The sequence below is a fragment of the Haemorhous mexicanus genome, chromosome 12, assembly GCF_027477595.1.
Source record: "Haemorhous mexicanus isolate bHaeMex1 chromosome 12, bHaeMex1.pri, whole genome shotgun sequence".
In the NCBI taxonomy this organism is placed as follows: domain Eukaryota; kingdom Metazoa; phylum Chordata; class Aves; order Passeriformes; family Fringillidae; genus Haemorhous; species Haemorhous mexicanus.
Genome location: NC_082352.1, coordinates 13,672,946 through 13,817,124, shown reverse-complemented (window position 1 = coordinate 13,817,124; position 144,179 = coordinate 13,672,946). Strand labels below are relative to the sequence as shown.

At 37.8% G+C, this 144,179-nt stretch overlaps 2 protein-coding genes across 3 annotated transcripts; one reads left to right on the top strand and one right to left on the bottom strand.

The window, feature by feature from the left end:
* Positions 1-85,802: 85,802 nt before the first annotated feature.
* Positions 85,803-103,605, bottom strand: PLA2G15 (phospholipase A2 group XV). The gene is made up of 6 exons (XM_059857148.1): positions 103,375-103,605; positions 96,416-96,572; positions 94,911-95,029; positions 93,388-93,486; positions 92,761-92,985; positions 85,803-89,978 (listed from the first exon to the last, which is right to left on the bottom strand). Exons 1-6 carry the CDS (start codon positions 103,514-103,516, stop codon positions 89,467-89,469), a joined length of 1,254 nt encoding a protein of 417 aa, XP_059713131.1. The 5' UTR covers positions 103,517-103,605; the 3' UTR covers positions 85,803-89,466.
* Positions 103,606-103,663: 58 nt separating this feature from the next.
* On the top strand, positions 103,664-143,472 carry LOC132332647 (leukotriene B4 receptor 1-like). Of its 2 annotated transcripts, XR_009487965.1 has the most exons (10): positions 103,664-103,950; positions 107,033-107,150; positions 112,118-112,202; positions 115,044-115,128; positions 131,480-131,576; positions 132,347-132,463; positions 133,059-133,146; positions 135,635-135,768; positions 141,143-141,267; positions 143,334-143,472. XR_009487965.1 is itself a non-coding variant. In XM_059857149.1 (4 exons), exon 4 carries the CDS (start codon positions 117,765-117,767, stop codon positions 118,773-118,775), a length of 1,011 nt encoding a protein of 336 aa, XP_059713132.1. In that variant the 5' UTR covers positions 103,693-103,950; positions 107,033-107,150; positions 112,118-112,202; positions 115,044-117,764; the 3' UTR covers positions 118,776-120,165. The 2 variants fall into 2 exon arrangements, 1 of the variants encoding a protein (XP_059713132.1); XM_059857149.1 differs by lacking the exons at positions 131,480-131,576; positions 132,347-132,463; positions 133,059-133,146; ... (1 more) ...; positions 141,143-141,267; positions 143,334-143,472 and having other exon boundaries at positions 103,693-103,950; positions 115,044-120,165.
* The last annotated feature ends 707 nt before the right edge of the window (positions 143,473-144,179 follow it).

The window sequence follows — 144,179 nt, the reverse complement described above, 5'->3', positions numbered from 1 at the left end:
TGCTCTTTTCCAGAATTTACTTCACTGACTCAAATAGAATTCCCAGGAAGTCCATCCCAGAAAATGGACAACAAAGTGCCACAGTAAATACAGTGGGATCCTGAGATAGCAAGGTAAACACATGGTTCCAAAATTATTCTCAAACACTTTTAGAAAGTGTTTCCACCATCAAATACCACAGCAGGAGAGCAACAGGTGCAATGGCAGTTTTGTATCTGAGTTTCTGTGTCTGTCATCATTCATTACTTAACAGTCACAGCAAGAAGAGAAGCCCTATTTTCTCCTTCACAGGTGTCTTCCCCTTTCTCCAAAGAAGAATATTTGTTGTGAGAGTCAATAGCCCATACCAGTTTAATCAGCCCCTCAGCCACTTGGAGAACAGAGAGAGTGATTTTCATTCAGGAACAAATGCTGACTTTATTTGTTCATTCTTCACACTGGAGAATTCTAACGCTTCAGAGAACCTTAGATGTGAAATCACTCAGAATACGTATAGTGATTTACATATTAGTAAACCTCTAAGCTTACAGAAATAATCTAATTTGCTCTCTGTACCCAGCAAATTCTGCCTAAAGAACAGCAGCATATCTCAATGTCTAAAACTGACCAAGACTTCCCATGAGAAATTTGTTATTACTGCCAACATGGCTAAAAGAAATCATCAGTCCTTTGCATTAGATATTTTATTGCTTTAATCTGGCTTAATTCCATCTTTTATTAAGTCTGTTATTTATTATTTTTGACCTCTCTACATGCCATTCTTTTGGAAATTCAACAGTCTTTTTACAGACAGTTATTTAGACTTCAAAAATTCCCTCCTTCCTTCTATTATTGCTCTTCTCTTTTAGACAGAAACCAGTATCCAAACCTTAATATATTTAGCAATTGCATGAGAGAATTTCATTCTAGGAAACCCACAAAAATTACATAGGTTTAAGTAAAGAATAAGAGGTGACCTCTTAGGGGTGACTGTTAATATTTGGGCTCCTGAGCAGCAGTGTCTTCCTAACAGTGTATCAGATGCTATTAGGAAAAATGCAGGTAACTGCCATGCACACAATACAGTGTGCTGAAAATAAGAACAAGCAACAATATTTGAAAAAAATCTTGTACCAAGCCTCAGAATTTTCCATACAAAAGTTAATAAATATCCCCTGCATATACGTCTCACCAGTTGGTCAAACATCAAATGCTTTGTAATTGTACAACCTTCAGAAGGGATGCATTTAAACAGAAAATTATGGCATTGATTTAGGCATACCAGTTGGTAAATATATATCAAATGTTCCACAAGACAGTTCTACTACTAACTGCACTAAAAAAATAGTAATAATCACTTTTTATCATGCTTTACAGTCAGGTGACAAACGGTACATGAATAATTTCCCCACCCATATTGTAAAACACTGTTATAGCTACAAGATGCTGCACACTGAAGCACAAAAACTGCACAAACAAATATTGCAAACAAGAAAATGAGAAGACAAAGGGGCAGATGGTATTAGCAATGTCGCATCACTGGGGTTTACAGTAACCACTTCCTTAATAGAGATCCCTCACATCTCATCCAATCCCACTGCCTCTTTTAAGCATCTATTAAATGACAAAGCAATTTTCATTATGCTCTTGGCAAATCCTTCCCAACAAATCAAGTACAGTATTCCCTGCAGTAATCAAAAGTTATGTTTCCAAGCCTGGATTCATCAACACATTTGTCACACATAATAGACACCTCAGATTTTCCTGAGAAGTGCAAGTCACCAAAGCCAAATAAATTGCATTACATTTGTTTTGTACTTCCAACTACATCACTCAGTCCTGCCACTAATTTCTGCCACAACTGAGAAGTTCCACATTTCAGCATTTTCCACTTACAATAGACTTAAAACTAGCACACAAAATAACAATAATAAGAAACCTCATCCAAAAACCCCCCATTTTTACCACCAGCATTCTTGCCTTGCTATCATTCACATGAGACATATTTACTGTTCTCTTTTAAATTTCAGCAATGCTTGTTGAAGTGAAAGCTTCAAGGGATTCACAGCAGATTTCTGTTGAAAAAATATTGTGCAACAATTGCATTTTCAGAGCTGTACATATTAACCTTTGCTAAGCAAAGCATGAGAAAGGTATGTGCCAAAACATGGCCATTAGAGCTGGTTTTGGTAATCAGGTAATGAAAAATTTCACTTTATATCAGTGACATTTAGCTCTATGGTTTTGTTCTACCATCAGGTTCCACAAAACCCATTTGGAATTACTGAGCACCTCATGCACTGCCTGCAGTAATCAAGGCATTACAATCAACATTTCTGAAGCAAAATATGCTCCAATCACTTTGGAAATTTCTTGCAAAAAAGTAGCAAAAGCAACATGAAATGTACAACTGAGTTCTGAGTTCAACAGTTACTACAAACACCCGTGAGAAACCCTTTACACAGTTCAGACCATCCTGTAGAGAGGACTGGATAGTCTTATACAGTCACCATTTCAGCTGAGTAAAGGGACATATGGAAAAAAAGAGAAAAGAAAAAACAGTGACTGCTTTTCATTGTGCTTCTGAACTACTTCATTCTGAATCAGCCAGACAGAAAGACATATTCTCCATATCGCTTTTCAGAGGCAGTGACTGATTTAACATTTTGTACAATACAGAAAAAGTAAACGGCAGACGTGCAGGTGTGTTTTAAATCTACAGGTATCTGAACATGTTGACTTCCCAACGTTAAAATCTTCATTTTTTTACAATATTTGGATCTCAACAATAAACAAAGGCTATTTAATATGCATATTCCTAAACAATTTTATGTCAGAAGTTTCAGGACGCTTTTTAAAAAAAAACTCCATCTATTTCTCTTTCCCCCATTCAGCAGCTAACTAGGGATATGGCCAGCACTGTGCTCAGCACCCTCCTCTCTCAGCAGCAGACTTCAGCACATCCCCTCATCCAGTGACAGATATTACTGCAGTTTTGCAGACCCTGACTGCAGCCCCATCCTGCTGCTCTCATAGAGAGAGCCCCTGTAACTCCACCAGTGCTGGCCACACCAGAGGACAGCACCTTCCTAGACCTGTCTGTCAGGAACACACATTGCTCACTTCCCTGGACTGAAGATCTGGGTCCTAAAAAAGTTTGCTCTGTTATTCTGTTAACATCAACAGGAATCACACAGGTGAATATTCACACCAGGTCCTGGTGTGCAATACCAGCACACCAAAGGTGAGAATAGCTCTATACTCAGCTATTAATGGAAGAAAGATTAAATATAAATGATTATGAACACATAATAGTCACTTGACTATATAAGACTAAGGAAGTTGAAGCTTCTGCAATGCTACTAACACACATTTTATCCTATAAATAACCATCTCTGCTTCCAAAAGTCAATTTTTATGCACCAATCTTTCTACACTCAAGAGCTATAAACAGCTTTCTTGAAAAGAAAAAACATCCTCCCAGCAAAATACTTTTATCAAGATTACACAGCTACTTGGTGTAAACATTCCAGAATACATTCCATTACGAAATTCTAGAGAAGATCTGTAAAATCAAACAAAACCAAATGACTTTCCCAGCCCCAATAGTCTAGTGTTTCCTCACAAAAGCATGAGTAAGCTATTGGTCCCTGAAAATAATTTCTGCCTGAAGATTACTACAGCATGACAAACTAATGTGCCACAAAATATTTCTAATGCAAATCTTTCAAATATTAAACAAGAACTTTGGATAACTTCCCAATAAAAATATTGCTTTCTAATTTTAAATACCTACTTGGAAATCATTATGCAGCAACCTTTTCTCCTCAGTGGGATTCAGCAACAGATTAGCAGCAGTTAAAAACCTGAGACTTGTACCCTGTGGTTAAGCAGAGGAAAAAGCCGTGCTGGTTGCTAACATTTTGGTCAAATCTGACTTTAAAGAAAGTGGGAAGCTTGGGACTACCAGCTGTGATTTAAAGACTTTTCTACATGGGACAAGTTCAACCTTTGCAATAACAGGACAAACTTTTGATGACAGTTTCTAGAAGCACTCTAAGACTTTCTGCAGGGGAGCACTTGGACATACAAGAGTCCTGCTGCTCATCACTGCAGTCACTTGGGAACTTGGTACAGGTACAAGTGAATTCCATTTCCTGCTGACTTCTCTAACAATTACATTTGGCTTTCTGCAAGCAACACCTGCAAATACAGTTTTAAAATTTTACTGTGAGTATGGCTGAGCTGATTATTGATAACCCAGGCCCACAATGTCTGTAAACTTTTGAGAGATGAAAAGATCCCTTATAACATAAACATTATGGTTTCCAAACACAAAAAATACTTGAACATTGGGAGCATATTGTAAAGATGTTTGGAAAACTTTAACAGCAAAATTATGAGCAAAGCAAAAAGGAAGAAAAGAAATTAGGCCAAAATACATCAAAAAAAGAGAAACAGCCAATACCGAATGAAGAAAGCTGTAAGAGAAAGTAAATGCAAAAAAGTAATTAAAAATTTGTAAAAAGACAGCATTTCCCAAAGAAAACAAACACACATACCCCAAAAACCTCACCCCACTATAGATTTCAAAAGAGCTCATGATCTCACCTTTGTCATGGCTACATAGTTATCAGAAAATACATTTGGGTCTAGGCTTTAAAAGAAGACCAAAATACGAAAGAGTCTATTCTGCAAGCTCCTGTGAAAGTCTCTCTATGGAATTATTGTCTCAGACAGCCAAAGGTCTAAAATACTGAAATATTTCCTCAGAAGTAGAAAATTTTCAACTCTCTGTCCCTTCTATCTTAATTTGATTTCAAAGTCAGTAATTTTGAATAATTGTGTTTTGATTTCAGAACTTTTCTTCAGAAAATAACTGAATAAAAGGAATTTTTAATGAAAGGTCTAGATATTTAATTTTGAAAATAAAAAAGTATAATGTTTCAATAATTTTGGTTCAAAATTGGTTTTTCTTAAGGCAGGAGATAAACAGAAAAAAATCCTTTCAGCAAATTATTTTGCTTTCTGTTAGTCCATATTTTCTACATAACCCATGTATGTAAAAATTCATCAAGAAGGTCTCTTTCCTTTTCTACAATACTCTTCAGCAGGAACTGGAATGAGGTGGGAAATGGTAACTGCTGCTTTTCTCAGCTGTGCAGAGGCTGGAAAGACTTGTCTATAAAGCACCAGCTCACCACCAGCTGGTGAACAGTCAAACACTTGGACCAGTAGATTTTGTTTTAATTTATACTTCCCATGTGCAATTAGGCACACAATTCCATTCTCCCATTACATGGAATTAGTGACATTTATAAATGTAATCATACAGTTTGTTTTACTGCATACGAGTTCCCTGCACACTAAATTTATTAAGCAGTGACAAATTTCTGGTCCCCAACTAGGAAACATGGATAGAACTTGGGTGTTTGCAACTCTTCCTTTAACTATTAGCTAGGGCTGATGTGCTAATCCATTTGTTTCACATTTATGAATTAAAAAAAGTACAGTTTCCTCAGGAAAAACTGTACCCAGTTAACTCAGCCTATTTCTTGGGCCTGGTTCTTCATGCGCTGTTACACAAGACCTTGAAAAGGAGTAAAAAAACCCTTGCCTAAACAGGATGTAAGATTGGTGCTCTCTTTCAGTCCTCTCTTGTTTCTGCATAAGACTATTGTTTCTTAACCAAAAATTAGATTTATATAACCCACAGTTATTAAAACACCATTTTGATCAAACAGAAGTTATTACAGGAATTATAACAATCCAGTACTTCAAATATTTTTAAAATAGTCTATGTGTAAAATATCTAAGTTTACAACTTTTTTTCCCCACCACAAGCCAAAAGAAATTTGATTTCCTAATATCTCATTTCAGAAGTAAAATTCTGATGTGTAGAGCAACAAATAATAATTTTGTTGATAATCAGTAGTACATACAAGATTTTGCTGGTAGAGAAAAAATTCAAAGGCTAAAGTTGCAGCAGAGGCAGAGTTGCAGGAGACATCTCCAAGTTTCTTTCTGCATTTCTAAAGATCAAAATTTAAACAACCCAGAGGGAAAATGAGCAAACTTTTTATTCAAATATTTCTGGCTGTTCAAATTTAGTCTCCTGTTAAAGCTCTATTAAGGACCTTTCAGAAGCAAACAATGGGCTTTTCAAAAACGAGACAGCAAATCTCTAATAAAAAGAGCCACCTCTGAGTCAAACAAATGAAGATTATTAAACTTTTTTTTTTTTTTAATAAAGGAAAGCATGAAAGAATTTTTTCCCCCTTAAAAATGTAAGTATTCACACAGAGCTATCAGTCAATAAATATCAACAGATTTAATGAAAAGTACTTATTAGTTTTCTACTTTAAATTGGTTCACATGTGTCTGAAATAATCCAATCGTGTATTTCATAGTTAAAATAAAAAAATGCCTTTGTATATAATTTTTTAAGGTGACTGCCAATTTTGAGAAATGATTACATTTCACATAAATAGAAGACTTATTTTATAAGTTACATAATGAAACAGCTTCTCTATGTAGAGAAGGTGCTTCCTGCTTGTATTTAGTCTGAACAAAGCTTCCAGCTAATGCAGCAAAATTAGAGAATAAAATAAGAGAATACACCAACCCTGGGCTCAGAAGCTACAGCTAAGGAACTGCTCCAGTGCAGCTACAACTTCATCCTGCTGGCTGGAAAACTACCAAGCTTCTGAGCTTCCCTGCAGCATTTTAAAGCCAAGGGCAGAAGAGGAAAGAAACAGCAAAGATTTAGAGCATCAGCAGCCTAACAGGGACTTCAATTTTGGATTAATTTTTAGATTAAATATCTCTACACCTGCTGTCACTACAAGCTCAAAAGTTGTTACCAGAATGTATCAGTTGATCTGCTTTACATTGAAAGGAACAGTGAACAACTTCCATCAGTGTTGAGATTCACAAGGATCAGCAGCTGCTGTTGTATCTCAGTCTCAGACTACTCCTTAGAAGGAACTACAGAAGAAAATGATGCAGTTCCTTCTCAGATTTGGTCCCACACTGGCTTCTAACCAATGACCAACCAGACAAATACAAGTTAGATATCTGGGGCCTATGAACAATTTTCTGTGGTTGTGACCCATTTTCCCCATTTGCCACCTGCAGTTTAAGGGAATAGAATGCCACCCATGAAAGGGTCACATGAGTTGATTTTAAAAATCAACACTTGGTCTGCAACACATTTATAAGCATGGGAAAATGGTAGGGAGGAATGAAGATGGAACAAATATCCAAGTATTAGTCCAAGTATTTTTTGTAAGGAAAAGCCTTTGTGATTTGATTGTAAAACAGCAATACTTTCAATACAGTAACATGACTCACAACTATTTATTTACTTTTCTGTAGGCAATATGATCACTTTATATCAAGAAGGGGGAGACTCTGCAATAAAAAATTTTGTCAGCAGGCATATAGCATACACAGACATGCCTGTAGAGCACATGCTATATGATCTTACAAACTAAGCAAGAAACTGAAAAAATTTCAGTCTGAGTAACCAAACTTCTGACACTTCCCAGGTCCTTCAGCAGGATGTGTGCCAGACAATAATATTAAGCTTTGTATATTCTAGGAGAAATTGTTCCACCCCAACAGAGATCTTCAAGTAAAACAGTATATTATACACATGAAGCTAAGTAGTGGAAGATGTGCTATATTTTCCATGAACAAAATCTTAAATGTCTTTATTTGCAACTTCAAATATAGTTTTCTATATGCAATTAATTTGAACTGTAGATATTTTTTCCCTACTCTTAAAAATATTAATACTAAAACCACTTTCTTTAGCATACAAAAATGTCCTCAATTCCCCAGTTTCTTTGAATTCTAATGTAAATAAAAAATTAATGAAAAAAACCCATTTGTCTAGAATGCAAATTTTGAAATAAAGTAATTTTGAACAAAACCTGTATTTAACTGTAGTCTCCCAGTTCTAAGTGTACCAGGTGAAATTGGCCTACAACTAGAAATGGAGAGAGTGAAAACAGTCTGGAACGACAGACTCCATCCTCTCCCAGCAGCATTTCAGATGCAGCTCACAGAAGGGTTGAGCTCATGTTGCAAGAACAGGGCAGAAGAAGCACAACCTCTGTAATGGAGGCATTCCTGTCCCTGGGGCTCCATTTTGTCACTGTAATTTTGTGGATCTTTTATGAGGCCATGCCCCTCCCACAGTCAAGCAATGGGAGTGTATTAGTTGAAGTATCAACTGAATATGCAGTTGAGAGTCACAGGAAAATGGTTCCTGTATATCCTCAAATTAATTCCCGTTCATTCAGCAAGACCAAGTTCTGCACCAGCTTGCATATAATTATTATTATTACTATTTCTTGTATTAGAACATCAAATCACATATACACTCAACATCCATTGTTCAGACTCCAATTATTCAGACCCTGTACAGAAATCAAGTCTACCACAGGCATTAGTATTGTGCTATGACTAAAAGATTTCAAGTGCTGTAAACTTCTATAAAATGGTCAAAGCCATTCATCCCACAAACAAAAAGACACACAGATTTTCTAGAAGATGGCAGCAATCACACAAAGTATTTGCATTTCACTTTTAGGAATAGAAAGTAAAGAAGGAGCTCTCTCAGTAACCAGCATCACAGATCCTTTGGATACAATTAGTTGCAGAATTTGTTCCATTCAAAACAAGCCTGCAAAGTCTTAAAAACTAATACAAAATCTGCTCAACCCACAAAAAGCCTTTAAAGTTTTAAAACCTAACACAAATGTTTGTATTCTGTATTTTATCCTCCTGAAAAGGCTACATTAACACAAACTGGGACTGGAGTCTCAGTTAAAAGGGACAATAAACATTAAAAGACAGCTGCCTCTGCAATAGAAGAGGTATGTTTTTGCTAAGTAACTCACTGAACTATAGTAAAAAAAAAATATTTACAGCACTGGGAAGAGGACTTTTGAATTCACAATAGACTTTGGAAGAGAAGATGTTGGTTTCTGCTAAATAGCTTACTAATGCTGATGGAAAGCCTGCAATACAAAACCTTTTCAAGGTCATGCATTTCAAACCCATGAAAACTGGTTAAACTCAAATTATCTGTTTACTACCAGCTTAATTCCAAACAACTCAAATATTATACCTGAAAGCTCAAACTTAGGCTTCAAAAATGTTTAAAGGAAAATAAATGTATCTCCAACTACTAAGTGAATCGCTAATGCTGAGAGTCTGATTTTCTTAAAATCAGCTCCAGATTTGATTATCCATACTCTAATAGCTGAACTACAGTAGCAGAATGAAAAACAAATATTACAAAATCCACAAAAAACGTAGACCAGATTTCTACAAAATAAAAATGCCATTAAATCACACAGAAGGTTCTAGAACTCCCAGGTACCATGGGTCAATAACCCAAGTTAAATGGTGTTACAGCCTTTTAAATGAGACAGAACACAAAAAACCTTCTCTGCAGCTTGGTTGTCTGCATAAAGGTCTCAGCATTTCAGCCAAAGAAAATATTCTTGAAAACACAGCCAGTCCTACAATGATAGAAAATCAACACAAAACAAAGAACTAAGGAGCTACTGCAGTATTTTTTTCTTGACATAGACTCCTGCTGGAGATCAGAGGGAGCTACAAAGGCGAGTGGCTGAGCTGCAGAAGGGCTCTTACACTCATGCAAATGCTTGCATTGCTGTAAAACGTGCAGGACAGTTCTCGCACGTGCTATTCCAGAAGGTTCTTTGTGCAGCACCCTAATTAACATTGCTCCATATCAAGTATCCTCATGGTACCTCAAAGACAAAAGAAAACCCAGAAACACTCAGGTCAGTGTGAGCAATTGTCTTACTAGCTGACATGGCTCAAACCCCAAACAGCCTGTAGATAACTTAAAAAAAATTAATTAATGACCTTTTTAATGGAAAGTCTTTTTCATGGAAAGTACAGCCAGGGAGAAAACATCACCAGGAACAAAAACACAGGAGATGTTTGTATGTGTCCAGCAGTGCCTGTAAAAAAATATTCTATTAAAGAAAATGTCTTTTCCATTGTGCTGTCTGGCAACTTGCCTAATTACTGTCTTAAAAAGGAAAAATGGATGAAAAATGTTCCTGCACAGCTTGTAACTCTCTATAACCTCTTTCTAACTTGCAAATTTTATTTGCTCTAAACAAATGTTAATTTCACTGCTTAAAAAATGTCTTGGATTGCTGAGAGGTTAACAAGATATACTTTAAGCAATATTTTAATATATTTTATTATAGCAAGACAGTAATTACATTATTTAAAAAAGCAGTAAATCTAAAGTTTTTATGGACTTATTCCCCTATAGATCCACAGTAATTTTGTAATAATTATCTCAAACTCTCTGCCCAAATAAAATTCCAAGTGGAAATTGCTTCATATCCATCTCCCATAGTGCTTGGTTCTGTTGCCAAAAAAATTGATTTAGTGGCAAGGCACTAACTAACGTGAGCTGATTTAATTTTCCACTCTCCCTATTATGGTTTTTGGGAGGAGGTTTTTTAATTAAAAGACAGACTCTCAAAAGCTTCTAACTCTCTACTGCACTTCTTCCTTCTTGGTCTGAATACGCCGCTATGTCATTCAAAACATTATCTGCTGATTTGAGCACCCAGTCAGTTCCAAAATTTAATATTAGATCTATTTAACACATGGTTCAAACTAGGGTTTCAAATGTTTTAACCATCATAGAGCAAAGCAGTGAGCAGAAGAAAAATGAGGTTATAACCCTGCAAGCACCTCCACAGAATTTAACAGCCCTTTAAAGTTCCCAGTTACGTTTAACAGCAGGCAGGCAACCAAGTATGCAAGTCCCTGAAGTGGAACAGGTAATTCTGACATCAATCTAGAAACTCTGCCATCAGACTCTTTTTCCTTTCCTTCTTAAAGTGAGAGAATAGATAACAGAAGCTACATATATTTCCATTAGAACTTCTGATATAAACTTGAGATGTAATGATGAAATTGACAGCTTTACTTATAGGAATTCACCTCGAGGGCTGTTGCAGGATATCAAGTTGAACGTGTCTCTTCCATTGCTGGGGAAGAATAATGCATAACTGCAAAGTTGAAATTGCACTTGCTCTGTATCCTGTCTGCTTCTATTTTATTAATTCTGTCAATGAGAAACAGATGCTATGTTTGATTTTCTCCTGACAGCAGATCAGTGGGGGAAAGCAACAAGCTTGAAGACAGTTCAAGAATGTTTTACAATATGGGACACTAAAGGACTCAACCTGAGAGCACAGTTGCAGATAAACAAAATAACCATCAATTTCAATAAGTTTAGGGCCGTTCCCTAAATCACATTCCTATTACACTGCACAGTGACAATACAGTGACACACAACAGACTGGAGAAGCATTACTGCCACTGTGTCCACCTCCCAGATGTCAGCCATAAAATCAGCAAGGTACCTGCTGCGTTATCCAATGACTCTGAAGTGCTGACACTGGCAAGTACCATGCATGCTAATCAAACATGGTTTGAGGGAGGTTTCAGGGAGCAAGGAGAAATGGGCCTTCCCCCCCATTTTTAGTTGCTGTCTATAATGGGTTTATACAGATTAGCATTAGTGTTATGTCCCTACTAAGCTGTGATGCTGGCTGGATAATCATCTTCCCTCTCCTTTCCATGACCCTTCTTCACTATGAGTTGTTCCTGGGTTTGTCTGTTTTTTTTAAACTGCCCCGCTCCCTGACCCTTACAGGCATATTGATCTCTTCACATTTCAGAAGACAGCTGTAGAATGTGTAGCAGGCTGTTAGTTGTCTTTCTGAATCTTGAGAAATTGATGAGTCTGTTACTGACTAAATCAAGGCTAATCAGGTATAAAATTCTCATCTTGTAGCTTTCAGTGACCATTACCAGATTTCAAAGGCTACACATCAGTTGCTCTGTTTATCACATCTAGAACTGGTGTTGAATTAGAAGAAAACAAAATAGAATGACTCTGGTCACTATGGGTAGATTTCCTTACCTTGCTCTTCCCCAATATTCAAGTCAAAGCTGGTTTTACTAGTCAGTACAAGTCAATTTGAGGAAATTAACAGACGACATCAAAAACTTCCCCACCATTCATAACTGTAAATTACTAAGGAAAACAGTATGGACTTGTGGAGTCATTACCTTCTATACCAGATCATGCCTGTGAATTTTACAAAGCCTGACAGCAGGACAGAAAGCAGAATCAAGCAGACATAGTGCTGTTCTTCCTATCTTATCAGTAATTTCTAAGGTGAAGAACACAAAGAACCAACTATTGAAAAGAGCTACCTCACTACTTCAAACGAGAGTGAAAGAACCATAGTGTGAACTACAGACATTTCATTGCAGAGATAAAATCATTCTGTATGGCTGTTGGGAGGGTTCAGTGTCATCTAGGAGATATGAGCACTCTCTGTTCTTGCTGAATATCATTTTGTACAAAATAGCAATGGAAAGGATTTTCCTCAGTAACGAGCCATGATGGGGGGAAGAATGAAACTTAAGCCAGCTAATTTTTCCAGGATCGTAATGTTCTTCATTTTTAGGTCATTTGGGTTTCATATTAATTCTAGAAAGATGGAGAGTTTGCAATTCCCCTGTTCCCTCTCTCATTACATATGTACTTGTAAAAGCTACCCTACAGTAATAAAACATTCATCTCTGTACTTCTTATTATGGGACCACACACTCAAAGTGATGGATGACCATGTGCCAGAGCACATTTCCACAGTACACCGAAATATCACTGAGTCATCATTTGGAATATGAAAGCACAAGTCCAAACCCTTAGCTGGACTACACATTTTTGTTTGTTTTTAACCTACACTGAAGTAGCTTCTGAGCCATATTATTGACAGAAATACCTGATACTTTATTTGGGCTTAGTCATACCTAATTGAGTAATTCTGCATATATACAGTAACTGTCTTCTGAAATGTCCCTTCCTAGCAATGCTAAAAGCAAAATTTATTATATCCAGGAACAGTAGTATAAGACATGGGAACAAACATGAAGCAGATTTAAAGAAAAAAGACTGGAGAGATACTACTTCATTGCAGTTGATATGATAGCACTTGCTTTGTAATGCAGTAATAACAGAAATTAGTAAACTTAACGACTCTGAAAATTTAGCAATGGTGTTCATTTCAGCTGCAGGCCTGCTGAAAATAAATTGACACCTATCTTCACATGGTATTAAAATATAAATTTGTAATGTGGATTTTTACTTCTTTTTTATGTTTTGTTGCACAGGATAGCCACAGTCTTCCAATACATCTGGAAGATACATTTACCTATTGACAAGAGCTACTTCCAACTGGTTTTAGATTAAAAAGAAAAATTAAAATAAAAACCCAAAAAAACAAAAAATCTAAAATCTATGTTATGTATTTAATTGCATATGCCCAATCCATAGAACTCTGCATAAATCAGTTTTTCACACACACTGTGACAGAACGTGCAAATCTCTCACAACTCTGAAGAGAAAACAAATTGCAAAATCACAGCATCTTACTTATTGATTCTTATAAAAAGGAAGGTTTACAGAGGGAAATCCCCAATTTTACATCAAAACAGTCACATCAACACCACATTAGTGTCAATGGGATGGTGCTGCTTTGCCAGTCTATGTATCTAAATTACACATGGATAGCCTTTACAGTTTATTTTCCCTTCATCCTATGCAATTTGAAATGTTGAGTTTCACTTATCCTTCAGTGTGTCCTCTGTTACAGAGCAACACAAATATTAGTTAAATTTTTTCAAAGTATTGGAATTTTTAAGTATATAACATTTTCAGTGTTTATCCAAACTGGGTTATATATGAAGCTGGTTTACTTTCTTTTGGATTAAGGCTAAAGTAATACATGGTAAGACATTTACCACAGACTGATAAGCAGGACACAGAAATGGCAAACTAATTATTCCTTGCCGTAATTCCACAAAAGCTTGGTATTCATAATTCTGTTGGTCTTTAAGGATTGAACAAACACTGATTTCTATAATATTTCACACCTCCTATTACAGTTCACCTGAGCAAACAAGGCAGAAAGCAGGAGGAACCTTTGGTAAACTGCAACATGTATTTTTATCAGACGTGCTCTAGTTTTTAAGTAACACTACAATGCTCTCTTTCCCTAGATATGTTGTTTCTTCCTATTTTGAGTTCTGATTTTTTAAATTATTTGTTGCCTTTAGCACAAGCATCAGAGTTAACAACACATCAACATCCACCTGACATCAAGAAGGAGTAAATATAGACAGTAAATATAGTCTGCTCCACTTTTCAAAGGAAAGTAATATAAAGTGCATGTGATAAATTCAGCATGTCTTTCTGGTGCCACAAGTCCCTGTGAGCAGCTGGCAGTCATTTAGTTGTGCTGTGAATTAGCAACTGCATCCCTTATAAGCAGTTAGGTGTGGACAAAACCTATTCCAAACTAAACCACTCCACATTTTATCATACTACATTTAAACATTATCTGAAGTGATAAATGACACAGCCCAAGTGTTGTGTTCTTCTTTGCTTTCAAATATATCCAAGAAATGTTCTGGGCATAGCACGGCAGACTGCTCTGACCTCTGTAAAGCAACTATTTTTACTCAGACTTACAAAGTTGAAATACACTTCTCACAGAAGTGCCCACGTCTTTCCAATAAAAATGAAAAAAAAACCAACCCAAAAAAGTGCAAGGACTAGCTGAGATGCTGTGCACACAACAGTTTTATACTATAGTTGCACAAAGCTATACAAGCTGACTACTCCCATAGAAATGTAACCCTAATGTTTCCCTTGGCCTTTGAAACCACTTTGAATTATTCTATTTTGAACTTTCTGCCAGAACACCTGTTTCTCTGTCCTTGTTCTCTTGAAGATATCGGCAGAAAAGGTCACTTGTACTGATAAACCCATGCCAGTTTAAAAATTCAGCTTTAATTAAACTGTAGAAAAACACAGTCATGAACAGAAAAACACCTGGGTAGCTAAAGAATGTCTTTATATTTTCAGAAAGTACTGGCAGTTGAGAATATTCAAAGACAACAGTTTTCCTATAGGGGGACAGCACAAGGCCTCACAGAACTCCAATACCTAAAGCCAAAGCTAAACATCGTGTGCACTATCATCTATAAATCCACACATTTTTCAGGCATAATTTGTAAGCGTTTCTAAAGAAAGAAGCAAGATTTCACCTTGACACACAGAGGAAACATGAAGGAACATCAGGGAAAGAATCCAGATCTCCCAGTCCCTAAAGCTTACAATCAGTACATTAAGCCTCTTCAGGGCTTCTGAAGAACCACAGTTTAACACAAAAGCAGTCTAAATTAAATAAATTTCACTCCCCTAAAACTTAATTAAAATCAAATTTCACCATTTTTATAAGAAGGAGTAATAGCATGAATGAAGTTCCATGCACAAAAAGTAAAAAAAAAAAAAAAAAATTATTTTTCTTTTGTCTGAAAAACAACAGATTTTTTCAGTAGTCAGATTTACAGCAAAGGAAAATGAAGAATTGTGAAGTTAACAATGGAGCAGAACTAATTTCTGAAACCAGCCAAATCTTTTAAACAGGATTTACTAAGGGAAAGAAAGCATGCTACACAGAATGCTATCTCAAATAGGGATTAGAAATAGGAAACTCATGTAAATTCTACTTTTCTGTAGAGACTGAACAGTAACTATAAATCTGTCAGTTCTATGAGATGTCTCTATTAAGCTGAGAAAGTGTATAACATGCTAAGCAAAAGTGTTCCTCTGCTGACGTGACACATGAAAACCCTTGCATTTCTGACTCTAAAACAAAACAGTGAAGATATTAGAATTAATGACTGTTGTAATGTTGTCTATATTTTTTTTCAGTGTCCAGCAATAAAGAATGAAGAATAAATTGGTGATTATTAGTAGGAATAGCATCAGAAATGTGAACTATTGGTAGATTTTGATACTGTTATAAATAGATTTCTAATACTCACAAACAAAAAAAAAAATCTCTACTACAAATTGAACATGTCTTATTTTCCCATGTATTCTCTTCCCCCGTCTAGTGTGTTTGCTGTTCTCTCACAATGTTTCTAAAAAAACATAAAAGATTTGTCATACTAAGAGCAGTTCCACAGATATTTCAAAGAACATGAAAATGTTTAGACTCCATATATACAGTCTAGTAACAAATATTTTTATAAGTATTTGCAACCTTTAATCTTTTGCAAATTCCTCTGGTTCTGAAAGTTGGAGTGCAAGTTATTTGCAGGTTTTTACTGGCTGTTTGACTTCAAAGCAAAAGGCAGATTTGGGTCAGACATTCATTTATTGTTTCCTTTATGTAGAACTTTTTATAGAAAAAAAATCAACAAAATAGTCTCGGACAGAAAAACCTAGTTAAAAGAAACTATTTTGGAATCCAGATCTGTAATAAACAAGTTGCATATGGCAAAGCAAATAATGCCTTCACACTCAAGTAACTCAGAAGCAGCTGCTCATCTTACCCACCAGGTGCACTTCCTCCAGTTTCAGACATGCATTAAACCTTGAAATCAGAGTCTTCTTAGTTCTAATCAGTACTATCATCCCAAAGGATTCCACACTATTTTTGTAGCCAGAAACAAGATATTGTTGACTGCCAAAATAAGCAAAATAAGCACTGATCAGCACAAGTCACATCATAATTGGCTCTGTCTTCAGGCAAAAATATTTGCAGTCCCCACTGGAGCCCAGCTATGTCAGGAAAACAGAATCACTGCATACAAGTCTTAAAAATATGCAGCCATCACTACAGTACTTCCTAATAGCAAAGAAAAACATAACACAGCAAGCAATTAGGGCTTGTCATTTGAGTTTCTAAGTTGCAAGAAGTGCCAGGGATTCCTGAATGAGTTAAATTTTACAACTTTATCTCCAGTGAAAAACTGTAACTGGTGAAAATACCTATTATGCACAATGCAACCAGGCCACAGTTACACCCAAGAAGAAAGGAAACTACTTCTTGTCAATATTTTCCAGAACCACAGAAAAGTGCTATTGACATTCTGTCCACCGAATAGGACTCAAATCCCCTTTATTTTATCATAACTTACTCAGGCAACACCACTGGCACAAAATTGCAAGACAATGGGATGAAGTCTCTATTTTCTAAACAGGCTGGATTCCTGCTTCAACCAAAGTCTTAATGGAACATAGATTTTTCCAGTCAGATCATTCTGTAATAGTCATTCCCTGGAGATGTGCTTTGCAAGGAGGAGGAACAACAACAAACAAGAACACCCATGTGCAGCCAACCAGTTATTCCTGCTTTACTAAAATGAAGTATTAAGAATAGCATTTTGCAACAGCCAAATTTGGAAAAACTTGTACAAACAGTAAAATATTTTCTTGGTCCAAAAAAGTCTATGCATAGAATTCAGCTTGTATATGTGCTTGTGAAATTTCCAAGAAGTGTCAAAATTTGTTTCAATCACATGCAGCAGTGGAATCTCAGCACAGTTGCATTTTCCTGATGACACATTCTGTGGGCAGAGTTTGGGATAGATGTGGCATGAAGATGGACAATTAAAACATTTTTTTTATTTAGTGATGATCTAATTTACTTTTGATTAACATCTCCTAACGTAGTTGGAGTTAGGTTTTTTCCTTGTAAGATTCCAGCAAATTACAGGGATCTTAATTCTCTTAAAATAAAATATAGTCAGGGAGTTTACTCCCCATGGCTAAAGAGATGAGCTGGAAATCTATGCCGTGTAGGCCCTAAAAATAATCACAGATGATACAAAGAGAAACTAAGAAAAATTTTCAAAATCTAAGTGACTTATTTGGGGCTTAAAAGTATAACAGTGTTCTTAAAAAATTCATTAGGTCAACAATGCTGGAGAAATATATTTCCTTACAAATTTTAATCTACTTACCTGTAGTACTCCTGTCTAGGAGATCAGTAGGAATTGCTCTCTGCTAATCACAGTTTATCCAAGTCACCCATTAGCAACTTAAGCTTTTGAAATTATGAATAATATTTCTGTACAGTCTCAAAGAGTTAGTAGTAATTTTGGCCAAAGGAGTATTTAATATTTTATAAAGAACATAACACGAATAAAAATAAATAGCACCTTCCATGTCTTGAATTACTAACAGCTACAAGGATTCACATGGTATTTTTCAAAGTAATAGAGCAAAAGACTGATGCTCATAGCTCCATTAGAAACATTTATATGCAAAACACTGCTTTTTCCCATCATGAATTTCTTTTAAGATTCATTATTGCCCTGTAGCACATTTGTCTGAAAAGAGACTCTAGGGAGATGACACTTTCTTTGGTTAGCATTGTTGTAGCTGACAGAATGCATAAAAGGCAAAATGCTTTTTCTCCAGCTTTCAGCCTGAGCCCATCAAGTGCAGAAATTCTCAGCCTCTTCTCATCTTGAATTCTGGATTTTGAAGTTTACAGAATAATTGTAGGTTTCCAGCAGAATACTTCTGGCACATAGACCATTCAAGCTCACAAAAATGCTACTGGTGTCCTAAATACCACTAATAAAAAAACTTGATCTTTCCATTGTAGACATGTCAGCCTGATTAAAAATCATTGCATATTCTTAGAATTAATGCACATTTTCTTATGAAGGAATGATTCCTGAAGGCACCCCACACTTACCTTCCTATGAAAAAATAATTCATACCTGGAAACATTTTTTTCCTTCTCTCTTGAGGTGGTATTATAGGCCCTTGCCTGGATTTCTGGTCCCTGCTGTGTTAAACGCTTGTACAAAAAGCCAATCTCTGTTCTGAAGAGCTTACAGAATACTTCATTTTATTTTTAGAAACTGAACAGAGTCACTGGAAAATACAAGTGAACATCACGATAAGCACTGTTTAAAGTCTTTACAGGTATCACAGCAAATAAGAGTTTCAAAGGACTTCAAAGGAAGAAAGGTGACCCCAAGAAATGTTTAGAAGCAGCTTCTTCTAAACACAAGGAAAGGTCAAACAAAAGAGGCTTGTTAGAAAGCTGGATAAATAAACCACCAGGACTCTTTGCTGACCTGTACTTCAGAATAAAAACTAAAAGCAAGCCAGAGCAGATCAGAGTTAATTAGCTGGCAAGGTCCCCTCACTCGTGTGCTGTAGAGGCAAGCAGGAGAGCCACACAGCGTGGCTGACTCCAGAGCCAAGCCAGTGACCTCAGCAGCAGAGCTCTGCACTGATGGCGACTGCACAGAATGGGATTCAAGGTTCACAGAGAAAGAGGCTCTTCTCAGACTGTGGGAGAAGTCTGGAATTTGGAAAGATTTTTTGGTGGTACTGTTTCTGGGTTTGCTCCAGTTAAATGCAAGATACTGTGCTAGGTTTTTTAAGGCAACAGCATTTAACATTACCCAAAAGTTCAATACTTTTAAAAACCCCAAAATTTGTTTCATTAACAGAGGCACTTCAAGCTACACCTTTACTGTCTCTTCACCCCTGGGTCGTCAGGTCTTATAAAAGCCCCATGAGTTGAGAAGTCACCCAGAAAATAAAGGTTTATAAAGGTCAGGAGAACATAAGTACCAGAAATACACTTCATCATTTCCTGGGACAGGAAAAAACCCAGAGTTGAACATGGAGTTTTATCTGGCCCAGACCTGCAAATGAGAAGCACCTGAGCTGGCATGAATTGAAGCCACTGCAGCCATGTGGTGTGGCTGTGCTCATGGGGACACCATGGGGCACAATATGACTGCAGCACCAGGGGAAAGCTCCCAGGCTCTGCAGGCTCTCCCACCTTGCTGCCAGCGTGAGTCACCATTCACAGCCAGCTCAGCAATTCTGCACTGCACTCCACTGCTCAGTTATGCACCAACAGCCAGCCATGCTCACCAGTAACTGCAGCCATCTGGTTCCCTTTTCCAGGCCCCCACTGAAAGCATTTCTGACATCAGCACTGTCTCCATAGCACCTAGAAAATTTCAGTGATTTTTTCCAGAAAGCAAACCAGAGCAGAAAGCTGGACAAATTTAAATGCAAGATGACATTTCATAATTTAATAATATTCTAAATGGCAAGAAGTAACTAAACTATGTGCAAGACCATTTTTCATCTGTTCACAGAACTTTTGACTTGGCCACTGTGAACCTTCACCAGAAAAGATTGGTTTGCACTTTTTCCTGTCTGCTACTCTGCCATATGTGCTTTCATGGTATTTTGTGCACTTGTCACTGGCACCTCATGCAGCCATGCACAGTTAACTAAACCAAGGCATTGATGCAGCTAAAAAACTGTGTAGCAGCACTGATTTTGATCATCTTGAAACTGAGCATCCCCAAAGTACTACACAGCACCACAGCACACCACACTACAGCTAACTACTTTGGTATCTTTATGTGACTACTTGTAGATAAATTGGTAAAAGGAAAAAAAGAGAATCTAAATGAAACTCACTATTACTTGCTGCTCTGCCAGTTGACAGCTTTACTATTTATATTGCACTGGATCACTTCCTGTCAGGACGCCTCAACTTTCAGATACATCCTGATGAAAGAATGTGCAGCTTTTGCCTCTGCTTTTATTGGTTTCTTAGATTTCACTTTTTTCTGTACCAGAAGCTGTTTCCCTGCTGTTCAGGTTTATTCCATTTACTCTAGCCACCAGTCCTCGGTGGGTCTGTTCTTCCTTGAGGATGAAAACACACATCCCTGCGAAGCAGTATCAAACTATTCAATACAATGTAACTTACATGGACTCTGCCTCCTATTGACACTTAGTATCCTGCTGCTTCCTCTCAAGCCTTCAGTCGCTGAAGCATATTCAGAACAGTCTCAATAAAGTCATCCTACAGCCAGTGCAGCTCCTCTAAAAATGTATCCTGTAGGATCACATAACAGTTACTGGCACAAAATTCTACTCACACTAGAGAAAGGACATTTTGGAAAGGGAGACAAAGTTACTTTTTAATATCTTAAACTACAGAGCACAAATAAATTGATTAAATAACAATGCTAGTAAATATCTGTGTTTTCTAGAGTACATTTGACACCAAGTATTTTTTTTCAAAACTGAAAGAACATTAAGCACTAAAGCAGAAAGTTTCAGTCTATATTAGATTATTTTAAACTGTAGCTTAGACATTACTCTCGCAAGTTAAATAAATATAAGGATACCAAACTGCTTGACCTTGTTTCTGTACAAGTACTATGCAGTACATAAAACTATAGAAATTGTAGATATCTGCACCCGAGACACATCCCAGCAACAGCACAGTAATGCCCAGCACAAGCCCTTCTTGGGGACTCTTTCAAAGTAGCCCCTTATGACAAACAGCCTTTTGGCAGGTATCAGTGTAGTAGACTTTTTCCCTTTTGCCTCATGCAAAATTCTCACTACACCATTCTGGATGTGTACCCTTCATTACTAGGTCACTTCTCACCTTCATGCCTGTAATTGGAGAGTAATGATGCCATAATGGGCTCACAAAGTCAGAGAGGAGCAAGCTGAATCAAATCCAGTGTACTAACCTCACCAAATTAAATTTTCATTTGCAGAAGGACATTCAAGGGATACAGATGTAAAACAGACCTAAGTTACCCACCCACTCCAAAAGTGTGACAAAAGGATGCTCAGTCTTACCATAAGCACATCAAATAGTCTTTGTCCAAAATGAGGCTTATGAGTGTTGTGAGACTTCTTTAGCCTTGAGATTTTTTTCAACACAGACTAAACACACTAAATAATTAGTAAAAAAAAAAAAATATATATATATATATATTTTAAAACACACTCTTTCCCAAGCTGTTTATTTACCACTGTGACATGCCATAAAGGACTGAGAGAATGCACAGTGATCAAGTCACGTGCCAGGGAAAATAGCTTTGGGAACTGCAGAGTAGGACAGGCTCTGCTTTGCCATTTCAGTGTACAAGTTCTATTTCTAAAAAATATACCAACCACGAGATGCAATATTAGCAACTGCTATGTGGAATTGAAATCAGTAAATATAGAATCTGTAGGGCACACTGACTTCAGAAGACCCATTACATGTGTTTATCAGTGTGTACATATGTAACAGTACAAGGACAACAACCTCCAGAACTTTGTGGCCATGGCTAAAAGGAACACAAAAACACTTCTCAAAGCCTGGCCAAAATCTTCCACATTAAACTTACTTGCAATTGACACCAACAGAGCAGAATAATGACACAACAGGACAGTAAAGTAACAAGTAAAATACAACCTCCATTCAACCACTCAGAAAAAATGGAAGCAAAATAGGATTGTGCCTGGACTCACAGAGCAGTGACTGTTTATGGGCAGCTCCCTTCATACAAGTTTTTTCAACCTCTACAATCACCATCTTATTCTAATTTATTAATGTTTTTAAAGCCTAGAGTTCACTCCAGCTAGCACTGGCAAGCTAGAAATAGCATGATGCCTTAATCTCCAGTTCAACTTTATGAAAGGTCTGGAAAGCAGCTATCTCAAGAACAGCTCATCTCTTTTCCCTTATCACCTCTATGTGAATGTCTCTGAATCTTACTGCTCTGAGAGGTACCAACTCAAACGTAGTAATTTTCACTTTATTTTCATTTATTTATCAGAGGTTCACTCAGCTGTTCTATAAATACAACCCTAGCATGTAGATAGGTATCCCATACTTCCTGCATGAAAATTACAGCATTATTGTTTGCTTATCCTGGATTATTGAAGATCCTTATTTCATCTGGGCAAGGACAGGAGGAAAGTAGTACAGTGTGTGTAAAAATAAAGCTCTGATTTGGTTTGTTTTGTCTTTTCCGCTCAAAAGGCCACAGAAAATTATTGGTTCGTTTCTTCAGCTGCAACAATTAATAATTCATTCTTCAGACATTGATTAAGAGACAAAGACAAGGCCAAAACATTGCAGAAATGGACACTAAATTAATTTCAAATAAAAGGAATTATTTGAAAACAGAAATAGAAATCTTCTGCAGTAATCTGCAATAGTAAGTGACATAACTAGCCAGAAAGCCCACATAAATCAATATTATCACCCTCTAACAGCTCTGCCAGTAAAAAAGATCGCCCATGGTTGATTTAAATTTTTTTCTCCAACACAAAACATTCATTTTGCTCATACCATTACTATTTTAACATAGGACTCAACACTACTAAATCAAATTCAGTAGGATTCACACCATTGATTACAGTGATGAACAAACAAAATGTTCATCCCAGGCCCCAGGTCAGAAGGCTGCTCAACTCTAGAAGCAGTGCTGTTATCTCAGAACTCACAAAATTATTACCAACAGCTATAGTACATTTTAATTAAAGCATTTTCCTCTTGTGACTTCCCAAACTCATATGACATTTTTGCACTCTTATAACCAGCATTTATAGCTTCCTTTCACAGCAGCTTTTACTTTAAATAAACACATCCAGAACAGAAGTAGCAAAACCATACTTGTTCACTGTGAAATCCTAGAAAACTGTTTGGCAACACATACCAATTTACAACCCTGTCTTACTCATACTCTGTGCGGCAGTTTTGGGGTACTGAACTGAGGGGGGGGGGGGTGTACAGCTATTTTTTTTCTTGGAAGTGTTATTACTGCCCTCACAACATTCTAAGAATGTCACGCTTTGCTACAGAGACCAGATTTTCAACAAATCAGTTCAGTTAGGCACAAAATCAAAATGGACAAATCTTCACAAGAGCTCAGAACAGTCAGTGCTAACCTCTTTCGAAAATCTGCCCCAATTATAGATGCCAAGTACTTGAAAACCTGGCTCCAAGCTCTTAAAAATCAATTTTCATATGTTCAAAACCAACACTGCAGTCACTAAAGGAAGTCCTGACAGTGCTTTTCTATCAGGGGAGGAACAAAGTAAGAGGCAACCTAGGACATACAGAGTAAATCTACTGAATAAGTCTATTTGTAATCACAAAGCTTACTACTACTGCTACATTTACTGGCACCATCCACTTTTGAGGTTAGCCTCTTTTTTATTTCTATATTAGTCTTTCTGAGCCAGCACTGAGCACATCTTCCTTTTGCCAATTCCTCACTGATAACAGCCTGAGGTGTTGCTACAGACAGTAGATAGGAGCCAGAACAATGAGCTGGCCTGAAGGAAAATGTAGCAATCCCTCACACCTTACTTTTCCCATAACCAAATCAGGTTCAATGTCTGTAAATTATCCCAGTTTACACACCATGGGGGAAAAAAAAAAAAAAAACAGACAAAACCAGAATATTCATCCAACTCTAAATTTATTCAGGTGTGAAAGAGAACGGAACCATTTGCTATTTATGTGGGCTAGAATGGTATCGCTTAGCTTTAACACACACCCCACAATTCACTCCCTAAAGCGTTGTGCAAAATGAGACTGAATTACACATTTTAAAGCTTTCACAGCTTTGAACTTTAATATAAAATATGAAATACCAAGGCCAAAATTCTGCCTTCATCACAATGCTTTGTCCCAAAGACACGAATAAAAGTTGTTCTGTTACTGAAGTTTATTTGAGGATATTAGAATTTAGCAGTAGAGTAGCTGTTTATGTTTCTGTGTTCAAATGTAAAATTGAAATGACAGTTTTGTCCACCTCATATAGTTGTTACACTAGAAAGTCACTTTCCATTAGTTCTCTGAACTGCCACATAGAAACAGAACCATCATTTTTCTCCTGTGACCAGAGCTATAAGAAGAAGTCTCCATGCATCTGTTAAGGAACTCTTGCCTTTAAAACATATGCATGAAGTGCTTCGCTTTTTACTTCTGCCACCTGCCCTGATAATTTAAACGAATCATTTTCCTAACAAAAACTATTTTTACTGTGGTCACAAATACAGACTTTTCAAAGAGGCAATGTTAATTCTAGCTTATCTAAATGTAGATGATTCTTAGGAGAAAACAAAACCATATGGGATTAAATGTAAAACCCTTCTAATACCCTGGTGTATAATTACATTATTCATTAACAAGTAACCTCAGGTGGGCATAATTTAATGTTTCCTTCCTGTCCCTTGAGCAAACACAACACAGAATAGCTAATCATTTTGATCCCAAGATCCTAAAGCCCCAATAAAAGCTGATGGAAGCTTACAGAAGAGCCACCCCAGGCCACCCTCGAGGATTAAGAGTGCTTACCCAACTCACAGGTTCACTCACTTAAGAGGGAGAGAATGGCAGATCCATGTGCTTCCATCATTTCTCAGTAATTTCAGAGGAGAGACATTGTCCTGCAACACTTACTTATCATTTGGTGCTGTTTTTGTCTAGCTCCCCATTTTGTGGGCTGGGTTGGTCCCTTGTGAGATGCCCTGAAAATGGGCAGGTCTGCCCTGAACCTCCCCTCACATCTCCCTTCAAGAGAAACTGTAACCAGGCTTTGATTTCAGCTCAGTACAGCCTGGGTAAAGATCTGCACACCGATAGAAAAAAAACTATCTATTAAAATAATGCTTAATAATCTATTCTATAATGTTTAATATCTATTAATAACAAATTACTTAATAAAACATTTAATTACTTAATAAAGCTACCTGCCATCGAAACACCTTTTTGCTTCATACTGCCTAGCAGGGTTTATTTCCACAACGCCAAGGTTGAAGAAAGCGAACCAAGAGCTTTACAAGCAGAAGTCCCACTCTGAGGAGATGACCCACGACATCCAGACATGGCAGCTGTGCCTCTCGCTAACCAGCCTCTCTCAGCTGCTGCTGTTCCTGCGCTTCTCCAGGCTTTTCCCTCATTCTCCCTTCTTCTGCAAGGCTACTGCGACATGCCCGAGCGGAGCAGTGGCCAGCGCAGGCTCCTAAGGCGCCTTGACCGCCCTGAGGGAGCTGCTAACAGCATCCTCGTCCGCCCGCAGGGGCTGCTGCACGGGCCCCGCTTTCCCACCACGCAGGCTCTCATTGGCCACCTGGCGGCGTGGGTGGTGAGGAGGGCACGCTGATTGACTGCTTGCAGTGGGGGCGGGGCCTCACGGTAAGGGCTGGGCTTCACGGTGAGGGCAGGGCCTCACGGTGAGGGCGGGGAGCGCGGTGTGAGGGCAGGGCCTCACGGTGAGGGCGGGGAGCGCGGTGTGAGGGCGGGGAGCGCGGTGTGAGGGCGGGGAGCGCGGTGTGAGGGCGGGGAGCGCGGTGTGAGGGCGGGGAGCGCGGTGTGAGGGCGGGGAGCGCGGTGTGAGGGCGGGGAGCGCGGTGTGAGGGCGGGGAGCGCGGTGAGGGCGGAGAGCATGGCGTGAGGGTGGGGAGTGCGGTGTGAGGGCGGGGACACTCAGGGCCCTGAGGCGGCGATAGCTCAGGGGGTTTGGTCAGAGATTCCGCTGTTCCCAGGAGCCAGGTGCTCTGGTGAAAGGTGAAAGGTGAAACGTCCGTCGGTGTTCTCCTCTAGATGAAGTGTGATCTGCATGTTATTCATCTGAATGTTGTATTTGTTCGAAGATAATATTGGCCTCAGAATAAAGTGTCAGTGCCCTCTTGAGGAATAGCCTCGCTTTACCATACCTGTATCTTGCTAATGCTATGCAACAAACTTTCAACAACACAGTTCTTAAACCAGGGAAAAGGTGCCTTTACTGATAATAATGAATAAGCCCTACTACCTTTATTGATGCCTGAATCGAGTTCCTCATAATTATATTGCCTTTTTGCATTAATGTGGGATCTATAATGTTTTGGAGCCGTCCCATACTGTTTATTTAATTAGTTTGCCTGGCCTCTGCATTAAAATCTTTCTGCATCTTGAAAAGTAATCTAATTTCCCAAATACCTGAAAGATAATCATATTCTGGATGAATTTTGGAATTCTTTTTAATATTCTACTTGTCTATGCCATAGTCATATTTCTACTACAGTAGTGGTAATAGATTCATCAGTGCTTAAAGGATTTCTGAAGATCTGTCCTCAGCAATGAGCTGTTTTTCTTGAACTGTACAGCTTAAACACTTATTATACAGTGCACGATTGATGAAAACAACATGTACTTCAGTGTGTGGTAATGCTAAATACAGAAACATCATCACAGAACTCAAAAGAAGGATGCATGTTTCCTCTTGTTTTCAATGACTGGCAGCAGTAATGGGCTGGAAAATAATAAGGAAAAGTAATAGGAAAGGGCAACTTGGCTAACTGAACGTTAATGTAGAAACTTTTTTGAATAAGGTGCTCATTTGGGATACTATTCTAAACCTCCTTTTTTTGTAAGAACTATTTCTCCTCATGATGGTATCAAAATTCAAGATCAGTTTTCATGAGACCTCACAACCTTCAAGATCAGTTTTCATGAGACCTCTTTGTGCATGCAAAGCTGTTCAGTTCTCAAACTTGTTCTTCCTACAACCCCTAAACCCTGTGCATTTAATTCACTCCATTTTTAACAATATGTTATGGCCAGATTTTTCAAGGGTTCTTTTCGTCAGTGTAAAGAGAAGTACTGTACTAAAAAATATTTGAAAGTATGTGGACACTTGACTGCAAATATTTAGTGGGTTCCAAGATGCAGGTGTTGGAGTTGACTGTTATAAATGTCTGTAATGTTACTGATAGTAAATCTGTAGCTGTGAGAAATGCAAGCTTTGTGGAAACTATTTTATTCCTAGTAGACAGATTTAAACTGGGGAGGAAGGGTGAGGTGATGTCATAAACCTTTGCTTCTGATGCTGTTTTTCATATTGAATACAAGAGGTAGTCTTTGCAAATGAATGCTTGGTGATATAGCTATCTTTTGAGTGCTTATCCCTATTGAGCATTTCCTCACTTGTAAGATCTCTTTTTACTCATGTAGTTTCACATCTCTGAGCTATTTGCTGCTGTTTTTTAAGGTAATGACCTTTTAATTCTCCCTTTGTCTATTTGCTTCTCTGCTGATGCAGAACTGTCAGCTTGGGGCCCTATACACTGCCTGCAGTTCAGCACACCATCGACATTTTTATAGAAACTGTTGAAATTGTGTGATTCTGCTCACTTCACTTACGTGCTTGGCAGCAGTCCCTTCATGGGTATAGCTGTTGTTTTTCCTCCCTACTGAATGTTCCAGCTCTTGCAGTGTCAGTTCCTTCACCAACCATCTGTCTTGCTGGCTCACTCACTATCTTAACAGCTCTGCTCAGAGTAGATGTAAGTCCTAGTGAGTATGCCATCAGCTGTTAATTTTTTATTCAAAAGCTTTTAAAACAATTGTTGCTGCACATGAATATCCTACATTTCAATTCTCTTGATCCAATCATTGGCTCTTAATGGTTGCTTTCTTCTGCATCCTCCTTTTTACAGGTTCCTTTGCAAGTTGTTTGTCTATCACTTCACCTTTTTTCCTGAAAGTTTTAAAGTAATTTTGTTCAATTTGACGACTTGTCCCTAAATTCTGTCTGGGTGATTGCATGTCTGAATGCAAGGAAGGCCTAATCCAGTTCTGTCTGTTGTGGCACAGTAACTCTACAATCACTGCAAGAAGCATCTAAGTAGTTTCAGATATTACACAAGTCAGGTAATAGCACCTGAGAAGTGTAAGATTGTTACCTTTTGTCAAAAAGTTATTATCTAACTTCTCTGTGGTGGTATCCATGTTACAGATAGAATAGATTGTCTCATAGCTCAGGGGCTGGCATATTGCTAAACAATCTAGCAATCTTTTTGATGAAAAGTTCTATTTGCTTGTAAGCCAGTCAGGTCTGGATGCAAAATTACTTTATGAAGCCCTGAGAGTATAGTATTCCTTATTATAGTAGCAGTTTGGTTTATTTTTATACACTATACTTGCCTCATAATCTTCCAATAAGATTCAGTTAGATAGTGTTGAGAGCTTTATAAACAACAACTTGGGTTTAGTGCAATTTTCAGTTTAGATATGAACCACACAGATAATAATTTCAATAGAGATATAGCAGCTTTTCTTCTTTTTAATGTATATTGATAATTCTTTCTCAGACCTTCTGCTCCTTTCCTGGACAAACTCAAATATTGTTTATTGCTAGTGCCAATTAGTCAGCCAAGCATCTGCAGCTGACAGCTGCCCACAATGAGGAAGCCCCAGAAGATTAAAACTCCCAGTTGATTTGCATGTTAGATGTCATTGTTTATAATCTTCTGGATTTCTTCCACATTTAATGTTTCTTAATGATAAAGAAATCTGAGTGTGCTTACAGTAGCAACTAATAATTAGTGAGATGGATTTTATTTCCCCACTGTACTTAAGACCTCCAGGATAAATTTAGACCTGTCATTTAATGCCTTTCATGAGGGGCTGTCCATCTGAGAAAGGCTTGCTTCCAAAATAAACCTTGCCACTGAAACAAGTCTTCTCATAGTGTGATGCTCTTATGCTGGTAGAAGTGTGTTCATAATACATTCATCCCTTCTGGGCTAGAAAGTTAAAGCTGTATTACTACATTGGTAACAGAATTTATGCCAGTGTAATAAGTAATTCCAATGGTACAGAAAAGTTTTACTAAGTTACACAGTGTTTTTCTGCCATTGCTCAGGCCTTTTTTCCTTTGTGCACAGAAAGTGAAAACATTCAAGACAGCAGCACAGATGACAGTGAGAGTAAATTAATTTATTTTCTGTCTTTGTCCTAGGCAAATCAACTCCCTGATTCCAGAATGTGACTTCCAGTACAGCAGCAGTGACAGCAGAGATTGTCTCCAAAACCCTATTAAATGAGGTACTCAGGTGTGATCATGGCAACTCCTAAGAATAAATATAACCAGCAGAGGCAAAGAAATTTGCAACTGTCCAGAAATCTTCAACAGTGACCTGGTTACTAATATACTTTTTCTCTCATTATTTGAAGCTACAGATGTCTTATGCTAAGAAGAGCAAGTATCCAAATCCAAGGAAGCTGCAGAAGAAACTGGTGAGTTACAACTTATCTTCCCTTCTTGTTACCAGGATATCCTCTGTATTCTGGGTTCAAACCAAGCATTACCCCATGAACATTAAGGAATGTCATTGTTGTTAGGTGAACACACCACCTGTGATAATTTACTCTGCTTGAAATAACTTGTAAACTGGTTTCAGAAGAATAAAACTATTCACCAGAATGTGATTGGAAGGGTATTTTAAGAGCAAACAAAATCTACTTACATGCTAGGCTAGAAGGAGCTAGCTACTACTTAGCATGCTATTAACTAAAAGGAATCTCAATTAATTCCCTCTTAAAAAAAAAAAGTTAGGCCTCACAAGATTTCAAGATTTCATGCTTTAAATAAACTCAGTTACCAAAGAGAATTCCTAACACACCAGCTGGAATTTCCACCAATAGAGTTAAGGAAGTGTGAAGTGAATAAACCCTCAATTTTTATTAGGCTAATAAAATCTTTCCATCATGGCTTTAGTTTCATCATAGTTTTTACATTGTATTACAGTTAAATAGATTTACATTTTATCAAAACTATGCAAGTATGTCACACCCAGTTGGCAAGAAATGCTCATTGCAACATCCTAAAGTAGTAGGAACATCACTGTGTAGAGTTTACTATTCTTTTTCATACTTTTTAAAACAGAGCATGGCATGCTGTTCCATTCACCTATAATGTGTTCAGTAAGAAGCTAAATTAAGTGACTTTACATATTCTGTAAAAACAGCTGTGGCACAGATCTAAAGACTCTATAGGTAAGTTCTTAATGGAGAAATCTGGAGCTGGGCCTTGCAGTGTTGTCAGAAGTAGCTCTTCAGAGGCAGATTATGAAATTAGAGCTGTAATCTCTGCCTGACATAGAGTTAATATGAAGCCATTCCAGGACTGAAGCTGTTTACTGGTTCTTCCATCTGTCAGGATTTTCCTAGCTTCTATGGGAAGGAAATACATTCATTTGAAACTGAGATTGCATGGAGGAAAACTTTCTTTGTGGCTGTGTTATGGAGCCCTTTTGAGGAATTGTAGGTAGCTGCTGGCAGACCACCAGGTGAAGGACTGAATGGGCACAATGGATATATTTATTTGCAATAACTAAACAAACTAAAAATCCTTTTCCTCCTCTTAGGTGTGACATTGGAAACTTGTTTGTGCAAGAAAAAAGTGTGAGAAGTAATAGTTAAAAGCATTAAGCCATGAGGAGAATGAGACACTGACATTGGGAGATTTTTTTTCTTTTGTTCTTTCTTTTAGGACTGGGCTTAGCTGACTAAAGTTTAATGTATGAAATCTGCAAGGTTAATGTATAAGCTAGACTTGAAGGACCTTGCCATTGGGAAATAATGAAAGCAAGCATTGTCTCAGCTGGTTGAGATGAACATCACATATTTGCTGTAAATTACTTGTGAAGGCTCTCTTGGGAAGTCCAAAGAGTCACCATTAGAAAGAACACTTACTTTGTGCTGACCTAGTGGTCTGGTAGGGTAGGGTTCTATATCTATACATGGATTATTTTGTGTTCCATACCATTTTTCTTGCAGGACTATTGCAATTAGGTATGTGCAACAGCAGTGTGTGTGCTATGCATCAGAGAAACTTTCAACAAATGTGTCTGTGTTCAATAAAGATTTAGCTGTGCCTGTACTTTTTCACCTTATGTCCACAGGCGACATTGTGTTTTGCTTTGGAAGACATAAAGAAAAGGATATTGGGCTACAGCTGAGGTTCTTAGAAATTATTGGGAAACTGTTTTTTAAAAAGTTGCAAATACCTTCTTCTGTCACTCATGTCATTTGAAAGCTAATAGTTTAACAAGAAAGGTGAAATGGCAAGTTCAGGCCTTCTCACAGTGAATAAAAATCCTTTTATATCCAAGATATTCCCATTTGTTTACAGCAACATACACTGGAATTAGGTTTGCCAGGCTGTGGTAGCCAACTTCCTGTGCTTCATTTCCATTGTACATTGTCCTTTCAAAGGAATGTTTATCATATAGCTGATACCCTGGCAGTAAACAGAGTAATTTACATAATTGCACCTTATCAGGACTAGATTCTTTCTGTAATTTTTCCAGCTTTGCTGTGGGAGTAAGGAAAGTTTCTCCAGGACTGCAATAAATGAAGGGCTGGTTTTAGACTATAGTCTTCTTTACTTGCTCTGTCTTGCCATGCTTGCAGAGTAACAACAGCTTAAAGCTCTATAATGAAAAAGGGGTGGTATGTGCATCCCCTGGGACTAGCAATGATCCCCATCTCCAGCCTGTGCCAGCAGTGTCTGTATCCACCTGCACAGGAATTCATATTGTCAGGGTCTCTTCTTCCCTCTCTTTCTCTCTCAAAGAGGCACTAAGGAATTCCAAGAAGGGTTTTATCCTTCTTTTCTCTCACTCATGGCAACAAGAGAACACCAACTGCTCTCTAGCCTCTGACTAGATCTACTAAGAAATAGTAAAATTAACAAGATTCTTATCTTTCTTCATTTTTCACTGCCAATTCCTTAGCTTGGATAAAAGACTCCTGTCCATGCAGGGTTTTCTAGACTCTCCCTGTCTTTTCTTTCTGCAGGTAGGGTCATCCATGGAGTTCAGCTTCAAGCTCAATGAAGGACTCCTAGAGGAAAAGCTATAAATCTCTGATCTCTCATCTGTATGGTAGTGCTGATTCCACAGAATTAACTGTGATGAAGGAGTCAGGAACTGAGTATTTTCTCTTCTAGTCTGTGATATTTGAAGTGTTTCAGGGCACACTTATAATTCTGATGTATTTTCACTTGTCATTTCTCACTGAGACAGAATTTCTCATTGTTTTCAATGACAGACAGTTCTGCTTAGCCATATGGGAAGGATGGAGTAGCCTGTACAGAAAACTACAGCCCCTCAACAAACAGCTGCTTACATTCCTTAGATATTATCTCTTCCCAGAAAGGGTTAAACTCTACTTTTTTTCCAGACAGTAATTCCTTAGAAAAGTAGGAAAACAAAGTTTCACAGCTTGCTGATCATGAATTTTCCTGCTAGCCTTTTTGCAATGCAGTTACCCAAAAGAAATCTATGGAATTTTACCCCTTTTTCCACATGGCTGTACCAATGTTTGGACTAAGTGAAAAGAATAAAATGACCACTTAACTCTTCTTTTGGCAGAGAAAGGATTGAAGCAAGACATTGCTTAAAAGTGAAAAGCTTCTACTGTGCTTGAAGCACAATATAGGTGGGAAAGAGCTAAAAAAATCACCAAAACCCTGTTGTTAAAGCAAAACTTAATCAATGTTAACTCATTTAGAAATAGTCAAGAGGGACAGATGGAATCCAGTTATTATCTCTCTTTTACTTGAATCAGTTTTAAAATACATTGAAGCTCGTGTACTTTTGAGTGGCAGATATGGCTTGTCACTTTAAAGGGTATTTTTGCTATTTTTAATACTGAAATAGATTGAGGAACAGTAGTTAACAGAAGTCTTAAGTACCTCAGAGAAAATACTTGTCTTGCATTTATTATCTCAGCTTTCAGATTTAAGCAGCTATATGTGGTTAAACTTTGAAATTATGTAACAGTAATAGAATGCTGTTCAAGTTGATGCCTTTTAGAAGACAAGGGAGTGGGGGTGGGGGTGTGATTGTACAGTAAACCCACGTTAAACTTTTTTCCTTAATTGTACTCCTTGAGACAGCAATCAGCTACCCAGAACAGAGCCCAGAACATGCTCTCTGCAGTTTGCTCTGAACTCATAGTGCATCTTGTGGGTTTTTTTCCCCATAAGACAGTGATATAAGTCTAAGCATTGATGTAATTCATTTTTAAATCAGATTTTCTCAGCCTGTGTTTTTTAATTGTTACCTGTTCCCTGGTAACATATTTCTAGAGTAAACATCCTCTTATTATATGAAGAATATGCATTTTTAATTATCTCAAAACTGAACTGAATTGTTAAATCTTGTTTTTATTCTGCCGTTGAGCTGTGTCATAGGTCACACACTACTTTCCAAAGTGAAAGTTTCAACAGATGCTGTGTGAATCATGTTAACAAAGGGCACCTTTAAAAGTAATTTCCCATACTTTTAGGATGCCAGTTTAATGTCTTTCTGCTTTGTATTAGTGATTCTGAAGTTTTAATGCACTTCCAAAGCAAAGATAGCAAACCATGTCACCAGAGCAACTCTCTACTGCAAATGTAGCAAGAATAATCCTTTTATGTTGGCACAAAGACAAGTGGACAGGCAGAGGATAAAATTCTTGTGAGTGGAATACTAGTTCTATATAGACTACTCTTCATTTATAATTTCTGAGACATCTTGGTTCCAAATTTAAACACTGTATAACCATCTCAAATAGAAACTAATGGAAATTCTGTTTGTTTCAGAAATTTTTAATAATTTGGTCCTGTGTGGTTCGTGTGGAATACCTCAGATGTCTGTATTTGCAAATTTTGTCAAGCTGCATTTTTTGAGGACAAGTAGCAAGAAATCTAAAAAACCCAAGTGTAATTTTTTGATAGCAGACACAGCCTCAGACACATCTCAAAAAAAAGAAATCTGAAAAATAACAGAACAAGTTGTTTTGTGCAGTTCTTGCAAACAGGTGCTAGTCCAGGCCTATCACCTCTGCTCTGTAAAACAGCAGGTGAGTGAAGAATGTGAACTATCAAGTATTAGGCCAGAGAGAATAATCATCACTGACAGAGAAGCAGGCATTCTGCCCAGGCACTAACTCCCACTGAGGAGACTGGGGTCAGCTCACATAGAGTGAGCTTTCTGTTCTTTAAATATGCTTGTTAAAGCTCAGACTTGCAGCACAAGATTCAAGACTGAGAGATTTCTCAGTCTCCCTCACATTCACTGAAATTTTCTATAATCATGAAATTGCTTGCTCCTGGTTTAACTCAAGAGGATGTTTGCTGGTCACCTCTTTAAGGTATGACAGCATTCTGCCTCCTTTTGAAGTAAAAGCTGAGTGCTGACAGTAGAGCCCTCAAAGGGCAGTATGTGCATGACCAAGTCAGGAATCACCAAAATCTGGTGACTTCCCAGTGGATAAGTACAACTGTATGTGCAGGGCTTGCCCTCTGTCCCATAATTTTCCTCTTCTTACCCCCATCCCAAGCACTAGAAACAAAGCTGAGTAGAACTTAGACAAGGAGGAAAATCTTGTATTCATTGTGTTCTACATAAATACTGTCTCCAAACTGCCCATTTCTCAGAAACTACTTGTTCAAGACAAAATAAAATGCAAGTGAATATTTCTGCAAATCTTGTCAGCATTGTGCTGTCAGCTCAAATTATGGATTGTCACTTTTTACAGCAATGTCACAAGTCAATCATAGTCTAACATTTCCCCAGATTTTGGAGTGGCTTTGACTTATGAGACATGAAAGTACATGATTATAGCAATAATACCTGGACTGCAGCTACAACTTTCTTCTGTTAGGGAGTGTTGTGGAGAACTTAAAACAAATGCTTAAACATTACAGTCAAATACTTAGAAGCTATACCTTCAAAAATCACTGAAAACATTACTTGATACTTGAAGCAAGTTACTGGGATTGCTCCTTTTAAGTTAGCAGGTCCTTTCTTCTAAAATGAAGCAGTACATAATTGCTTATTGCAGTGTGCATTTAAATGCCTTTTTTAAACAAAATTAGACTTGGGAGTATCATATAACAATTTACAGGTATTTATGGGAATAAAAATCTAGTTATGTTTAATGCCAAGAACTGCTAGAATTCAAGTAGAAAATTGGCACTACACAATACCTAAAATTATTTTTTCTGTTTTTAGAATTGTAGAAAATACATAAGCCATCTCAGCCATATCTAGGGGACAATATTCAAAAGACAGTTTGGTAATACAGAGTTCTTTGATTCTCCATACCATATAAAGGTATGTGTCCTGTCATTCTCCCTCAGACAGACAGCAGTTAAAAAGTCTCTGCTTTTCTATAGCACATGTTGATTATTAACTATAGCATTTTTGTACAGATTATCCTTATAAGAATTTTTTTAATCCTTAAAAAACCCCTACCGTTGCTGTATAGTGTGATCATAACAGTGGCTCTGACATTAAAATATATCCAGGTCAGGTTTCTGGGCAAGTCTTTTTGAAAAATAGACTTTTACTGAAGTGTAATGGAAACATTTCCATTACTTCAGCAGTCTCCTTTGGAAGTTAAAATAAACATTTCCACAAAGAAATTGCAACTTGAGATTTAATTTACCGTGTTGAAGGCATGATAACTGGACACAGAAAGTTGCAGTGGATCCTACATCAGTAAAATATTGATTGTTTATTGCCCAAGCTGACATACTAGTAATTAGCAGAAATATTCTATTTGCAATAGCCTTTAGCATAAACAATGTTGGGAAACATGAGAGTCCTTTCTAATATATTCTGGGAAGCCCAGATTGTTGGCTCTACTAAAAGCATGCTGCACTGGCTTCATTAGGACAAAGAAGCTTTGTCTTTGTCCAAACTGACCAGGTAGAAATAAGAATGTGGCAGCAAGCACAGAGTCTGGGTTTATGAATTATGGCAATGTAGGGGTGTGGTCAGAGCATGCTGCTTAGCTTTTCTCATATTTCAGTGGCTTCTTGAGTGCTCTTGCAGGCAGCAGCAACTGCAAACATAGAGCTGAAATGTCTACAATATCCTTCTCTTATAAAGCCTCTTATTCCTACCCAAAATGAGAACCTATCTTAAGGTTTAACAGTGTCCTCTTAAATGAGAAGCAAACTGCTACAGTGAGATATTCAGACTGGGTTAGACAGAGTATGCTATGGTTACCATCACTAAACAGAGCTGGATCTGTTAAGATCAAAATGGTTGACTTGTCACTCTACAGTAATTGTTCCCTGTGGAAAAAATTCAATAGCATCGCTTAAATCACACATAGTGATCACGTGCTCTGAGGCTTCGATGGTTCTTAGACTAAAAGGCAGAGGTAGGGAGGAGCTGTGTCAGGAAATCTAATTCTGCTGGTGTGAGGGGGAGCTTGCCTTGCACACAGTCATGTGCACAAATTGATTTTTAATTTTACAGTAAAGCACTATTTTAATTATTAACTCAATTGATCCCTAAAAGGCTACTGTTAAAAGCCAGATGTTATGCCCCTGCATTTCCAAGGTGCATACTGGAAGGAGAGCTTTTGGATGTGAGATGACTGTCAGACTGCATTCAATCTATTCCACTTCTTTTTATTACAGTAAAGCAGAAAATCTGTTAATCTGCAGCCTCTATAAGACAAATTGAATGCACGCTATCTTAGAAATGAATTGTATACCTGAACCCTAATAATTAGTACCAAAAAAATTTAAAAAGCAAAGAAAGGCAAGTCAATAAAAATGGGAAGGACTGTGTTTCTGTCCAGACTGGAGAATCTTTAACATTATAGGAACTTATGTGAGTCTCACAATTTTGCCTTTAACACTTACCTTACTACGGCCTGCAATTTTTTTTCTGGCTCTTTTCTTCTGACAATGATACAGTAACATGGGGAGAGGAGATACTTAATACACAAAGAAATTCTAGATACAAGGCAAAAGTAAGTTAAGGCAAAGTGCTAAGAGTATCCTAATTAGACTGCATTAGATTTTCTAATGGAAGCATTTTTTTAATCTTAGTTTGGTTCTTCAGTTTCTTTTGAAAATCAGCCCAGAAACTGTAGAAGTTCCTGCTCTGACTCCATGCAGTCTCCTGGGTTAAACTTTTCTCACCATCTACACCTGAGAAAAGTGCTGAGTTTCTATTTTGCCAGGCTTCCCCTTTCCCTGCCACTCTCAGAAGGGTAAGTTAACCTGTCTTACCAACAACACAAAAAGGATACAGCTGCATCCTACTCAATTTAGGGTGAAACAGTCTTTTGATAGCTCAGGAATACTCATTGATCCTGTGACAGAAGGTGCTACACATACAAGCAGTGAAGAACACTTGCTGCTTGATTATGCATGGTTAATACGCTTGCTCAATTCCCTATTCATCAGCCAGCACTAAGAGGAAGCCTGAAGCATCAGGCATAACAGCACAATGCTTGGCTCTAAATGACTTCATGTAGGATGTAACTTGCTATTTGGCCTTAAATACAGTGGAATTTTTTTCTTCTCTTTTTCTGCCCCCTTGTCACAGAAACACTGTGGCTGCTACTCTGACCTTCTGCTTCTTGTCCCAGCTCTTCAGTGGGGCTGGTAATCCACACGAAAAGAAGTAAGAAATCATTGCAGTGCAAAATCTATACAAGCATTACAGTTAAGGAGGGTACTCAAGGAAACCATCTTGCAGTCTTGACTATAGCACTATCTTACCTGTATGACAAACGCATCTTTTCCCCTCCTGAACCATGAGAATAGGAACGTGATTCCATGATTCCATTAATATACGTAGGGGTTTTTTCCCCCTACATCTAAGTACAGATATTTGCAGTTAACCAGCCATTCCGCTCTTCCCTTCCCGCTGCCCAGAAACTAAAATAACAAAACTACTCAAAAGGCATCTGGACCGCACCGCTTTGTTCCCCGCGGTCCGCCTCGCGGAGCTCGCTCCCTGCACACAACTCGCGCCTCCGGCAGCCTCCGGCTCTCGGCTCGGCAAGAGCCCCCCGAACCGGCAGCTCCGAGCGGAGGGCGGGCGGAGATGCAATGCGGATGGGCGGGGAGGGAAAAGCTTTACCTGCCGCCTTCCCCCGCGGAGCCAAGGGCGCCTGGAGCTGCTGCATCCACGCCGGGGCGCGGCGGGCGGGCGGGCGCTCAGAACGCCTGGCGGAGGCGGCTGAGCGCCGGGGCCATTGCCGCGCCGGAGAGCGGCGAGAAGGGAACGCCGCCGGAGCCTCCGTAAGCCGCGGGGAGACTCAGCACCTGGGCGCTGAACAGCTCCACGGAGCGCTACGGGCGGGGCCGGCGCCGCGCTCCCGCCCCTGGGCGCGGGGGGGCCGCGCTCCGCCCGCCGCCCGCCGCGCTGCGGCCGCCCCTCCCCGCCCCGCTGCGCTCCGCGGGGCCCCGGCCCGGGCGGCGCCCGAGCGGAACGGGCGGCAGCGACCACGCTTCCCAGCCGCCCCGCGGAGAGGAGGTGGCTTCGCTCCGGGGGCAGCCGGGAGGTGTAGTCCTGGCGCTTGTGGAGCGCCGAGAGCGCCGGCTCGCTTGGGCGGTGCCGGGGCCGCAGCGCCGCTGCCCGGGCGGGAGCCCCCCCGGGAAAGCGCCTGGAGCCACCGCCCCCCGAGCGGCGAGCTCCGCCCGCCCGGAGCCCGCGGCTGCCCCGCACCGCGGTGTTGGCACTCCGGTGCTGCGCTTTGTGTAGAAACTTTCCAAAATGTTTGATTCTGTCCTTTTTGGTGGGGGCAGAAAAAACTTCTTTTTATTACAGGAAAGCATATTTCAGCCTATATGAGACAAATTGAATGTATGCTATCTTGAAAATAAATTACATATCCGAACCTTAGCATTAGTTAAAAAAAAAAAAAAAAAGAAAAGCCAAGTTGCTGAGTATAAGAAGTACAATCTTTTTGTTCAGACTGGAGAAGCTCTGATAACATCAGAACTGCTGCAAGTCACATTAGCTTGATTTCAAACTTGCCTTACTGCTCCCAGTTATTGTCTTTCTGGCTCTTCTTCTGGTTTAATATGGGGAGCATTTCCATAACATCTGACTGTCCATTTTGTCAGTTTTTTGGGGGGAGAAAAAGAAGCAATAGTATAGTTCTTATGGTCTTTGAGAGAGTTCTGAAAGCTGCACTGCCTCCCTTCCTCCCACCAAGATTCAGAAAATAGAAGATACATATTGTATGTTGTATGATACATGTGTAGCTGTTCAGAGCAGCTAAACAGTATCAGGCCTCTGCCTCATCAAAAGTAAAACTCTGCAGAAAATGTAGCAAAAAGGCCTGTAATCCAATTGCAGACGACTTTTAGAAAGCTATCTCTGATATCTATGTCTATACAGGGCTTTTCATGTAGTTATGAAGAATTTTCTGAAGTAGGATGTGTTACTTGTTAACTTACAAATGAAATGGTATGGTACTTCCAAGCATTTTCTATTTACTTGGTCTTCAAAAAAAAGTTGCTATTTAGTGTAGTTTTAAATTAGAAGTTCATTTACTCTTCTGCTAATGACTACAATAAAAGACTCTTTCAAGTACTATTTTAAAAAAATAGTAAAAAAGTAAATGTAGAAGTTTGGGATCCCACCTCACCCTGAATTACGTGGCGCTGAAAGATGCTGAAGGCTTGTGTGGAAGATCCAGTATGTTTGAGCTGCATGAAGGTCCCTGCTTTTGATGTTGTGAAATCCTGTTTTCCAAGCATTGTCCTCATCTAGGAGAAGGTTTTAGCTACTGTACTGCCAGCTTTCAAGAAATATGACAGAAATCTGGGCGCCAAATAAACTGAGCAATACATTTTATTTACACTGTGTTAGCAAAACCTCCCTTTGGGTTGTCTTCATTCCTATGTGGTTTATTCCAAATCAGTGATGTAGGAGTTAGGTTTACTGCTTCTTTTTATTCAATGGATATTATAATGATTTCTTGCCCACTTTTGGATGCTTTCTTGGATAGTTCTTAAATGTAATAGGTTTCCCAGACAGCAACTGGATCACACAATCACACCCTACTGAACAAGAGCTCTTCTGCAGCCATCCTGAAAGGGTGACAAGCTGACACTGATGTTACATTTTTCACAGTGGATCATGGATTTAAAGTACTGTCAGATTTGTTGTAATGGATGCCTGATATGATACAACGTTCTATGCCACCAGCATGCTAACTTGATCACAACATAAGTCTTTGGAATATATACAGCTGTTTGATAATTATTCTCATCTTTGCTACATGCTGACTGCTAAATTGCTTCCTGAAGTACCTTCCCCAGTGTTTCCACAAGACTCACTCAGCTCAGAATTACGTATGCTGTTCCCTACCTTGCTGAACTTTTCAGCATTAGGAAGTGTAGGGGGATAGAATACAAGAAAATAAAGGTCGTGTAGAAAGTAATCCTACTCCTAAGGAGTTGCAGCTGGGCCAGTTATCAAAGATTAGGAACAGGCCTGACTTTAACAGGCCATAGCTATAACCAGTGAGAAGAGTGCTATAAAAGAGTGGGGTGGCTGGTTGAGAAGGGAACTGGAGTCAGGTGGCTGCTTTGTGAAGGAGAAACAGTCAGTGCTCGGAGGAGCAGCCCATGAGAAAACACCAAGAAGGTATGGAATTCTTGCAATAAGGAGACAATAGTATGGAACCCCTGCACTAAGGTGACATATAAGAAAGCTGTAGCAAAGTATAGTAGATAAGTTTAAGACAGCATTTACTTTATTACAACTTCTGTTTGGCTGAAACACATTTGTAGATGTGGAAAGTATTTATGAAAATATTATGGCAAATGCTTCACTTTGAATAATGACTCTTGAGATTATTCAAGATGTGGGTTTGATATAGTGAAGAACAAATTACAGAAATCAATTCCTTCCATTTGGCATTTCCTTCACATTCACAATAGAATGTGCTTTCTCCAGGCTGGGCTTTAGTGTGCAACTGGGGCTCCCTCTCCAGAAGGATGCCTGACATTGAGGCAGAGCAAACCTACCCTGATGAAGAGCCTGGCTGAGGCAAACATGAGGCCTGAGGAAAACCTTCAAGAGTGTAGGCAGCTATAGGGCACTCCCAAATTACAAGACCACAAGTAAGCAAACCTTTTAGTGCTAATATGGAGGACAGCTACCACTACTCCTGCTCATTGCTCTTTGTTTTCCCACCCTATCCATCTTAATGAAGCCAAGTTTGTTCTTTTGTTAGCTGAAAGTGTCCTGCTTAACTACTAACCATGTTCTGCTTTGCAAAGAAGAAAAATAGAAATTAGTTCAAACTGTAACACAGTTCAAATTATACTTAATTAGAGGATTTAGTGCCTGAAAGAATTTAATACAAGTAACTAATACATAGTAACTTAGTTAATCAAAAGCTCACATCAATCCTACTCTCTTCTTTCATATTTCCTGTTCTGAACTGTAACTTTCTGAGCACCAAAACAGAAGAACAAACATTGCTATGCTTCCAAGCTCTTATAGAAATTTCTGAGAACCACCTTCAAATCTGGAATTAGGTCTGGCTAGCTTAAGGTTTTTACACTTACACTTGATTCCAGATGGAAGTAAAATTGGAATATCTTTATCAAATCAAATATGAAAAGTTCTTTGAGATCTTACACAAGGAGCCATCAGCCATTCAAGTACAGCTGAATCACTGGATTCATGGATTCTGGTTTCTGCTAACAGCAGCTGTAGTGTGCTGTTGTCAGCAGCAACCAATCTGCTTACCCTGGAGACAGTGACTCCCATTTTCCTGCACACACAAGATAGATTCAGGGAAACCCAGATAGAAGATTCAATTTCTTCCCAATTTCAATGAAAACCCTGCATTTATCTCAGTAGGTCATCCATCTTATGAAGGAAAGCAAGAAAAAATTACTGTTATTTTCAACAGATACTACAATGTGTTTCTTCTTTTTAAGTTTTGTACATCCAAATTCTTATTGATGGGCTTAGTAAACATTTAATTAGACATACTGAAGGATCACTGATCATTCTGTCTAAGGACTGCCCAATTATGCTTTCGAAGGTTTGTTCTTATTAAATGAAAGAACAGCAGATGTGATGATTCACCCTCACTACCTCCATTTTCTCATCCTCAGTAAATTATTATCATACAGGGCCAACATTTTCTTTGCCTTGCAGAGAAATAAACTGACAGAGTAAAGTAAGAATATTTCTCTTAAGTTCTTAATAGAAAAGCTGAGATTGTGCCAAATGGTATAACTAAAATAAATGGCACAGCCATATACAGTTAGAGTCTCATAAAATTGAAAGGATATATAAAAGAAGAAATTCAAGGTATTTGTTGAAAAATACAACTGTTTTTAAAAATTCATAGATACAGCCTTGATCAGGCCTTAAATAGTCACTATCTAAATAGGGCTTTGAAATTACTTTTAGACCTTCCAATTCACATAGAGAGTACTGCAAACTGGTTTGATGTGTCTTGCATAAGTCTTTCATGATTCTGCCATTGGATGTTTTATCAGTAAGAGATACCAAGGCACAGGATTCTATGTATGGAGTTGTAATGGTTTGTTTATCAGTGATTGAGCGTAGATGTCAAATGCACAGACAGAATAGACTGAACTGAGAAAGCAGTTGATTTTAGAGCACCAGTTAACAAACCAGGAGGAAAAAAAGTGTGAAATAGTTGTAAATGTGCAAGACTTCAGAATTATGGCAGGGAACTGTCAGACAATAATGCTAAAAGGCTTTAGTTAGACAGTCCAATCTTTTGCTGTAGTTCTCCAAGATTTGGAGAATCCAAGAAGGTGATCAAGTGGGCTTTACAGAAGGTGACAACAGTTGTCATGCTTGCAGAAATGAAATGGAGTGCAATGCAGTATCCTAATTGAGCTGGGTTGTTGGGGAAGCAAGTCGGGTAAAGGACCAAAACTAGAGGATGAAAAAAGCAGAGAAAGCAAGGTTTAGGGACCAGTAAGGCATTGGGGTAGGTATTAGAATTGTTGTCAGCAAATTTTGTCCTGTTACTGCTATGAAGAGACATTTTTTAGATATTATATGATTTAATTGCATGCTTCCATTTTTTAGTATCCACAGTGGGAAATCAATTTTTCCAGTCTGACTTTATGCTGTGGCTTCTGACACCCTCACTGTGAAGCCTACATGAACAGAAAGAAGCTTGAAGCAGGAATACTTTTCTCTATGAGGAAAAAAAAAATCTATGTCTTGTTCATCATAAGGCAGCTGTGCTTTGTGTAAAGAAAAGACAATGAATTATATTGATTGTCCTGCTGTCACCAAGGAAGGCTAAGGGGTCTCAAAATGACTAAACTGTATCTGAAGGTAGTAGAAGGTAAAACTTGATCCAAAGAGTAAAGTTAGGTAGTTTTTTCATTAATAGTGTTGTATTGATAATGAAAGATATTTTACTGACATGGTTCCCCCAAAAGCAAGTTTGCTTAATCTCCTGCTGCACTTTTAGGTTGACTTCTCTAGCAGGGTAGCATTTCAAGTGTCAGTTTCCAAAAGGCAGGCAAACATTTAATGTCCCTACAACCGAGTTTAGTAAAACAAGTGTGCTAATTAAACACTAAATCCTTAAAATAAAATTATTTCATTCATCTTCCAAAATTCCATGAGAATAATGCCCATAAACCCTGGCTTTCAAAATTACTTGGATTTGCTTGACAAGAGAGTAGCAATTACTTCTAAATTCAGCTTACCATCAAGAGCCAAAGGCCTGTGGTGTACAAAACCACTATTGCAGCCTTACAAAATTTATTTTAAATCACCTGTTGGACCACACAACCAGAAGGCAAGTTACCATAGATTAAGACATGAAGACATCTGGTAGTTGACAGTGAGTATTCTCTTTTGGTATTTATGGTACTATAGCTTGAGGCTGCCTATAATTTATGGATGGAATTTTTTTGGGGTATGGGTGAGAGTTATCTTCCTCTAACAGGGAAAAAAAAATGCCATATCTTTGATCTGAGATAATTTTTAACCATGACAGGTTATTTCTATTTCTGTGTAGGGGGGGAAAAATAGCACCACAACCCCTTTCAGTTACTGGGTGCAATCCAACAAAGCTTTCTTCAGACCACCACCAAAACCTTCATTTTAATCAGTGTTGTGCTCATAGCGACAAGCTTTTTATTGCAAAGCAGTGTGCTGTTGAAATGTTTCATTAATATAAATTGTAGTCAAATCAACTGCATAGAGCAGATTGCATTTAGAAAATGTTGAGAGTTAAAAATAATTAAAGCAACTTTCTTGTACTTTTTTCACTTAATATTTCTTTCAACTCTCAGTTTAAATTCAAGACAGCAGTATTACACTTAACTTAGTTAGCTATCATCAGATATCTGGGGCCAAAAAAATGTATTGATTTCAAAGTTGTAAAATGTTTTCTTACCTCTTATAAGATAATGAGGGTGAATGATCTATCCGGTATCTGGATATCTTCCAGGAACAAGTTATTCTGAAGTTTGTAAGTAAGTTGTTTTTTACCTCATCAGGATTGGAAAGCAGTCTGAAATTTTTCTTTTCTCTCTCTTGACCTGTATTTCTCTTATTTTTACATTAGAAGTCTAAGAAATCTTGTTTTAAAGCTCATCTGACAAATATCTTGAGATCTAGAAAGATCCTAGTGGAAGAAATGTAAAAGTGAATTTAGACAGTCACTCAGAAACACACATAAGCCTAGGTTGAAGGCACACAATCCATTCTCATGTTCCTTGGTAGAATGTACAAAAGACAGCAAAGCAGGAGCCAAATGTTTATTTCCAGCTTCAGATCTTTTTGTTGCTCAGCAAATTGAATAATTAAGGTTGGATCTGCAATTTAAGCAGTGTAATTATCCAGACTAGTAGGCTATGCTTCAGATTTCTGGGAGAATGGGTATCCTTTTTCAAGTTCTACTGGCCAGGATAATTGTAGCTTCCAAGTGAGCAATAGAGGATGATGATTGCTTTTAGTCTTGTCCTAATACCCAGAAACATCAGGGCATCCCAAGCTCTTGTCCTGTGAGCAGTTTTAATGATATGTAATAGACACTACAGGCCTGGTTTCTCTGGGCAAATAAAACTGTCTCTGATTTTTGATCATTCTGTTTGGAGCTGTACACTCATCTGTATTCCTTCTTGTTCACTGCCCATCCTTGGGAATGCAGACACATTCCTTCATTACTGGAGTTATATAACATACAAAGGTCCCCAGTAAAAAGGAACCTTGATTTAAAAAACAGAAGCAAACCAGAATCAGCACAGTGCACAAAATAATCTAACATCTCAATTACTAAATTTAAGGATTTTTTTCTGATTAACCCTTTGTACCTTGAGTGATTACCAGTTTATTTTGATTTTTTTAAATGCTTGTCCTTTCTTGATTTTTGGGCTTGCTACTTAATCAGAATTGAAAGTAATACCAAGTGGTATGTGCAATCTCCTAACTTGATTTTTGGCGGTTCTCTCCCCTTGCATAGCATTACCACGTTTTGAGGATTACAGACATTTCAAAATAACAGACTACCTTCTCCTTACAAGTCACATTGTATTGATTATTTCCCTTCGGTTCTTAGTGTCTGAATTTCTCTTATGGAGACAAGGGGATAGCAGAGCTTTTGTTCAAAGCTTGAAAAAATAACATTAAAGCAATAATTTTTCAGTGAATCTAAGAATTTGTTCTTACATTTGACTTGAAAGCTTTCCAAATCATGCTTAGTGTTTATTTTTCTGGATGGCCCAGTGGTGGGAAAACTTAAATGTGCCTACAGATCTATCAGTCAACACTTGGGATGAATATTTTAATAACTTAGACATTTAAGTGACTCTAGAGGAAGAGGATAATTCTTTTGAATGCTTCATTCCTTGGGAGTGCCTGATGCAGCTATTTAATGGTAGACTATTCTAATCATTCTCTGAAAATGTTATTTTATTGAGTTGGGCTGGATCACTTCTAGAAGAGTAACTCTCCAGGCTTGACCTCAAGATCACAAAGTGGAAAATACTGCTGAAAATAACTATAGTTAAATTCAGAGGTTCAGTTCAGTTGCTTTGCATACCTGGATTTTTTCGTGTCGGCCTGAAATGAGTTCTCTCCCCCAGTGTGCAAAGGCCGATCCGCACAGAGCATTGAGGTATTTGATGTTGTCAGAAAACAGCATTAGTTAAAATGTGCAACATCTTGTACTTTTGAGTCTACCTGGTTCTGCTTCTTGCTGTCCCTAGTAAGAATGTGTGTGCCATTCATCAGATGTGATCTTTTATTGGAATTCCACTTTCTTAATGCAACCAGGTAATTTCTTCCCCCGCAAAGTGACTCAACCTTCTTCAGGGCCCAAGGCATGTTTAACAGCAGTAAGGACTGACCAGCTGAATTTGCCCTCTGTGTTGTAACCAACATTTCACAGAAATCATGAACTACAAAATGTTTTGTTGCATTTTCCTCCAAGTTCAAATTGTGTTAATAAGGTCCAGCCAGTCAGACAAAGCTTGAGAAGATTTGAACATCATCTTTTGCAAAGAAAAGTCAGTAAGCAAAATGAGAGATATTGGGCAATGTTTGAGTTGCTTTCTCCTTAAAACAATAGCAACAGCAACAAAACTGAAATGAATTTAATTTCTGGCTGGCTACTTTTGGCAATGTCTCCTGTATCTCACACTATGCTTCTAAGAGGATTATTGATTGTGTATGGTAGCAGCTTCCAGTTTCCACATTAGCCTTAGGAGGAAATTAGATGATCTATAAGTAAATACTGTAAGCGTAAAAACTGTGCTGAAGCCTTTCATTATTAATTTGAATTGGATGTTTTGGTTTCTGAAGACAACTCCATTGATGTTATGGATGGTTTTACTGTTTTGTTTAATGTTTTATTTATGTTTGGGTAGAAAGCCACTTATCATGGTACTTTTTAGTATAAAAACTTTAAAATATCATTATTCATTTTGCAAGCTACTTGTGAATTGAAAACCAAGTATTTGCCCCTTTCATAATCCTTCAAAAATGCAAAGTTTGGGCTAGATTTAATTAGTTAAGCCTTATTAGAGGGAAAAAAAAAATGCTTTGCATGTTTGAAAAGCCAGACCATTAATTTAGATTCCTAAGCGTAGATCAAGCTACCTACATTTGGATGTCCAAGTTGGGAAATTTCAGAATGCTTTGCAATTCAAATTAGTTTAATATTGAATAATTGCCATAAACAGTTTGCCTTATTAGGTTCTAGTAAAAAAATCGACTTTGATTCGCAGATTAACATTGAATCACAGATTATTTCAAGAATATTTGATCTGAATATAGATCATTAAGTAGTACAGGGAGGAGGAAAAGAATTCAGTTGATTAAAACAAGATTCATTAAGTATTAGTCCATACTGAAGGCATATACTGCCTATCTGGTGAAAAAATTACTGTAATAAATAGTTAGGAAAAAGGTTAATGAGCTTCATGAAACAATTTCAATGTCTGCTAAAACAGAAACCTCTGAGGAAAAAATATTAGAGAGATGAGACAAAATGAACACATGGTCTAATAAAAACAATCAAAAAGATCAGACCAAAGTCTAGAATTGAACAGCTTCTCTATTTTCTTGGTGGAAAACAAAACCCAACAAACAGAAAATCAAAGCAAAATAATCCACAAGCAAGCATTTGAAGACATTTGTGACTACTTGGGCTGATCTTTCTAGTTGGCTCTATTGTGTGATTCTTTCTGGATTTGAAGGAAAGATTTTAGTGTTTAGAACTACACGTTCTGCGTTTTTTTGATTAAAGATATTCCCACTAGGTAGTTGGTTTTTAAAACTTATGGATTATTTAAATCCTTAATTCCTCTAAGAACAATGCAAGAAGTGAATTAGGAGGGAAGGTGAACCTGAACATGTGAATTTGGTAGAAATCTCAGTGACTTGCTGACTCAGAATTTGAGAGAGGTTAACGTTATTTTTCTGATATGATGCAATATTCTCTTCCAGTGAAACATTTTTGGTTTCTACTATCAGAGAGATTTGTTTTTCAACTGATAGACTGCCAAGCTCCTTGCTCTTATCCCCTGCAGGCACTTGAGTGCATTTTTTAAAAGTGTTCACTGTGGTAGGTGCAGAAGTACCTCAAACTGTACAATAGGTGCAAGATCATCTCACCCTCAGAACTCTGCCCAAGTTGGATGCTAACTGAAGGCTTCAGACTGGATTTCTGTGCTCAATACTTCCTTTCTCCAGTGCTAACTAAAAGAATATGAAGATGACACTTAACACCCTAATTTATTTCTCAGAGTTCTTTTTCTGCCTGGCTTCATCCTTGAATTTCCAGTTTTAGCATTTTAGCAGTTTCACACCCTGTGACATAAAAAATGGATTGTGCCAACAAAACAATGTAATTGGTTTCTTATGATTTTATGATACTTTTCAAAATATATTCAGTTAACCAAAAAATAAAATGGATTTAAACAGCAGGCAAATTGTTATTAAAAGATTATAAACTTTTATTTATGCTGAGCATTTGCCACAAGCCATTTAGATGTGAAATTGAGAATGAACAGAAATGTGGTTTTGTTTAAAGCCATTTAAATAACTCTTCATTTCTCCTTCTCAATGATTTTTTCATTTTAGAAATTGTATCTTCACTGAAATTGAAATCAAGAATTGAATTGAGGGGCTAAGGGCGGGTGAGGGGAAAGGGGAATGGGGCACAATTTCCTCTAAGGAAATTTTGCCCCATCCTTCACTAATGGTTTCCATAAAGGCATGTGCTCTGGAAAAGTAGCAAGTTAACAGATCAAGGGACATGATGGCAGAAGTGCCAGAAATTTTAAGCTATTTAATCACCAATGCTATTGGAATATTTCCTGCTAAAAGCAAACTTTCCAACAGTCAAGCTGTATACTTAAAATGTAAACATTTTATTATACAATACTTAAATTTTAGAAAAATTGTTTACTCATAGAATAGCTTGGGTTGAAAGGGATGTTTAAAGGTCCTCTAGTCCAACTCCCCTGCCACGGGCAGTGACATCCAAAGTGTTGAATTTCCTCAGGTTAAAAAGGTGTTAAGAACCTCTTCTGCTAATTACTGTATACTATTTTGGGATGAGCAGTTTGTAAAAGCAATTTGTCAATTTATTGCAACAGAGCTGCCTAATTTATGTTGTGCATCCCCCTAGATCATTTGTGTCAAAGGTTCTGTCCCGTATTTTGGCAGATGAGTGAAATATCTTTCATTTTCAAATGCTTAAGAGTGCCCAAGTAAGCAAGGGAATTCTGCAACTTACGCAGAAATAAATAATATATACTCTTTTGATCATGCTTATGCATATTTGTTGAATGCAGTATGAAGATCATTTCTCCTGGGAGAGGGAATGGGAACTGAAAAAAGCATTAGCTCATATAAGAGGCCTTAAAATCTTTAAGTGTAGAGTTTACTTTAAAAGTTTGTTCTTAATAAGAGCAGGCTCAATATTAGCCAGAAGAGGTGGACTGACTGTTGGGATATTCATTGCTTATTCTTGTACATTGTGTCCAGAAGATTTTTGTCAAGATATGTAGGATTTCTTCATTAAGCTGATTTACCACCTGGCAGTTCTGCTTTTGTTAATGCTATGTGCTTTGCATCTTTAAAACTTTATTTCCCACGTCTTGCAAGTTCATTCTTTGCAGGTCACTTCCTCAGGGGCTGAACAAAGCAGAAGTTCAAAGCCAAGACAGGCAGCAGGAAACCTTTCCATTCTACAAGCAGAGCTTTGCACAAAGCCCAGACACACCCACAGGCTTTGCTCTACACCATCACTTCACATTTGTGCTCAGTACTCACCCAGCAGAGAAGTCTGGGCCCTCAAGAGCTCATCTACACAAAAGGTTACAGTGGGGTAAATGCTCCAGCTGGATTAAGTCATATCAGCTCTTACTGGAACAAAACATTTCCGCCTCCTCTGCATCCCAGCAAAGCTCAGCAAAGACATAACATTATCTTCTGCTTTAGGAGCTCACTGGAGGGTTCTGGAGCAGAAGATTCTCATCTGTTTGCTGTGAAGCTCCTGTGAGCAGGTGTTTTGCAGAGTCATGGCAGGGGAGGAGAAATGCAATTTCTAATTATGAGAATCAAAACTTTGATTTCTCTGACTTTCATGTCAAACCTAAGCTAGCTTAATGCTATCAATTCTCCTTTCCACATTTATTTCCTCATTAAAAAACACCCCAAACATTTCTTTGTACTTGATCCTCTCTTCCTTCTGGTATGATCTGTACCCTTCTGAGGTAAGGTACCATCCAAGAGAGGGATAGTGGTTCTTGTAAGTCAGCTGGGACACTGAATATAATCTTAACCATTTCTCTATTTTCTGAATCTGGTAAAATGGATTTTTTTTTTTAACTGTTCCTGATAATAATCACCATTACCAAAAGCTGTATGCTGTGACACAGAAACGCTATTTGCTTAGTTGGTTAGCATTTTTTGGTTTATTTTTGCACAGTCCAGTGTCACTTGATATGAAAACTTGCCAAGAAATATATTTACTTACAATTTAATCTAATGGCAATGTAGAAGAGGTGCAGAACCTATCATAGGTCATAAAATAAGATAGATGTGCTTTTTGTTGCTATTAAAACACCAGAATGTTGTCATTAGGCATCATCTGCTAAGACGATATAAGAGGCCCAAGAGGAATTTAATTTTCAGTCAGGAGACTAAAAAAGTGTTGAAATGCACTTGGAGTCCTCGGAAAACAGTTCTTAGTCACAGGTAGAGAACAGCATCAAAGTTTGGTGGCGATTTTCTTTTTTTCATTCACTCTCTTTTAAAATAATTGGGCATGGAATGTACTTAAGAATGAGCTAGCAAGCACAAGGACTTGACATTTGGTACATTTTTTCAGACAGAAAATTTAAAAATAATGTGTTTTCATATGCTCTCCACATATGTAAAGGAGCTCTGCACAGTTGTCAAGTCCTTTTATTTGTGTTTATTAACAAAGGCAATGTGAAGGAGACTCATAGCTTGTCCTGCAAATTGGAGGACAAATATCTTTCTTCCAAATATCCTTATTTTTATACCCTCTCACTGTGTGGATCTTGACAACAGTGTATTTTCATGGCTTCTGTGTGCATGAGCTGTGCTGTAACACAACAAATTCTCATTATTTCTTGAAAATTACTACCTGGGAGCCAAAAATTAGTAACAGCCATTGTCAACAGCACATTGAGAGATATAATCTCTTTCCTGAACTTGCTGGTTTGCATTTGAGCTCTCTTCTCTAAATGGTCTGCTTTCAGGGTGCAGCTCTTAGTATTTGTTTCTTTGTTATTCTGTTCAGATATGAAATCCCATCAACAAGGAAGTGCTGAGGCAAACCTGCTGTCTGGAAGGATGAGCAGTAGCTTGAATGGTAGCAGCAGGTTTGAATTAACTAAGCCAAGGATTTGGATCTGAATTTAACAGTGAATACCTGAGACAAGAGTTCCCTCTTATACTTCCATGAACACATATAAAGCCTTGATTTTATTGTGATCTTCAACAGATTTGTTTTTCATGTCAGAGCACTGATGAATAGGAAAAACAATGTTGATGAACAGGAAAAACAATACTCTGCCAGCTTCACTTTTGATAGTAACTCCTCTTTTTACCCTGACTAATACAGAGTGTTCCTGCTGTCAAAAGAACTTTATGGGATTGTTTTAGAATTATGTATATGCTTTGTTAAATAAGAGTTACTTTGGTATTTGAAGTATGCTGGCTGTCTTGCTCACTTCAGAAATTCTGGCTTGCAGGTTAAGCTTCTATTAAAAGGCATAGCATTGAAACTAATCTTCCAGTAAATTAATTATATGGTTTAATGCCATGAGCAGTGCTGAAGTTTTGATCAAATAAAAATGCAATCTCTGTGCAAAATGTTCCCATCTCCTTTCAGTGGGACAATCTATGCCTAGGTTTGTTTATTCTTCTTGTACTGTCATGCATGACCTGCAGCAGGGATCTTACCAGCTGCTACAAGTATTCACAAGAAACACCTAATTTCAAATACATAAGTGGTTATATTATTTGTAGAACCAGAAACCTTCATAAATTAAGATGTTCACATTGACATGTTTTTCTTTACCCTCCCTTTGATCACATGCACTCTGAATTTCCTTGGTATAACAAACTAATACATTTCTCCAATTCTGGGGTCTTCTGTCTGTTTTATCAAACAGACATGGTAAATATATCCAAATGTAGTTTATACAATATAATGGGAAATCTGGCCTAGCTCTTTCCATAAGTGAGAGTAGAAAACTGAAGTTAATTGAGTTTTTCTGGTGTCTTAAAATGAGGTCTTAGGTTTGGGAAATCCTTATGCAGGAACTGGGAATAATCTGCAAGCATCATGGAAAAAGAGGTCTGAGGTCTAAAGTCTTCACAGATATTAGCACTTAGAACAGTTCTTTTAATGCCAGTTTGTTATTTAAGCTCCTAGTGTTGACTTCACCAAGACAATAATGCAGATATCTTTTGCATAAAACGGTTCTGAGAACTGGATGCTGTTGTATCACCATGATTATAGCCTAAGGAGGATCAAAATCATGCCCAGAACCTCAGACTGTGTTTTACATCCTCACTTTTCAGTTTAGAAAGGACTGCCTTTTCTATGAACCTTCTCTGACCTTCTCTGACTAAATAACCTTACTTGGTTATTTTGCAGCTGTGACTTTTCTGTGTTCATTCACACTGGGTTCTGCAGAGCCTGTTAAACCTGCCATGGAGTTCTCTTCTACCACAAATCCAACAGAGCATTTTACCTCCTCCCTTTAGTAGGGTCCCAGTCTATCTTGTGATCTGCAAAGTATTGCTCCCAGCATCTAGAAGCAGAATTGCTAAATAGTTGAGAAATGGACTTTAGTGCCCTCTGGAAGAGAGTCACTTCTAAGCTGAGATAGGAAGTGTGGGTTTTAAGTTTTTCTAGTTTTAACTACAGAGAAGAATTTTCCCTTTTTGTGCACTTTGGTAAGATTTTTGCTGCATTAATGTTGTAGGGTTTTAAGAATTATTAGAAAGCTTTCACCTCTACAGCAAGCCCTGAGCCTAACAAAGTAACTCCCTGGTTTGCCTACAAAGTGTAGTCCAAATTGTTATACTTTTGCAATCAGTGTCTGATATTGGCCAGCACTGGAGACAAGACTGAGCTAATCATAGGCATAATCAAGCTAATATAACAATTTTTGTCTTTCTAGCTTCTTGCTCAGTAGAGTAAAAATATCATCAGAAAGCACTAATTTTGAAGTCTTTGCTCAAGTAGATAACTTAATCCTCTGTGTATAAAATATCAGTTAAACAGTATTTAAGTACTAAAAAATGTAAAATAGAAGTTGCTACGACATCAGACACCCTGAATAGGTTAAGATAACGTAAGGAAAGAGAAGTCCAGTGGAAAGCCACTGTGTATCATCTTATTTCTTTTTTCAGTTCTGAACTCTGTAAATAAATGTATTAGACATAATTGGTATAGGTTTGGATGAGATTAACATCTTTCTTTAAATCCTTTGGACTAATTCTTATCTCTGCTACTATATTATAGAAATTAGAAAAAGCCACAGAAGATAAAAAGAAAATTTTAATTTCATTTGTTTTACCGACCATAACTCACAACTGTCTGCATGTGAGAATGAAAAACCATTGCAGTTTTTTAGATTGATTAATTTATAGGTGGAAGACAAATGTGTTTTCCATATGGTATCTGACATGGGGATTACATATGGTAGCAAAGAACAGACCTAAGGAGGAAATATTCCTTGACAAACAGATGAAAGATTTGTTTTACAAGAGGCTGAAAATAAGGCATAAATTAAATTCTTGCTTTCATCATTCACATGAAATGTTTTAATGTTTATGTGCTGGCTCTTTCAGAAAGGACACTAAACAATACAGAATAGTTTTGGCTTTTTTTTGGCTTTGTCAGTGAGAGTAATTTCCGTAAGTTTTGTAATGGCTCAGTAGTAAGTGATTTCTTGGCATGTAAGTTTGTGTAGACAAGAACCTGTGCTAGCAAGAATTCTGATTAAATGAACTGCAGTAGCAGTTTTCTTCAGGCTAATGGTAAAGGATTTTTGTAGACTGTTCCAAAGTATTCAGTAGCCAAAGAAAGCTCAGTTATGTTTCATAGTAGCACTTTGCCTAATCTGTCCACTTAGCAAAACTGTAGCATATAATTTCAAATGTAGTAAACATGACCTTTTAAAAGATTTCTCTTTTTCCCCCCTCTGGCAGGATCACTGATCTCCTACCAGTGAATCTCTGGAATACACTAATACATTTTAAAACCATGGAGAGCATTACACAGAAATGGGTTTTGGTTTTACTGACGAACAAGTGGACTATAAAATACACAAACCAGTAAGAACTTAGGCTATAGTTCCTAGGAGACTGAAGCCAAGCCCAGCCATCTGTAAGCAGAAATTTGCAACCTGCTGCTGGTTTGACACTGGTGCTTATGTGGTGCTGTGATTGTGCTTTTCAGAAAATCGGTCTTTGATGGAAATACAGTTTTCCACTCCCAGATCTGTTGTCTGTACATGTCTGTGCTGGCGGAAGGGAAGGGGGCTGAAATAAATAAATATCCCTTACAAAAGTGAGAGAGCAGGAATGCAGCAGCCCACTCATTTTGAGGGTGCATTTCCATGTCAGTTCAGGGATTGTGCTTTCCTTGGGTCCTGGTGCTAGCTCTGTTTGACTGGCTGGATGCTGACAGCTGTTGAGCTGCATTACCATGGAATTGTCCTTCAGAACCCCTAAAACATTTCTAGCTTGAAATAACTGGGGTAGATGAAATGTTCTAGGACTATACTGTGTTGGTTTGTGTAGATATAATTTAAGTCCTAGAGGATGTCAGAAATCAACCAAGTGTCATGGATAACCTTGCTAGGGGGACACTTTCTTGATGAGCTGGTCTGTTCAGGTGGAATCGATTTTTATATATATTTTTGATATTGCCAAGTATTTCAGCAAGAAGTTTATGTTCTTGTCTTCTGTGACAGGATCACAGGGCTGGCTGCTACAGTTTGCCAACCTTGCTCATTCCCAGGATTTTGCTTGTTCTCATAGCAGCTGTGATACACGAACATCTTTCTTCTTGTGATATGTGGTCCATTACTGATTAAAGTACAAGGGCCAAAGTTCTGCTTTGGTTATGATATTGAATAATTCCTGCTTGTAAAATCACTTTAACAATGATGTTGGATAGAGTTTGAGTAGCAATTGCAGTGGCTGAGTTGCACCTAAAATTTGGCTTGAAACAAACTGACCTGTGGTTAACTGCTGCTGAGGAAGACATTTCTACATTAGAATTTTCTTGCACTATGCAAAATTAGCTTTACTGCCTTGCTTTTCCTGTGGTCATGACAATTTTCATAATCTTTGCAGTTATGTTGAGTTTTGTGATGAAGAAACAAGTTAAAAAGTTTTCCCAAACCATGGAAATTAAAGTCTAGTGACCATAAAGTGGACAACCACTAGTTTAAGCCAGTTGGGGTTTTTTGTTTGTGGCATCTGTGCAGCCAGCAGCTACCTAGACAGTGTTTTAAATCTTTCAGTTCTTGCTGTTGCTTAAGCTTTATTTTTCTGTTTCTAAATTTACTGCCTGTCTGTATACTAATAATTAGCTCTTCGCATAGTAAAACACTAGTTCCCCTGTGATTTTTTTTTAAGCAAAAATGCTTGCTTTTGCTTTAACAAGTTGCAGGAGTAATTTCAGAGATGAATGTGGTCCAAATCATCTTTACTAATCACTGTATTTTGATCTTCTAAAATAAGCAATAAAGAGTGAAACTGAGACCACAGAGGAGTCTACCATTAGTTTAAGGAGAAGCAAGCCTTGCAATTCAAGCCTTCTGCTATGGGTAGACCCATCATTCAGATCAATTACGAGATCTTTAATTTGGACTCTGTAGTGACTCTAACATAATAACGTTGTCTTCGAACTGCACTGATGTGGGTTACTAACAAGCATTAAAAACAAAACTGAAATCTGAGATGCTGTAGTCAGAAGGCAGATGCTGAGAGCTGTGGTCATGACAGTGTAATTTCTGTCTCTCTTGATCTCCTGGGATATCATAACAAATGAACAGATCTTTCAGCTTTTGAAGCAAGGGAAAAGAGGAATCGTCCTTCCAAGAGTGATGAGAAATAAGGCGACTACACCCTGTTTTACAGCATTAAACTTTCAGTTGTTACTTGGTCAATTTGAAAGTTTATGTGGTTTAGAAACAGTTGCAGGAGGACTTTCGATATTGAGACAAGCAGAGAAAAGGCTGCATATATGACTCTTGTTGCAGCGATGCAAAACCATCCTATTTAGGTTTATGTCTCCTGTGTTCTGTCTTTCCAGCAGTATTCATTTATTGATGAGCTTCCAGTTGGTTTGTTTCTCAGAAGTCTCAATAAGATGCTTCTTTATTGACAGTCATTCCAGTTATCTTTCCAGAAAACAAGACTGTTTAATGTACTGTTAATTCTCATATCTGTTTCTTTTATGTGATAATTTCAGATTTGGTCACAGGTTAATTATTTCCCTTTTAGTTGAAGGTATTAGAAAGTCATGAGAAGACACCACTTTGTTGCAGGTCCTGTGCTTTGCCTTTGTAATAACCAGAAGAGCCGTTATCAAAGCTCAAGTCTCCCCCTGCAGAGGCTGCTGCACCTGTAGAAGATAATGAAGGTGGTGTTAGCAGAACCAACTCTGAAGCTCCTTATTTGCTTAAGTATTTATTTTTATACTTCTAGAACATCAAAACATCTGCCTTCTGTCTTCCAGAGGCATTACAGAGAGCTTGGCTGGAATGTGATATGTAACATTCCCTTGGAGGGCACCTTTAGTTTTCTGCTATCAGTGTCCATTTTTGTGTCAGTAATTGGAAGTTCAGGAACCAGTCCTAGAAGTTTCTTTTTCTTACAGTGAAGGATATGTCTCATCTAGTATTGAGTATTTGCATGTTTTGTCTCTGTCTGGATGATACTCAGTTAAATGAAGTGTCCTATGGTTCTTCTTGTCCCCATGCTACACCTTGGCCATCAGCAGGGCATGTTCTTTGTGCAGGCACAGGAAAAGGAGCACATGAAGGAGTTCTTGTGATATTAGCTCGGTAATTTGCTGAAATTGAGTCTAAAATATCTTTTATCATTTAAACAATCTCTAACTGAAAAAAAATCAGAGAGCAAAAAATTGTGCATGTTTTCTTCTTAAAGTAAACAATAGAAGAAATATAGATAATTTTCCCATCACCACAAGTTAACAAAATTCACTCAGTACAGAAGAGACTGGAGTAAAGGTTGCCAATTCTACAGCATTGCACACAGTTTTACAAAGGTCTTTGTTTTACTGCTGTAAATCAGTAGTAAAACAAATCAGGATTAGTTCATTAGTTTGGTATTGGTGAGGATATGAATTGTTTGAGATGCAGTGATTACTAGCAATGAGAAGCGCCTTAATTGATCAGAATGCTAGGTTCTAGGGATTACACAACTTACAGTTGAATTAGTGATGGGTTTCTTAGTTAAAAAATAACTACTTTTTTCCTCCTCGGAAGAGTTTCTCAGAATTCCAGGAGTTAAATTGCTAAAATTTTTGAGGGATGTTAAAGGTTTAGATATTTGCCTTGAAGCACAGGAATAATGGAGACATTTTCTAGCTAATTCCAGTCACAAGAAAGATATTTTACCACAGAAATTTTGTCCCTTATCAGCTCTCTAATTGGTCTAGTATTTCTGCTCTTTTTTTAAATGGCTTTTAAATTTCACTGGGCTCTGGAAGACTGGTCAAGTACCCAAAGGAATGGAATGAGTAACACATGTTATATTCATGGACTTAAGGACACTTTTTCTTTGAGACAGATGTATGCAGTGGTGGAATAAAATTACAAAAATATGTTTTCAGGCACTTCAGAGACTTAAATTGGAGCAAGTTGTAAATTCTGATTAGCTAAGGGGGAGTGGTCTTAGAGCTACATTTGGCTCACCCATAACAGCCCTGTTCTGACCTAGGATGTAATTTTTACGTCTTCCTCTTACATTCTATTTATGTGATTCTCATTTTCTGTGACTGGGTACTTGACATTTACAAGATACTATTGTATCTGGCTCCTTCCCTTCCCTGTCACCTCAAGGTGGTGAAGGCCCCAACTTTTATGGTATATCTTAAATAGCCCTCTTGCTGCATTCTTTTCATTATACTTTTTTAAAGTTGTTGGAATTCATTCTGAGAAGCATGGTTAATGTGGACTCATTTTTAAAATTCATTGCTGAGTCTTTTTATGAACTTTGTGCAGATATTTCACATGATGTAAAACAACAGAGTATTTGGGGGCAGGGTGTTAGGATAGAGTTGCTAACATTTCTCCAGTAGTAAATCACATTTAGTTAGAATTCTGAGGCATATACCTCAATGTGCCTTCCAGTGTATCCATCACTTGGATTTGGAACATTGAGAACATAAGGTTATTAAAATTCTCTACATCAGTAACTGATTTCTATTGTACAAATAATGGATCTCCTGTGTAGGAAAAAAATAATTTAGTGCCTTAATTTTATTTTATTTTTTAATCTTTCTGCATCCTACCAAAAAGAGTATGATATGAAGAGCTGTGAATTTAGTTTCAGTACTTGACTAATTGATTCTAGCTGAAAACTGAGCTGGATGCTCAGAATTAATTTATGCTTGAATCTCACTTCTTCCCAAGTACAATTATTCAGAAGTGGAGATTTCATTACTTTGCTGTTTTCTTCACAGACTGCTGCTGATTAACCAGAATGTTAAGATTTTCTTTCAGTGTCTGATGAAGCTATTTTTGCTTCTTCAAAGTAAAACCTGCTGAGATGAAGTGGCAAAGGCACTGATGATATAAATGGCACACTGTGTCAACTCTTACCTCAATCAGCTTTAAATAAACATTTGTTTCAAATGGTGAAATAATCAATGTAAACACAAAGTACCAAATTCAGCTCTGGAATGAGCCAGTGCCCATCTAGTGAGTCCTGCAGGTTTGCCCCAGAGTCCAGTCTGAGAACAATATGTCTCATAACTGCTGAGGTTTTCAAATGACCCTCCCTTCAGATTGATAGAAGATAATCTTCCAATAGGAGAAGAAATAAAATAACAGAAGTTGGAAAACTGATCATGAGCTTAGAACTGGGCAGGGACTACTGGAAACAGAAGTAATTTTAGTGTGATGACACCTATTTCTTAGAGTGATGAAAACAAGAGGATTCTGTGAACAGGCTGCTTTAGCTAATATGAAGTCTTCATAAAAGACATTTTGAGAGAGGAATTCTGCAAAGGGAGCTCAATATCAGAGGTGAAGGATTATGCTCTCAATTCTACATACTGCAATGTATTGAAAGTTTCCACAAGTTTAAAGGTTTTTTTAAAATAGAATGTAAAACACTTGATGAAACATAGGCTAGTCTGACCCTCTGTAATCAAACTGGCTTTGTGTGCTACTGTGCTCTTCTTGACTCCTTAGATCTTCAAAATTTAGTTATCTTTCATCTGCAGAGACAATTATTTAAAGGCTGCCTTCAGTTTCCTTTTTGAGCTGTGAACAATTTCAAAATTTCAAACAGGGACAAAGAAATATCCAGAAATAGAACTATGAGTTCAAAAAGTTTAAACTGTGCAATAATAGATGCTTCAGTCTTATTTAATGATTCTTGCTTTATAAAAATGAGCATTACACTTCGTTACGGAGTTTCAACCCAAATAATCATTTTTCATTAGCAGAAAGATGTTGAACTCCAATGTTTTTTCCTTCTATGCAATAGGCAAAACTGGAGTTCTGCATTATTTTTGGAGCAGAGCCCTTAAACTCAGTCTCTGCTAAGTGGCAGTGTTTATTCTGTGAAATGTCTAGCCAGAGCTGTGTCCACTAAGAACTATTCCAGTTTCTCAGTTGATTAGTATTTCAGATGTCTGCTATGGCATTTTGGGAAAAGAAAATTTCTGGAAAAATAAAACCCAAAAAAACCCAAAACAAACAAACAAAAACCCAGACCAAATCACACACAGCATTATACTATTTTGGGGGAGAAATATCAAAGAATGTTTGGGGTTTTTTTAAATGCAGGACTTCTACCACCTCATTGGCTGTCTAGTTAGGTACCTTGATACTCCTGTGTTCAAAGTGAAGGTGTTAGTCCCTTTTTTTCCTGTTATAAATGACTGATTTATGTAACCAGAGTACAAAAATGTGCACAAAGGGTATGGAGTTAATTATTTTCCTTTTTCTTTACCCTTGGGTTTTAAAATGTGTCATTAAGATGTAACAAAAAGGGGATTTAATTTTATAAATGAAAGGAAGCTTCCAGATGAACTCAGTAAATTTGGATTCTGGAATAGTCAAAGAAGCATTTCCACAGGAAAGGCTTGCTACTTCCATCGAAGGTAACATAAATTTTATGAGCCACTCTTTGGAACACCTTCATTTTCCCCAATCCATTCTATATGCACTCTGCTCCAGACAGAAAAGATTGGCTATATGAATCTTGCAATAAATTGGATAAATTTGTGGTAATATTTTAAAGCATAGTATTTAATGTTTTTCTCTCTGTCTACTGCTAAACTATTCAGTGGGTAGCCAATTTCCACAATTTCCAGTAGTCCTTCCCAGCAGCCACTTCACTGCTCACTGCAGCTGCACAGTTTATCCCACTTAACTCTTGGCATTTGGGTGAGCAACTGCACAGAGAATTGACTGGTTTGCTTGATTTGTACTTTTGTATTAAAGGCAGATGTATTTCTAGAAAATATAACTGTTATCCATAACAAGAGAAGATATCCTGAAACCTCATTAGAAATCCAACACATTTATAATTTTAACAAGAAATCTCCGACTTGTTGGCACTACCAGTGCAGTGAAAATCTAGGTGGAAGATCAGCTTGTCATACTATTTATAATACTAAGTTGTATTTGGAATCCTTCATCACAATGGGACTGTTTTGTTTTGCAAGACTAGCCAAAGGAGCTGAAGTTTTGTGCATTAAGTACAAATATCACCGAGTTTTAAAATTTTTTAAATGGAAAATAGTTCTATTTTCTCTATGTCCCAATACATGACTATGTAAATGGAGGTTGCAGGGCTTGAATCTCATTTTGTATAGAGAACATTTTAAAATAAGATCCCTTAAATTCAAGAATGGTTCAGTCATGGAATTGGAGTAAGAATATATTTATAAATTATTATTATTAAATTATAGACATCAGAAATACTATCTTCATTGTTCTGCCTCATATGATGAACATATACATTAGCTTTTTCTATACTATATTATCTACAGTACATCATATACCTTCATTGCCACGCTTCTTTATATTCAATGACAATTTTCCTATTTTCATTCTATTTTATCTTTAGTCATAAAAAGTAATCTATATTTAATATGGCTGTATCCAAGCAGGGGATTAAAAATCTAAAAATATTTTTACTCCAGCAGGTGCCTACAGGCTTTTATTTCATGGCATCCATTGTCAGAGCAGAGAAGGATGTGGTCAGGAGGAAATTGGTTAGTCTTTTGATCAGGAAGAATATTACCTGAATCATTTTAAGAGTAGATGGGGAAAGGTTTCTTCCCAGACCAAATTTGCTTTGCTGAACAAGGCAGTCTGCATTAAAATGTTGTTAATAAGTAATTTCCTGTCTCAATCCCCTCTATAATAGCTGTAAAGGGAGCATGGCCTGGAAGTATTCCATACTAGAGTCTAAAAAGTTCTGTTAAGTGAACTGTGAGCTCTAGATTTTGGTACATGAGAGGATGTTTCTGTTTGTTATGGTGTTGCCCACCATGTCAAGTATAGGGAAATGCAATGAAAGCACAAAAGCTATCAAGAAAATTAACACCTGCATATAAAAGATGTAAGAAAGCAAGCTGATTTTATTCTGTGTGCAAAATCTGAGTTTCAAAAAGACCTGGATCACAGACACAGATTCTCTCCCCAGCTTTCCCTGAAGAAGAGATGCAATCTCATCTAAGTAGCTCACAAATGAGCTGTAGATGTATTTTGTAGTGAACTTTATCCAGCTGTTTTGTCTTTGAGTTCATTCAGCCTTGTATGACTGCATTGTTCACCATAAAAGATGCTGCACTTGCATAGGTGATTTGTCTTGAAATGTGGCCGGTTTTTTACCTGCTTCAGTTTTGCTTACAAGGTACTGATCTCACTACCTGATATTTGGAATAGGAAAAGAATGCCACTTTTGCTGGACTATTGCTCTCAAAATTTTAATTGTACTGCTGTTCTTCAAACCACAGTATCTGATTTGTTCTTACTTAATTTTCATTGGTCTTTTTGCCACACAGTGCATTCTGGTTCAGTTCAGGTTAGAAAACAGTATATTGTGATACAGTGCAGTATCATTAATGAAGGTGAAGTATGTAATATTGTCTGTAGCAAAGTATTATGGGAGTCAAGTTGGCTACTGAAATATGCCTAATTACTCTCTTCCTATTATGGTCTATTTATTTTAGCTATACTTGCTCAAAGCAAACACTTGTTAAAAAAAAGTCAACACGCCTTCACTGGTCACACTTCGTTTCTGTTCCAAGTCCCAGCTCTATGCCTGTCCTGAGCAAATGAGCCAGGCTGTGGGCAAGTGTGCCAGGGCCTGAAGGGCAAGAATCATAGTCACAGTCATTTCCAGCTTTCTGTAGCAAGCCACATTGGCAGAGAACACTGTTGGTTTTCTTTCCTCTGGGCTCTTGTCAAAGGGGGAAGAATTAGAACCTTGTTTCTTCTCTCACATAGTTTTACATATGCTTGCTGGGAAGTGAGATATTACCAAATATGGATTATAGGGCTCCAGCAGAATCTTTTCAGCCTGGCTACCTGCCAAAAAAGTAAAATCTTCAGAAAACAAGGCTATCATATTTGCCTGACATTTGTGGGGAAGTTATATGTCTGTGTGTACTATGGAGCACTCTCGCAGTAACCCTGATGTTTCTCCAAAAGACTGAGTTTACTGTGCAGCAGATATACTACCAAATTTCTAATTGTGGATACCATTTTTCGTAACAAATGTATATGCTCACTGTAGTAAATTGAATGTATTTCAGAATGCACATACATAACAAATATATGTGGAATTTTTGGACATATGGTGACCTGTTTGGTGCTGCTGTGTGCGCATAGCTGATGTGACCTAAATACAAAATAAGTAGGGTATGTATGTACATATGTATGAATAACAGAGCGATGATTCCCAGGGGAATTGGGAAAACCTCAGGAGTCAAAGACATGCAGGGATATGCTGCATAAAATCTCATGAGTAAGAATCCATATGTTACAATTCTTAGGATCTGAGGAGAAATAATTAATGAAAGAACAGTACAGGATTTATATGGCTTGGTGGTTTTATCTGTCCAGCAACAGTTAATGTCATTATAGGTTTTCACAAATTATACCACCATCAACATTTTGTCTGTTATAATTTTCTGTGTTCACAGATGGGACCTCTAAACAGACGTTTCCAAGTATAATTCCAGTCATAATTCAGTTTTCATAGTACTTTCCATAAATGTCTATTTTTGATTATACACTGCTCTAATTCATTACAGCATTTTTGTCAGTTTTAGACTGGGAAAATTGACAAGAAAAGCCAATTGCTTTTCATATAGTATTGGTTTCTGAAAGAGTTTCAGAACCAAATTGCACAGACATATGTCGAAGGGAAACACAGTCCTGTGTACAATTTATGTATTTCATGGTGTTGAGAGAGGAAGGCTAAGTAAAAAAAGAGTGTTTTATAGTTAACCTGTAACCCTATTGATTTGAGGCATGTCAATTTTAAGAAAAGCATCTATATGCTTGACTAATCTGTATTAAGCATTGCAGTTATCCTTATAAAGAATAAGCTCATTAATATTTAAACTACACATTAGCTTCATGCCCTATAAGGAGATAATTCTCCACAACTTCCATTAATTATCACCAAATTATCATGAACTGAGAATAACTGATTGGGAATAAATCTTTCATGTTTTAAGCCAGACCAGAGTAAAAGTGTTAACAATAGTTTTGGTAACCCATTGTCTGCCCATTTTAGAGTGCATCCATTTCAAAACTGATGCAACTAAGTTTTGGATTGAAACTGGACAATGCTGGAATTTGGACGATTGTTCTCTCATCCCATCTTGCTCTCACTTTGCCTTACTTTCCACTTGTGGGCTCTAAATGAGCCTAAATTTGAGCACCTGTGGAGTAACTGTGAACTCCCAGAACTGCAGTGTTTACATTTATTTAGTACCCACTGATCTGTATATCATCTCAAGGTTAAAACACGCAGTTGCACAGAGATGTGTGTTGTAAGCTCGTGGTGTCTGGCTGTACCAGTGAAAACTTGCTCTATAGATAGGATGTAAACTGAAGCTTTTCTCAATGCAATGCAAATTTTATAAGCTCAGAAAACAGTTTTTGTGCAATGACGTGACAGGACAATCTGAAGAAGCACTCAGTGCTGTGTCATATTTATTTGGTTTTCATTTGAGAACATAATTCCTGCAGGGAATTCTGTTTCAGCCACAGAACGAGGCCTGTGAACAGCTCATTCTGCCTGAATGTTCCCCTATGAATTGCTGATGGTTGGGAAAGCTCACAGTGACAGAACAGGAGACAGCAGCTTTGTGCTTAGATGACAATAGCCTGTGTCTGTGCTAACAGCAACTGGCACCATTAACTACCTATCCATAGACTGAAAGCAGAACAATTATCACTGCATGCATTAGAATGATGAAATCCACTCTGTTTCTATAGTAACAGGAGTGACAATTTATATTATGACCTTAAGAAAGTACAATGTGACCATTTATTTTTTCTATTTTTTTTTTTGCAGTTTTACGAGGAGCAGCAATTCTCAGAGAAAATAATATTTCGATTATGCACATAATTGGCAAAGATAAAGGTAAGATGTACTTTTCCAGTAACAAAGAGATGCACAACATACATTCAAGTTGGAATGTTGATTTTGACTTTTGCTATGTAGTGACATACTCAATTCAGTGCTGTTTGAAGGCGATTCTTCTTTTCTGTTTATTACAAATACTTTAAAGCAGAAGCGTTAGAAAATACAAAGAGTAAGAGAAAATATAATAAGGATCTTAGCAAGCCAAAATTTTGTAATTGTTTGGCCACATGGTCTGACATAAACTACCATATAAAAACCAGATGTATATTCTGAGCTTTCTTCCTCAGAAGCACATCAAAATACCAACAAATCTGTAAGATATTAGTTCCTGGGTATGTTTATTATACTGCAGCCTATCCAAGCTAGCATTTATATAATTAGCTAGTTTGTTAATAGCAGTATGCTGTGGCTAAATGTCTCACTATGGTTTGAAAAATCTATCTTTATAGATATTTTATGAATATTATGGTATAAACTTGTCAAGAGAGAACAGTTCTTGAGTTCTTTAAACTGATTTCAGCATCCTGTTTTAGTATTGCTTTGTTTCACAATCACCCCCCTTTACAAATGATATAGCAAGTGTAACTGTGCAGTCATTTGGTAACAGTCGTAATTCTTGAAACATTTAATAATTTACAACCTTCCCTCTCCCTACATACTTGTCTTGCCCAAAGCCTCTCTCCTCATTATGTGCTAAATATATAGATGTTCCTATGAGCCCCTCTGGAGCTCTGCTGGGAGTGAAGGATTATGGAATATCTCTCCAAGTTACCTACAGCTTCAGGAGTGTGACACTAATCCATGCCTGGTGGTATTTCCTTGGGTGTTACAGAGACGACCAGATAAAGAAAGGAGAACTCAACTGTAACTCTGTGCTAAAACATCCTGTACACTTAGTGCTCTTTCTTTTGATGCAGTAATTAATTGCAAGCTTGAATTTATAAGATTTTTTTAAAACTGAGATAAATTACTAGCCTTTATCATAATTCCAAGAGTGTCTCTAGCCATGTGCTTTTGAAAAGTTTTTAACTTTCAGCACATTTATAAATTTCATTTCTCTGTAGTAGAGCATAAAACACAGCATATTGTATCCTAATACCCCTTTCTAAACCCTGGCTTAGATTGCTGATTTAAACTGCATTTTTGTAATGCATATAGATGTTTTAAGTTCTTTTATTATTGTGCATCCCAGTGCTAGAAACAGGTTGTCTCTACACGGGCTATTATAGTGATAAACAGACATTTTTCTTTAAAAATGTAAATAATTTAATTTTAGATGATAAGCAAGCAAGCTGTTCAATGTCTGAAATATTCAACTAACATTATCTCCATTTCTAAGGAGATTCAACTGAGCAAGTAAGAAAGTTAAGTAAGAGTTAAGGTGCTGAATATTTCTAGTCTAGATTTGCACATTGTATATGTTGTCAGTTATATGAAAATAAATCTTGCTACTCATTAGGCAGATTTTACATCCTGTGTGAATTAGGAGATTATGTGACTGTCATCTGAGCAGGCAAGGAAACTACTTAAATAGAATGGGAAGAATGAAGAAGGTTGCTTTTGTTCATGTAAAAAGAGCAATACTCAAATCCACCTAACACAGTTCCTCTTCTGGAGCACAAATGGAATAAAAAGCTCTGTTTAAGGCACAGAATGACACTTTGTTTTCTGACTTCATGAGATCAAGTGTGGTCTCAAAAATAGAGAAGTCTGGTTACTCTGTTCACTCTTCATTTTGATTTTGAAGATCCTTATATATGTATGTACGTATGTTCTCTACTCATTTGACAGTTCACCTCCAGGTGGAAGGAAGATTATCAAGAGAATTTGTGTGGAATAGAGAAAAAAAGAATGTAGGTTACTTATGCAGTTCTTGACATTCCAGTGATAGGTTTGTTTTTTTGTAGTTACACTGTTATTTCACTTATTTTAGCTTGCTTGTTCAGAGAAAATATGTAGAACTGTTCATTTGTACTTCCTTGGAGTCTTTTATAGTTACAAAAGCTGGTTTATAATTACAAAAGCTACTCAAACCATGTAGATTTCCCCAAATATTCTTATGTTAAGCATCTGAGATGATGACCTTAAAAAAGCCATGTAGCAACAAAAGGAGAATTTTGAGAATGAAGAGTTAATGTTACAACTGATGTGCAAGTACCATATAAATCTTTTAAGTTTCAATTGAATTTAGAATTAACAAATCAAACCTCAGCTAACAGTGAGATCCTTAGAAGAATAAAGGAGATTAAATAGTTAGGCTGTGGACACTTGTGAGTACACATTCCTTGTTAAGCCATAAAAAGCTGAAGGATCAAAACAATGGTTAACAGTAAATTCTGTTCCACACATAGACATGCATCCATAAAATATTACTGTAATAATGTTAATATTACATTTACAAACAGTGCTTTGTACTTGGAAGCAAACTGAAAAAGAGCTGTGATAAGGATAGATAATCAGTGTGTTTTAAAAGGCAAAATTAACAGCTAAATATGTCTGATTTTAGTTAGCATGTACCAGATTGACTTTTTATTTTAGTGACAATTTTCTACTTGCTGAGCTTCTGTTTGTTCCTGCAGTTTTTGAACTATAACATCACTGTTTCTTAATCCCTCATCATAGCTACATCAGCATAGCTACATCATCATTAAGAAATATTCAATTTTTTTTACCCACATTGATAGATGTGCAGATATATGTTGCTGTTCACTCACTGATCCTTCAAAACTGAACACAAGTGAAAAAATTAAACTACGCTTCTCTTTATGAAAACACCTCAAGCAACTTTTCTAGTTTTGGCAGATCATAAAGAAGATCAGGGAACAGGATTCTTTTCCAACTAGGTGCTCATTTGGAAATGAAAATGAAAAAATAGAAGAAAAAATAGAGTGGATGAATGACAGCTCATTTTATTCTGCTGCATATGTTCGTCTAGGAGGAATGTACACAGTATTTGCAGCTCGTTCTTGTTTGCCTTCTAGTTTGCTTAAAGAATTCTGCTCAAGATCCTGAATGTTAATGCATGCCTTGAATTCCTTTAAGTATCCCTATTTTACCTCTGCTGCTACAAAGGTTCATAAATAGTTCTGCTTTTTGGCCTGGAACTGTGCAGAGTGTCTGTAATGACAGACTTCGGTGATGACCAAGTACAGAGAAAGTTCAGTAAATAAAGAGTAAGACTGTGGTTCAGTTTCCAAAAGGGAAAGGCTATATGCAGAACATGGCTTTCAACATAACTGGAAGTTTCCATTCTGTGGTTTTAAACATATGAATTTCAAATTAAGCCTAGGGCAGCTTTGATCTGGTAAGATTTTATTAAATGGAATATATATCTAATTTTTCCTTATATCTTGGCTTCTATTCTTTAAAGAATTATTCTTCAGTTTTACAGACCAATATGAAAGTATTCCTAAAGTTAAATAATAAGAATGCCAAAGGCTAATCTACCCATATAATGTGATTTTTACCTTTGTTCCACCATTTCTGTAATATGCTTTAAAATATTAATTTTATAGAGAAGTAAAATGTCACATAATTTGTATATGGATATGAGTGCAAGTCATGTCTCCATGGCATATGGTATTCAGCTAAGCCTGATACAGCTGACATATGTTTAAGTACAGTCTCTTTCCGGTATTAGGTATTTAAATTTCTTCCTTTACATTTGCTGTAGATAAGATGACATGGGGCATTTATAACAGTCATAGAGATATCATTTTTCTTGAACAAATTGTTCCTGTTTACTTAAACCTTTCCAGAGAGTTACTGGAAAAAATTGCTATGCAGAGTGAAAACACCAAATCTCTACTGCTGGTAATAAATTAAATTTGCAATAAACTGCAGTCCAAGCTGACTTACTCTGTTGTCCATAAATCTGTAACATCTCAAGGACTGGAAGATTTTACTCTTCTGCTGTCGTTGCTTGCTGTCCTATACTGTGGGAATTTACTGACATTTTTTGGATAAAGTATTGGTAGCCTGGTCATTGTAGTCTTTGCCTTTGATTTCCAGGTTTCTTCTAGTCCACTGTTAAGTCTGTGGACAGCTGCAGTGTACAGCAGAGGGTCCTGCTTAATTCTTTTAACCCCCCATTATTGTGTGTGGTAAGAAACACTGGGTCCCAGAGTGGAACCACTGGCTTGTCATACTGCAACAAATCTGGATAGCAAATCTTTCCAAAAATTGGATTCACTCCCCTAACGTTGCCATAGCAATATCAACTGCACATTCTGAAGTGAAAGTTTTTAATTTAATGTGAATAACTGAATTAGGGAAGGAGCACTTAAAAGCTTTAGATACGTTCTACTTTCCTAGACATGCATAATAATAATGTACCTTAACTTGAATTTATTTTAGGAAAAGGAATGAGAACAAAGAATTCTTTAGTGGCAGAGTATGCTGTCTTTTAATTATGTAGTTTACAATGAGTGCAAAAAATGGAGAACACCATTTGTAAAGTTAAATTGAAACACTAAAAGAAAGTACTCAGTAATTTCATAGCTTCATGAACTATACCTCGTGAACTACTGTCCTGAGTGATAGTAGTCTTCTGCTCTTAGGTTTATTTCCTATAAATTCAGATACAGTAGAGATGTGTACAAATTATCTACCACTGCAAACAGATTCCTGATCCAAGCATGTACAGTCTTCTATTTCCTCCTTAATCAGCTTTTTACTGTGATCAACTTTCCAACTTTTGCTTTCTGCTGATGTATAAACTTGGAATGTTAAAATATATATACCCTTTACAAAGAAAGAAAGAAATCAGAAATGTCAGGATAAATTTACTAGATATTTAACTACCTAGTGTTTATTAAGGATGCAAATCTAAGGAGTGCACCCAGCTGGGGTGCCACAAAACTCTGCTTTTATGCTGGCAGATCTGTAGGGCTTTAGTTACTACAAATAAGGTGGCAATGCAGTACAGTCTGCAACACTGTGGCTGCAGTAAGAGACTGGATTACAGTTTAGTTGAGGTGGTTCTGGTTTTTTAAAACTATGTTTTAAAGGAAAATGTTTTTCAAATACCTCTTCTCCACACTGCATCAAAGATACTGTTTAAAAGATATACATTTAGACTCAAAATTCAATAGTGACATGTTAAAAATACATGAACTGATTGGAACTTGCTGGTTGATCAGGAGTTTAGGAGACTTAGCTCTTTCACATCTGTCCTAAATGGAAACTGCTGGCTTTTTTAAAGAATCTCTCCCTTTAATTGTAGACTTTGATTGCTAACACCAGGCTGTAAGTCTGGGCTTGAAATGGTAAAGCACACAGTTCCAGTGATTTTTGAAAGAGTAGCCTTTTAATCTGGTTATTTGGTTTCATGTTCTTGGCTCTTTGCTATTTAAAGTTTGTGCATGATCCTACAGTGGCTTTAGAACTGTTAGTGGTTGTAGATCTTGAAGCCTAAACTGCTTTCCTTAGAGCACAGGAGCATGTCATTAGTTCAGTCAGGACTGTGTTATTATCTCTAAATCTTTCTGCATCCTTGGATTTTCAGCTTCTAATTATAACACTATCACACTATAACACTATCACAAAGTAAAATAACACAAATAAAATGAAGTCTTCCCAAACCCACTGGTAATTGTCAGTTTATGTAGCCCTATGTACCTGGATGCTGGCTGAGATTAGATACAGATCTTCCCAATGTTTACTGTTTGTATTTAATTTGTCCACCCTAGGAGGAATGCTACATTACGCTGCAGTTAAAACATGGTTTCTATATAAAATATGTTCAAAGTACCCTCACTCTGTGATGACATAACAGCAAACACAATTCTTTCATTAATAATTTGTTAGCATTAGTTGCTCATGAAGAAGCTGACCAGTCTTTCAACTTCCATTTTTCCCCTTAAGTTACAGGGGAAAACGTGGCATACTCTAAAGTGTCTGAATTAGAATGTTATTCTGTTGGAAACAGAGCCTCATTGATGGGTAGTACCAGCCAGGATCTTTCTTCAAAAATAATGGAAGTCAAGGGATTATGGTTTAGCCACAGCATTATGACAGGAGAGAGCTTGTCTTTGGATTACATTATCCTAGCTACTATTTTGTCATTTCAAAGCCAAACTCATTTTATTAAAGGATTGCTTTATTTTGAAGACAGAGGAAACTTCCTTCTACCTAATGGATGGCATAAATCAGCATGTGGGTATTGGGAAGGGGGAAAAAAATCCCTGTATTTTTGGTTTGCCACAAAGTTGTTTGCAATGCAAAACTGCCTGTAATTTCAACATACAAATACAAGCCTGATTATTGCATTTGAGGGAAAACTATTTTTGACAATTTAACCTCTTTGAGTGATGCAATTTTGACCACATTATCTTAGTGGAGCCCACTTTGTAAGGTGCTGTTGCTACCAAAATAACTGTGGTTGGAGTGCTGGTTGCCTGGCTGTACTTAGAGCACCATGGGCTCTTTTTCCCTATGCAAGTGGAGCAAATCATGTTATACAGCTAGATAATCTTATTCTAGGCTGGGTATCTACCCAGAGACAAGAAAAATCATGCTGAGAAAGGAAAAAAGGCTGTAACTGTTTAACCACAGTTATCTTTGCATAGCAGAGGAGCTAGACATTGAAGTGTCCTTTTCCAGTCTGGTTTCTAACATGTAAAATGTTGAACTGAAATGTTGGACTGGGAGATTTACTATCCCAAAGCTGTCTGGCCTTACCAGTTAAAGATATCAAGCAGTGGCATAGACTTCTTAAGAAAAATGGCTGATATGCAGTAAATGACAAAAATTCAGGGTTAGGATTAAAAATAAAGACAGGAAAGCATATCAAGGCATTTGGAGGCAGCCATGGCAACCATTTAATTTCCTTTTCTTTCAATTACATTGTCATTTAAAACATTCTAGGCTTTTGACTCAGTTTATATGAAGTAGAGTTCTAAAAATTACTTTTCCAGAAAAATTACATTTTGTTCTATGTTCTCACTTCCTTGCCTTCATATGAAGGCAAATGTAAGCACTATTTTCCACTGACTGAATTATTTCTCTATGAGATCTTCCTTTATTTCTATTTTGAAAAGAGAAGCTCTCTTTTTTTATTCATGGAGCTTAAAAGAAATGCATGCCAATTTGTACTCAGAGATTATTTTGCATTTTATTACGTGATTCATGCATCAAACATCAGTGCAGCTTAAGAATACTCTGCCTGCTAGATTCCTACTTAAATGTTTCCAAGCTGTTCCAAGGCATGTGAAATACAGATCTAATTTAAATGGTTTTGTGCAACCATGCATCACAAATATAATACCTAGGTGAATCATAGATATTATTTCTAGAATAATTTATAGAATCATAGATATTTATTTTTTATTACAGGCCTAAAAATGCACTTTATACTTGCCTTATGAATAAACTATACTGGTTTCCTGGAAAGCTCCAGACCTTGAGCAGTACAGCTTTGTCTATAGGATCCATTGTGATTTGTGATACAACCTTACTTTATGAAATAATGAAGTCTGGAGGACTACAGCTAAACTTTATAGTCTTAGTAATTTCTAATATGCAAAAAATCTCTGAGTTCTGAGAACTGCTATCAGTTCTGAGTTTCAAGTTTGGCAGTTCCACTCAAAGCTATGTGAATGAAAATAATGGTTTGGACAGTAACACACCACTAATTAAACCATGCTGGTATTATTTTGCAAATAGTTTTTAAAGAAAAGGATAACTTAATACCTATGACTCTCATGTGCATATAAAAGAGTATTTTAGCATCAGCCTCTTAAGATCAATTTAGCAGTAAATTAAACATCTACCTATGAATTCTGTATGGAATTTTTTTCTTCAAGGTGCTTTTTCAGAAGCAGACCTTGAGTCTGATATAGAAGTGTTACTGTATTGATTTTTAAGGAGCTTTTTAAATGAATAGTGTGCTCTAGTGCAAGCATTTGCTTACACTTCATTACACGTTTCCTGGTGTGATGTGCCATCTAGTGTCACACTCCCCAAAAGGAGGAAAACACTGCAAAATCCTTCATCAACACTACACTTGGAGAGTTAGGGAATTTTCTGAACTGTTGGGTGTTCAGGAATAAACTGAGCATAAACAGTAAAGAACTAATGTTTACATCTGTTTTTACTGACTGCCTAATTTAATATTTGCCATGTAGTGCTCTGTTCAATAACCCTTGTTGTCTGTGGATACACATCTATTAAAAAAACTCTGTTCCCAGCTACAGCCATGCATTTTGGTGTTTATGCCTAAGGAACTGTTGATACTTGTAGCATTCTGTATGAGAGTGCTCACTTCATCCTATACTTACAAAGAAGTTAAATTACAAAGAGAAACAAGTTTCTAAGGGCTTCTAAATGCATATAACTGGGCAGGGAAAACCGCTAACAGCCCCAGAGATTTTGTAAGGATTACTCACACAATATGTTTGTAGTGCAATGGTATATTCTTTTAATAAGCTTAATTGGTCAATATTGACTTATTCTGCTTCCATCCTACAAACAGATGGAATTTTGTGCAGTCAGTAGGTACATTATGTATGCCTAAAGACCTTTACAAAGCTATTAATACCTGGGGTTTTTTTCCTCCACATCACACAATAACTCACATAATGATATGTCATTCTTTTTCATCAGAGCAAGAGGGAGAAATGGAGAACTCACCATATTCAAGTTCTTTGTGTTTCTGATATTTGCTTTCTGCGTTGTGTCAGTTTTCTAACTTAACCTCATTTTTAACAATTTCAGGCAAAGCAGTGTAGCAGCAGCTTGTTTTGTGGTCTGATAGCTATCTCATCTGAAATGGGAACTATTTAAAGTACTTGCCAGACAAATACAACTTTATCTGCATTGTAGCTGAAGGAGGGAAATGGCTTAAAGTGGCTAATTTTACTATGATGGTGAACTTCAGAATCACTGTATTTCTGAGTTAGCAGATGAAGTAGACTATAAATGGAAAAGATTAAATACATCTTACAAGAATACATCTTACAAAAATGCAACATGCTTTTATTTGAATATTAATGTCAGTTGAAATACAGTAGAAAACTGCAGATCTTGGTGTTTTTAATGAATTGAATACATTTAGTGTAAAGAGGGTAACTGAAATCTCTTCTGGTTTTGTATGTATAAGCCAATTACATCACTACTCTTGTTGCATGTTAAGTTTTGTAAAACTCACATTCAGTCTTCTGTTTCTGTAAAAGTAGCAAAAAAAAAAAAAAAAAGGGGGTGATTCATACAATTCCCACTGTTCACTCTCACTCAGGGAAATTGGTGCTATACATCTTTCAGTGCATGTTCATACATAGATATGCCACTCATACTCACACATTTTTAAAACTTTATTAAGCATGCACATGAATTTAGGGTTACATGACTAACATTTTGATTGACTGGGATATAAAAATGTTACCTCACAAAATTAGTTTTTATGGGAATCATAATTAGAATCATAGTAAGAATGTGAAAGAGCAAATTGTTCTGTTCATTAGAAAGTCTGCCTGCAGAATTTTAATTTCACAATATTTATTGGCAGTGGTGGTGTAAGTATTGTGTGTAGCAGAAGGAGCTCAGCTTGACTGTTCAAATCCCAGATGGAACTTGGGCTGCTGGTGGTTGAAAAATTCTATATTTGAATTACAAATTCCTGCAAATGTTGATGCAGAAGAATAATCACGGAACAGGAAGAAATCAGAAAGCTGGAAAAGTAGAACTGATCTGAATATATTACCTTCAGCTTGGGATGACGTTTTCCTGACACTGCTGGTGTCTGACTAACAGCTCAAAATGTCACATGAAGCACAATATGGCTCCTGTACCCCAGGACAGGATGCTTGTCAGGCAAGTTATTAGTCTTGAGAGTCCTTCAATGCATACTAAGTCAAATTAAGACATGAAATACCATTTTTTATGTCAAGACCTACAAAAATCTTTAATAACATTTTCATGAGTATTTAAAAAGAAGGAATTGATGCAACAAATTTCTGGAATACTGCTACACTTGCATGGGTTTTAGCTGTTCTTCAGCTGGCTGCCTGTGTTGCCTTTCGTTTTTAAAGCTTTGAGGATGCAAGCTTTTGAATGTCTCTACTAGTAGGTAAAGGTTATATCATCAGTTTACAGAAAGCATCATATCTGCTACTCTGCACAGTAGGAAATAAACTCTGAAAAATGGATTTATTGAGAGATTTTGAAAGAACAAATGAAAGTTTATGTCATTTTGCCATAGTTCTTTTAATGCAGAAAACAAAGAGCAGAAGTGACTCTTCCTCTTATGTTATCTCTTGAGGAGGTGGAAGGAAGAAATACACATTTCATTTTGTTGAATGAAAAAATTCCACTCTCAGTATTGTTACAGTGGCTCTGGGTGTCTGCTGGCCCTCGTGTCAGAGCAAATGCTGAGTGTTTTGTCTCGGGTTAACTCTGTGAGTAGAGGGAGACTGCAAAATACACAAAAGAGAGTTCAAAATCTTGAGAGAAAGAGTGAAAAAAGAAAGAAAGTGGTATATAATAGGCAGGAAGAATAGATGAGTAAAAGGGTGTTATTACTAATTTTAGGGAAAAACAAAATAAAAGGGGAGGACCTGATAGGAAGATAGGAGATTACAAATTAAATATGAAGTATATAAAGATGAGGGAAAATAATTCTTACACACCTGGAAACAAGTAGTGCTTTGTGGAATCCTTAAAAAATTATAATGCAAAATATCAATGGAATCTCATTGTAGATCAGGGCATATAAGATTTTAAGTTAGCCTTTACTTTGATATGCTTGCTATCCACCCTGGCATAATATATACAAAAAACATCCAAAAAAGTGTTGCCTGTCATGTGTGATCTACTTTTTTGAAAACCTGTTCCCATAGCAACATTGCTATTGAATGGTAGCCTAGGTAAGTATAGCAAATCAAACTTAAAATTCTATGCGTACACATGGTTTGTCTTGCCTGAATAAACACACACACACATTGTGTGAGTACTCAGATGGCATAGTGTATGTTTTGGAGCCCAGGACACTTGGTTGGGATCTTTTCTCACCCAGATACAAATGTATAGTAGAACTTAACGATTTCAATTATTCCACAGACCCTGAGGTTAGAAAACCTGAAATATAGATTAAGTTCGTAGCTATCTCTATATTTTTAAAGGCCTCAAAACATATTTTTGAAAAGAATAAATATTCTGTGGAAGTAGATTATTAACTGCAAACCTGGATTTCTGTCTGTTCTAAAGATTAACATTTAAATTGTGTATTTATGTTATATCTTGAATTAGGAATGTTCTTATAACCCAGCTGGATCTTTATTGATTAAAAATGTACCAAGGCTCTAAACCACAGCATACTGGAGTGAAAACCAGGCCTGGCAATCTATGTGGTGAATTCCCAGAACTAGATGAAATGTGCAACATTGGCTGAGAGATTTTATTACTGTTTTTTTTCTTTTAATCAGGTAATGATGAAAATATAAATGGTAACATATGTAATAATGATAGAGGCAGGAATAACTCATCCAGAGCTGCAAAACAGTGTTTCTCATCCAGCTTTACATGTAAACTTGCACAAATCACTTTCTCTGCACCCCTACCTTGCTTAATCTAGCTGTGCATGATGACAATGGCACTTGAGTATCTTATGATTGACTGTAGGGGTAAAGTGAACGAACATTTTTCTACAAAGAGTAAAAGGGGGAAGGACTCTCTGTTGACTCCAAAGGGAAAAGGATGATATCCAGTGTTGGTGTACTATTTTTTAAATGGTAAATAAAGGGAAAACTTTACGAGGAGCAGGTGAGGGCACCTGGCTTGTTCTGCCTGCAGAAGAGACTGAGGGCAGAGCTCATGGTGGGCTGCAGCTTCCTCGGGAGGGGCAGTGCAGGGGCAGCACCGATCTCTTCTTACTGTGACAGGACCCGAGGGAACGGCTGGAGTTGTGCCGGGGGGGAACTAGGTTGGATATTAGGAAAAGGTTCTTCACCCAGAGCGTGCTTGAGCACTGGAACAGGCTCCCCAGGGCAGTGATCACAGCTCCAAACCTGGCAGAACTCGAGGAGTATTTGGATGATGCTCTCAGGCACAGGGTGGGATTTTTGGGGTGTCCTGTGCAGAGCCAGGAGTTGGACTAGATGATTCTTGGGGGTCCCTTCCAACTGAGCATAATCTATGCTTCTACTTTCATTTGCAATTTCCTGCATGAAAACCTGCCACCTCAATAATCTACTTCTGTTTCTAGCTGTGTTAAGCCCTTCAAAACTCTGGTATATTAGAAAGTAAGTCATACAGATCAGGTCAGAAGGTTTATCTTGTATTATATAACAATGTTACATTTCTAAAAGTAAAAAGAAATCCTAGCGAATTCTAGAGTTGCATATCTAAGGGTGAGCAGATTTCTGCATGGAGGCTCCTGCATCAATTCAGCCCTGATCTGACAAGCATGTGTTGCTATGGCAATGGAGATTATTGAGTGTGAACATGCTGCTGCAGCTGTGTGACAAAGATGAAGCCTAATTGTTAAATAAATTTTTATTTTAAATTTAAGGGGGAAATTTTGTCAGTCAGCCTTAGGAACCCTGTGTAAAATTCCAGAGTAAATTAGAATGTTACTAACAACTTTATAACTTTGCTTTCTGTTCTGCAGCTGATGTTTTTGAGGAGCATGTTCATTCCAACAGAGAAAATGGAACACACAGCTTTCCTGGTTTAATTTCCTGCTGCAGAAGACAATAGTAGCAGTTAAGTATAGAAAATATTTTTTAAAGCAAATATCAGTTTGTGTAAATACATTATTGCCTGCATATTCTACCCATCTTCATCAATGCATTAGCTCTGCCAGATACTCTTCTGGCAGTTACATAAGGAAAATTAATCAGTTTGAAAAGGAATACCTTAGTTTCCATGGAGCTCCTCCAGTTTTCATGGGCATGTTTATAGGTTAGAACTTTACTGTGGGTAAAAAAAGCACTGAAATAAATGGAGCACAGAAAGACAATGTAAAAAGATATTGAAGAAGAAAGACATTACAGAGTAAAGAACAATTAACATTAAGCACTACATAGGTGAGTACTTCTACAAGTTATCAGATCACCCTGATAGGAACATAACATAAATACTTTTCCTAACATCTCCTCTTAACTCTCTTATAGAGTCAAAGACATTGCTTACTATTAGCAATATAGAAATTAAACACTGGGAATTGCTGTAATGCCCGGTTTGCTGATTTGTGCTTAGTTGATGCTGTGATGTGACCCATTATTTTTGGACTGGCCGTCAGGTTAAGAAGTTTCCATAAGATCCTGGTCTTGTACATCTTATTCTAACAATTCTGACTTAAAAGAGTAAATAAAATTTATCTTAAAATCTGATTTAAACCTACTCTCTTTCAGTCAGAAACCATTCCCCGTTGTCCTTGGGCTAAGGATCTCAGTGAATGAGACACCACTTCCGCCCCCCCCAAATCCCAAATATCCATAAATACTGTAGTGCTCAGGACCACAACTGAGAGCTTGATTAAAAAATAAAAATCCAAAGTCTTTCCTCTAGCACAGAATCACCATTTTAATAGTGGAATATGCAAAGCAGCAGTATTTTCATTAGCTTTGCAGATTGCAAGGTACCAGTGCTCAGTGCTCTTTGTCAAAAGGCAATTGTGTCTGACTGGACTTTCCAGTGGATTGACTGTCTCAGCCAGCATCATGCGCCCAGCTGTGTTTGAACTGATTGAGTGTCCTCTGTAAATCTAATTATAAATATAAACAATATCTTCAAGGGCTCATTAAGAGGGTAATTACTAGTTTTGGAAACATCTCTAATGAAACCCTGCCAGCCTAGAACTGGATTTAAAAGTCACAAGCTGATTTTAAAGCACGATATAATAAGTCTCTGGACTAAATGCAGTTTTTTCAGGCAGAAGCACTGCAAATCACCAGAAACAGAGAATTCAGTAACAAATTAGAAGATGTGCTTTCTTCCATAGTTGACTTTCCAGTGCAAGTCTAACTTAGAGAACAGATTGATGGTAAATCTGAGGAGAATTTTAAATGCAATAAATTCAGGTATGAATTCTCTGTAAATGGAGAAATGCATAAACACACGGATTTCTAATCAGTTGTGACCACTTAAAAATGCAGTCTTTGGTAAAGGATATTGTCTGTCCAAGCAGCTGGCCCTGATGCTTTTGCTGCTCTAGAATCATGCAGACACCCCCTATAATCCCTTTTCTGACCATGCAGTGTTAGAATTCAAACACTGCTATTTTTCTAGGAGAGCTTCTTAATCTACGAACATTCTGTTTGCCAATTCTGGGGCAGTTCTAACACCTGGATGAACCAAAAAGAAAAGTTGCATTTCTTGATGAATCCAATGAAAGTTTGTATTACAATATGTGCCATGTATCTCTCCTGTTTTATGTAAACAGTAACACAACAGGACTTGTTTGTCTACAAAATATCAATGTCTTTAAATTCAAGTGTAACAGAATTGTGGTACATCTTTGGGAATCCTGGATAATAACTGACGACTGCAAGCTAGGTTTGGAACTTGTATTGGGAGTTGGTTCATCATGTTTCAGTAAAATTTTGCATCTCAAATTTAAAGAGAAGAGGAAGTGGGAGTAAAGACAGGTTTTCATCAAGAATGTAGCACTTCTATTCAGCCTTGAAATAACCATGTAAAATAAGAGTGCTTAGGAGGTAAAAATTGGGACAAGTAATTGAATACATAAATAAAGAGTAAGGAGAAATTTTCAAGTGATTCACTACCTTCTTCTGTTCTGAAGTTTGCCCACCCACTCCTACATGCCACCTCTTGTGGTGCAGGACAGTTTACTGTAATGTGGGAGTTTAGCATACAAATTCCTACTGACTGCATTTGTGCATAGCTTCCCACACATCTTTTGAAATAGGGTGCCTTATTTAGAAAAGTAAATGAGTCTTATAGCTATGTCTCAAACTACTAGTGCAGTGGGTTGAAAATTACCCATTACATCCATTTTGAATTAATAGGCATTTCATAATTTTTTACTTTGCTACAAGTCTGTGCCCCAACTCTGGGCAGTTGATAATGCAGAGAGAACAGTGGTCCTGTGCTGAGGACTGGAAAGCTGCAGTTGCAGCACCTTGAAACAAGGACCTTGCAGAGGGTTAAACCACAAAACCACTGAAATCAAATTTGCTCTGATGTTGACTCACTGCTTGCCTTGATGACACACACACAGAGCTTGGGAGAAAATGAGTTCTTTCTCTGCAACCAATTCATAACTGAATTATAGTAAGGACAACATGACAACAGCAAAGGAGTAATTAACAGCTTATCAGTGAAAGTTTGTGACAAGTCTCAGGAGCCTACAAGACATGGTCTGGGCTGCTTCAGTCAGTTTTGTGTCTTAGAGGAAGCACCAGAACCTGCTCCTATGTGCTGAAGGCAGACAGCTTCCCAGTCTGTTATGGTGTTGGTTCCTGGTTGCAGCTGGAACTCAGAGCTGTTGCAGTAAAACAGATGGAATGTAAGGTCAGCTCTAAACCCTACTGCTCCTATTATTTATCACAACTTGATTCATTTCAGCAGAGAAAAATATGGCATTTCCTGTTTTCAATCTGCCTCTTTGTAAATGAAAGCATTTTTATGGATCATGTGTTTGTACATTTCTGAAAACTCAGTCTGAACCTGACCTTTCTATTTGCTTTCTATTCATTAGTGAAACCAGACAAATCAGTTTAATTTCTCAATTTACTAATTGGAGTACAGGAAATAGAAAACAAACAATAACAAATTAAATTGTTTATTCCATTGGCCTGAAACATTCAGGAAAAAACACTGAACATACACTTAGCATTTACAAAAGCCTTTCTGAAAGGAGTAAATGCACAGTATCTTACTCTATTCCATTAATGTATCTTGCTTCGTAAGGGCCTGATGCTAAATATTTATTCCCAAAAACAGCCTTACATTAAGTATAACATGACTTTTTCATGTGGATTTGATCCCAAATCCTGGCTGCTTTGTTGTACAGAAATAGCCTGATGTTTAGCCTTTAGTATTACAGAAACTGTATTTAGCTGAAAAACTAAATGAAACTTTGAAAATGTAAATATTTAACAGAGGCTGCAAGCAGAGAATCATAGCAGCAGTATTTCTTCTTGTGCACCTCACTGTTTCATGCTTCTGAAAAAAACAGTTGCTAGTAGTTGGTCACACTTGGGCATACATCCAACAGGTCATTATTACATTGACAAAATTGATTTAATTTATGGATTAACAAAATCTGGCAATTTTTTAAAATAAATTTGGTAAAGCTCTCTCTAACTTTTGCTATGGACCAAACTATTTCCTTACCTAAATCCTATGAGATGTTATCATCACAAAAGGTATAAATTTTACTTTACAAATGAAACCCTTCTAGACTGATCATAAACATACGAATTAGGTAATAAAACTTGTCTTGTTCTACTGTTAAGCTCCTACTGAAACAAATTCTTGTGTAAATTAGGTGATACTCCTGTTTTAGAGATGTATAGTACTGTCTTGTATGTTTATGTCCTTGTCTCAGTGGCAATAAATAAGTGATCCTCCTCAGAAAGTTAATAACAAAAACAGCTGGAAAAGCAGTAACATGATGACCTTGAATTTATTGCATAGGCTGGTCTGAATAGAATGATGAAGTAAACTATGGTCTGTATTCTCAAAATGGAAGACATGGAAAAATGGCAAAATACAGTGAAACTTGTGGTCCTTAGGTGAGTCTCAACTCCTTAGCTGGGAACTGAGACATCTTCAGATGAAGCCTAGAGACCAAAGCTGGGCACCTCACTCACCATGAATAGCAGAGGTCTCTGAGACCTGCAGTGCTAAATGACCTCTAGCTACCTGGAATTAGAGAAAAGGAGACAATGTTTTCTAGCTCCACATGTAAATCCAGATCCTTTGCTGCTTCTCACAGGAAACATTCTCTTAAGACACATGATCTACACATGGATCCCATGCAAATATTTGATAACTTCAGGATTCCCACATCTGCAGTCTTTAGCAAACCAACATCACACTCTTCTGGCCAGGGAGCCTTAAGTTAGCTCTTGCTATGTAGACTTTGATGTAGGACGCCAGTAACTGCAGTCCAGCTAGCTACAGGTTTTTTCCTTCTCTAACATGGAGTCAGAATTTTCCTTTTGCTTTGACGAAGTAGATTTCAAAAACAAACACAAATACATCATAGCCCCACAGACACCATTCTACCAGTCCAGCCTCTCACTTGTTCCTGCTGCCTGACATTTCAGTTCTCTTTTCTGATTTCCTGACACCTTTAAGCTCTGAGCTAAATGCTATCTTTGTATAGGCATCCCTGCTAAGAAAATTGGGGTTTCTTTAAGATAATTTGCCATTATTGAAGCATTTGGTCTCTCTCCAAAAAGAGACTCTACATAAGACTTGATTGTCTACAATTTGCTTCTGTCTGTGTGGAAGATTTTCATGCTGTGTTTGGCTTTGGAACATTTATTTTTGCATTAGGTGCTGAGATTTAATCATCATTTAAGCAAGGAAAAAAAACTTGGTTCAATGACAAAAGCCTGGTTGGAAAGGTTTGAATTGAAGGCAAGGAGGAAAGGGCTTATGTCACTGGATTAGGAGCCAAAACTACACTGAGGAACTTTTAAATGGAATATTTGGTGTTTTCTTTTTATCTTTCATGTTCATGGAAAGATTTGGGTTCAAAGGAGCCTTAAAGATCATCTTGGGCAAACTCTCCTGCAATGGGCAGAGATGCTTTACACTAAACCACGCTGCTCAAAGCCCCATCCAACCTGGCCTTGAACACTTACAGGGATGGGGTATCCACAGCTTCCCTGGCGACCTGTGCCAGTGCCTCACCACTATCTCAGTAAAGAATTTCTTTCTAATATTCAACATAAACCTACTGCCTTTCAGTTTGAAGGCATTCCCCCTTGTCAAGTCATGTCCTATTTTAGCTCTGTTTTTCTTCATCACATCATATCCTGGCATAAAAGTACTAATGGACATAGTATAGAAACATAGAAAGTGTGAAGCAACATATACTGACCAGCAGATGAAAAAAACAAGGATGCACCTTTCTAGGGGATAAATGGCTCTGGAACCCTGAGTTAGCTCAGCAAGATGAAATCGCTAACAAGGAATGTGTTATGCAGAAAATGCATTAATTCACACATTACATTTTCCTCAAGTATTCTTTCCTCCATCCAAGAGTGGCATGGCTGCTTTGCCCTTTCTTGCTTGCAAATGATCTGCAGACTGAAGATGGTTTAATGACAAGAGAACTTTGGAGTTAAAGGTACATTATTAGATGTCACCTAGAAGAATTTGAACAAGTTACCTCTGTCTGAGTCAAACAGGGACAACAGCACTTCCTGCATCTAGAAATGCCACATGCTATATGATTTTACTCCTACTGAAACCTCTTAACAATTCACTACACAATTTCTCCTTCCAAAGTCCTTCCAGACCTGAACTGTGTCCCTTGCAAGTGTTGTCTTCCAGATCTCTTTATAGATTCCACTGTCATCTTTCATCTGCACTGGTCACAAGAGCATTTAGTGAGATTTCCTATATTGTAATCTTGCCTTTTGTTTTCAATACAGGTACAAAGGCTCTGCTAGCACAGCTATGATTACAGGAGTGTTCCTGGCTAATCTTAACCTGCTTAGACCTGGACTAGAATCCTTCTTTGACTATCTCAGACATAACACAATCTCAAAAATACTAATAGTGATGAAAACACTTGATCTGTAGGCACAGTATTTTCATGCAGTCAAATTTACCATCTGTCTTGACGATTTTACTCACATAAGGTGACATTTTTAGTTATACATGGAGTTGCAGCTTGGTCAATAAATCTGCCTTCCCAAAAAGGTTACTAGGTGTGAGTCAGCGATTACAAGCAAAGTGAAAACTTTGAGGTACAAGATTTATCCATTATTCAGCAGTGCAATAAGAAAACAGAGCTGAGAGCATGTGCAGCACTTTTTTTCCAAATACATTATTTCTTTTGTACATCATAGTACAATACACCAATCCACTGCACGTAGCTGTAGTGTCAAATTTGTGCTTTAATCTGAGCATGTAAATAGGAGTCTTGTGCTTTAATCTGAGCATGAAAATAGGAGTGAATATCTAATTCACACCTCAGATCCTTCTATTCGATTTTGAATCAAGCTGAGGTTTCTTGCTTTTTACATCAGATAGGAAAAAAGTTCCTCCAAGAGCAGAGTCTGCATATGTTCAATTGCTTCAGGGCAGGAAACATTTTGTGGATATCAAATTTAGGTCTTCATTTCCCTGCAATCCTGTATCTCTCAGGTGTAATTAACACAAATGCCATTCAACATTACCTAAAAACCCTCTGTAACTTATGTACTACTGCCCTCTACTGCATATAAATATATATATATAAACCATTGAAACAAATGTAACATCACTATTTTTAGTAAAACGTGGCATATTAATTTCTTGCATTTCCTGGGCTCATACTACATTCTGATTTTGCCTAAAGGATGCTGATTTTGGAGCTAAATATTCCACTTAACTCATCTGTGGATCTGAATGACCACAAAGGACATTAGTCTTAAATCAAACTATTAACCTAGACCTTTGGAGGAAAGCCACAACTCAAGCAAAAGAAAGTCAAAATCATTTCTCAAAGCTGCAATCCTACAATTACTGAAATAATTTAAGATGCCACAGCAAAATAGCATCAGACAATCTGCAGCTTTAATTCTGTTATTTGGAGGTTGCACAAGCCCTGCAAACTCCAGTGCTATATCTATAATCCAGCATGAGACCCCACGTGTCTCTCATGGCTTTGCATCACTCTACCAGGCCTACTATCATCCTGTCCTCCTCTTCCCTGTGCTCTCAGCCTCCCCAGCTCCTTGCAAGAGCTGGCACCTGGCTTCAGTGCAGGACCCTCCCCATATTAACAGGGAGCTGGAAGAGGGCCACATTCCCCTTTTTCCTGCAGTCATATGGGGTCACAAACCTTGAGGCAGGCATCAATGAGATCTGTGCTGGGACAAGATGTCCCAATAGTGCATCTAGGGCACAGAGAGGAACAGAAGTCACTAACACTCACAGTCATTATCACGTTAGAAAAACCCCAGATACTCACAGAACCACTGTCTAGCATTACAGTTTCTTAAGAGCCACAATGCACTATTTCTAGTGCATTTTTTTCTGGAAAAAGATTGTTTTATACAACTATAAAACTGTATGGTCATCATGCATGGGTTTGTGGATCAGTTTGGAAACCAACACCATAAAGGAACTGCAGGCATTTAAAACACTTCACAACTGAGGAACTAATTTCAAAATAATTACATGAGCAGAATTATAAGGCAACCTGATAACTTTTTTTAACATAAGACAAGCAAGATGCAAGCAAAAAGAAATTGAGTAGTCTCAATCCCACACCTTCATAAATTCAGGAAAAATTAACAGTGGACTCCAAATGCATCACAAGACAGTAGATGCATTTGGGAGATTAAGGAAGAATTACTGTGACAGCCACAAATCATCTTTAGGGAAGAAAAACAGCACCAAGTTTTCATTTCCTCTGAGAACTGAGACAGCACATTATTCACAACAGGAGACAATCTGTATTAGATCAACTTTATTATATTATCAAATTTGACAATAAAATATTCAAAATCTATTGAACACATTCATACACAAGAACATACAAAATGCCAGGCCTCAGAATATCTTCTGTACAAAATACTGGTTAGTGTAGAGCAGCAAAGTTACTGCCAAACATTCCCTGAATTTAAGAGGGCCTTGAACACACGGTGCTCCAAGAATAATTTTAATACCAAACATTCCTTCCTTTGGTCTGCAAATCCTTTGCAATTATTGCTAGTTATTGAAGCTTTCTGCTTTTATACAAATCACATAGTGACTCTGAATCTCTTCAGAAGTACTACAATGACAGCTGAAAGCTTCTTCAGCATTTTCTATACAAGTTGCCAAAAATAAGAAATACATTTGGTCCTTAAGACTAGTTTTGGTTTCTGAAAATATCCTGGAAGAATAAAACTAAGTAAAAAGTATGGAAAGAGACACATAATTAATGCTTTAGGTATAACAAAGATACATTAGTGAATTCAGACACTTCAGCTGTGCAGTGTGGCAAAGCACCGGAGTTAATCCTCTTATCAAAGTGCCACGTTCTCACTGAAGATTTTTTTTCAGACCTCTCCCCCCACAGGAATGGAGTCAGCTCAGCTGCAGCAGGCCTGACAGCACTGCTCAGTGCTGCTCCTGCAAAGGATCTGCTCAGAGAGCAGCCACTCCTCACACAGAGGGCAGGGCTTCCACTTCAGCAACCAGAATAATGCGTTCACTTCCCAACGAGAACTGCATCCTAACATACAAGAAACTGCAAATGAAAGGGCTGATGATCATTTGGTGGGGGGGAAAAAAGACCCCACACTTTCTGGACATAAGGCTCCAGCCTGCAGATGCACCACAAGCAATCAAAGAACACCAGAGGTGCTGTGCTTTCTCTCACACGGTACTTAGTACTCAGGTACACACATTTCTTTACAACAGTACAACAAGGCTTTATAGTGACAAACAACAGAACAAACAAATAAAAGCCTTGAAAAACCTTCAGCTTCATTTTACCACATTAACTATCACAAGGCTTGTCTAGTAAGAGAAAACTGGTTTAGAAATCTTTAGGTTAAAAGATACAGCCAACTAATCTCAGAAACAGTACCAGGTTGCCAAAATTAGAAAATAATAAAAAAGTTGTGCTTGTTTTCTTATTTGGGTCACAAAAAGTGTATTAAAGGAAAAAAAGAGCCCAAGCATTTTTTGAATAATGTATTTTGGAACTTCAAATCACAAAAAACCCTGCAGCTAAATTCTTGCTATTAGACTGAAAATGCTATTGATTAATGGGCAAGGATCCAAATTAACCTCACAAACATTCTCCAGATCAGGTTAAGAATTGTTTACCTACATTGTTTTCTCATTTTTCAGCCCTTGATGTCTATGTTGGTATCCTGCAATACAGCCTCCAGCTCCACTCATTCTCCTTCAGCAAGAAATACAGATTGTGATTTTATGTTTTATGTAATTTATTCAAATAGCCATTTATTCAAAAATTGAGTCAGACCAAGGAAGAGCTTCATCATCTTCGAGCAGTCTTGGAACACAAGCCTGAAACTTATCCAGCTGATAAGCCCTGCATAAAATAGATCACTTGGCTAAAGGGCAATTTTCTGTGGGCATTTTTTGAAGGAGAGGTTGAGTTGGCTTTTTTCCCCCCTCATTGTTGTAGGGCTTCTTCTTTTGGGGGATTGGTTGTTTAGGTTGACTGGTTGTGGTTTGTTTGGTTTTTTTTTTTAATTTCAGCAGTTACACATTGCAAAGGCTGTGGACAACTCAATACTTACTCTGGAAAAGTCTAGGCAATATTGCTGCTGGACTGTAGGGTCCTGGGCAAGTGAGGACAAGATTAATGATTAGTTTTTAATATCAGGAAAATGTCTACATTTCCTCAACAAAAGCACTAGGAAAAAATGCAGAGGGGGAAATAAAGCTACATAAGGAAGTTAAAACCTAGTAAGATAATTAGCTGTAGATGACCCTAGTTCAAATTGTTTTGAATTAACAAGAGATTTCTGAATTAAAACTAAAGTTGTAAAACTACCTCCTGGTTCCATTCTACAATAGCAGGAGTTCAAGCCCATCAGTTCAACAGATGTTATTAATATGTCCAGTGTCAGAAAACATTTTAGGCATGCTACCAAAACAGTTAAAACTTTAGCCTTTAGACAAATTCAGTTTCTTAAGCAACGAATCCTTAATAGTTTTATGAGTTTCTGCAACTCTTAAAATATTTTTCTTGGAGAACCTAGCATTTTGAAAGCATTCAAAGCTGTGTTTTTAGAAAACTAAGTGCTGTCTAACTGGGTGACTGGTTTTAAAGCAAGCAAGAGAGAATTTTTGAGTATAACTATTTCTCCAACAGGACTTCTGTAATCAAGGTAGTAAATATGATGGCCTTTAGGCCAGCACTTCTGTGGAGGTCAGAGTTGAAATCACTATTTTAACATTGAGTAGAACAACACTGTAGGAAATTATAGAACTGCATGTTCAGCAATTTATAGAAACATTTAAGGAACCACATGTCCCAACTTCTTCAAACAGCAAAAATGAAACTTGTAATCTATGGGAAATTACTTTTAGTCCTAAAAGAAAAAAATTCTTTTCAGTGGAATGCAATATTGATCCAATCACTGCTTAGTCATGTAACTGGACCAGAGCCAAAGTATTTGACTGAGAACAAGGTTTATATTCCATACTGGCTTTCATTCCCCACTCTATTTTGGAAGTTCACTTTTCTTTAAATACTGCCCACCATCCATTATAATTTCAACTACAGGAAGTTGTTTTCCACCCAGAAATGCAATTCTATACCTTACAGATTGTTTGCCAGTATTCAATTAGCTTTGATTGATGTGCTACTCCACACTGCTACAGTTATTACAAGCACCAACCACAGTTTAGCTTCATTCCCTCATTGAGAAATAAAGCACAAGCTGAGAATTCCTCAGATTCCAGACTGTGTGTGATCAGGGATTCTAAAAATTGATAAGCAAACCATTTCCTCTTTCTAAAATAACCCAGTAGGGCACCTAATAAAGAAGCTTCAAGTAATTTACACATCTTTTTCCCCCCCACAGACTGTAATAAATAAAAGTCTGGATTGCAACAATGGTAGCACAGTTCCAGGCAGACCTCTTCCCTATTTTACCCAGTAGATATGCACATTTAGAAACTAATCCACTGGGTACTGTGGATCAGAATATTCAAGACCCTTCAAAATGCTTACTGTGTTTGCCAAATTGTTAATACCGTTCCCTTGGGCATCCAAAGTTGCCACCCTTCCTACCCTTCCAATCCAAACCTGCAAAGACCACACAAAAGAACTCTGGGATCTATGACTCCACGTGGCATGTGCAAGGGGCTGCACAATCTCCAAACGAAAGTCTGGATGACCATTGGACACAACACCAGAGGCACCAAAATGCATATTTGACAAAATTTTCAGAATGTGAAAATACCATGAAACATCATGAACACAAATCAGAGACAAACAATCATTTAGAATACCAAGCAACTTGAAAACAACCTTTTAAAAAAGCAAAATAAATAATTCAAATATCTAAATATCAAGGGATTAAAAGGCATTTCCCCATATTTAAGGGAAGGCATCACAGGTGAGGAAAATAACTATGAACACAAAGTTATCACAAATCAAAGAGCAGCTTTTTCACATAGGAGATAGTAGTATCATTGGACAGCATCTCAATGTGCTCGTTTCCTGCAAGCTCAAACATCACCACTTCCTGTTCTTGCCTGTGCACCCACTTTCTACATTGCAAGGCACTCTGTAAGTTCACTGTACCATCCCCATCGCTGTAGAAGATCTTGGGCTCTCTGTCAGGGAAGCTTTCGTAGTGGAACGAGTCGGGGGTTTCCACGCCCGTGCCGTAGAGGCAGTGGATGCGCACGCCGGGCGGGGTCATGGCATACACCAGGTGCTCTGTGTCCTGCCTCATCAGCCAGCCATCCTCAAAGTTAATGTCCCTGTAGAACTTCCAGTAATCCCTCAGTGTGTAGTTGGCCGTGGGGGTGCTCACAAACACCTTGTCTGGAGGCCACGTGTAGTTGTAGGGCAGCATCCAATTTGTGGAAACTGCTGATCTCTGCTGGTCTCTGATCTTGAGTGAACTGATAACAGGGATTCTGTTGTTGTCACCTTAGGGAAAAAAGTGGAATTTCATTATCCATAAAGCAAGACATCAATCTTAATTAGCAGCAATTACTAGCACTCACGGTGACAACATGAATAAGTTTGTTCCCCTGGCCTACAGTGACAATTTGAAAAGTTTTTCCTCATTTATGATTGTCTCGTAAATTAACTTCTGCAAACTGACTTTTAATAACTTCCAAAATTTAAATATGAGTTGATGAATGACTGAAACAAATGGCTTAAACTAACACCTGACTAAGGGATAAAATATGGAGGAAGGTGCATATAAATTAACAGTTGTTCTTCCATCTTCACAACAATCAAAAACTGCTTAATAACTAGAGTGATTATTTAAAAAAAAAAGCAAAATCCTGAGGCAAACACAAATTTATATTCCTTGATCATTTTCATTATCACAGTGGCTGTCACATCTCAATTCTTTTGTCAGCTGAACTTTGAATTTTATTTTCCATTATTTCCAGATGGTTACAGCATGCAGTGGTCCAGGTCAACCATGCCATAAAAATTGAAATGCTGCAACTGAAACCACGCTTCCTGAAAAATATACTTTGGTGCTACTTCAATTCCATGGGGTGGCACTATTGCTTCAGCAAGGAGACACAAAGCACAGTAATGCCATCTTTAGGAGGACATATGGAGACATAGCTAGTCCGAAAGAGATAAAGGAAACTCAAATGCACAGCAAGAATCACAAAGGTCCTGAAAAATGGATCTCATGATACTGTATGGTGTAACCACTTCACTGTGCACTCCCACTGCTAAGTTACTGAACACTGCTTGGCAGTTTTCAGCAAAGAAAGCCCAAGTTCTAACTGAACAATGAAAGGAATGTGTACAAGATTTATTTCCAGCAGAATAATCAAACACAGAACCTGACTATGCCAGCCTTCTCTTACAAAACTGTTACTAAGTGCTTCTCAAATCCTTTACTTTTCTTTTAAGTGAAGAAGTACAGGATGGCCAACACCACATTTAAGTCAGCAGACACATCAAAACATTAGGTGTAAGGAAGACACTGCTAACATTTCAACCTTTCAACATGTTAAAAATAGAAATAAACTACTGTGAGCTTTGTGTCTTTGCCCACTATAGTGGGATCCAGCAAAGCCCATGTACAAGTAGCTGAAAGTATCACAGAGATCTCCAGAAAACATCCAGCAAAGCCCATGTACAAGTAGCTGAAAGTATCACAGAAATCTCCAGAAAACAATTCCACCTGTGTACTGTTTACCACTTTGATAACACAGCTGTGGATTTGACATGAAGTTCCTGGCATCACATATTATAAAAGGGAATGGAGCAGAAAGAATGCATTCATAGAGTGCCTTGTCTTTCCTGCTGAAATGCAGTACTTTCTTTTAAAGCAACAATTCTTCAGCATACTAGCCCTGCTAACTTTAGAAACTCTTAAATAGATTAATGCAGTCCGAGGGCTGATGGTGGTACTTTACTATAGATATCTGAGACAGAAACAGCTTAAACCTGTACATTCTGATATTATGTTTGCCCATGTAATTTTCCCACATGATTTTAAATTTCTGCTCCAAAACATAGAAGTTTAGTACAACAGATACACAGATTAAAATATAACTGACTATATTTTAGTAGAAATTTAGCTATTCATTATGCATTAGTAGAATTAGCCCCTTGGCTTAAGATGCATTATAAAGCGTAGACAAGGTATGAAGCACAAAAGTTTAATCCAACAGAGATATGGGACTGTGGAATATAATTATGTAATTTTATGAGGGTGATATTAACATTGTTCACTTATTGCCATTTCTGTAGCAAGCAAATACGTCAAATCCTGTGGGAAAAGGGAAATTTTTACAGTGACATTTCAACAGCTTTCACAACGTGTAAATGTTGGATGTTTGTATTGAGTCAGGTTTTCTAATTAGTGATGGAGTAGTGCACTACTGTTCAGAATCAAATGCCTTTGCTAAGCAGAGTATTCTTTGCTTTGTCCATGCATGGCTGACTCTTGCTGTGTTTTGCATTTTGATGAAATCCAATTTTTGATGTCAGCTTTGATTAGGAAGAAGATAGTGGATATCCAAAGCTAACAAGTCAGAAACAAGCTACAAAACCAAGCCAGAAACATCGAGAACTAAATGTCAAAGCACATGATGTAATTATGGTATCACATGATGGGTAAGTGAACATTTCCCATCAGTCATTTTCAGTTACTTAGTGAAGTACGTTATGCTGCATTATTCAATTTTTTTGTTTTTAATCTCTGGCATATCCACTGTGCTAAACCCAAGACCTCAAAGATTCACTTTCCTAATCTGTAGAGTTATAATTTTCACCTGACATTTAAACTATTAACACCAGTTCTCCACCATCTCTACAAATTTCCTTTAATGTTAACCTCAGCTTGTGTGATCTTTAATCAAAGGAAACCGCTGAATGCTCTGGAGTCCTTGGTAGCTTTGCAATACTGAACAGAGCAATCAGGCTGGTGGCAAAAGGGACAGAAAGGGAAGGCATCAGGCCAGCACAATAATCTGCTGAAAAGAGGTCAGGAGAGGTCAAGAAGGGAGAAAGCTCCTGGTTACAGGATGTGGGAAATCTCAGTCCACCCCCACAAATACAAAAGATAACAGCTGGGTTGCAAGGTTTAAGCATCCAGTTGTCATGCTTACAAAAAAGTACTTTTCCCTTTGTGGTACCTTAAACTCTCATCCTGCAATCCTACAGTCAACAACCTCGTTAGCACTGTGCACTACACACACAGCACAGGGCAAAGCCTCAAATTACCTACCTGAAGCCAGCACACGGAGAGTTTTGGCCACTCCCCCCCACGGGGCACCTAATGACACATAATCCTTGATGTACTTGTCCTTCCAATCCTGGGACTGGCGGTTCAGGAAGTAGAGGGTGTACATGTTCCCCATGCTGTGGGCAATCAGCACAACAGGGCTCCCATACTGCTCATACAGCAACTCTATCATCTTGCGAAGTGCCACAAAATAGTCTTCATTCTCATCTAAAAGGTACACATTACACACAGAGTTATTAATTGTGAATGCTGAACTTTAAAATCAAATAAGCTTTTAAATAATGGTGTTGAACTGTCTGCAGAATTAATAATGCAGACCTTAGAAATTCCAATATTGCATGGGAGGGGTGGGGGTTTTGTCTTTGCTGAAATGGGTTTCTTCTGTTGTTTTGTTCTGGTTTTAAGGAAGTTTTAAGGATCAAGTTGTTTAAAGAAGAAAAAAACCCAAAACCACAACACTGAGATTACATTTGCAGCTCGGAGCATCCAGGCCCCAAGATCTAAACAAAATTAAGTTTTTAGGTTGTCAAGGATGGGAGAAGTGATTCAATACATAATTTGCTGGCTAGGAGAGTCAAAATTTTATTAAAGTAACAGTATATTATTTACTTGGTGCCTTTCTCCAGTCATAAGGTGCTCCTCTTACATCTTCATCACGTTTGTAGCCCCAATCTACTAAACTCTGCACCAACATATAAAAGTAACTTCCTGTAAATATCAGATAAGAGAGAAACAGAAGAGCAACAAGGTTAGTGTGAGAAGCAGCTGTCAGCCACTACTGCAAAACAAAGTTCCAGAGGCAGTATCTGTGACACCACATGTACACATTAAACCTGCAGTTTGCCTTTAAGAATCTAGAAAGCTGCATGCATATTAAACAAAATGAGTTATGCTCACTATCCCACCAAAATTGAGAGAATATCACCATTAAAACTTCTTACTAGATGGCTGACCTCTCAAACCTTTTGGCAGCCAAATGTAGTAGATGCAAAGTAGATAAATTTTACTCAGCAGAGGAAAGTTTACCCTTGACCTGCAACATAATAATTTCTGAGGGGTTTTCAGAGTTATAGCTTTTGTTGATTGAAAATTAACAACAGGTAGGGAGTAACAGGTAGTCTGGACTTCAACATTTATTCTTGGAAACAAATGCTTATTATATACCCTAGGGCAGAACTCCAGAAACTACCCCAAAACTATTTTTTTATCTCTGGGGTGGTGGACTAAGACTTAAGTAACTGAACATAAAGCTTTAATAGCAAAAAGGAAAACAGCTGCAGACTGCATATTGAAAGATGTTACTTAATACAAGGTTTGACACCTTGGGATTTAAGTATTACCAGGACTAAATGCATCCAGTAACAGTGTCACAACAGTCTACTGAACATCAGAGCCACATTTAAGTTTTGAGCAGAACCTCACTTATTAGTCTTGAATGTTTATCATATAGTCCCTCAAGTAGAGAATTGAATCATGGTGTAAGAGTGACCTAGTGCAGATCATTAAGCACATCACTGCCCTTAAAGAACAGATCCATGCTATGCAGCATGTGAAGCTCAGTCCATTACTGACTATTCAACTCCTCACAAAAGCTTATCAAACTCAAGTGTTTTCTGAAACATGACTTTACAAAAGCACCAACAAAAAACCTTGCCAACACATTAATGCAGAAATCTTTTGCAGCGCAAATGCAATTCTATAATTTTTCTGACACCAGCAAAATACAAGGAGCTACACGTTGTGGTACCGTATCTCCCAATCCAATTAACCCATTCCTAAGGCCAAAGAACATCTTACTCAGAACTTGTGCTTTTATTTCAGTTTTGCTTGCCAAGCTTCTGTCACAGAATTTTCTACTCAACCCATCTCATTTTCAGAAAGGATCTGTCCTCAATATGCCTACTCCGATTTCATCCACCAAACTTAGAATTGACTAAATACCATGGAATCTTCTTGTCTCAATCTATCAGGCCACACAACAAATGAAACAATTCAATGTGATGAAAACTCTTAAAAGCCAAGTGAGCTCACAGAACTGTAATTTGAAATCACATTTCAGGAGCTTGTTGCATAAAGACAAACTAGAAAAACTCTGCAAGTGACAAAGCACTCCAGACACAGCTTGTACATACCAACACTCCTTTTACTTGGGTCAAGAAATTCCAAGGAAAACGTCTGCCCAAAGCCTGGCACTCTGATATCCACTCCATCTGGTGGTTCTGTAATCTTACTTGTTCGATTATACACCAGTCTGGGGAGGAGGGGAAGAAAAACAATGAACAAACCCATGAAACATGTTTTATTGCAACATGACAACCCTCAATTACACTGGGTCTTACATTCTGAGTGCAATACAAGAACTTTAAGTGCTGTTACTCAGAAGGAGGAAAAAACCCAACCCAAGCAGATCAGAGTACTCTCATGGCTAAGAGATTATACAGTGCAAACAATTACTTTAATGACTTCAATGCTTCATGGTGCAGAATCTAAGACTTTTTGTCTCTGTAAAACTGAGCATATGGAAGTATGACTGAACTTCACCTTCAAAATATCAGCTACTTTATATAGTTCTACACCATTTGACTTTGCATCAAGCCACAAAATGGAAAAACTTATAAAGAGCATAGGAATGTGGCAATAGGACAGAAAATATCTATTAAATCAGACATCAAAAATATTAACCTATCTAAAAATAATTCATTTCTATTTAACTAGAAGCACCCATACCAGCATAAGGGAATACTTTATTTCCTGATTAACGACAACTGGCACCTCAGGAAACATATTGAGGTATTGAGTATTGTGTAAATACATTTCAAATCAACTTAGGAAGTGAAGCATCTGGAGCACTGAGTCAGGAGTTTATTTCTTTAATCATCCCTGTTATTACAGTAGGGGGTTGGTTTGTTTTTAGTACCATATCAATACAGTTGCCATTTCTGAATGCAAGTTTTTGCTCCTAGATGGAGTCTGAGAATCTAAACCCATGCACAAATCTCTTAACAAAAATCTCTCTAATCCATAGGGCAAGATAGAGCAGACTGCTTTACAGCAGATCAGTACATTCATAAAAGAGCAACACGCCAACACAATAGTTTTTAATTGGACCAGCTAATTATTTCTTGTTTGCATACATATATTTATATTATTTTTACAGGAATACTAATAAAGCAGATTGAATTATGAAATAGCATGAAAGCTTTAAATTAGGCAATTTTTAAAACCAAAATATTTCAGGTGGAACTTCCTGTGCATCAGTTTCTGCCCATTTTGTCCTACTGCTTGGCAAAAAAAAAACAAAAAAAAACAAAAAAAAAAAACAACCAGAAAACCTCCTCCTTGAGATAAGGCCATACAAGAGTCTAAAGAGTGCTCAAACCTACACTGAGTCACTGGTAGAAGAGAAAGTGCAAGAAACTAAGAAAGCCTCTGCTCCTCATCAGCAATTACAGCCACTTCGGATGAAACAGAACTACATCTTCAGACCCATCCTGTTAACCTACCCAGCAGAATTTCAAGTCATTTCTCTCACTGGTCTTGAATCAGAAAAGGAATTAAAAGGAATTTAAATGCAGCCATTCTGCATGTCAGCCTACGGAAAGGATGTAACTGCAAAGAGCAACATTCCTGCTCTTACCTGATATTATCAATCCAGCAGTCAATGATGACAGGCAGAAGCAATTCTAGATTCAGCCAGAGTGTAAAATAACTGTCTGTCTTCTTAGAGCAGAGATAGTGCACCACTGATGGCTTATCTAACTTTGCTTCCAACTGATTACCTAAGTCCCCTGGAACTGAAAGATATAAAGAGAAGAGAGAGATATAAAAAGGAGACAGTTAATTAAAGCATACAACACTTTCTAGTGCAGTATTTTCAGCACCAAGCTTTCAGAGAAACTTCTTACATTCTGTTATGTTTAGTCATTTTTTCCTCAAGAACCAGAGAGAGAAAAATATTTCAGTGACTGAAAAGTTTTTCTGCATTAGAAAAATTTAGAAGTTAGGCACTTCTTAAGGGTTCCCTCCATTCCTTTCAGGTCCACAAAGCCCCCTTTTTTGGGTGTGCTTGTCAATGTTTAGCTCTTAAGTTTTTTAATGCAGGTTTAATGCACCCATACATTTGTTCCCCCTATCCTCCAGTAAACTGTGCAATCAAATCAGTTTGAGTTCTGAAATACACTGATACTTCACAATGGTTTAAGGAAGGAGATAATATCATTTAGCAGAATGCCTAATTTAACCAGAAAACCAGATATGCTTTTGGAAAAAAAGTTATTGCAGAACTGAAAAAGGCCAAAACTTCAGATAACCACATTCTTACAACCTCCAACCACAGCAGGCTATGCCCCACCATGAAATGTACCTCAGGATTTCTTTATTAACTACCTCTACTTTCTCATTAGGTTTTTAGGAGCTTTATTTTTGTCACCTTAAGTGAAACGTTGAAAGGTCCAGTAGATGACCATGGTTTATTTTAGGTCATATTTCAAGGACTCTGATATACTGGAAAGCATAGTAAGGGAGATTACAGCATTGCATCACAGCCTAGAAAGAGTTTACTGAAGTTCAGTCTTGTAACCTCACAAAATCCTACTTAGTAATTGCTTAGAAAACTAAGGCAACAATTTGTTCCAGTCTCGTGCCTCTGCCGTATCAGTGCTTTTAATTGGAAAGGGAACAGAATGTAATTCTATTTATATCAATCTTTCATGACTGGCCAGTTTCAGCAGCAGACCTGCCAAGGACAGAACAGGTTGATTTTGTTTTCAGTTTCAATGCAAAACAAAGAAGAGTGACATTTTGTTCTAGCCTAGAATCTCACTTCCTTGGGTAAAAATAAAGTTCTTCCAGCAAAGATACCCTTCAAAGAGTTAGACAAACACCTGGGGTATTAGAGTTTGGAGAACTTGCTGAGGTTTCCAAACTGCACTCAATCAATCACAAGCACTTCTGCTCAGAGTAGGGAAAACTCACAGCTGAAGTTTCAGATTATAATCAAGATACATCTATCAACAAAGCACTGAAAACACAAAACTGTACAAAGTCTCACTTGGACATAATGGAATGATCCTGTCAGATTAACTCTAACTTTCATTTAGTTAAGATATTTTATCTTCAGGCTTCTGGAGGATAGAAGCTCTGCTCCTGTGTCCAATTCAGGACACAAGATGAGAAACATGACATACCGATTTTACTCAAGGGATGATAAGGAACAAGATGAAAAATGGTATTTTTTTCAATTCTAAGCAAAAGATAAAGGACAAGTTCTACCTGTGCAAAGATAAATACTGTAGCTAAAAAATAAATTCTGATGTACAAGTATGATGCCCATTTCTAAAGCAGGGATTAACAAAAATGTTTTTGCCATGTTTACATTTCCATATCAACAGTGAAGCTGCTAATCACTATCACTCACACCTTAGGGGTTTTTTATTTTCTAAAGTATACTTTGCAAACTGAAGATGCTTCATGATGAACCTATAGGAGATAAAATATAAATTTTTGGGTTTGAGATTATGGAAAAAAACATGCAAGATCTTCAGCCCTCAACCCAACCAGTTTAACAGTGTTAATGATTTACATTTTGGCTGGAGAACTACTTAGTGGTTTTTTATAAGTAACAGGTTAAAAAATATCACACTGAAGATTAATTCTGTATGTTAAGGACATAGCTTTCTAAATTTTCTATGGTGGAATTTGAAAGCAGTAGAAAAACATGTTTCCCTTTGCTTTCAGGCCATACAGAGGATGGACCTGCAGGCAGAGTAATCTGTATTCAATTTTTCTTCTCCTCCTCCTCTCATCTACCAATATTTGCAGTTTCAAAACCTTTGTGCTGGAAATATTAAAGAGAGTTCTTTAAAGTTCTAAAAGTTCTTTTTAGAGCCTGCACACTGACCCCAAAATAACTTCTTTGTGAAGTTCTGCAAAATACATCAGCACTAGTTAAGACCGGATGTCCAAGACAAGCTCTTCAGCACTACCCTGCTTCCCTAATCTGCAGCTGTGTAATTCCTCTGCTGATTTCAGAACTGCAACATTTGGAAAAATTGCAATTATTATTCAGCAAAAAAATGTGTTTCCATAAGATTTTGTGTTCTATCAGTTTTAGCACATCCTCCTTTTTCATAAAGATGCTAATCCCAACAAAACTCACTCTTATACATCAATAAGCCAAATTCACTTCCAATATTCATAGTATCCTTGGCTAATTTTTTGGTCTTATATGGCCTGACAAAAGTAAATTTCCCTCTGGGATGTGTTTTTATATGATTAAACTATACAGAAAAGCACATTTAGAAATATCATTAGAGTTTAAGAGAGGTAACAGACTGTGAATTGCAGTAATTAGCTTTAGGATACATTCCTACTCCTGCTTATCACTATCCTTAAGTCTTAAAGACAGATTCACAGTTCCCACCAAGAGACAATAAGCAAATTGCACCCTAAAACTGACTTGCCTTAAGACTGCTCAGATAACAAAGAAAAAAGATCATTCAACAAATGTCCAAATATGAGGATCCTAAGGAAAAAAAAAAGTATTTAATAACAGGGTGGGGAGCCAGGATATTTTTTCATGTGGGCAAATAGAAAAAAAGAGGGCCAGCAGTTGGTACTTTTTTACTGCTTTTATCTGAAATGCAAACGCCTTTGGGTATTTATCAACTACTGTAACTTTTTAACTAGTATTATTTCCTCAAATAACTGTCATCTCTTTGGTTCTATAAATTAGTCTTCCTTCAAAATGAAGCAACTTTCCAGGAAAATTAATTTTGAACTCTGACTACAGGTCTCTGAGAACATCTTGAAGCAGCTCATAGACTCCACGGACTGCCACAGAAAAGGCCTTGTTTAAAATTAGGAACAAGAAAGCAAACAACGTCTCACATGATACTTCAGATACCTTGGATCACATGAGGCATAAACATTTAAATCACTCTGACATCTAGCCAGCTGACCATACAAACATACACAGCTCAATTAGCAGTCAGCAGGAATTCACAGGCACAGCTCCTTTGCATGTAAATCAATTATTAACAAACTTCATTTAGGTGTCTTTCTAGAAAACTTTAGCCAAGTACCTAACAAATTGTTTGCAGAAGGTATCAGAACATTGATATAGTTATTGTGTTGAGTCAGCTCTAAAAGGTAAAGAGTTCAGTGCATCTGACACTGATCTTATAAGGATGGGTTACCAGCTCCAAAAATGCCTAAGACATGAGATAGTATGCAGTGATTATTGATGCACTATATCAGAGAATGAAGAACAGCCACAAAAACTACTTGAAATCAGCATTGAAGACCAGCCTGTTATCACCAAACTGATAAGAGAAGTGTAAAAAATTATAGTTCATCTAAATATAAAGCACAGAATATATGTTATATAAATATATATTACATATATTCTGTGCAATTTATATGCAGAAATTATTGGACAGAATATATGTAATATACATTTTTAGTGGATATTTTAGTAGAACGGAAGTATTCAGTGGGTTATTTTGGTTCTTACAGGAGATTTTTCTGTATGATTACATTATCCTGGCTAAATAGAAAACACATAAAAGCACATCAGTATCATAATTAGTCTCCTTTTTCCCCAAAACACTTGGGAAAGGAATCTGAGACAATCACCTTAGGTTTTAATGAGAATTATGCCTTACTCATATCAGGCCTTCAAGCAGGCTCTGTAAGTTAGGTTTTGACTTTCACCTGCTTCTTCTTCTTCTCTAATGTCACTATTATATAAATATACTTCAATGCTTTTTTTTATTTAAATCTCAGAGAAAACTGAGCAATTGCACTGCAGTATTTTGCTGTCAGTTACTACCCATGGCAATTTGGTCCCTGGTGTTGCTCCCTTGGTATGAATGAACACGAGCTGCAGGTAGAGCAGCTCCTGCTCCTAAGGCACCTCGAGGATGCACAGACCAGGTTACAAACAACCTAACCCAAGCCATGCTGTGCCACTCTCCACGATTTTTGTGCCAGCTCCTCCATTACAGTAATTCAACTACAAAATTAATCACTCCTTCCTCATCAGGTTATTTCCTCAAGCTTTAGCATGACAAAGGACTCCACAAAGTGGCCAACAAACAGGTACAAGGAAAGCTGGGTGAGCACTAATGAGCTGCTAGACTGGCACAGCTGTTGAACAGAACCACCTTTCACCTGAGCCAGCTGGGAGCTCCCCAAATCTGAGAGCTGTTGCCATCACAACTGTGGCCAAAAGTTACAAGGCTGTCCTCATGCATCTCAGCTGTTTTCAGATGTGAGATTCCCCGAAGCAGCACTTTGTCAGTACCTGGGTAGCAGAACAGAAGTTACCCACACGTGAGCAACACTCCGTATTTTGCAAGATTCTGCTCTAGTTCCCCTCTGTTACTTGGGTAAGCATAGATTGCAACTGTAAAGTGGGGTCATTACACAAAAGGTTTCAGAGCAAGCTACACTGGGTCTTGTGACCACCCCTGGTCCAAAACATTTCTGAAGTGGTCACTATGTTGACAACATTCCTTTAAACAGCATTTCTTCTTTCTTTATTCCTTAAGATCAGGTGGCCAACTTGCCACATGCAGAGTATGACCAAATTTAATTCCCCTTTCTAGTGAGGCATGTTAACCTCCAAACAGATCAAGAGGGAGTGTTTTGATCATGAGAACCTGTTTACTGTTAGATAAAAGTTTATTTTAAAACTGCACTTACATGAGAAATTAGGAGTCTAGATACCAGTCTGATAAATCAGGAGGATTCCCACCTCGTATGAGCTCCAAATTCATCCTAAGCTTGTATAATGCAGACTTACAGCTCTAAATATTTTTCATTTGTGTATCCAGGTGATGTGGGTTTTTCTCCCTTCCCCCAAACACCTATGTTAAGCCAGTACTTAGAATGCTTCCCTAAATTATTCTCATAAGCCCTTCCATCATCCTCATCACAGCAATTCCTAAAAAGCTTATTTTAACATGTCACACATGCAAGAAGGATGAAGAGCACTGGGCAGCAAAAAAATCCAGCAAATTTTAAAATGCAGAGACTGACTAGAACACAGAGATACAAGTTATGCAGCATTTGATGAAAATTCACTGTAACAGCAAGAAAGTCTGTTGTAAAGCACTCTGGATGAATGTGTGCTCAGACACACAGTATTTACCAGAATGTCTCTTCAGGAAATGTAGGTCAGCCACAGTTCTTAAAACCATCCTCAGGGAACACATATACTTACAGTAGATCCATCAGTAGTAAATCCACACTTCTACAGTCAGTAACCCTTTCTGCCAGTTGCTTTTAAATCTTTGATTCCTTCCCAGATAGAGTTCAATAAAATCAACAACTAAAACATCTCTGTCATCAGGAAGCTTGCACTGGAGCAAGTGCCAAGGCCTATTGCTACATCCAGCACCACAGAGTGGAAAGATGGCATAAAAGATTATTTCTAGCCTCCCCAGAGAGAATTCAAAGAATTCTTCCTGCTTCAACTCCTACCTCTTAGGAGGGAGGAGTTGGCACACTCGTTATTTAAGAGAAAAAATCATTTTCAGAAGTCTACTGTTAGGACACTCTTCTGCAGTTTCTACTTCCAAACCACAGCCTGTCAGTCAGTTCAGAGGCCTTTTAAGAACTGTGAATTTGTACACACTGTACCTTGAGATAACAAGAACATTTTTTATATGCTCTGCTAAAGTTTGCCCTTCTAAGTCAGAAGTTTGTAACAGCAGTAACAAAGTCACCATCAGAGCCTAAATTATTATCAAGAAATGGAGATTGAACTGAGCAACTTTTCCTATCTTCTTAGTTTTTCTTCCCCCATGACCATCAAGGTTAATCAATAATAAAAACATGCAGCATGCTGAATATATTCACAGGACTGGCTACTGACATTACTGTCACTAAAAGCACTTGATTCTTGGAATGCTTAAGAACTACAGTTTCGGTAGACAAGTTATTGAAACATTTAAAATTTATTTACATCTTATTACCAATGGATACAAAAAGCAACTAACAAGTATTACTTATTAACTAGCATATGAATGTTATCTGAATATTAATTACAAACTATTTTGTGTTAATAGGTGAAACCACAGGCCAGTAACAAATACTCATTTTTCATGTCATATGATGAAATGCCTATTTTTTTTATTTGGTAATTCAACTGATGGAACATCCAATTACTCCTCCTTCCACATCTGATTTCAACAGCCTTCACGAAAGGTTCATAGAGAGGAAAGACTTAAGCAGGGATGCTCTGTTGTTACTTAATGAGCTCGATGCGTATTAAAACGACTCTTGTCTGTCCCCCTCCGGCTGGCAGGCCAAGGCAGCCCCAGCCCGGACCTCCCTCCGCCGGGCCAGGCCGGGCCGAGCTGCCAGGCCAGGGCAGCTGTGGAGCCGCCGCTCGGTGCGGGCTCTGCGCCCCGCGGAGCCCGGGCACTGCCAGCGGCAGGCGGGGCGGGCTCCCCGCGGCCGTGCCAAGCCCGCAGCGCCCCGGGCCCCCCGCGACGCCCCGCCGGGGGTGGGTACTGGGGCCGGCGGGCTCAGCTCAGCTCAGCCCGGCCCGGCCCCGCAGCGCCCGCCCCACCGCCCCCCGGCTCTTACCCAGCACCACGGGCGGCCCCGCGGGCCGGCGGCGCGGCGCGCTCCCGCAGCCGGGGCACAGCAGCAGCAGCAGGAGGAGGAGGCTGAGGAAGGAGCTCCGTCCGGAGCGCGGGAGGAGCCTGGCGCCAGCCGGCAGGAACATCGCCCCTGCGCATAACCTCGAGGACGGGAGCCGCCACTGCTGCGCCGGGGCTGCCGCGGCCCGGCTGGAGTGTGGCCGCCCTGCCCGGCACGGCCAGAAAAGGGCCCGCCCGCCCCGCCGGGCCCGCCCCCACCCGCGTCACCGCCGAGCGCGGAGGGCCCGGGCGGCCGCCGGTCGGCCCCGGCTGTGGGAGCTCGTTCCCCGCCGAAAGCCCTGTCAGTGTAGCGGCCCCGGCTGTGGGAGCTCGTTCCCTGTCAGTGTGGCAGCCCTAGCTGTGGGAGTTCGTTCTCTGTCAGTGTGGCAGCCCTAGCTGTGGGAGTTCGTTCCCTGTCAGTGTGGCGGCCCCGGCCGCTGCTCCGGGCAGCTAGGGACAGCTGCCCCCCGTTCTTCTGGGGCCGGTAGAAAGCTCTGAGAAGGGAGATATGCTAAGGGAGGTGAGCGTTTTTCTCTCATTATTACATCTACAGTTGTTTGGTCGTGATAAAGTCCAACAGCGAAGTAACGGGCGTTTGCTGCAAAACATATCTAAAAATAAGTAGCGCAAAAGGGGCGTGATCAGAATGGTTGAAAGCCAAAGTGCTTGAAGAGCTGGGAATTTTAGTGTTACACGGTCAAAGGACTGGGCATCTGATAGAGAAGCTCACGGACATCTCTGCACTACAGGCAACATCCAGCTCACCTGAGAGCTAATTGGTACAGAGGATCCCTAGGATCAGGCGTTTGGCAATACTGAGAGGGAAAAAAAAATCATTAGACCTTTATACAAGTAACAAGAACAGGCAGTCCTGTAATTACAGTAATTTGGAACCAGAAGTGTTATAAGCCTTTGTGCTTCAGCAATACTAGTTAGTAGGGGCTACGTGCTCTGTTTGGTGTGCTGGTCGTTTGATGGGTGTCTGCCTGTGGAGAGGAACAAGGAAGGGTATCCACAGAAGCAGAAATTAAATAGAGAAAAAAATGGCTCTTGGAACCACTGTAATCACAGCTGATGATCAGTAATGATTGTGCTGATAGGCTGGACAAGGTCTCCTTGACTCAGTCATATATCTGCTCCTGCTGTGGAAACACACTTTCTGAGCCAGATGTTGGCAATTCATGCTCCAGAATAAAGCTATTTCTGACAAGGTTATTTTGCAGCAGGAGCACTGCACTGTCTACTTCACTTCTGCTTCCCCCAGTGGATCTACTAATTTTCAGAAATATTCCTACCTTGAATGATTAATACACCAGCGTGAACAATATCACAAGTGAAGATGTGAGTGAAAGACAAGTAGAAATTCTGGCCTCATTAAATTCAATATTCAACAACTTCTGTAATTCCTGGAGAGAGACACGTCAGAGATTTCTGTGTGAAGGCAGAATCTGGTAAATCAGATAACAGCCTACTGAGAGGAGTTTAGAAAAACTGCATTGTCTTGGCATTAACATGGAAGGAGAAGGATACATCTTCCTCCTTAAATAAGAAAATAAAAAAACAGATATTCAAGGAAGGTAAGGCTAAGTCTAAATCTAGACTTGCCTTTTTCTAGGCAGCAGCCACACCTTGTATGTTTACATCCAACAAACCCAAAGACAGGTGCTTAGTCACCATGCAAGTGTTGACATGAAATTACCTCCTACTAAGACAAACTACAGGGTGTGCAAGTGTGACTGACTAAAACTGATTGCAACAGGGAACCTCGTGTACGAATTAAAAGTTACAAAATACAGCAAAAGACCTTATGGGAGGCTAAAACACTATTTAAAAGAATGACTGTGTCTGAATTCAGTTTTCTCTCATACTCAAAAGCCCCAAAATGCACATGTCCCAATAGCCTGGCTGGGATTTCTTGTGCTATGACACAAGGTTCAAGGAATGACACCTGTCAAGCCTTCTACATCTTGTGGGTTCCCTTGTGTGGCATCAGAGCATCATTTTGGGACAGATTTTCTGTGCCTGGCTGTGGGCCTCTAAGGGCACAGGCCTTTTGGGCTCCATGTACACTTTGCATTTGTCAGCATTTACAAGTGCTCCTAGTGATTATCACATAGGTATCACTTCTGTAACCATGTCCTTTTTGATTCTACTCAAGATGTCTTCAAACCAGTCTTAATACTTCCTTTACAGATCTCTGTGCTCTTTTGACAGCTGGGAATGTCCTCATATTTTGCTAAAATACTCTTCATCTAATTCTGGCCCAGGAAAAGCCTTCTAAACACATAAATAGCTATTCCTGCAAGCCCGGGCTCTTTAGATAACAGTCTTTCAGCTGCTAAATCAAGAAGGATTTGTTAATTATTTCTTTTATTGTCTCCTTTTGTGAGATCAGGGTATTTGCACTTAAAAACAAAATGCATTAAGCTCTTTGCCTTTGTAAGGTTTAAATATAAACAGCAAATTTCTGTTTTCACACTGAGTGCCTGGTCCTATTGTCACTCACACCAACAAACCCAGGAACCTGGACACACGGCATTGCTTTCCAGCTGATGATACCCTGCTATTAATTGAGTCAGTGTAACTATTTCCAAGGGCTGCTTTGTTAGAGGAGCAATCCAGCTCTTTCTCCACAGAGAATGACTTAACAACAGGGATTTGTAGATAAACAGCGGTTCAGGAACATAACCGTGTGTAGCCACACAGAAATCTACCAATCATCATTCAAGGCAGACTCAAAGAATAACAGAACCAACTACACATCTGAACTGTCAGTAAAATGCCAGCCAGCTCATTATTTTATGAAATACATTTGATATACTGCTTCCTTCACATGTTTGGTATCCAAAGTTGGCTAGAAATGGAAAATGAAGTTGTTACAGTTAAACTACTGATAAAAGGAGGACTGCATCCTGTTACTTATGTATGAAGTAAAAAAAAACAATCATTATCCATACTTCAGAGGCCAGTTTGTTACCACTGTAGAATTTTTTTTATGTGCATAATCCATCTTCTGAGAAAATATTCTTCACTTCTTCCAAAACACCCACACCATAGAAATAATCCATATTAAATGCCAGAAACTACAGTGTCAGTAGCATTATCTTTGTTTAAGACTCTTTGAGGGCTTGCACTCTTGACAAAGACCATGAATTGGATATGAGTTTGCACACTGGTTATTTAAGAGAAACAATCCTTTTCAGAAGTCTACTGTTTGCTTAAATGTCTTTTGTTTGATTGAGCAGAATTTTCTGTTTGCCTCTGATCCTTGCCATTGAAGTGGTATTTGTATTGGCTCAAATACCCTCAAACACGATTGTGCTGAGTTACACAGACGAGTAGAAGACAGCTAGTTTCAAAGAAAGATGTGAAGACAACCAAAAGTGTTGTGACAAATTTACTCTGTCCTTGCAGCTCAGTGCAGTAACACAGACCCAGGACACAACCTGACATGCCTTTGAACCAGGGCTGCAAAGACAATTCCTCCTTTCACTTCTCCCTGCTTCCTCAGTGCTTCACATCCACTTCTGTATTGTTCCCCATGATGCTGCTCAGTAGCATTAGTACAGTAAACAAAACCTGTGTTCCTCATTGTCTTCCAGGCTAAATTTGGTTACACTGTCAAACATGGACTGGAAAAAAGGGAAGAGAGCACTTGAATAGTGGGAGTACTGAAAATGCAGGCTTACATAACCATCAACCCACAAACTCAGAGCCAAGGTAGGGTAACCACAATTAACAGAGTAACAGTCACGGTCATCTCTCATATCTTCAAACCTTTAATCCATATAATAGAGATCATATTACTCCTTTGGCTCATGTTTTGCTAAAGCAAATCAATTTGTCCTTGTAAGCCATCCATGTAATAAAACTTCAGAGTAAATTGTGGGGATTTAATTACTAACACTCAGAATTTCAGAATTCCCACTCAAAGAGAATTTTGTTAGAATCTGGGAGTGAGAAATTTTTAGCAAGAATGCTCAAACTCAACTAGTGGGACTTTTACTCAGGATTTACTCAGAGTTGGTATTCTGGGTTGGACCACTGAAGAATTTTGAAATTGGAGCTAGGCAATATATGGAATTGAAACAATAATTTAAAAATAAGAGGTGGCATGGGAAGATGAAATGGGGAGATACAATTTTGTGTAGGATGAATATATGAGGAAAAGTGTTGAAAATATAATCCATGTTGTGATGAAAACTGAGTAGGTTGAACCCTTAGGCACAGTTTATGTCTTGCACAAGTTCCCACAAAGTACAACTTCCCAGCACATTGTGAGAGTGGTAGAACCTGACACTTTTTGCTCTGCAGAGAAACTTGGGCCCTCTGAGGTAGAAAGCTGACAAGGTGGTTTAATCTGCCGACAAGGTACTTTTTTTCTGTGAGGAAGAGATTTGGAGAAAAAGCAGAATTTGGTATGCTGTTACTGTAAGGCTTAACAAGTCTTACAAGACTGAGTGTGGTTAGAGAGGACACAGTGCCACGAGTCAAGCAGCAGCATTTCAGGATTCTAGTCCACATGTAATGAAAAGGCAAGAGCCCACTGGTTAATAAGCATTTCAGTGTTTCATCCAGTGTCACACCTGTTTGGTATCCCAGCTGGACACAGTGCCAGAGAAGTCACAGGGAAATACAGGCCTTAGGAAATCTGCTAGCTCAAAACTTCTTCTGAAGAGACACAACACTGCTGCTACTGAATCCAAAAAAAAAATAGGGAAGAGAGCACTTTAGATTAGTGACTATAGTGAATCCATCTCTGGAAACACAAGTGTGTCCAGAAGAACTGAAACTTCTGTCAGTAATTTAGTCTTGTATCGAAGGGGATGTTGGTCTTTGTCTAGTCTCCGTAAGGTTTCATTCACTCATTTTCAGTGCTAAATTTTTCCAACACTGAGGGGTGGAAAACCATCTGACCCTCATCACATATGTTGGGAGACTTCCCTTCAGCTGATAAGAAACTATCTGAGAGTTCCTCTTTCACTAGTGTATTAAAAAATGAGAGTTCACCTGAGTTTAAAGGATATGTAAAGATTTTTTCTTCAGTTATGTCTCTGGCTCTGAAATGCTTATGCAATCCCACTAATTGATGCATCTGTAAAGCAAATGTAATCTTAGATATGAAGACGTAATGTCTTTGTAGACGAAACATTTTCTATCCTTTAAATCCAGAGTACCACATTAAAAACTAGATATGAATAGGAAAACTGACTACACTTAAGAACCGAATAGGACAGACCCACCTTTTACCAAAGTTTCTTGATTAACATTAAAACCAAACAAAATTAACAAGATTAACAAAACTAGTTGTTGAGATCTGAGTTTTAACTGCCACTGAATGCAAAGAGAAATGCCTGATTTGTTGTTTGGCTGGTGTCATATTCTAAAGTAAGGCATAGATTGGCTACAAATGCACAGGCACTTTCTGTCCCATCCTTTGGGCAGATTAAGTTGAAAAGTATTGCTTGATGATTCCTGTAAGGACACAGTTCCCTTCTAGACTGAGGGACACAGGCAGCTGGGAACAGTTAATCATGGGGAAATGCCTGAATCAGCAGCATCATGAGTAGCATCGTGAGGATCTGTCAAACATATCAGTGCAAAAATACAGTTACAGGGAAATTAAGGTTGGAAGGGACATTTGAAGGTTATTATTGTAATCCTCATGTTCAAATCATAGCTATGATCTAATTTGGATCAGGACAATTATTTTGATAGTTCTGTTGGGCAGATAAGTGAAGATAAAGTGAAAATTCTAATAAAATTCCATCATTTCCTTTAACATATTCCTGGTAATAACACTGAATAAAGGACATTTTAAACAGGTAGCAGTGAACTGACCTGTCATGTTTTAATCTGCATAATGATATTTTAGAGATGCTTGTGGACATATTAGAAAGAGGAAGCTTGCCAAAGACTATCTGGGCATTGTACTTTGAGAAGATGGATTTATTGGAAACTTATTTTTTTTAATTAGTTAAGCTAAGTTTTTTTTTTAATTTGTTAATGCTAAAGACAGCTTGAGATCTTGTAAATATTGTTGCCATGCTACACTGACAATAGACTAACTCTCATAAGAGTTTCTTCATGGTATGATGAAATTAATTTGGCTATCAGTGCTTGGCAGCTGGATGTGAAGCTGCTCAGATTACAAGCCAAAGGAGCAGTAAAAAATGGGTACTGCTATCATGTGACATGAAAACAAATTTTCTGCTGAAAGCAAGAAATACATGAGTGTCCCTGTAAAAGGTTATACCACTATGAGGCAATTTCACCTCTTCTACTTGGACCTCATTCTAACATGTGAGAACGTTTCTGCTGTGCTCGTGTGCTGCAAAGATGCATTGATTAGCTGCAGAGAGCAGTTCTCTCACAGCTGCTCCCTTACTCTGTTTTATTGGATATTTCCTCATTTGGGGAATCTGCTAGGCAGTACTGATGTTTTTCAGTTATGTTTACACAAGACGCTTGTTCTCAGATAACACAGAAAGACTAATAGTGTTTAAAATATGAATTCTTTATAAATGTGTGCATAAAATCTGGCTTTATATCCATTACAGTTGTCTTCTTGATATCTGTATAAACTTTTATGGAAATTAGTATTACACGATGAAAACAACCTAGTAAATCACTTATAAAATAACAGATGTATAACTTATAAATTATAAATTGAACCTGACATGTTCAAATCAAAACCAGAGGACTGGAACATGGAAAAGTTTTTGGCTAGGTCTGTGATTTGTCTTGCCGAGGGTATCCCTAGTAATTTGATCAATTGATACTCATCAGAAGTGTCTACCAAGAGCCTTAGCCATGTTTTCTGTACTATGTTGTCTGTTTCTCACTCACTAACAGATGCCAGAATATGCCCAAAACCAGCCCTGTGTATCAGGGTGTATTGCACACAGCAAACACTTTGCTGGGCCCATGTGAGGTACCTGCAGCTAGCCCTGAGGGGAACCAGGGCAGCAGAGCTGCAACAAGAGTGACACCATGGTCAGTTACCACAGGCCTTGGTGAATAGTCACAAGCTCAAAAGACAGGAAAACAGCAATCATGAGAGAAAGAGGCATCACATTTGCTGTGTCAGAAAAGGTGTTAAAGAGATACTGTTCAATACCATGGAGGATGAAATACTTCCCACACAGCCAGACATAACAAGACACAAAGCTACCTAGCAAAAGGTGACAGGTGCAATTAAAGCTGTCTTTCTTACAGCAGCAAATAATGGCAGTTTTAGATTATACTTGACTTCTAGTGGTTTAAACACAGAATAGGACACACAGCAGAGATACAAAGCTCTACCAGTCAGGGGATAACCTGTGGTTTAAGGATTACAAGGTAATTGCATCACATGAGGATTTCTATGATTGTGAAGCATCTGGAGTAAATGAAGGAAGAATAACACAGTGACCTTGGAACAAACTCTTCTAAGTCTTAGAGCATGGACTGGCATTGAGAAAGAGAAAAACTAATTATTATTTTTGTGCTTTGAATGTAAACTAAACTAATCCCTAATTAGAAAAAAAAAAAAAAAACAAACATGTTTGAGTGCAGTATAGCCATGCCTGTTACACTGCAGCAGGGTGAGACAAACAGACTGGAGATGAGGGAACTTGGACTTCTGTGTGTCTTGATTTCTTTCATTTGCCCTCATCAGCACACTGTGGTTTAATTGAACTATTGAATTTCAGAAGTAGTCTGTTCCTCTGTCTGAACAAAACATGAAAGACCTGAATGAAGAGACAATGAGAAGAATGAAGGGATGATGAAAGGCACAGGACAATTTCTTTACGGGGTATAGGAAGGTGTGTAGGTATATTCATGTATGTAAGAATTCTTCAGTCTGCAGCTAAGCAATGACTGACAGATGTAGGCTTTAATCAAGGAAGGACTGTGGAAAGCATGAACACAGGTGTGCTGTTCACTGGTTTTCCAACAGATGAACTGTGGGAGCCAGCTGGAGCCAACTGGAGAATAGCAAAGAAACAAAAGGAGGTGATTCTTCATACAGCATGGATCAAAGCTGCAGTGCTACAAGTTCACTGGAGTTCAAGGATAGGCTTAGGAAGTCTACAGAATAAATGTCCACAAAGCTTTATTAAATGCACAGAAACCATCCCTGATCCAAGAAACTCCTCAGCTGTGATTGACTGAATGCCAGAGAATGTGTAGGAAAAGTATAGACACACATGGCTGATTCTTACATTCTTCTCTAAACACCTGCTTGTGGCTGCTATCAGAGACAAGATACTGGGCTAAAAGTACTTTTTGATCTGACTCAACAGTAGAACATAAAAAATAAGTCTGCCTAAAACCAGATCATATTATTAGGCTCAAGAATCAAATATAGGAAAAGTAAGATTATTTTAGATCTATTAGCTTTACATTCTATTAAATTCCATAAATAGATCTTTTAACTGAGAAAATGGTGCTACCACTTTCAGCTAGTGAAAACACTTCATTTAATGGAGAAGTTATCACTACTCACAGTCATTTCTAATATTATATAGAAATTCTACAGAAACAACAGCTCACATTACAGAATGATAAAACATTACCTGTGCCTGAAGTTTGCACATCTTGCACTTTTTTCATACAGTATATTATGTGTGTGTTTACTAAATAGCTGTTAGTGTGGCTCTGTGTCGCATCTCAGAATGAATCCTCACTACTTTTTGTTTCAGATCAAGAATGCTTGGACAAGACCATTCTGGAGGGCAGCTTGGCACAGGGTACTGGTTTCTCTGGCTATGCAGAACAGAATGTCAGGTATGCTAATTACTGAGTGACTGAGCACACGGGCATTCCTTACACACACGTGGTGGCTGCTACAGAGCAGAAGAAAGATCTTTGTATTCCCCATAAAATCAGTACAGTCTGCTAATTGCAGCACAATTAACCAGCCTCCTGACACAAGGCCACAAAATCAAGACTTCATGTCACACTGGGACCAAGGTGAAGTCATGTGTAATAAAGGAATTAAATAAGTCTTCAAAGGTGCTCAAATCTGCTGGACAGGGTTGTTTCACAACCCAAGAGATCACAATTTGATCTTCTTTTCATAGAGAGCACACAAATGGAAGCTATACTGAAGGACCAAATGTTACTGTAATTACCAAACTTTCCAAACTTTGTTCCTTCAGAGGCATAGAAAATGAAATTTAGTTATTAAAATTAATGTTATTTTTTGTTGCAGAGGGAGCTGTCCTTACCGGATCAGTTAAAACATAAATGGGCATGTATCAAAACAGAACTGAGAGAGCTAGAAATATGAGTATTTAGAAAATAATGTGATGTGCAAGACAGAAAAAGACATTGTGATTTTACTCCATAAGTTTATTTGCCATTTTAGTCCTAATCCCCTAACCTTGTAATTCGAAAAATCAGTTCTGTGGAGAGCCACGGCCTTGAACGCCGTGCACGCAGTGCAGAGAAAGGCAGCACCTCCGGGCCTGCAGGCTCAGCCAAAAACCAAGGGATGGTTCCCCAGTGCCGCCCTGTGTTGCAAACACGAAGTGCACGGACAGCCCCTTCCATGCGGGCAGAACAGCTGGTGCTGCTGCTCAGGCACTGCAGGGTATCTGCTAGTGGGTTTTTAATCACAGGTCCTTCACTAAGACATGCTCTGCTAAACACTGTCTTTTATCACTGCGGAATAACAAAAAGAGACATTGATCATATAGCAAAATAATATTTATGTGCAATCCCAGTAAACGAGGTGGAAATGCCAGTGGGTTTGGCCAAACAATTTTTTAAAAAATCAAATCCTGTTTGGCAGCAAATCATCCAAGTACTATTTGTCATCTGTAAGTTATTTCTCAAAAGGAAGAGCATATAAACTGTGTATTTGATTTACTCAGTAGCAACCATGGTGCCAGATATGCTTATATCCTTAAGGATTTTGTACAGCAACAGTTTGTGTACAAGTAGCTACTTAGTAGTAGCTGATTCAGAATGGGTCAGTCTTGCCTTAAATTGTAACAAATTTATAGATTTACTGTTCAAAAGCTTTTGCTGTAACAGGACACTAAAACTATATAGCTTCATAACGACAAGAAAAGGTGGCTATAAGTTTTTCCATTATCTCTGCATAATTGTTATTCATATTCCTGCTTGTAGTCAGAATTATGAATACAGTTCTCCACAATCTTAATTAACACCTCTAATCTAATGCACCTGGTATGTCTGTATAAAGAGATCTCTCTGTGATTTTCACCATGGAAACATGTTCTGATTGCCAGTGATCAGTCTGTTAGGGCAAGACAGGTGCCAATATGTAAACATGTCTGATGCACACACAACAGGTGCTTTGGAAGCACTTCCCTGTCACAAATCCTAAAGAAGTTTTCCCTGAACATAACAAGCAGGAAATCTTTTCTCATACAAATTTTTAATTATGTTAGGGTACTGATTAACAACAATGCTCACAGCACGGAATATTTCAAAGTTTATAGTGCAAAGTACACATCTTTTGTTACATTGTGGAACTGACTCAAGTTCTTCCTTAAGTTATTTACTCTCTGATGAAGCAGGCCTGGGAGTGTTCTTATTTGTACTTGCTGCCCCATGGGCTGCTGCCACAAACACTGCAAGACCATAGAAATGTCTGGCGTGTCTTTTCCTACTCTGCACTTCCCTTTGCAGTAATTGCAGAGCAGAGAGATTATTAGCTACTGCACATTCCCCTGAAATCCCACTTATATAGGAGCCTCTTCTGTAATCAAGAAAGCAATAATTAGATCAGCTATGAAGTAGCCCATAGTTCTCTGATCAAGGCAAAGAGTGGTACTTTCACACTGCCCTCAATAGACTTGAGTTTGTTATAAGACATTTGTACAAATCCTGCAAATACACCTCCATGCAGTGGCTGAAGAACTGACGGTTTCAGGCGAGTTACTTCTTTTCTTTCACAATAACAATAAATAAGGTTGTAACATAATTTGCAGTGTCTCACTAGATACATGATACTTGATAATCATTATTCTACAATCACTTACTAGACAAACATCCAGGGGATCCTTCTGAAGACAAAATGTTAAGAGGATTTTAAAAGTCTTCTTGGTAGAGTTCTAAATACAAGTTCCGCATTGTGGATTTGCCATTTGCCATGTATTAGCTACTCTGTAAATCCTTACAAGGGAGGCTCTTATGGCATGGAAGGATGGATACACTTTGAGCAGAGACTCTTAGCCCAAAGTCTCTCAGCACTTTGAAGTGAAACTCTGTTTCTCAGAATAAATATGCAAGAGGTAGAAATATCAACTACAATTTACATTTAGGGATGCAAACACAGCTGTTTGAAATTGCTCAGTGGTAGTGTAAATTACAGAACATCCACCAGAGGGAAGCTCATGCATTCATTCAGAATAAAATAAATAATTTGAAGAATGAGAGAAACACACACCTGATATTTAAGGCAAAGCAAATTCTATTTTAATTGTTTCATAGCAGTAGCATGGACTTTTTGAGCTTGGAAAGTTTTCAGAAGTCATTTGCCAATGTAAAAGTAACAGACTTACAGAAAGTTTCCTGGATTGATGACTGACTTACTGCACTACATATAATATGCATGCAGACAAAAAATTTTAACTTTGTTTTTTAAACCTACAGATGCATCTTAGTTTCACTGCTGTGATGAAGTAGACCAGAACTTCTGTGATCTGAAGTCAAAATGCACCCACATGTGGCCACTAGAGTGAGTAAGATACTGAATTGTTTAGCCACTGTTGTTTTTAGCAGTTATTGACTACACTATATTGCTACACTATCCCCCTGTTAATGGAAATATTTGGTTAATTGCCTATAAAGTTTGTGTTCTACTAATTTAAATTTGATAAATAACAGACGCTTTTAGACAGCTTATAATCTGAAGTTTTCTTAGTGATCCAGCAGTCACATAGAGCTGTTCAGGAACATGCTCCTGAGCTAATGTCAACTCCAATGTCTAAGATATTTAGTCTAATAGCTTAGCTTCAGTTTCTTACTCAAGGAAATCTTAGTAGTTCAACACTTCTCTGGGATTTTTCTGAAACAGAAATTCCAGACTGTGGCTGCAATTGAGAGACTCGTTTGTTTTCTTGCTTAAATGAAAGACACAGCTGGAGGCAGAGGCCATTTGGCCAGCAAACTTCAACTCAAGTGGAGAAAGCTGTTTCTGGAAAATGTAAGGCCAGATGCTTCAGAAGTTCAACCACATCCATACACTACTGGATTAGAACTATACTTATACCAATGGTTGTTCAGACAACTGTTCTTTTCCACCTTTTCCACCAAAAATAAAGTTATTAAAAAAAAAATCCCACAGATGTGTCACACAATGGTACAGAGCATACAAGTCCTTTTAGGAATCCTTGGTAGATTGAGGACTGGCCACAAGGTTGTAGCTACACTTAGAGCCCTTACTATGACATAAAAATTTACCTAAGTGCATATCTTATTGTTATCTACAATTTCTAGCAGTTTGTGTATCTTACTGCTACACAGGATTGTTAGCAATTATCCCAGCTTTCAGTTAAGCAGAGTTTCTAGTAATCAGTGTAGCTTTCTTTACTATCTAAAGTCTTTGGTTATGTAGGCTTTTAGTCACCTGAGCCCTCTGCAATTCAGGTCAAAGTCTTGATAATCAGTGTGTGACACAACAATCATAATCTAGACTGACTTTACTTAAAGAACCTGCTGGTCCCTGCAGCACTGGCTGACAAGAGGTACTGGACATCTCTCCTTGATTGTCCTTTTCCAATAAAAATCTGCAACTTAGTTCAATCTAGAAATGCCACTGGCAATAAAATAAAATAGTCTATGAAGTTACTTCTGGAGAAGTAATGTGTGTACAGGTGATTTCATTGGAAGAAGAGACCCTGCCCAACACTTCCTCCCATTAGTTAATTTTCACACGTGGTTTTCAGAAATTCCCTTCAGAATACAAACAACTTGTTTCGTTTTTTTCCCCTACCCGGTATTCACTGAATGCAATTAAAAATGAAAGGAACTGGAATCATGTATCAGATTAAATCCCAATTAAAATCTGTATTACACAAATAGTATTTTGAAGATATAATACTTAACTTCAGCGGGGTTATTCTGGATTTGCTTTTGATCTCATTATACTCTTACAAGAGCAAAACCAGCTAAGCTGCTTTGGGGGTGCTGATGTTACAATCCTTTTCCCATGGTGAAAAATACTTTTTTACTTAATACTATGCACTACATTTGCCAGGTTTGTAAAAGTAGGGAAATAATCTGTAGCACATTCTTAAATTTAAGAAAGCTATAAATAACTCCTTTGTTTCTGTGAACTTTTTAAAATGGTAAATACCCTTCCAGTTCCACTTCTTGAATATTTCTGTTGGCTCTGCTGTTCTAGTTCCTCCTTTAACATTTTAGAAATGAACTTCAAAAGATGTTTTGAAATCAGGATAACAAAATAGTTTCATACTCTTTCGCCAGGCTCTGAAGAACTTATGATTCATTTAGGATTTGAGTTCTACACTGACTACCAAGTTTCCTAGGAAAAATTCTAGAAGTCATAGCCCATTGCTGGCACAGCAGGACAATAATGTAGTCATATATTTTCTCTCAGTGTAGTTGTATCTTTTCTCTCTGACACGAAGCATTTCCTCCTATACATCTACATCCAGACAGAATACTCTGATGGTTATTGTTTGGTGAAGAACTGCAATTTCCCAGAGAATTAGAAATACAACTCCTACCCACTTTGTTGTACCAGTACAGTACAAACAGTTCATTTCCTTTATGCCAGGGTATTTCTAAAATATGATTGACTGTTTTCTGCTGAATTAAAAAAGATGACATGAAGGTAGTAAGCACAATTTTTTGTGCTTTAAAATTCATGCCAAACATAATGCCCATTTGTAGTTTACCTGCCACGCCTCTGTTTTTTGTTTTTATAAAGTGCTGAGTTGTTCACAGGAGCAAGAATAGAATAGCATAAAAAGGGTTTCTTTCTCTTCACAGCAGTTGATTAGACCAGTAACATCAAAACAGTAGGACATTTCTTTAAATAGGGACATTTTAGAAACACCACCAACATGCTGTAAAATTTGCTGAAGCACAATGGATGTATAACTAACAGCAAAGTCAGATCCTGCATTATATTTTTACTTTTGCTTTGTATGCAAAAATACCCATCCTCCTAAACAACAGGAACTGCCATATGTGGTCAGATGTCTGTAAGAGTGAGTATGAGGATGTGAGCTCATAGTCTGCATTAGCCTTCAGAACATCAGTTAGAGGAGAACTTTCAAGTAGTTCACAAACACCTGCAGAATAAAAGCAGAGCACAGAGCAACCAAGAACGGAAGAATTTCCAGAATGAGTCAAGCTGAGGAAAGCAGTGGCGACTCAGCATGGAATATTGTGAGGTCAGTAGTCTGCATAATACTGGGCTTGTCATTTATAATTGGCACCCCTGGGAACTGCATTGTCATCTGGACTGTTTGTACAAAAATGAAGAAAGTATCTCTTTCAGTCCTGCTGATCTTGAACCTGGCCATTGCTGATGTCCTTGTGCTGATCACTTTACCAATCTGGATTTACTCTTTTGTTGACTCATGGGTTTTTGGAGTCATCTTCTGCAAAATGCTGGTTTTCATTATTTACTGCAGCATGTATGCCAGTATATTTCTGATTACAGCACTCAGCTTGGAGCGGCTACTGGCTGTGTTTTACCCTTTCACAATTCAAACATACATAAGAAAAGAAAAAATTTCTTTGATTGTGTTCCTCATTTGGTTCCTGTCTGTTGCCTTTGGTATTTCTGTCATTCCATTTCAAGAGACAGAAGAAACGAACGGTCGACTTCTATGCACGTGTCGCAGCTACTCTTCCAATAGACAGAAAGTGTCCTATCTTCTTCTGGAGACCCTTGCAGGTTTTTTAATCCCTTTCTTAATTATTTGCACTTGTTATGTGTGTGTTGCAAGAAGAATAAGCAGAATGACATTCCAATCCAAGCAGCGATCGGAACGTCTCATTGCCAGCATCGTGGTGGCTTTCATTCTGTGCTGGTTCCCTCACCACCTCTTTAACATCCTGGATATCATTTCAATTGAAATAGAGCTCTCTAATGAGGAGATGTCTTTGGCACTGGAAGAAATTGTAGACAAAGGAGCGTACATCTCTGGAGCACTTGTATTCATCAGTAGCTGTATTAACCCTCTGCTTTATGCTTTTGCCGCACGAAGGTTTCAGAACCACCTGAGGTTTGCCAAGATGTTAAAGCTGTTTGAACAGATCAGTCAGACTGTGACAGAGGAAGACAAGAAAAGAAGTCTGGTTGTAGCCAAACATGAAGATCCTTTGGCAGGCACAGAAAATCTCTAACAAGGAACTCAGTGAATAATCTGTGTCATTTCTTCAGCAGTCCTTTCTCCTCATTCTCTCAGTTTCATTTACTGAGCAGTCCAGCGAAAGCTGTAGAGAAAGAAAAGCTTTTTGTTTTTTTTCTTGTGTGTTTTATAAGAATTGGCATTAGCAACCTTGTTCAGTTCATAAATTATTACTCACATCATGAAATGAGCACTATTTCACTGTTGCTGAGAACCTCAACAAGGTGGCTAAAAGCTAAAATTGTAGGAATTACAGCACTGTTACTTTCCATTAAAACTATTTCTGATTTCTAGAAAGTCTGTGTGCAGAAAACAGAAAAGAACTGCATGTGGAAAAGAAACTTTGAAAGCTTGAAACCAATAAAACTAAGGGTTTTTTCAGAAAAAAAAAGTTGTTACATGTTCAAAAATCCTTATACAATCTAGAGTTTTAAGAAGTTAAATTCTTTATATGGCTAAGAATGGTTTTAAAGTGTACTAATGACACAAAACTCTTCTGGGTTGATGGAAAATCCAAAACTATTTTTTATTCATTACTATATTTAGGTTTGAAAGTGATAAGGGTTGCTAGCACATTCAAGCTCATTTACAGCATTATCTCAGGGTAGTAGGTTTGAACAAGTCAAATGTGGAGTATGAGAACTGTGTTGTATGGCAAACATCACTGCAGACTGCATGCTGTATCTGATGGCAAACACATTGCATACTTCTGGCAATTTGATGTATTAAATGTATATACTTTGAGTTTCCTCAAAAATTTTGATTCAAAGAAGTCAAGCTTCCAAAATGTCTATTAAATTGTGGAAGAATTGGATCAGGCTCAGGTGAGGAGGAAGGAAACATCCTTCCTATTGATTTTATGTGTAAGAAAATTATGGTAGTAGTACAAAAGTGTCTCATATCAGAAGAACTTCACCTTGCAAATAAAAGAATTATATTTTTCTTCTCTTATAGAATAGTAGACTTTGCCATAGGAAACCAATAAAATTAGTGTTTGCAAGGGCTTTAGTTTTGTGAATGTGTGTAAACTCACTGTGAAAAATTACATGGCATCAAGTGTTTGCTTTTGAAGTTTTATTTATTTCAATTGTGCTTAACATTTTTTACACTTGCTTTATAAATTTTTAAGTCAATCATTTGTAATAAGATTGAGATAACTACTGATTACAAAGCATATTGTAATTTCAGATTCCGTGTTCTGGACAGATGCTAAATAGCTACATTACTCATCTTTACAAAGAAATTACAAGTACTAACCAGCCATTAATTTTTGAAATTTTGAATAATTTTGAATTTTGAAGTGAAGGATATTTGAGTTGTATTAATTTAGCTTGTAAACTGAAATAAACATGGGGAAGTAAAATCCTTAGCTGCTAATAACGGAATATTTCTCTAAACTTTGCACATGCATTTGTTATTCCTGCTTCTTATCAAAAAGTATTTTTTCTCCTGAACAGGAGACAAGTCCACAGCAGAAAGGATTTTCCTTCAACAAGACTCCACTGAAATTAAAGAAAACTTTAGCAAGATCTTGTTTGCAGCAAAAACTAAGCAACAGATAAAATCCTTCAGGCTTGACCCCAGCCTTTACCTACCACTCTTTTTCACCCCTCTGATGGTTTTTAATTACTATAGGACATTCAATGTAGCAATGTGACATTATCTCACAAAAAAGCAGCAGTTTCAGTTATCTACTCGTAAAAAAGTGAAGCTGTATTTCCCAATATGTTCTTGAGATAGGAGTCACTCACTCTTCAACAACACAGAGCAGACCAGGAGATTTGCCATCTGATGAGCACATGAGCCCTGCAACTGAACTTCTAGGCCATAAAGAATCAAGCATTTCTCAACTCACAGGGTGAGAAAACACCCAGACAAACTTTAATACAAACTGCCTGACCATTATTTTCCTTTTTATCAGTCCATGTGTGAATCTTGTGCCTCAATATTATTTTTTCACGTTTTCTCCACTGCTTTTTACTCACAGTACTGAAGTCCTTGTACATCAGGAGGTCCATCAAGGAGCTAGAGCTATCCCTCTTAATTTCTCATTAATGGCCTTGGTTCAATGTCCAGTAGACAGTCATCTCTAAGAACTGTGTTTCTTTTGAAGGCTATTCAAGAAGTATTAGAACATACTAAAACAGCAATATTAACTAATTTCATTTTTATGTAAATAGAGTTAATTCTTGCAGTTGGTCTGCACAGTTAAAATCCTCACTGATTTAATATTTTTTGTCAGCACAACAGTCATGTAACTGGGACCATGAGTCCACCAAAAAACAGAAGCAGATGACTTGGTTGTCTGCTGCTTCCTTGAGCAGGTACACATCAGGCCTAGCAATGCAGCCAGATTTTGCACTTTATCAGTGCTAATATGCTCTCACCTCTATCTGTTGCTCAAGCTAGATCAAAATAGTGACCTCCTAGTAACTCAAGACACACTCAGATTCTCCTGGGAAAATAGAGGCTTCATGTCATTTGAGTTCCTCTTTTTTTTTTTTTTTTTTCATTCTTCCTAACCCTTCTACCCTTGTTTATGAGGTCTGCTCTGTGATTTCAGTGTCCAGCTATTTCTCATGACACAGCAAGGCTGAAGGCTGAGCTAAGGGAGAGCCACTTCAGTCACCTGATTGAAATCACCTTAGACTACACTGAAGTACAGGGAACATCATGTGGAGTCAGTGCAACACTGCTTAGAACACTGAGTACTAGGAGGTGACCAGATACTTTGAATTTCTCACATTTGTAAAAATTAATCATCTTTTAACAATTATCTCAACATTTCAGTATTTCCTAGCCTGAAACTTGCTGTCAACATTCTATGGGTTTACATCAGGATTTTTTCACATTTACTGTAGTAGGATCATGCTGCTTAAAGTGAATTCGTGTTGTATTAAATGGATTGAAGGAAAGCCTGAGGAATTTTTAGCTCATACACCCAATATACAAGAAGGACAGAAAAGGACATAAAGAAAAAGCATCAGCCTTACACTATTTGTTGCCTGTTGACATCAAGATGTTTCTGTAAGCATCATGGTAAAAGAGTTATAACAGATGCCTGGATTAAAACAATGCAACTTTGTGAATATTCACAGGCGACTCACAATTTAAGGAGTAGCACAAGGGAAATCAGAGACCCTTATTTGCAAGAAGAAACAGGGCAACTGCATTATATTAAAGAAAATAAAAAATTAAAGCTCCAGAACATTTTCTAGGAAGAAGTAGAGCAAAAGACACATTTTAAAGACAGTTAAGGCTGCAGTTATGGAACTCTTGGGGTTACAATTATCAGGACTAAATGAAAGATTTGCCTGCAGTGCCTGGATGAACAGAATAAAAGAACCTGGAAGCTGACAGATGGCACAGAAACAACATAGGAATCCAATTTCTTTCACATTCAAGCAAGAGTCTGATAAAGAACAAATATTTCAGAAGATGGAGAAGTAGCAAATATTAACAGTGGTGAAGGTTTTCTCTACAGGTTAGTGTACAGCTCTTGTATTCTCCTTTCTGCATATATTGGGAAAAGGGAAGACAAAGGAAAAGCTATTGGCTTTTTTGAGTGGAAAAACATGAGAAATAAGTTAGTCAAGATAATTAAGAATTATATAGACTTAAAATGAAACAGAGAAGTTCAGCCATGAAAGCTGACTATAGAAAGAGAACAGACAGGGAAGTGAAAACTATTCAGTTGCGAGACAGTTTCAGATTTTTGTGAATGCTTTCTTGTCAAATCAGTTAATCACTGAAACAGTTCCTTATTAGAAAACTTCTCAGTCTGATCCACATTGGTGCTCAGTAGGTTTAAAAAAAAAAAATCCAATAAACCTGAGTTTAGAGAGACATAAGCCTGTCCTCTGAGAGGGTGAGTAGCCTATGCTGCTCCTGTTAGCATTAAAAGCTGGCTGTGACCAGGGCTATGATGAGGGACACCAGGATTTCAGAAACTTTACAACACTGTTTACAGTCCTCAGAAAGTTCTTGCTGTGTTAGGTATGGAGATAAGAGAGTTGTATACTATTGAATTTCTATGTGTCTTCTTTCCCGTTAAATCAAATATGCTAAAAATCATGTGGACAGTTCTTAGTAAGATTCAACATTTTAAAATAGATTGAAGTTCAAGAAATGTTCAGATTAGAAGAAAATTCTTTTTATGGATTGTGTCAAGTCACTGATTTAAATGATGGAATTATTGAAAAAGATGCCATGAAGTCTTCAAATACAAGTTAAAGAGTCACAGCTCTTAAACTAAACAGCAAAACCCACTTATTATTTATCTAGTAGAAGTCAGCTATCAGAACTATATCTTGATTGCAAAATTAATGGTCAGTCTTCAGTTTTGGCTGCCCCTGTGTAGGTACCAACAGTGTGTGCAGGTAAGAGCATCACTATTTCCATGGGCTGTTAACTAGGAAACAGTGTGAACTGCACTGAGAGACCTACAAACAGTGTATTGTGATTCAAGTGAAGGGTATGTCCAGATGGTTGTAAATTGGAGGATTAAAAGTTTAGCCTGCTCTTACTGGACCTTAAACTGAAAAATCAGACTTCTCATTTTTGCATAGCAGACCTGTTCATGGTATAGCACGTTGCATAAAAAATTAATGGCTAAATATTTAATTTTCATAGAATTGTGAATTTGAAGCAGTATTTATGACCTGTCATTGGTAGTGTCACCATAGGAAAATAGGTAGTTTTCACGATAGGAAAATAGCTGTGTGAAGATCACTTTTAGTCATTGCATCTCTGATGCTATGGGAATATATTACAGTGTAAACAATCTGAAAACAGGTTGCAGATTCAATACCTTAACTCTACTACATAATTACAAAAGCCACTGTAATATTAACATTCACTGTATAATTCCTGGTGAACTTGGTGAGTAGTATCAGAATCTTAGAAGTCATGGACACTTTTTTAAACATTATAACCAATGAGTTGTGTTAGTGCCTGTTAGATTTAAAAATACAGCCACAGAGCTTCACCTGTGCTGTAGAAGGGAACATTATGTAGTTCAATCTGAGGGAAGCATTTAGCAGCACAGGTTTTTAACATGCCTTGTTCTCTCCTGCCCCCATGTGGCTTTTCCATTTTAAAAAGCTAGGCTTAATTTTAATACTCTGGAAATCACTGAAACAAGCAATGAAATACTTTGTTCATTGTTTCAGTTGTGAACCATATTTAAGGTTCAGGTCATTGAGATAGAAATGTTCATGAAAATCCACAATAATATATTAAGCATTCATTTCAGAATGGTCTTGTTCATCTCTTTCTTGCTCTTCAGGACCCTAAGCCCATATTGTTTCAAACATTGCACTAATTAGGCAATCTCAGAATGTCTGACAGAATGTAATTGTGTCATGCCAGCCTGTGAAAAGTCTATGCTGGAAACAACTCCTCCTTGCCTCCCCTGCAAAACCATCAACAAGCATGTTGAGCTGGACCTTGACTTGCATTTGTGTAGCTCACATCTCCTGCCAGGTGATATTATTTATTTCTAGGCTTTTGGTAGTTTTGAGATGCTCTCAAAAATTTCCAGAAAGACTTGACTTCCTTGTGGTTAAAACTAGAAATGGTTCTTGCAGATGATTGATAGATATCTTAAAGATATCCATGATAAAAAAATTGCAAAACCTTTGCCTTTAAGAAAACAAGAGAAGTGTTGGGAGTAAAGCAGCAAACAGAATCAAGAGATTTGGTTTCAAATACCTTTTTTCTCTATTGCAATGTTTAGTTTCTATATGTGGTGTTTTTGGTGTCTTTGAACAAGGCTTGGCTTAATCCTTTTACATTTGTCATGTTGAATAGCATTACACTAATTGATTCATCCTACTTTTAAAATGATCAGAAGAAACTGTTTTTGCTGAAGAACTTCTCATAGCACTTCTAGGAAGAAGACATCATGAATTTAAGGTTTCTACCCAGTAGCCATTTCCCTAAATATCCATTCTACCCCAAGATTTGCATTGTACGCTACTCTAAAACCCAACTATTTCACATTACACACCTAATTTTGTTCTTTGACAGCTGAAGTAAAATGAAAATCAGAGCCAGCCAGTGATGACCAAGCAGGACCACAGTGGTCAGTCAGGGTCATGTCAGGAAGTCAGTCCATGGGTCAGGACCTGTATCAACAAGGTGCATGGCCAAGCACAGGCATGGCCAGGGCAGAACTCAACCAGGCACTCCAACAAGGCAGGTCAAGAAGGGGGTGAAGTTCCAGGCCTGAATTTATATGGATTTCCAGGCCTAAAGGCAGGGTCTGTGGAGTAGATAGTCATTAAGAGTAATTAGTGCACCCAGGGACCTGATACATTTCCAGCCGCAATGGAAACACAAAGAACAAGAACAGGAAAATGCAAATTATTCAAGGAATAATGCCCATAAGCCACAATCGCCATTTTATGTAATGGCTAAAGTTAGGCAACTTTTTACAAAGTGGGGGAGCTTCCTAGAAAAAAATCATGTTGTCATTACACTTTAACATTTCAGTGTTACTATTTTTTCACTAATACTCACATTCCTTTAATATTACAAATGAAGAATTATAATATAAAACTTTCAGAATATTTTTGCTACATCCCACTCTTTTTCTTCTTTTGATTCTTCAATTCTTATCACAGTTTTTCTGTGTTTGATACACAGAAAGATACTTTCTCTTTCCAAGATGCAGAAAATTACATCTCTTAACCACTGGAAATACACAGAAATTCTTTGAGCACAAGAGTAGGAAAGCCTAGGCTGTTCTGATCACAAAGATGTTATCACACTCTGCACTGAGAATTTCACCTGCTGTGGGTCACTGAACTTTGGCTTGAGTTAACCAGACAATTAAATAGCCCAGTGTAACTGTTGGATTGGCCATGTGATAGTATCTTTCATTTCATTTCATAATACCATTGGTTGAATAAAGTTAAATATTTAGCATCCTGAGCACAAGAGCAAGAAACGAAAAATTCTTGGCATGTGTTTGAAAACATAGCTATGCATTTCCCAAGCACCAAATTCATATTGCATTGGTTATAGAGCACTTGTTTCCTTGTTACTTTATAATTTAACTCAGGTAAATAGTTTTAGGCACGCAAATAATTTCATAGAAGGGTAGAGTTGTAATTTAATCTTTTATATTACTGGTGTTATCCATGAGTGCTAAAGTGTACCAAAAGCAACGAAGCTGTTTAAGAACCCAGGGAGCATTTTGCTGTGTTTTTTCCCTGTGGGTGAGGGAGCTGTGGGAAGTCTGTACACTAGGCTGACCTATGGCAGTGTGGTCTGTCCTACGCTCTCCTCACACTCCCATTCCTCCTTACAGCAGGGGACATAACTCCCCTTTCTGTGCTTCAGCTGCTCTCAGAGTTGCTGGGTTCCTCAATGTGTGTGGCAGCCTGGAAACACCATTTCTTCAGGAGCTGAGGCTCTGCTTTAGGAGCTGGTGGCCCTGATGGCTGCAGCTGGGCCAGCCCCATGGCAGGGGAGCTCACTGCCAGCTCTCCTCAGCCTGCCAGAGTAGCACAGGGAGACAGCAGCAAACAGAAACCCCTCCAAACCCCACCTTGCCACTGCTCTCTGTGTGCCAGGGAAATCCCTTCTCATTTCTCACCTGTACATGCAAAAATAAACAATGTGGCATTGCTAAGCTTGGGAAGTGAAGTTTCCTGCTTTCAGGGTAAGTATAAACATGCATTTCACCTTGGCTGCTTGAGGCAAAGCCACTTCCTTCTCTTTCTGCTGGTTCTCCTTTCCATAAAGTAGCTCGCCATCACTCCTGTTTAAGGAGAAAGATGATGTATCTCTGATCACTGGTAAAGGCTGTAACTGTGATGTAGAAATGTGCCTTAGATCAGTACTTTGCTGTAAAGTGAACAGGCAAGCAAAAAAGACCCACAGGAAATCCAATTTCATTTCTCTAATCAGAAGATAAAGATAAGCCTCTTGAGCTAGAAACTTCCTATATTTTGATTAACATAGTGTATTCAGTTCTTCAAAGAGCAGTATTAAATAAACAGTAATAACTAAAATATCCAATGCCAGAAAAAAACTAAGGATTTATCTCCTTTTCTATAGCATGAACTAATTTGAAACAGTTAATTATCTTTGAAACCTCTTGTTTAAAGTCTAACTCTGGGTGTGTAATTAATGATTACATGATATAAGTGATACAGCATTAATTTTTTGTATTATTATATAAGGGCAAGGGATTTTAATCTGTACAAAAGGAAGTTCAGGAAATGAAAAATTGCTTTTTTGCAGTGTTTAACAAAATTGGTAGGACTCCATTCTGTCCACAAGAAATTAGGGGGAGCCTTAGTAAGAAAGGCAGTAAAAGACAAGAAATATTTCTCTACTGAATTTAAAACTGGCCTATGGAAACCAGAGCTGCAGGTGTTCATGGAAATAAGTGGTGTTGCAGGCATTTTAAAACTCTGTAACTTTATGAGCAGTTATCCAAGCCAAGGCAATGAAACCAGGTAACCCAATCTGCTGCCTCAGGACATGAGCAGGGGTCAGGAGGGCACTCTTTTAATGCCCCAACATTACCTGCATCTCAAAAGAGTTTTGTTTGTGGTTTTTTCTGAGTAGAATTCACATTCATAGCAATTTCAGGTGGTTGTTGATACTAGGCAAGGAGTGCAGTTTTGTATTTAATATAAATCATTCCTGTAGAAATTTCATTATGCCTCAAAAGGAAAGCCAGAGGGAAGAATAGGTTAGAGGAGATGCCTTGATGACCTGACTGCCATCAGAATAGGTTAGAGGAGATGCCTTGATGACCTGACTGCCATCAAAGCCCCTCTGCACAGCTCAGAGAGGCTGTGTGTGACTCCTGGCTGTGCTGATATTGTTCCTGTTTACAGTCAGGAAAACAGAAGGTGAAGGGAGATACCCAAGGCTACACAGTAAATGTCATTGTAAGAGTGAGATATGTGTAATAATATATTGCCATTGTTAAATATAAGTCTAACAAAATTATCATCACACTGCACAGGTGAGCAAAACAATTCAAAATTTTTATTATCAAAACACTTAGATTTTTTTATCAAATTGATATAAATTCTATAGGAATTTACACTGCTTAGGTAGGTACCTCAATAGAGCTCTTAAGGAAGGTAGACTTCTTAAACTAGTATGGAATTTACTTTAGCAGGGTTTTCCAAGTACCTTCCTGAATTGAGAATAAGGCAGAAATAGTAACAGAGAAAGTTACATTAAAATAATACATTAAAGTTTAAAAATTAACATTTCCTCAGGGTAAAGTTGGAATGACTGAAGTATATATTAAAGCTATAAATAATTCCCTTTATAGACAAAGTTCCCTGTAACTTAATTAAAGTTAAGTTTCTATATTTTGGTTGCAAAAGCCTCTAAAGATGTTTTAAACAAAAGCAAGGAATGTGTAGTCAAAGCAATCTGAAACAGACATTTTAATCTGGAAAAATAATTTTGCAGAAAATAAAAGTTTCCAGAGTAAACCCCTACATTTTGGTTTCAACTTCTCAGAGGTCAGACTGAAATCTCAGGTTATATCTTACACTTACATGGAAGATCCTACACATATAGTTGGTTTGTGTTCATCACAAGTAATCACTTCTTTTAGAAATGAGCCCAGAAGCTACTGTAAGGTATCTTAGAAGCGTGAAAATGTCTTTTTAGAATTATTCATATATTTAAGACCCCTGATGTATTTTCTGGTATGCTGTGCCATGTGATTTGTGATTTTAACATCAGGCCTCTAAAATTACATTTCAAAATTATTGTGTATTTTCCATGCAGATGTAATGAGCGTGGTAGCGCAGGACAGAATTTTTGTAGATTATTTTAATTTTGGGAAAATTATACTTCAGAGAAGCCAAGGTGAAGGCTACATCTGTACATTAATTCAAAATGGATTTCCTTCTCAGTCTACAACATATTTATCTCAGGTACTGCCTTAGTTTCAGGTATTTATCATGGACAACTTTCTTCATGAATTTAAACATACCTCCAACTCGGGCTGCCCATTATACATTACTGTATTTAGAAAGCACAATCCCCTGGCAGTGCAGTTGTGCTGATGTGTTATTGTGCCCTCAGCTCTCCATTTCTCACCAAGTTACTCAGCTCAACCAGTTGGGCTGGGCAGGTGCTGCAGATGCCTCCCAGCTTTTCTCTGAGCTTTAGTTTTATGTAACACACCTTCCTCAGTGCCTCTGGCATTTGTTTCCTTTAGAACCTACAGCATTTACATATCCACCAGAACACAGAGAAAAATGATACCTGTTCAGAAAAGGTTTGATGAGCTAACAAATCATCATTTTACGTTTTGTTCAAGCAACACAAGGAGCCAGTCAGCACATAGGAAGAGTTTGTGTTTGTGTGCACACACCTGTGTACAGGGACAGACTCTGGGAGACATAGGGAGAGATTGGTGTGCAGAGGGTGTCATATTTTCACAGTATAAATAGATTGATTTACTAAAGCCATTCAAATAATTTTTTTAGAAAGGCAAGAAAAATCCCTAATGGTGCAAGGAGTTTGTTTCTGCAAAACTGTTGCATGCATTATTTCCCCTCATTGACTTTAATATGACCACTCCCAAGCTTAAAATTAAGTATGTGCTGAATGCTTAGATTTTCAAAGGAACCAAAGTATAAAAATTCACCCCAAAAGAGAGTTGGTTTCAAGGATTTTTTTTTTCTTTTGGAAGTGTTTTCTAAAGTGTATTTATTCTTCATGAGGAGATTTCTGATGTCTACAAGTTTCTTTATACATGTAGGCTATTGCCATGTGTGGTTGAAATATGAGATCCATCTGCTATCTAAAAAATATTGGAAAGTTGTAACTCCCAGAAGAAAATAATGTTGTATATTAAGAACAAAGGGCCTGGCATGGTCACGTAGCCTGAATAAATACATATTGTACACAAATTCCTGCTGGCTAACAAGGTATCATAAAGTGCAGATTTGTGCAGCAAGAGGTCATAACAAACTGGAGAAGGAACAGGTTGCAGAGCTTCTGCAGAGCACGTGATGTGCTGTGTTCACACCCTGGCATGCCCTGTAGCGGCTTGTTTGTACATCTGTTCCTACAGGCAGTAGAATCCTTGTTTCACCTTTTGCTTTAACTTTGTTTAATAGGGGCAAGTAGCCTGGCTATTAGAAAAAGAAAAAAAAGTTGTAAATTGGCTAAATTTAATCTCAATACCATACAAAGCCTTCCTGACTAAGGTATATTGAAGTATATATAAGATATATTAAAGAATCAGGGATTTTAAAATATATAATCAAAGGCTCTATAAACAAGAAAACAGAGAACACCACTGAGAAACGAAAATTTGGAAATGCAGATTGTAATCTATTTGCATAATATAAGGTTTTGAGTCTAAAAATAAAGCCCAACAAGCATAATGAGATTTTCAATAAAACCTAGAAGTGTGTAAATCTAATACTACCTTCCTCTTGTGTCATACTTTCAGTACTATAATAAAAAAGCAGTGCTGTGGAGCAGAATAGCACAGGAGAAGTTGGAAGTGGAAAATATTCCTAATTCACCTTTAGGAAACTTTTGGGCAGATGATTTGGTTAACATGAATAAGAACATAAGGATGTGGAGATACAAGTCTAAGAGCAGTAATGGCACCTCCTCTGTGTACATAAGGGATGGCACAGTGGCACAGTTCCCTCCACATCACTTCATGTATTTAACTAAGGTGCTTAAGTTACAAAACTGGCTGACTTCAGCTAAGGCTGATTGTTGCCAGAAAGCACTTCCCTCTTCCCTCTGCCCTTCTCCTGTACCCCACTCTGTTCCTGGCTATGTGATCCCCCTGCTGACCTCCAGCCACCTCTGGAGCTTATATGGCTGCAGGTTGTTCAACCTGATAAAACAACAGAAGTTACCTTTGCCCACCTTCCAAAGTGTACATTTTTTGCCAAGTTAGTGAATTTTATGGCCTGACCTTGAAATGAATCAGATAAACTTCAGAGGCAACACAAGAAAGATGTGGGAGAAAAGAAATAGGAGCTGGGAAGGTGGGGACAGGACTCAGTGCCCTCTCTCCAAGAACTGTTGATTTGGCTCAGCCACTTGTCACTCTCTGGACTCCCTATATAATCTGTAGAGAGAAGCAAGTAGTTCCTGGAGCAATTTAGAGGAAGCTCTTATTTGACTCTCAACTATACTTAAAATAAGGAGAATACTTTCACAATTTATTTTCTTAAACTAAAGGTTTAACTTAATGTGGTATAAATACCCTGCCTTCATCTTCCTTACTCCAAATCCAACCTCCACAGCAAGCTGGAAAATATTCTATGGCTTTCAATGACTTTTTTTCCATTGTTAATCTTTTCTGTGTGGCATGTCTCTCTCAATATTCCTTTTATTTACATTTCCAGGTGTGGGGCCTTTAAAAAAAATTTTTTTTAACTTATTCACTGAATGTTTAATTTGATGTTTTCTTTCAGTGAATGACTTTGTTTACAATTCTTCTCATTCCATCATTTGTATTAACAATATATCTTTTGTTCTCATTATTAGTATTCTTCTAGCTACAGAATGATGTTTGCATTCTTCTGCAGTTGCTTTGGCTGTGTCTACTTGAATTTTCTTCTGTGAATGCTGTTTGCTATTGGACAACATAGTTCTCTTTACAATTGCTTGTCTTCTGTACAACATTTTATTTGGGGCATTTTTCCAATTACATATATTTTTCTATTTCAGGGGTTTTTCCCAGAAAACAAATCAAAACAAAACCAACCACAGGTGATTGCAAAGGAGCAAGACTTCACTAGCAAATAGGAAAAAAGCCTCAGGAAAAGTAAGAGACAACACTTTTTGTCACATCAAACTTGTTCACTCATTTGTTTAACCCCTGCCAAATAGGCTGAATCAGAGATTTGACTTTTCCTGGTGTTATAGATCTAGCCAAATATTTGTTTCAGAAGATACTTCTGTCACCCAAGGGACTTGACTCTCTCCAGCTCTGTAGCATCTGTAGCTGCACAAACAGGAGACCCCCTCAAACAAGCAGTGTCCTCCTGCCCACAGGTCACACAGGTGCCTTGGAACAGAAGTGTGGGAAAAGTGCTGGGAGCAGGGGCTGGAGGGAGCCTGGGGCTGTGACTGAGAGGTGGGAAGAAAAGAGGAGTTGTGGCACTGCCCAGCAGAGGTGTGGAGGGCTGGCTCTATAAGAATGTGAGTTTGGAAGCAGTTGTGGAAATCTCATTTTAGTGCATGAAACTTGATAGGTCTGAAGATTACTTGCAGATTATTCTGTACCCAAGTTGCCTATTAGATAAGCATTCTTTCTGATTTTACAGACAGAAAATATAGTAGATTAAGTAACCTCTGTACAATTTTTTTGAAACACAGGAGGTAATTTGGAAAAAGAGTCAAGACTCTGATTTCATGGCAGTTCTTTCCACATTAGATTGTCTTTCTCAGATGTTTTTGGTGTGCTGTTCTTTTTCTCTTTGTATCTCTCTCCTGACAGTTGTGACATTCATATTACATTAACATTCATATTGAGTTTGAAACTTTTTTCTCCTGCATTCACCCTCTTATTTCCCTTTTCTCTTGTTTCCTTAGCCATATCTTTCAGTCATTCAAGTCCCTTCTTTGAGAGGCTTTACAGCACTTTTGTCATGTTGGTGCATAATGGAAGAAACTCCCAGTATCAAATACTGGAAGAAAAATGGATTTGAGGTACTATAGCAGTGAGGCCTTAACACAAGTCCTGCTAACCCTGTGTCTTGCAAAACTATCCCATGAATTTTCCTTCTGTCATGGCTTGAACTTGTAAATGAGAACAGCCTCACATGGCCTTTGAAAGCAGAAGCTACACCATGAGAGGTCTGATTATTCTGTTCAGTATTCTGTATGTCTATTTGCTCAACTTGTCTTCATAAATGCATGACATCATGCACAAATTGAATAGTCTTTCTAAACACATAATGGATTTATTTTGTGATTGTCTGTGAATCGTCCTTTAACACTGTGAGAGCTACTACTGCAATAATGAAGTTTGTTATTTGTACACTAGCTCTTGACCCTTGCTGAGTAGAGCAGAATGTCAAAGATTCACTGCTGCTAGGAACAGCCCTTTTCCTCTGTGTGTGCATGTCTATGCACTGAAAATATATTACAAATCAGAGAAAAACTGAGTTTCTGCTTATAAACTTCAGGGATTCATTATTTTCTTTCTTGCATAATATAATACAGAATCAGATCAGTTTATTGTGGTGAAGCTGATTTGATCTGATGGAGTTCAGTCTATTACATTTCCTTTCCCTTTTTACAGATGACTGAGTTTCTGAGTTTTCCCTTGGGATATGCAGTGAGGATTGAAGTAAAACAGCAAGCTTTAGTCCTTCAAGTCCTTTGCCAAAGTAAGGCAGATAAATGTAAATTTTACTATGTCCTACTAACAGCTTTAAGGAAAAAATATCTTTGCTTCTAAATGCAGTTAAAATCAGTTTGTGTCTAAAAAAATTTAAAAAGCTGAATTAAGCACAGTGCTACCTGAGTACAAATGTTAATTTGGCAGCTTTGCTCCTGGCACATGGAAATTACTTAATACAAGTACACTATCAAACAGAAGGGACACAGCAATAGTCAGCTTTCTGTCCCATTACCTTCAAACAATCTACTGAGAGTTATTTCAGCCATATTGCAATAGCTGCAGCAGCTAATATAGTGGAAGAGATAATAAACAATAAAGAGAAAATGAGTCCAGTTATTTGCATACTTAGTAGACTTCCTGAAGCTGGAAGTAAACAGTGTTTATAGTATCAAAATTCCCTGCATGTAACCTTCCTCTCCACTGCAACTGGCAGTTTACTGTAAACATCAGAGTATAAACATGTCTTGAGGTTGGTTAAGTTGAATACTAATTAATTTGAGCAGAGTTTTGTAGATTTAAGGGATAATGTGAAAGACAGGTTTGGGCATAAATAAACAGGCAGCAAAAACTGGCATCTAGCTGGGAGTATTGGATGACAGGTGAAAATGGCTGTGGAGGACCAACCTCATTGAGGCCTGTAAATGTAAGGATGAGATGGGGGCAAAAATGACAGATGAGAGTCCAGATATTTAATAATTTTGTTTCTCAGATCTTGGATGACAAACTTTCCTAGCACTTCCCACCTTGTGAGGCTATCCTGGATCACCAGCCTGGGATACCAAGAAATCAGAACAAAGCAATGACTGCAGAAATATTCTTTAACTTAGTACAAAAAAGACTTCTGAAATTATTTCATGATGCTGCATTTATGAGATATTATTTCAGAACATTATTCAATGATCTAATATTGTGAAGCTTTTTTCATCTAAAAGCAATTCTGAATTTTGGAAAAAAAAAAATTAAAAATCAAAAAAGAAAAAAATCAACCCCCAGGCTGTACTTGGTTTCAGAAACTCAAAAAAATACTTTTTTTCTTTTAGGGATTCAAAGTATCTTTAGTAGAAGTGTAAAATCTTGCAAATTTGGCTTCCCAGTTTCAGAGTATCCCTTTAGTCCATTGCTTTGATCTGCTGGAAACGTGCCTCAGAGTAATAGGAAACCTTAATCTTTCTGTTAGTGGGCTGCAGGCTTTGCTGTGAATGTGACTGGGCATACCAAGCATATTTGCATGCTGACAGGTGGGGCAGCTGTGCTCCCCTCGGGGCAGGGCTGGTGGATCTCGGCTGTAGTGAAAACATGCCCGTTGCACTGAGTAATTAATTACTGGTGGGAAGACCTTCAACAGTAGTTTTAGGATGCAAATGTAGAGAATCAGCTGAAAAATCTTTTCTCAGAATCCTAACCAAGCTGGAAAAAAAAAATGGTTGGAGCATTTTGGAGTTTAGTTTTAGGTTGTCAGAAGAATTATTAAGTAGACTTCAAATATAGCTTTTGTTCTTTGCTAGGATGATCACTAGTTTTTACATGTGAACTAACACATATGCTGCTGAATCTTCTTTTCTTGATATTTAATGGAAAAAAAACTGGTACCAAAAGTTGGAAAAAATTCATTAATATCAGTCTATCATCACAAAGTAGTTAGATATGGGTTTGTAAATTTCTGAGCCCAAAATTTCTGTGTAAGCTTGAAGTTCTTTACATTTTCAAGCTAATGGAATATTAAAACACCAAGTTTATGTATTTAAACATAAGCAGTGGCCACAATTAGCCTTTGTAATTATTTTATAATTATAAACAATGGAAACTATTTCAAATACTTTGTAATTAATTCCATAATTAATTTTTTCATGATTAATATATATTCAGTCTTTCATATGCTGGACTCTTTTTTTATTATATTAACGGCTCACACTGCTGCTGCCCAAGGACCACCTGTTTTAGGAATGAAGACTTTATCAGCCTAAGCAGGAATCTCTCAGTAATTTGAAGTTTTATTCCAATTATTGGTTTCTAATAAAGATTTTTCCTTGCTAGAAGAATTTCTCTGTTAAACTGGAGATGACTAAAGAAAGGCCCAACAGTTTTCTCAGTGTTGTAGGCAAGATGACAATTTCAGAGCATTTCTCTGAGTGCAAGGTGTGAGCAGGTACCTGCTGCCTCTGCAGCAGTTACAGCCTTGCGTGGCTCCTTCGGGAACCACTAGAGGCTGCTCAATAAACAATAGACAGAGCCCCACCTTGGCCTCTTGAGGAGGGCGGATGGGATCATGTGTACGACTACAGGAAAACATTCACAGAGCGCTTGCCTAAAAGACAGCATGTTCTTCCTGGATGGGATAGTGGGGAGACACAAAAATAGAAATATTTAAAAAATCATTCATCATTTTCTGATTTCTGGGTCATTTTATTTGGTGCTTGAAATTGTTAGCTCCTGAAGACATGATCTTGCTGACAGATGCTATTTCTATTACACAGAGGCCATTCTGTTTGATGAAACTGAGGGGTGGAAAAAAGAAAATTTGCACACAGGAACAAGTTAGAACTCCAGCAAAAATATAAAAGAATTTAATCCTTCTCTGCTCTAAGGAATAACTGCTGAAGAAAAAAAGGTGTGTGTGTATATATACTTCTGTAATTTACATTTTAAATATGTATGTATGTACCAATAAATACATATTCATGTTGTTGAGAAAAGATTTTGTAACAAACCCGTTCTCTTGTTTCCATCAACTGCTTGAGTTTCTTGTTTAGTTCTCATGAGAAAAGAAACTTTCTGCTGACTTGAGCTGCTGTCTTTTCAATAGCTCGACCAACACAATGCTTCCTTGTGATCTTTGGTAAGGTCATACAGGGAATTTCTGTAAGTATTGTACCAAACCCTGAACCCCTAAACTTCAAACATCATCCAGGATCTGCCCAGATAAGAACAAAAACTATACAGATGACATGATAATCAGAAATCACCACATCACGGAAATTAATTGCATGTACTGGAATTCTAGAGACAGATTCAAAGCAACAAGAGGTAAGAAAGTATCACAGGCAAATGTGGACTCTAAAATGACCTCCCAAAATGGAGCTCACGAGTACAGGCACTTTCATCAGTAAATTTAATGTTGAGGAGCTGAAGGATCGGTAGTCAGAAGGTTACTTGTAGCTCAGTGCTGATTCATCTGGGGTGTTAAATGTTGCATTAGTTAAGCAAGAACAATTGAGAAAGAAGCTGTTTCTCAGAGATTAAAAGGGTGATGGGGAAGAGCCGATGGCCTGAGGCTGCTTTTGTTCTTAAAAGGTGGGGATGGGGAGGAAAAATGCAGCATGGTATTTATTCATGAGCAAAGCTGATTAACAAATGGGGACAGGGTGTTTATAAAATTACTATTCCAGCCATCAGATTGGAGTCTTTTCTTGAAAACCAGAACCACTTCGTAGCTGACTAAAGTTATACTCAAAAAAGGACTGTTTAAAAGGGTGAGTCTGTGCATACTGCTATAGATGCATGCCCAGAACTAACTGAAAGGAACACTCAAAATACATATGGTTGTGCAACTGATACATTGAAAAGATCTGCCCTTCACACCATCAGGGTTTTGTGATATTCTGGGAAACAAACACTGACATTCTTGTTCAAGATCAATTTCTGTCTCAGGCACTGATGATATAAAAAATCTAAGGACAGTTCTGTTTTCCTCAGCTTTTTCCTTCTTCTGTGCTCTAGCTATCACTCTCAAAATATTTGAAAATGTAAAATTCCAACGACCCAGAGGCTGAAGTAGTTGTTGTGAGTATTTCAAAATACTGCTAAGTAGCTATGGGTGCATGACTCGTTAACTGATGAAGAATTTGGTGCTTACTGTCACTTGATTGTTTTGTCTCCTACTGTATCTGCATCTGAAGTACATTATTTTTTTATCTTTAGATCAATATGGTCTGTACTAAACTGACTAAAATGAATGCCACAGCACTTCAGCCAAGGAATTTCCTTAAGGAAATCTGTGATTGCATTATTGTCACAGTAAAGTGTTTGTTTGAAGGACCCTGTAAAGGCATGATATCATGGTGATTCCTCTTCACAGCAGTACTTGTGAAAGCAGCTTATAGTTAAAATAGCCTTTTTGGCCCTAGCCAACTGTCAAAAAGAAAAAAGTTGTGAAACTGTGACTTAGTTCAGCTAAAGAATAGTTAGGGAGTCAAGGCTTCTAAAAATTCCCCCTAAAATTTACTTGCCAAAACAAGTTCTAAACCCCTGGTTAAAAACACAAAATCAGCTTTTTACATTGTGTAAGTTATGAAAGGGAGGCTTTGGCCAGTCTTATGGTTTGCTAAAAGAAGACTCTTTTTTTCTGCCTTCTGACTGGCCCCTCTGTTTACATAGGCTCTGGCAGTAACAGAACTCAGTCAGTCTGGTTGGTGATCGAAAGGGGTTTTACTGGTGAATTAACAAGTGGTTTTGGCTCAGCCAGAGTCTGACCACAACTACAGCAGGTACAAAGAGATGGGATACATGAAGCTGGGAAAAAAAGTGTGGGGAAACAACAAGGGCTTCCCACTTCTGGCAATGCCAAGCTGTTAAACCAGCTTAGCTGCAGTATTTAACTTCAAAAGTTGTGTTCAGGAGCTTTACTTGAAAAAGCATGTGTCAAATTTCAGATTTTTCTGAACAGAGTTTAAGGTCAGAATTCAACTCAAATTTGCAGGTGGTCATGTGAGCCTGTTTGTTAACTATTCAAACCAACAAAGTTTTAGACTTAGGTATTATCTCAGTAGGAAAGTTTTAGAAATTTCCCTTGGTTCTACAATGCAATGAAACAAACACAAAGAGACTTAAATACCCTCAGCCAGTTTTGCAGTCATCTTGCCCACTAAGAGGAAAAGTGGCAGAGCAGTGCATCAGTTCACCATGAATTTAGCAGTTTCATAAGTGTTGGTCCAGCATTCTCTCAGGAATGCTGCTGAGACTTTTGAACGTTGTCACACATGGCTGTTGTCACACATGGCTGTTGATCTACACCGGGTCTGGAAACATTTTCCTTACTCTGAGGCTGAATAGGTCTTTGCCAGGCCAGCTATTCACACACAATTCTGTGTTAGCTAGCTACAAGTCACACAAAATATGAAAAATTGTTAGCTTTAGGCCACATGAGAGCTGAATTGTATTTTCCTTCTGGATCATAGCTTGACTACTTGATCTGCGTAATAGAAAATGTTCAAGCCCTAATGTTCATCCTCAATAGAGGATACTCTATTACTCAGCTGTGAGGGTTAAAGATGTAAGCTACACTGAACAAATAAATGGACATTTACCATTTAACATGGAGGATATAGATACTGATACTACTGCTGAATGTTCTTATGGACTGTAAATCTTCCTCTATTTTTGTCTTTTTTGAGCTGTAGTTCATGTAAAATACTCAGATTTTTTTTCTTTTCTAACAAATTGAAATATTCTTTTGTTCCATTTGCCTCACTGAGACAAACTGTACAGTGGTGCAGGAGGATGTTTGTCCTCTTGCCTTGGGTTTATTTTGCAGTCACTGCCCAAGAACATTTTCAATGGTGACCTAGTTCTGGGTGGGCTATAAAGAAAAAGACGTGTTTTGAAAGGGAAAGGGAAAAAATATGCAAGGGCTCTTTGAGGCTTTTGTCTATCACCTCTATATTATGAAAGTCTTGTATCAGATTCCCACATGTCATTATTATATGTATATAAACATACATATTTTATACTTAAAATTGGATGAGTTTATTATCCTGTGGTTTTCTTTGTAGTGCAAAAGAAGTGTGAGACTTATTACTGTTTGAACATGCCTACTGTAAGTTTCAGATACATCTACTTGTTTTGATATTCCTCTCCAGGGTAAAAAATTCAAATTGGACCAGAGAACACACAAATCTGGAGGGAAAGGGAAAAGTCTAATCATTGGGTAAAATTTGACGTCTTCCCAGGACATTAAGGAGAATGATGAGAATTAAGTTGAAGGAAGCAAAGAGAAAGAGGAGGCAGAAGATGTTGCACAACTCTGAGCAGAGATTTCTTTTATAATACTTTGTAAAACAAACAAAAGCTAGAATCTCTTCACACAAAGTTCATCATATAAGGTTTACAAGTCTGAATAGTGTTAGGTCAGTTCAGTGGTCCAATCATCAAAGTAGTCAAGGTACAGCTTAATGTTACTTCTACTATTTCTTGAACAACATACAAATTAGGATTACTTTTTTAATGAGTACAGAGGAGAAAATTCAGTATAAGATGTTGATTCAGTTGCTAACACCATTAGATTTGAAGGTAAGGCAGTAACTGCAGAGCACTGCTCTGGGACACTGTCTCACTCCCCTCGCCTAGAGCATCTCGTGGAAGAGGTTCATAGTTACACAGCTGAACAGAAATGCAGCTCTCTGGAGCATATTTGACTGCATACCTAAGTAGTGTGTGGCCTTGCAGAGACTAAATGAGAGTTATGTTCCATTAATATAATTCTAGCCTTTAGCACTGGGCAAAGGACACAGTTTTGGAAAGTTCAGAATTAAAATGAAGACAAATATATCAGATGTCCTTAAAACCTGCAATCACTGCATGGCTTTCTGTGGTGAAATAAAATGCATCTAAATATTGCAAAGGAGTAGGTTACATTGAATATGACACTAGCAATGCATTCTTTATTCAGAATGGATCCAGAGTCCAGGAAGTAAAATATGGCTAATTTATATAAAAAGTAATGACAATAAAGCTTTTGCTTTAACTTTCAACAGGAATTCACCCATGCTCTACTCATGACTAGTAAATGAATTTTTACAAGGCCCAGGGGAGTCTTTTATTTGCTGGTTTCTATTGACTCTGGTTAACAGGAAGCATTGATGAACTTCAATGCAACAAGTTAGCTCTGTGCTGAATGCTGCCTTCACTGCAGATACCTGTTGTGTCCCAGTGGCACTTCTTGAGAAACTGAGCAAACCCTAAGAAATACCAAATCTTTTGCAGGAGTGCAGTTTACATGACATTTGGAATTTTTGCATGCCCAAGGAAAAATCAGTCATGATCCAGCTTTGGACTAAAGCCTGATGCTGGGGTTGGCTTGATATACCCAGAACTGGTTTGTGTGTTTTTTATCAATGGGAGTATATCCTCATCCCTTTCCAAAAGCCTTGCTGAGAGGATGTCTTCAGAATTCTGAATATAATTTCATGCTGTTGTCAAGTGGGAGCAGATATCCTGAGTCCTAAATCCTCAGAGAGTCTTCTGTCAGTCATGCCTTTTGTTATCTCAAGGATATCAAACTGAGGCACATGGACTACAGCTGTGTTCAAATGTTGGTGTGTGTTACACAGAGGAAGAGTAATGAAGAGAAAAAGAGAAGGGCTTCTGCCACCCTCCTGTGCAGCACTTGTTATTCATAACCAACCCATAAAAAATTGTGTTGAGTCAAGCAGTTCAGAAGTAATCCTTGCTGTTCTAACATGAACTTCATTTTATTAGCTGTTTAAGGTGTAGCCTTACACAGAGTACATGGCAACAGCATTATCCAGATTGAAAGCAATTATTAAGGGCTACAATGAGCAAGAGTTGCATAGCTATAGTAACTTCAGAGTGAAGCTGCTTAAACATGAGGGCACTGCTGGGAGGGGTGGAGGAAAGGTATCATAAAGAATCACTCATGTGAAAGGAGCGTGTTTCTCCTGTGCAGTCATTCCTTAAAAAGGTCTTATCTACTGCTGGTAGGAAAATGATAGAGTCACACTCAAATCAAATGTGAAATTAAGTATAAATGACCTTATAGCAGATGTAAATTTCACACTACTAAGGCAGTTTTTCTTTGAAGTGTTTCTTCCTTTCACTGGGGAGCAGGAGGAGGCAGCAATTTGTGAATAATGTGTCAAAAACATATTCAATTTATATGTGCAATGCAATGTGGGAAAGCTGTGATCTCTACAGACATCTGATTATTCTGCATTGCTATGTACTCATCTAATGTTCTGTATTTTCAGATACTTGAGAGAAAGGATAGAAAAATATGAATTAAAAGAAGATTAAAGAAGTCAGAAATGCTAAGTGAGAACAGAGCAAGTATATGCCTTTGCCCCAAACTTGAAAACTCTGAGGGAACGGAAAGGTGAGGAATGAAAATGAATATGTAACAAAGGAGCCATTTATATGTGCACATAGATATACATCCACATTTGTCTGTAATGTGGGATCATGTGTTTTGATGAGCTTGCTATCCAAATGTTAATGTTGCCTTGTTTGAAAGATGTATTTTAATTCAAGAAATAGATTAGGAAACTGAACTTTTATATTTTGTTTCTTTGAAATTTGATGTTGAAGCAATTGCAGCAGTTCAAGCAGTCTATATCTTTATTTTCTAAAGGGCTAAAGAAACAAATAGATCCCTGAGCTCTGATTTTCCTTCATGTATAAACAATGCTCTTGAAATTACTGTCTTTTGTCTTAGTCAAGGATCAAATAAACTCCTCAGTGTTTCATGCCTATACTAATTTTTCTTTATACATCACAACATCTTGATGCATACATTTGCTTGTTTCATATTAAAAATAAAGGTAGGACCTGTGGTTTTATGATATTAAGAGCATTCCAGTGCCCATCCTTTCCCTCAGTATTCCTAAACCATTGTGCAAACCATCATGCCCAATGCACGATGAAATGTGCAAATGCTTTTTGTCTTCTAGCCTTGATTGTGTTGTGGAAAGGCACATGAAGACTGAAGAGAGCACATTTTATATTAAATAGCAGCATTTGACAATGAATACTTGTTGCCCAAGAGCCAGGAACTGTGGGCCTGACTTGCAGAACTGTTGGCTTAAAAATCCCTTTTCCTGAAATGGACTTAACAGTTTTTGTCAGTTGTTATACACTATTTTTTTCAGCTGAGACTGTATAATCCTGCCTGCTTAATCCCCATATTACCAGTCTCTTATGATTTTTCTAAGGAAGGGGTGTTTTCTCTTCTGCATAGGAGAAAAAACCAAAGGTCTCTAATGCAGCATATTGTCCAGAAACAATGAAGACATTACTGTATGACTCTGAATAAGGGTATATAGTGGATTTGTAAATCCCTTTGAGGCTGGTCTTGAGTAAGGCAGCTAATCCCAGTAAGAGGGTGTTGCTTCACATGAAATCCTTGCAGAGCTGTGGAATCCATTCTTCCACACCAGCTGTCCAGGCTGTTTGCCTGCTGGGGCTTTGGTTGCTACTATAGATAAACTGTGCAAATAAATGAAACTGGCTGTTACTTTACACCCACTAGTTTTGTTTCATTATGTGCATGCTCACGACCTCCTTCTCTGCCCCCCAATAATGTATTGGGACTGTTATGGAGACTGCTACTCCTTTGTAGCAATGAAGCTCCATCCTCAAATGCATTGTCTGTTCCCTGTAGTGCTTTTAGGCCTGTACAACAAGTTCTAAGTCCTCAAGTGAAAATCCTTTCCCATTGCTTTTGAGTCTACATCATTCTAATGTGCACTGCAAATTTCATTCTCAAAAAAAAAAAAAAAGCAATAAAGTAACTGATTCCAAATTTTGTTGTTTTCTACTGTTGCCTGTGTCTTCCTCTGTATAGAAATCTTTAAGGAAACTTGCATTAAAGTGGTTTTCTGTCCTTTCTTAGAAATGCTTTCATGCCCATGAACCAGAGGATTCTGATTAAGTTCCCACAGAATACAATTACTCACACCTACTCCACCTCACTGCTGTGCCAGTAACCATATCTTATTAATCATCCCTACTACCCACCCAAGCCTTAGAAGCTGCTATCATTTATAACATGTCATGAAAACTGTAAGAAATCTTTAGTGGTAGCCTGAAGTCCCATTTGCAGTAAGCAGTGACAATAAAACAAGAGATAGTTTTATACTTGGCATCAGAGGAAAGGATAAAGAGGGAAATCTATGAAACTGTGGGAGTGATTCACCAGTAAGAATGTTCCTGATATGAATGTTCTGCCTGCTTTAGGCATTTTTAGACAGCATAAGTTTCAGCAATGAGTTCTATGCTTAGATTTGTTTTATAGCACTAAATGTTTGTGCGTTTAAAAGTTGTTTCTTTAAGTAAACTATGTTAAAAACCCCAAACAAACAGCAAACAACTTCCTGAGATTGATGTAATTACTGTGCAAAAACAGGACTGACAAAACCTTCTAAATAATAATTTAAATTACAGATGAAGCAGAAAAAGGAGGATGCAAGTGAACTAGCAATTACACCATGGTGCTGCTGGAGAGCACTGAGAGGGTTGTTTACATATATTACAAATAATGAACCCTTACCCTGTGTGCTGGAGCTACCAGTCAGCCTACAGCATCTGCACCAGCCCAGAGGGATTTCAGAGGAACACACCAATTCATTTTCTTCTGTCACAAAGCAGCCACCAATGGAAGCTCTGGATTCAAACAGATGAAAGGGTAAGAAACATATTATCACCATCCCAAACATGGAATTCTTCTGAAAAATACATCTTATGGTAAACACTTCCCCAAGACCTTGTGTGAACTATTTAAAAAGAGCACAAAGACAGGTGGCTTTGCCAGCCAGGCAAGATCTTAAGATGTAGATGTTTATGTTTTTTTAACCTCCAATTATCTCTCTGGAGTAGAGGAGACTGCTTTTAAGGCTGCACAGAGCAGGAAGTGCTAAGTATATTCATAAAGGTGTGGCTTAGCTCCCTAGCAATTCCTTGGCAACAGGGACTGCTAGCCTTAAGTAAAACAAACAGGCTTTGTGGAAATCAAAAGTTGAGAATGCAAGCTATTCACATCTCTTTGATTAAAGCAGCCAATCCTTGATTGAAGGTGGTGGGCTCCACCTTGTTCCCCTAAACCAAACAGATTCACAAGGTTTGGATAGATAAATCTTGTGCTTTTGATAACAGTGCAGAATATATAATGTGTTTTTAAGTCAGTTTTGCAAGATGTGTTGGGAGAAAAGGAGAAATTTGCACATTAATTCATAAAAAACTTGATGTTTTATACATTCTCTGATAGGGATTCCTGCATAGATAGAATGTGAT

Coding starts and splice junctions, on each gene's coding strand:
- PLA2G15 (XM_059857148.1), bottom strand. CDS start 103,516: ATGTTCCTGCCGGCTGGCGCCAGGCTCCTCCCGCGCTCCGGACGGAGC. Junction 93,487..94,910: donor CCCAAGTAAAAGGAGTGTTG/GTATGTACAAGC, acceptor TGATATTTACAG/GAAGTTACTTTTATATGTTG. Junction 89,979..92,760: donor TCTCCGTGTGCTGGCTTCAG/GTAGGTAATTTG, acceptor TTTTTCCCTAAG/GTGACAACAACAGAATCCCT.
- LOC132332647 (XM_059857149.1), top strand. CDS start 117,765: ATGAGTCAAGCTGAGGAAAGCAGTGGCGACTCAGCATGGAATATTGTG.